The 142,789-nt window shown below is 37.7% G+C and overlaps 2 protein-coding genes and 1 pseudogene across 4 annotated transcripts; 1 reads left to right on the top strand and 2 right to left on the bottom strand.

Moving 5' to 3' along the window:
* Positions 1-24,410: 24,410 nt before the first annotated feature.
* Vom2r29 (vomeronasal 2 receptor, 29) lies at positions 24,411-44,732 on the bottom strand. Of its 3 annotated transcripts, none has more exons than NM_001099496.1 (6): positions 44,536-44,732; positions 41,121-41,403; positions 38,603-39,415; positions 30,398-30,622; positions 27,879-28,002; positions 24,411-25,315 (listed from the first exon to the last, which is right to left on the bottom strand). In NM_001099496.1, the coding sequence occupies exons 1-6, from the start codon at positions 44,730-44,732 to the stop codon at positions 24,411-24,413; spliced, it is 2,547 nt and encodes an 848-aa protein (NP_001092966.1). The 3 variants fall into 3 exon arrangements, with proteins under 3 accessions (NP_001092966.1, XP_087449278.1, XP_087449277.1); XM_087593152.1 differs by having other exon boundaries at positions 24,411-25,165; XM_087593151.1 differs by having other exon boundaries at positions 38,603-39,419; positions 41,173-41,403.
* Vom2r-ps48 (vomeronasal 2 receptor, pseudogene 48) lies at positions 75,613-75,782 on the bottom strand (annotated as a pseudogene).
* On the top strand, positions 91,386-141,253 carry Nlrp4b (NLR family, pyrin domain containing 4B). The gene is made up of 10 exons (NM_001447329.1): positions 91,386-91,450; positions 91,652-91,750; positions 108,960-109,278; positions 115,377-116,925; positions 119,752-119,910; positions 120,335-120,499; positions 121,973-122,143; positions 132,559-132,729; positions 134,318-134,488; positions 140,659-141,253. The coding sequence occupies exons 3-10, from the start codon at positions 109,002-109,004 to the stop codon at positions 140,750-140,752; spliced, it is 2,757 nt and encodes a 918-aa protein (NP_001434258.1). The 5' UTR covers positions 91,386-91,450; positions 91,652-91,750; positions 108,960-109,001; the 3' UTR covers positions 140,753-141,253.
* The last annotated feature ends 1,536 nt before the right edge of the window (positions 141,254-142,789 follow it).

The raw sequence follows: 142,789 nt of genomic DNA, 5'->3' as shown, positions 1-142,789 counted from the left end.
ATGGCTGCAGTATTGCTCTACTAACTGTACTTTAGTTCTTTGAAATGTTCAGAAATTTGTCCTGGGCAAGAGTGCCTTTGAGTGGCTATTTCATTGAAGCACTTTAATATTTTTATTTTTGAGTTCATTATAATCAAGTGTTTTATTTTAAAATACAACATCATTTCAGATTTTCCAAAGATGCAGACATTGTTCCACATATAGCCATTAGTAAATATAATTCATGTCACTAATAGACTCAAACAGAAATCACATGGTTATCACGTTAGATGCCAATATTTTATTTTTCTTTTTTATGAGTTATTTATTTTTATGTATATAATGTTCTGCCTACATGTATGCCTGCACACCAGAAGAGTGCATCAGATATCATTATAGATGTTTGAAAGCCATCACGTGTTACTCAGGACTTCTGGAAGTAGAGCCACATTTTAAACTGTTAGTCATCTCTCCAGCCCTTCTTTTATTTTTCTTAATGCATTATTGACAACACTTTCTATTCTTGTGTGTGTGTGCGTATGTGTGTGTGTGTGTGTGTGTGTGTGTGTGTGTGTGTTTATCCTGATTACAGCTTCCCATTTCCCTAGTTTTGCACGTTTCTCCCCTCTTGCACATATCCTCTCCATTAGAAATGTCCATTAGGGACATATCTTCTGTCATTAGAAAACAACATACCAATAATTTTTTTTTAAAAATGTACAGTAAGATAAAGCAAAAACCATCACACTGAAATTGCAAGACTCAGAGCATTACTGATCACCTTCAGTTATTTTTAACCTATAAAAGTCTCCAAAAAGATTATGTATTAAACCATTTATTTATTTACCTTACACATGATTACTGACCCCTTTCTAGTGCATTCTCCACATAGTACCTAACACCATGTCCCCTCCCTTTCTCCTATAAAGGGGTGGTGGCATGCACTTGATATAACTGACCCTGCTACATCAAATCTAGGGTAGGACCATGCTCTTTCACTGAGGCCATACAAGGCAACCCAATTAGGGGAATGTATTACATGCACAAGCAACAGCTTTAGGGACAGCCCTGACCCCTCTATTTGTTGAGGGACTTACATCAAGATCTAGCTGCATATCTGCTAGATATGTATAGGGGGCAAAGGCCCATTTCCTGAATGCTCTTTAATTGGTGGTTCAGTTTCTGAGAACCCCTGAAAGATCTACATTATTTGACTGTGTTGGTTTTCCAGTGGGGTTTATATTCAATTCTGGTCCCTATATCCTTCCTTCAACACTTCCATAAAAGTCCCAGAGCTCCATCCAAGGTTTCTGCACATTAATAGTGGGAGATTTCAAAATCCCAATCTCATGGAAACAGAACCTAAACAGAGAAGTAATGAAAGAAAAAGATTCTATGGAACAAATGGACCTAACAGATATCTACAAAACTTTCACCCCAATTCAAAAGAATATACTTTCTTCTTGACACTTCTCAGAACCTTCTCAAAAATTGATCATATGCTCCATCACAACACAAGTCTCAACAGATACAAAATGATAGAAATAAACTCTTGCTTCTTATCAGATCTCCTTAAATGAAAGTACAACAGAAACAACAACAGAAACAACAGAAAATTTACAATTCCATGGAAAATGAACAACTCTATATCCAATGAACCTTTGATCAAAGAAGAAAGAAATCACAAACATTCCAGAGGTGGTGAATGAAGGAACTTATGAAACACGACTTAAGTATTGCTATCAGGAAATTCCCAGCACACGGTTCCTTCATAAAAAAAAAAAAATCTGACAAGAATTACCCAAGCTACAATCTTTAAAGCGGGAACAAAAATATTCATAGGAAGGGTATGGAGGCAAAGTTTTGAGCAGAGGTTGAAGGAATGGCCTTTCAGAGCCTACACCATATGGGTATACAGACCATATATGTACAGCCACCAAAACTAGATAACATTGATGAAAATAAGAAGGGCATGCTGACAGGAGCCTGATATATCTTTCTCCTGAGAGACAGTCAGAATATGTCAAACACAGAGGCAAATGCTAGAAGCAAACTATCAAACAGAGAATGGGATCCCCATTGGAGGAATTACAGAAAGGATTAAAAGAACTGAAGGGTCTTGCAAACCCATAAGAAAAAAATGCAAACAACCAGGGCTCCCAGGGCCTAAACCACTACATAAAGAATTTACATATACTGATCCATGGCTCCGGCTGTATATGTAGCAGAGGACGGCCTTCTCGGGCAGCAATGGAAGGAGAAGTCCTTGGTCCTGCCAAGACTGGATCCTCAGTGTATAGGAATGCCAGCGGCAGGGGCGGAAAGCAGGCAGATGGGGACAAGAGAGGGAGATGTGAAAGGGGGGTTATTTCTGGGAATCCAGGAAAGGAAAGATCATTTGAAATTTATATGAGTAAAATCTCACCCATAAAAGTATTTTCACAAAATCAACTCAGAGCCCCTTGATGTTGATATAAACTGCCCACCGAGATAAAACAAATTGTCCAGTAATTATCCATCCCTTATAAGATACTCATAGGCAATCTGGATTCTCATTGTCATCCTCCATTTTCCTTCCTTCTCCTCTCTGTACTCTCTGTACTAATCTCTAAAATTCTCAGCCTGCCTTCATCTTTGACTGCCCAGTCACAGGCTCTTCCCTTATCTTGGGCGTGCCCTCATGTGCATATAGACAGCAATCCACAGGAAATAATAAGTGGACTAAAATCAATCAACTAGAGACAATTAGTGTGATACAATAAATCATGAAATCAAATGAGTAGTTTTATGAGAAAATCAACATAATAGACAAAACCTTAGCCAAATAAGTGCATGGTAGAGAGACAATATCCAAATTACCAAATTCAGAAATGAAAATGGAGACATAACAACAGTTATTAGGGAAATTTAAAAGAAGTCATCCAGCCTTATTTAAAGCCTGTACTCCACAAAAATTGAAAAATTTAAATGAAATTTTTTGAGACTGATCCCGCTGACCAAGTTTAAACTAATAGAAGCATTATTTAAAATCTCCCAATTAAAAATAAATAAATAAAAAAGCCAAGAGCAAGATTGTTTTAGTACAGAATTCTGCCAGAAATTCAAAGAAAAGCTGATACCAATACTTATCAAACTATTCCTCACAATAGAAACAGAATGAAAATTGTCAAACTTATTCTAAGAAACGCCATCACACTCATACTTAAACCACTGAAATAACAAAACAAGAGGAATTGAGGCCAATTATTTTTATGTATATTAATGGAAAAGTATTGTAATTATACTTGAAAACAACTCAAGAACACGTAAAAACAATATTCTCCACAAGTTTTTAAAAATAGTACCATAATTGTGTATAATCAGCAAAACACAACATTTTGGAAGACATCTTCTATTAGAACATATCACTAGTAGGTACAGGTTAGAGTAAGGACATAGGAAAAATGGGGAGAAAATGAGAAAAATATAATAATAGGAGAGGTGATGACAGCACTACAATGGACATAAGTTGATGCAAAGTGACTCAAAACAAATGCAAAATATTGGAGTTATAGAGGAGTTAAAATGATTAAAACATGAGCAACAAAGCATGTAAAATAAAATACATAGTACATAATGGTTAAACTAAGATATTTGAGTTAGGACAGACAAAGAACAAGAGGGTGGATGTCACAGGCACAGGATAATGGAAGGAAGGTTAAATATCATCCGGAATGACATAACCCAATCATAGAAAAACATACATGGTATGAACTCACTAATAAATGGATATTAGCCCAAAAACTCCATTCACCCAAGATACAATATGTCGCCCACAGGAAGCTCAAGAAGGATGAACAAAGCATGGATGCATCACTCCTTCTTAAAAGGGGACACAAAAATATACATAAGAGGGGATACGGAGGCAAGCTTTGGAGTAGCAACAGAAGGAATGGCCATTCATTGTCTGTCCAACAAGTGTCCCAGCAAGTGATAGTCAACAAGACTAAATAATATTGATGAAACTAAGAAGGGCATGCTGACAGGAACCGAATATAGATGTCTCCTGAGAGACACAGCCAGAAAATTTCAAATATAGAGGCAAATGCTAGCAGGAAACCAGCAAACTGAGAAAGGGGCTCCCATTGGAGGAATTAGAGAAAGCACTGAAAGAGCTGAAGTGGCTGGGAACCCCATGAAAACAACAATATCAACCAACCAGAACTCCCCGAGACTAAACCCCTACCCAAAGACTATACATGGACTGACCCATGGCTTCAACTGCATATGTAGCAGAGGATAGCCTTGTTGGGCACCAATGGTAGGAGAAATTCTTCGTCCTGCCAAGTTTAGACCCCCAGTGAATGGGAATGTTGAGGGGGGTGGTAGTGGGGGGCGAATGGGGATGGGAACATCTTTGTAGAACAAGAGGAGGGGGAAGGAATTAGGGGCTTTTGTCTGAGAAACTGGGAAATGCAATAGTATTTGAAATGTAAATTTAAAAAATCCAATAAGAAATAAATGAAAAGTAAAAAAAATGGAAAACTGCTACATTAGAAGAAGTTATTTAAACAAGGGAGAGAAGGTCACTGATAAATAGGTTGAAGTAGTGAAAACACAGAATCACTCAAAGAGTCTGCAGGGTATAAAAGAGACACAATAGATGATAATGAGTTATTATGAGGCTCGGTGTATGTTTGAATGTCATAGTGAGAGAAAGATGGCAGAAAAATGGATTCAGAGTGACCACTGAAATTTCTCAGTACTTTTCTGACCCTATATATTGGTTTATAGCGAAAAAGAATAGGCTTCAGAGAAACTTTAAATATTCATTATAAATGCAAGCCCCATGCATACCCAGGTTTAGATACACTAGTCATTTGCAATATGTATGGATATCTTCTAGATGTATACTGGTTGGATTTAGAAATTTGTGAACTAATGTCTTAGCATTTTCTTGTAAATAGTCAAACATGATTAGACACACTATTTTGTGTAATTAATGTGTTATATGTATTTTGAAATACCAGAGGACTGCCATGGCATATTCTAATGTCCAATGCTTAGAAGTTGTAAATGAGTATCCAGAGAGACAGAAACTGTAGATCCTTCACTGTTATTTATTCATTTTGCCAAAAGCCATTTACACATTTCATATAATCTCAATGAAGCCCTCCATCTCATTCTTCACAGAAATAGAATAAAACAATTCTAAACTGCATATGGTGCCACAAAAGACCCTAGATAATAAAAAAAGTATACTGAGCAAAAGGAACAATAATGGAGGGATTGCTATTTCAAATCTTAAGGAATATTGTAAAGTCTTAGTAACAAAAATATTATGGTATTGGTACAAAAAGAGACATAGAGACCAAAAGGACTAAGTTGACTACCCAAAGAGGAAGCCATGAGAAGACCTGTATTTGGGGCCATTTAATATCTAACAACTATGCCAAAAACTTCACTGGAGCACAGAAAGCACTTTGAATGAATGGTGCAGGAACATGGAAGTCTACAGGAAGAAGGATAAAATGAGACCTATATATTTCACTGCTAACAAAAACAATATCCAGATAGATAAAAGATATAAATCTAAAACATGAAATCTAAAATAATAAAAATTTTAGAAGAAAAGAAATATCCCACATAATATAGGTATATAAATCAATATTTTTATAGGAACTGTATTTGCTCAAGAATTGAGAACAACAATATTTTATTTTTATTGGATAAAATATGTTTCATAATCATATATATATATATATATATATATATATTACATGTATGTATATACTGTTTGTATACTAGCTGCCCTTCTAGGGGTACTCATCCCTTCATAAAACAAAATATTCATTAAACAATAGTATTCCAATTGAGTCATTTGGAGACAAAGCACCACAGTGAGGACCAAAATTTTTCAGGATTTTCATTCCAGTCTGAAACTTCTGATGCATCCATCCAAATGGAATGAGTAGTTAACATTCTGTCCAGTTTACTAAAAACATTGGTAGGTGGACAGCCCTATACTATGTAAAATAATCTAATAAATACCATATATTACATTATATTATATTACATTATATAATATTACATTACCTTGAATGTTAAGCCCTTCAAGGTGGTGATACAGACTATAAACATCTACCCACCTATGAAGTGCTGGAGTGCATGAAGCATATAGTTCTCAAGAATCAGAAATACAGGATCTCCTTGACACAAAGCAACAACAGGATATCCAACAGGAATCCCAAGGAGACACAATATTGATAGTGTAGCAAACACCAGAAGCCTCTAACAACACCAATGACTCATTGCAATGAACATTTGCAAATTAAAGATGTTTGGGCAAAAGAGTATATACTGACAGACCTTCTGGGCAGAGATGTTTGTTTTCTTTCTTTGTTTGAATGTTTGTTTTCTTTGGTGGAAGGTTGATAGGATAGAGATCAGATGTGAAGAGATGGGGTGATGTTCGAGTTTTAGGGGTAATAATGGAAAATTCACAAACAATTTTCTAGAAAATTTTAGAGGAAATGATTTAGAGAGAGTAAAACTAAAAAAATGTCAAAAGGCTGTAGAGTTTAGGGGGCTCAATATTCTCTAGAATGCCTTTGTTAGAACGCCCCTATTACTGTTAATTCTGCCAGTCCATGAGCATGGGAGACCTCTACATTTTCTGTGATCTTTGATTTCTTTCTCGAATGATTTGAATTTATTTTCATTCAGATCTTTCACTTGTTTTGTTAGAATTACCCCGAAAATATTTTATATTATTTGTGATCATCATGAAGGGAGTTGTTTCCCCTATTTCTTTCTCAGCCTGTTTATAATTTGTATAAAGGAAGGCTACTGATTTATTTCAGTTAATTTTTTATCCAGCAACTTGCTGAAGTTATCAGCTGTTAAAGTTTTGTGGTAGAATTTTTGTGGTCGCTTATATATATTATCATATCATCTGCAAATTGTTACACCTTTATTTCTTCATTGACAAGTTGTGTCCCCTCTATATCTTTTTGTTGTCTTATGGTTCTAGCTAGAATTTTGAGTAATACATTGAATATATATGGAGAAAATGAGCATCCTTGTCCTCTATTTCAGTGGGATTGCTTCAGGTATCTCATCATTTAATTAGTACTTGGCTGTTGGTTTACAGTAAATTGCTTTTGTTCATTTAGTTATGGACTTTGAATTCCTGATCTCTCCAATACTTATAACATAAAGAGGTGTTGTATTTTGTCAAATGCTTTTTCAGCATCTAAATGGATGATCATGTGATTTTTTTCTTTGATTTATTTATATAATGGGTTATGTTAATGAATTTTCATATATTGAACCTACCTTGCATCCCTGTGAAGAATTCTATTGAGTATTTTTACATCGATATTGATAAGCAAGATTGGTCTGAAGTTCTCTTTTTGTAGTTTAGGTATCAGAGTAGTTGTGGCTACATAGAATGAATAAGGTAGTGTTCCTTCTGTTTCTTTTTTACGAAACTATTTGAAGAATATTGGTATTAGGTTTTCTTAGAAGGTCTGATAGAATTCTGCAGTAAAGCCATCTGACCCTGATCATTTTTTTTGTTTTAAGATTGTTAATAACCTCTGATTCCTTATGAGATATGGACCTCTTTTAGTTTGCCTGCTCTTCATTTAACTTTGGTATGTGGTATTTGTTGAATTTCATCTAGATTTTCCAGTTTTGTTGACTATAGGCTTCTGTAGTAGTATCTGTTGTTTGATTTGTTTTTTTAATTTCCTCTGCTTCTGTTGTTACTTCTCTGTTTTCATTCCACATTTTGTATGAGGTTGAATGCTTTTGATATAGAAAGAAGTATCTTAGAAGGTACTTTATTACTGGAGGAGATGTGGTATTGTTCAAAGAAGTGTGTGAACATGGATATGAGCTTTGAGGTATCCTAAGATCAAGCTTTGCTCAGTGTGGAAAGCCTATCTACTGACCTCCTTTGAATCAAGATGTAGAACTCTTGACATTTACAGCACTATGTCTGCCTGCATCCTGCCGTACAATCTACCATGATAATAATCGGCAAAAGCTCTGTAACTGGAAGGTAGCACCAATTAAATGTTAGACTTTATAAGAGTTGCCTTAGTTATGATGTCTCTTCAGAGTCATGGAAACTCTTAGACACCAATAGAGAAAATAGCATACACATGAGTCATAGGGCATAGAGGAATAAGATAGTGATTACAACAGAGTTTCATTTTTATTGGATATTTTTCACAGTTGTTGGTGCATTTATAAATATATACCAAGTGTGGATCCTGGGAGTTATAATGCAAAGAAGCAAGGTGCAACAGTGTCATTAGGAACAGGGGACTAAACAACGAGTTTACGATTGAATTGAAGACCTAATTTGTAGATGGTATCCATGCTTGGCACAATTTAAGAACAAAAATATTTAACTGAAGAGTACACAGAACTATGGGAAGAATTTATTATTCTACTAAATATGCATAATAAAAACTTACCCCTAAGCTCTTATTCTTATAGTAAGGAGATAGACTTTCTTTTAGCTTTTTTCAGGAAAGCTTCTTTTTATAGTGAATGGTGATTAACACAAAGATCCTCTTTGTTCAAGATGCTGAGAATAAGACCTCCTCAGAGGCACATATAAAATAATGGGACATACGTATCATACATCTTCCTTCCAAGAAGCAAGGATAATAAAGAAATGGAGACAGAAAGAGTATAAGAACCAGAGGTGGAAAATAATTCCAAGTAAACAGATTTTTGTACTGACAGAACAGGATATGTATGTATGCATTCTCTCTAATGACAGTATGCATAAAATCTGCAAAAGTTAAAGCTGAATAAATTCCTTGAAGACTGGAGCTTGTCAGGATGTCCCATTCCTGGATGAAGAGCTATTGGAAAGAATATTTCTTAGATTTAAGAATTCAAAAGTTGAAAGGCTAACCATATTAACTATATAATATAGTTATATATTATATATATTTACACACACACACACACACACACACACACATATACACACAAACCTGTGCAGAAGGTACGTACTATCATGCTAAGTTAACCCCGTTGCAATTTTATTTTAAGAAATATATGAAAATTGGGGAAAGATTTGTGGGAGGACAAAAAAAAAAAACAACTTCGTAGGGGAACAATGCTGAGGAGACTTTTCTAAAACTCATATGAATTTATATGCTACACAGACATTTTAAGTAATAAATATTCTAAATGCTTTTTAAAGAATGAAGTTAAATTTTGTCTCAAGAAACCTGAAGTCAATTATAGAGGTAGAGATTTCTGTAAATTTCTCATGAATCTTCCCTCAAAATTTCTAGGACATTCCACATGATACCAGGTCCATCTTCAAAGATCCTTAAAAGCTTAACATCTCTTCAAAAAGCATTGTCCCTTTGGAGATATTCACCAAAATACTTAAGTGTTTTCTAAAACCAGAAACTAGAAAACAGCACATACATGGTTGTGTCTCTCAAATCCAGGGCTGCAACTACACTGCAGTTAAAATAAAAGCTGTAGTTCTGGAGGAAGTTGAGGTCACACAGTAACAAACTATATATCAGTCTTGAGTTTACTCTCTTACAGTAATGTTTATTGAGAAGCATGTATCTGTCCAATATTCTGACCATCCAGTAGGGGTAAGAATCTAGGTGAGCAGGTTGTTTTCAGTGTGAGATGAAATGCCCACAAAGAAGAGGTCTACTTAGGTGCTCATGTCTAGTAATGGGAGTCTGGGGTAGAAAAACATCTGTGAAATACACAGAGAAGACACAAGAATAATTAAAAATGTAATATGTTAGCCAAAAAATATATAGGTATACTTAACCTTTGTGTCATTACCTGCTGGTTCATCTAATAATAAAGTCCTTGACTGAGGGGATTGTGAAAGAAGTCCATATGTGAAGGTGATGAGGAACTGTGGTAGTTAGTCATTGTGACCATTTACTTTACCTAACATAATGTGTAGACTAACTTTTCTGTGTGAAATTACCATAGTTCCACATGTATAGTAAATATTTGAATGATAAACATACGAGGTAAACAATCCTGGAGAATGTAGAATGTGAATCACTTTTTGGAGTGACAAATATTCTTATGTAACGCTACATTAAGAGTAATAATTGGTAATAAGATGTAATAATTGGGTGTGTATTTAATGATCAATGGTAAAATGACGGGCTTGAAATCCCTCTATATAGTTGGGATGGTTACATAAAAGGTAAATTAGAGTATGGTTATGAGTGACGAAAGCCATAACCAGGACAATATATATTTTGAGTCATCCCTGCTGTTTCACCATACTCAACTGTTAAGTCCTAACTGATGTCATGCTGTCCTTCACTTTTTACTGTTGTTGCAAATGAAACATGAAGCTTTGATCAAGGCAGGACAGAGCTCTATACTTCATCTCCATTCGTATCACACTTAGTTCTTTATTTCGATCTGAACAATACTAAAGTATTCAAAATTTTCTGATTACTATTTACACATATTACATACATATAATTTTAATGTATTATAAGTTTTATTATAATGCATTCATCAAAATGATTATCCCTAACCTCGCTTATCCCCGCTCGCAGCTCACTGCTCCCAAACCCCATGGGAGAGAGAGCTCACCGCCTGGACAGGTGGGCACGCCTGTGACTGAATCAGAAGAAGAGACCACCAATACTGCCCACCCCGGCACACATCCCTGGCCCAAGAGGAAACTGTATACGGCCTCTGGGAAACAGAAGACAGGGACACTGGAGCTGCAGGTCCCCCACGCTCCACACACCACCCGGGACTAAAGGGACAGGATCAACAGTTCTGTGCACCCAAATACCATGGGAAGGAGAGCTAAAATTTCAGAGAGGCAGACACAACTGGGAAGCCAGAAGAGACTACACTCTGCCCACATATCTGACTCCAGAGGAAAACACCTAATGCCATCTGGGACACCGGTGCATGGGGGCTCCTGGAAAAGGCAGCACAGGCCCTCCTGGTTACTGCCTTCACAGAGAGCTCAAAAGCAACACCCCACGAGCAAACTTGAGCCGCGGGAGAACAGGTAAGACCAACGTTTCTGCTCCAAGCGACCTGACTTATGATCTCAGGACACAGGCCCACAGGAACAGCTGAAGACCAGTAGACAGGAAAAACTACAAGCCCAAAAGCAGAACACTCTGTTCCCATAACTGGCTGAAAGAAAACAGGAAAACACGTCTACAGAACTCCTGACACACAGGCCTATAGGACAGTCAAGCCACTGTGAGAAATAGCAGAATAAAGTAACACCAGAGATAATCTGATGGCTAGAGGTAAGCGCAGGAACCCAAGCAACAGAAACAAAGACTACATCAAAGTCCAATTCTCCCACCAAAGCAAACACTGAATATCCAAACACACCAGAAAAGTAAGATCTAGATTTAAAATCATATTTGATCATGATGATGGAGGACTTAAAGAAGGACATGAAGAACTCCCTTAGAGAAATGCAGAAAAACATAAATAAACAAGTACAAGCCTACAGAGAGGAATCACAAAAAAACCTGAAAGAATTCCAGGAAAACACGATCAAACAGTTGAAGGAATTAAAAATGGAAATAGAAACAATGAAGAAAGAACACAGGGAAACAACCCTAGATATAGATAACCAAAGGAAGAGACAAGAAGCCGTAGTTACAAGCATCACCAACAGAATACAAGAGATAGAAGAGACAATCTCAGAAACAGAAGATTCCATAGAAATCATTGACTCAACTGTCAAAGATAATGTAAAGCGGAAAAAAGCTACTGGTCCAAAACATACAGGAAATCCAGGACTCAATGAGAAGATCAAACCTAAGGATAATAGGTATAGAAGACAGTGAAGACTCCCAGCTCAAAGGACCAGTAAATATCTTCAACAAAATCATAGAAGAAATCTTCCTTAACCTAAAAAAGAGATGCCCATAAACATAAAAGAAGCCTAAAGAACCCCAAATACATTGGACCAGAGAAGAAACTCCTCCCATCACATGATAGTCAAAACAACAAATGCACAAAACAAAGAAAGAATATTAAAAGCAGTAAGGGAAAATGGTCAAGTAACATAAAAAGGCAGACCTATCAGAATCACACCAGACTTCTCGCCAGAGATTATGAAAGCCAGAAGATCCTGGACAGATGTCATACAGATCCTAAGAGAACACAAATGCCAGCCTACGTTACGGTATCCTGCAAAACTCTCAATTAACATAGATGGAGAAACAAAGATATTCCATGACACAACCAAATTTACACAATATCTTTCTACAAATCCAGTGCTACAGAGGATAATAAACGGTAAAGCCCAACATAAGGAGGCAAGCTACACCCTAGAAAAAGTAAGAAACTAATCATCTTGGCAACAAAACAAAGAGAATAAAAGCACACAAACATAATCTCATATCCAAATATGAATATAACGGGAAACAATAATCACTATTCCTTAATATCTCTCAACATCAATGGTCTCAACTCCCCAATAAAAAGACGTAGATAAACAAACTGGATACACAATGAGGACCCTGCATTATGATGCCTACAGGAAACACACCTCAGAGACAAAGATAGACATTACTTCATAGTGAAAGGCTGGTAAACAACTTTCCAAAAAATGGTCTGAAGAAGCAAGCTGGAGTAGCCATTCTAATATCGAATAAAATCGATTTTCAACTAAAAGTCATCAAAAAAGATAAGGAAGGACACTTCATATTCATCAAAGGAAAAATCCACCAAGATGAACCATAAATCCCAAATATCTATGCTCCAAATACAAGGGCACCTACATACATAAAAGAAACCTTACTAAAGCTCAAAACACACATTGCACCTCACACAATAATAGTAGGAGATTTCAACACCCCACTCTCATCAATGGAGAGATCATGGAAACAGAAATTAAACACAGACATAGTCAGACTAAAAGAAGTCATGAACCAAATGGACTAAACAGATATTTATAGAATATTCTATCCTAAAACAAAAGGATATACCTTCTTCTCACCACCTAATGTTACTTTCTCCAAAATTGACCATAAAATTGTTTAGTCATAAAACAAGCCTCAACAGAAACAGAAAGATATCTATAAACCCATGTGTCCTATCAGACCACCATGGGATAAAGCTGGAAAGACTGCCCACGCATACATGGAATTTGAACAATGCTCTACTCAATGATAACGTGGTCAAGGAAGAAATAAATAAAGAAATTAAAGACTTCTTAGAATTTAATGAAAATGAAGGTACACAATACCCCAACATATGGGACACAATGAAGGCTGTGCTAAGAGGAAAACTCATAACTCTGAGTGCCATCAAAAGGAAGCAGGAAAGAGCATATACAGTAGCTTGACAGCACCAGTAAAAGCTCTAGAAAAAAAGAAGCAAATATACCAAGGAGGAGTAGAAGACATGGAATGATCAAAATCAGAGGTGAAATCAACCAAGTAGAAACAAAAAGGAATATACAAAGAATCAACAGAAACAAGAGCTGATTCTTTGAGAAAATCAACAAGATAGATAAACCCTTACCACACTAACCAAAGGACACAGAGAGTGTGTCCAAATTAACAAAATCAGAAATGAAAAGGGAGATATAAAAACAGAATCAGAGGAAATTCAAAAAATCATCAGATCCTACTACAAAGGACTATGTTCAACAAAACTTGAAAATTTAGGGGAAATGGAAAATTCCTAGACAGATACCAAGTAACGAAGCTAAATCAGGAACAGATAAACCATTTAAACAACACCATAACTCCTAACAAAATAGAGGCACACATTAAAGGTCTCCCAATGAAGAAGAGCCCAGGTCGAGATGACTTCAGTGGAGAATTCTATCAGACCTTCATATAAGACTTCCTATGAACACTATCCAAACAATTCCATGAAATTGAAACAGACGGAGCACTACTGAATTCCTTCTATGAAGTCACAACTACTCATATATGAAAACCAACAAACACCCAACAAAGAAAGAGAACTTCAGACCAATTTCACTTATGAATGTCAATGTGAAAATACTCAATAAAATTCTTGCGAACCAAATCCAAGAACACATAAAAATAACCATCTATTATGATCAAGTACACTTCATCCCAGGCATGCAGAGATGGTTTTGCATATGGAAAACCATCAACGTACTCTACTATATAAACAAACCGAAAGATAAAAACCACATGATCCTTTCATTAGATGCTGAGAAAGCATTTGACAAAATTAAACACCATTTCACGATAAAAATCTTGGAAAGAACAGGAATTGAAGTCCCATACCTCAACATAGTAAAAGCCATATACAGAAAACCAGTAGTTATCATTAAACTAAATGGAGAGATACTTGGAACAGTACCACTAAAACCAGGGACTCGAAAAGTCTGTCCACTCTCTCCATACTTATGAAATATAGTTCTCAAAGTCCTAGACAAAGCAATCAGACAACAAAAGATTAAAGGGATACAGATCAGAAAGGAAGAAGTCAAAATATCATCATTTGTGAACACAATTGAAGACCCAGAAATGAACCCCCACACCTATGGGCACTTGATTTTTGACAAAGGAGCCAAAACCATCAAATGGAAAAAAGACAGCATTTTCAGCAAATGGTGCTGTTTCAACTGAAGGTCAACATGTAGAAGAATGCAGATCGATCCATGCTTATCACCCTGTACAAAGCTTAGGTCCAAGTGGATCAAGGACATCCACATCAAACCAGATACACTCAAACTAATAGAAGAAAAACTAGGGAAGCATCTGGAACACATGGGCACTGGAAAAAATTTCCTGAACAAAACACCAATGGCTTATACTCTAAGATCAAGAATCGAGAAATGGGATCTCATAAAACTGCAAAGCTTCTGTAAGGCAAAGGACACTGTGCTTAGGACAAAAAGGCAACCAACAGATTGGGAAAAGATATTTACCAACCCTACAACAGATAGAGGCCTTATATCCAAAATATACAAGGAACTCAAGAAGTTAGACTGAAGGGAGACAAATAACCCTATTAAAAAAATGGGGTTCAGAGCTAAACAAACAATTCACAGCTGAGGAATGCCGAATGGCTGAGAAACACCTAAAGAAATGTTCAACATCTTTACGCATAAGGGAAATGCAAATTAAAACAACCCTGAGATTTCACCTCACGCCAGTGAGAATGGCTAAGATCAAAAACTCAGATGACAGCAGATGCTGGCGAGGATGCAGAGAAAGAGGAACACTCCTCCATTGTTGATGGGATTGCAGACTGGTACAAGCATTCTGGAAATCAGTCTGGAGGTTCCTCAGAAAATTGGACATTGAACTGCCTGAGGATCCAGCTATACCTCTCTTGGGCATATACCCACAAGATGCCCCAACATATAAAAAAGACACGTCCTCCACTATGTTCATCGCAGCCTTATTTATAATAGCCAGAAGCTGGAAAGAACCCAGATGCCCTTCAATAGAGGAATGGATACAGAAAATGCGGTACATCTACACAATGGAATATTACTCAGCTATCAAAAACAATGACTTTATGAAATTCGTAGGCAAATGGTTGAAACTGGAAAATATCATCCTAAGTGAGGTAACCCAATCACAGACAAACACACATGGTATGCACTCATTGATAAGTGGCTATTAGCCCAAACACTTGAATTACCCTAGATGCCTAGAACAAATGAAACTCAAGACAGATGATCAAAATGTGAATGCTTCACTTCTTCTTTAAAAGGGGAACAAGAGTACCTGTGGCAGGGAATAGAGAGGCAAAGATCAAAACAGACACAGAAGGAACACCCATTCAGAGCCTGCCCCACATGTGGCCCACACATATACAGCCATCCAAGTAGACAAGATAGATGAAGCAAAGAAGTGCAGTCCGACAGGAGCCGGATGTAGATCGCTCCTGAGAGACACAGCCAGAATACAGCAAATACAGAGGCGAATGCCAGCAGCAAACCACTGAACTGAGAATAGGACCCCCGTTGAAGGAATCAGAGAAAGAACTGGAAGAGTTTGAAGGGGCTCGAGACCCCATATGTACAACAATGCCAAGCAACCAGAGCTTCCAGGGACTAAGCCACTACCTAAAGACTATACATGGACTGACCCTGGACTCTGACCTCATAGGTAGCAATGAATATCCTAGTAAGAGCACCAGTGGAAGGGGAAGCCCTGGGTCCTGCTAAGACTGAACCCCCAGTGAACTAGACTGTTGGGGGGAGGGTGGCAATGGGGGGAGGGTGGGGAGGGGAACAGCCATAAGGAAGGGGAGGGGGAGGGATTAGGGGGATGTTTGCCCAGAAACCGGGAAAGGGAATAACACTCGAAATGTGTATAAGAAATACTCAAGTTAATAAAAAAAAAAAGAAAAAAATCACCATTTGCAAATGATATGATAGTATATTTAAGTGATCTGAAAAGTTCAAGAGAACTACTAAACCTGATAAACGTCAGCAAATTTGCTGTGTATAAAATTAACTCAAACAAATCAGTAGCCTTCCTCTACACATAAGAGAAACAAGCTGAGAAAGAAATTAGGAAAACGCCACCCTTCATAATAGTCCCAAACAATGAAAAATACCTCGGTTTTACTTTAACCGAGCAATGGAAAGATCTATATGATAGAAGCTTCAAGTCTCTGAAGAAAGAAATTGAAGATCTCAGAAGATGGAAAGTTCTCCAATGCTCATGGATTGGCAGAATTAAGATAGTAAACATGGCCATTTTACCAAAAGCGATCTACAGATTCAATGCAATCCCCATCAAAATTTCAATTCAATTCTTCAGAGAGTTAGACAGAACAACTTGCAAATTCATCAGGAATAACAAAAAATCCAGGATAGTTAAAATTATCCTCAAAAATTAAGAACTTCTGGGGGAATCACTATCCCTGAACTCAAGCAGTATTACACAGCAATAGTGATAAAAACTGTATGGTATTGGTACAGAGACAGGCAGATAGACCAGTGGAATAGAATTGAAGACCCAGAAATGAACTCACACACCTATGGTCACTTGATGTTTGACAAAGGAGCCAAAACCATCCAATGGAAAAAAGCATTTTCAGCAAATGGTTCTGGTTCAACTGGAGGTCAACATGTAGAAGAATACAGATCGATCCATTCTTATCAGCCTGTACCTGGCTTAAGTCCAAGTGGATCAAGAACCTACACATCAAACCAGATAAACTCAAACTAATAGAAGAAAAAGTAGGGAAGAATCTCGAACATATGGGCACTGGAGAAAATTTCCTGAATAAAACACCAATGTCTTATGCTCTAAGATCAAGAATCAACAAATGGGACCTCATAAAGCTGCAAAGTTTTCTAGTAGGAAAACTGTGAACAGGCCATTTCAGTTAAAAAAAATGGAAGAAGTCATTAAATCTTCAGGAGGGAAGAAACAAAAAACAAACAAACAAACAAAAACCAAAAAATCCCTCAGGGCCAAATGGCTTTAGTTCAGCATTCTACCAGAACTTCAAAGGAGACCCAATGGCAATATTTCTCAAATTATAAACATAAAATGCAAGAGAAGGAACAATATCTAATTATTTCTCTGAAGCTTTAATAAGTCTTAAACCTAGTCATATTAGAATATAAAACAGGGAACTTCAGACCAATTTCAATAAAGGATATCAGTACAAATATACACAACATCCTTTCAAATCAAGCCCAAGAACACATCAAGACAATCATTCACTATGATGAAGTAGGCTTCATCCCAAGGATGCAAGGTTGGTTCAATATAAAAAAGTCATTGAATGTAATTCACTATATAAAGAAACTCAGTGAAAAAAATCACATCATTATCTGCTTACATACAGAAAAAATTGACAAAATACAACACCCTTATATGTTAAACTTATTGGAGAGATCAGGAATTCAAGTCCAATAGCTAAGTATAATAAAGGCATTTTACTGCAAATGAACAGCCAATATCAAATTAATTGGAGAGATACTTGAAACAATACCATGAAAATCATTGACAGGTCAAAAATGGCCACCCTCTCCATATCTATTCAACAAAAAGAGATTAAGCAGTTCTCTTAAGGTCAAGTAAAGGTATCACTATTTGCAGATGCTATGATAGCATGCAAAAGCAACCTTAAATTCTCCAAGAAAACTTCTGCAGCTGATAAACATCTTCAGAAAGTTGCTGGATACAAAATTAACTCAAATAAATCTATAGCCTCCCTTTATTCAGAAAAAAAGAGAGGTTGAGAAAAAATTTACAGAAATGACTCCCTTTACAAAAGCGACAAATAATATAAAGTTTTTTGAGTAACTCTAAAACAAGTGAAAGATCTGTATGACAATAACTTCAAGTCTTTCAAGAAAGAAATTAAAGGAGGTCTCAGAAAATGGGGAGATATCCTATGCTCATGGATCAGCAGAATTAACATAATAAAAATAGCCTTCCTGCCAAAAGCAATCTACAGATCTACCGGAATCCTGCCTCAACACAGGATCGGGGTTCTCAACTGGAAGCATGGATATCTGGAATGCACATAACAAATATACACAGAGTACTCTTTCAGTACAAACTGACAGGAAATTTCAAGGCTTAAAGTTTCTCTCTCTCTCTTTCTCTCTCTCTCTCTCTCTCTCTCTCTCTCTCTCTCTCTCTCTCTCTCTCTCACACACACACACACACACACACACACACACAACTTAAGGCTGCACATACTCTGAATTCTCTTGTTCACTCTGCTTTTTTATTGTGGTTTTCTTTTCTTAAACTCCCACCCTCATGCACACCTCTGTTCATTACCCTTTCATTCTCACACACACACTTCATACATACCTCACACATATATCTCACACACACTGCATGTCTCTCTTCACTCACTCTTTACATTCTCTTTTCATGCTCTGTCACTTGCTCTCACATTTTCTCCCTCGTTTGCTCTCACATTCACTACTCACATGCTCTCTCTCATTTACTCTTCACATTGTCTCTTCATTCTCTCTTCACATTTCTCTTCACTCACTCTTCACATGCTCTTCTCATGCTCCCCAGCCTTTCTTTTGCCCCAGTCTTTTATTGATAATTCGAAAGTAGGTAGAAAAAAGACATCGTATAATCTTTGACAAAGCAAATTCAAAAGAATAACCACATCCCACAAAGAACTAAGAATTACAATTGTTCCTCAAAGTTTCAAGCTTCCCCTTTTCCCAGGCATGTGGCCAAAATAATAATAATTGTAAACTTATCATTATTTAAACTTTAACTTTTAACTTATTATACTTCAGAGCTCAAAGCTCTGAGGTCAGCTACTTGCATATTCCTGTGAAGCTCTAATGATAAATGACTTAGGCAAAGCTGCCAGGTAGTGGCCAGAAAGAATAAAGATAACCTTTAACTCAGTGGTTCTGCTAGCTTTCTGTTCCTTGTACACAATGACTATCGTAAGAGTCCCAGTACTTTGACTTAGTTTACTAGTACATAATTTTATATATTCTATGCTTCCTTATCCAGAAATCACTCCCAACTTATGTAAAACTTATTTCCTAACTTAAATAACTTTTTCCTTTCTTAGGGTTCCAAAGTTGGCTCTAATTCATTTTCTAATAATTTCTTTAAACTTTCTTTGCAAGTCAAGCATTAATCTGGAACTACTCTTGTGCAGTTATTACATTGTTTCCAAGATGATAACATGAAGCATGCACCTGGGCCATTAAGGCTGTGCTGTGCTGTGCCCCTATGTCTCAATTTCTAATTGTTTAAGAATCATAACATCAAGGAACATCTAGTTTCACAGAATTCACCAGAGCAGAAGGAGGGAGAAGTAGGAAAGTCAGATATAATAGAATAATTATGCACACCAAGGCCAACTGAAAGGCAGTCATGCACAGATGAAATCTATGCAGCCACTGCCAAGTACTAAGATTAGGAGAAATGGGAACAACCAGTTTTTACAAGGAGATTCTGAGGACAACTGAAATGTCTTCATCCAGGCCTACTGCAGCCAGCCTCTTATTTCAGATGGCAGGTACCCTGGAGGGATGTGTCTCCTGCTTCTCACACTCCAAGACATCACCCTACTTTACAAGGAGCTGCCACAGGCTTCTGAGAAGTCTCCATCCTGGCCTACAGCTGGCAGTCCCTGTAATCCTATGTTATCCCCAGCACAGATCATTGCAATCTCCATAAAATCCAAACACAATTCTTCAAAGACATGGAAAAGCAATTCACAAATTCAAGTAGAAATGCAAAAAAAACCCACAATAGTGAAAACAATTCCTTACAACACAAGAACTGTTGGGGCAGTCAATATCCCTGACCTCAAATTGTACTAAAGAGCAATAGTTATAAAAACTGCACTGTATTCATAAAGATATGGACTCATTGATCAATGGAATAGAATTGAAGACCCAGAAATGAAACCACATACTTAAAGATTACAGTAGATCTTTGACAAAGAAGACAAAAATATAAAATGGAAAAAGAAAACTTCTTCAATAAATGGTGCTAGTCTAACTGGCAGTCACAATGTAGCAAAATTAAAATAGATCCATATTTGTCACCTTGCATAAAGCTCAATACCAAGTGGATTAGCACCTCAACATAAAACCATATACACTGAATCGAATAGAAGAAAAATTGGCAAAGTACTTTGATTTTATTGGCTCAAGGGGAAATTTATGAAATTTCTTTAACAGAACTCCAATACCTTAGACTCTAAGATGTAGAATTGATAAAAGGGACCTCATGAAACTGGAAAATTTCTGTAAGACAAAGAAAATAGTCAATAAGATAAATCTGCAATCTACAGATTGGAAAAATAACTTCACTATCCCCACATCAAATACAGAGCTAATATCCAAAATATATAAAGAAGTTAAGAAGCTAAACATCAAGAAACCAAAAACCCAATTTAAAAATGTGGTATGGAACTAGACAAATAAATCACATCAGTAGAATAGAGAATGGATGTGAATCATTTAAAGAAATGTTCAAAGTGGAAAGTGATCAGGGAAAAGTAAATCAAAACATCCCTGAGATTCCACCTCACACAAATCAGAATGGTTAATAGCAAAACCTCTGGGGACAGCACATGTTGTGAAGGATGTGGAAAAGAGGAACACTCCTCCATTCCTGATGGAATTACAAACAGTTTCAGCCACTTTAAAATCAATCTGGAGATTACTCAGAAAATTGGATGTAGAACTATCTGAAGATCCAGCTACAATACTCTTGGGTATATTCCCAAAATATACCCCACAATGCCACAAGCATACATGTTACAATATGTTCATAGTGTTTTTTTGTGATACCCAAAATGTGGAAACAATCCAGATGTCCCACAACACAATAATGGATAGAAAAAATGTGGTTCATTTATACCATAGAATACTATTCAGCTATTAAGAACGAGGACATCCTGATTGTTCACAAAAATGGATGGAACTTGAAAATATCACTATGAGTGAAGTAACACAAAACCAAAAGTACATGGAGGGTTTATGGTTACTAATAATTCAACATTAGCAAAAATAGTACAGAAAACATAGGATAAAGTACACAGAACTCAAAAAACTTAACAAAGCAAAGTTCCCAAGATAGAATGCCTCAATTCAACTTAGGAAGAATATAGCTATTTAGATCCAATGCCCTACAGTAGGGAGAGGGGAATTGTAGAGCCCACTTCCAACAGAAAGGCAGTGAGGGATAAGGTTGTCATCTGTACATACTGCACACACATACATATAAATAAAACAATAAAAACAATTTTTGTGAAAATTTTTGTGTATTTACTTTTCTAAATTATGTTGATTCTTATTTGTTTTATTAGAAATGAGTTTATATGGGTTTGTGTAATAATTTTGAGTATATATTATATAAGGGTGTATGATTTCCATAAGACACCTACTAGGGTTAAGCTTTCTCATTTTAATAAATAGACCTGAGGTGGATTCAGTTCACCATATTTAATGTTAAGGGACTTAACTGCTTTGCACTCATACTGGCCACAAATGTACTTTAGAGATAATGATTTCCATGTAAATTATTACACGCTAAATATACAAGTTTCCAATTTATAAGTGAACAACACTAAACAAATAATCTTTTGAATAATGTTGGTTCTATAAATGACAACACAAATTGAATAATTGTGGCTAACTCTGCAATAACATTTTAATCCATCACACTGCAGCACAATAAACTGGGATTGTATAAAATATCAAATATAAGATTCATCGTGCTCTATACATAATGGATCAAAAAGTATCTACAAATTTGTAGATATCAAATCATGAGAAATTTTTAAATGTGTGTACTGGCTAGTTTTGTGTGTCAACTTGACACAAGCTGGAGTTATTACAGAAAAAGAACCCTCAGTTGGGGAAATGCCTTCATGAGAGTGAGCTGTAAGCCATGTTCTCAATAAATGATTAACAGGGGAGGACCGAGTCTATTATGGGTGGTGCCATTTCTGGGTTGGTGGTCTTTGGTTCTATAAGAAATCAAGCTTAACAAGCCAGGGTAAGCAAGCTAGTAAGTAACATCCCTTCATTCCCTCTGCATCATTTCTTGATTCTTGACCTGAATGAATTCCATTCCTGACTTCCTTTGGTGGTGAACAGCATAGACATAAGCTGAATAAACCGTGTCCTCCCCAACTTGCTTCTTAGTCATGATGTTTGTGTGCAGATATAGGAACCATGACAATGGAAACAAGACAATGGGAGTGTCTAGTCCATGAATAAAGTCTTCAGTCTCTTCCTTAGCAGTTTCTTAATATTAAATTTAATCATTTATCCTCTTCATCAACTTAACAGAGATTTTGAATCTTGATTTCCAGCATCCAAAAAGTACAGTCCAGTTGACATTTTGACATTTTCTATTCTCCACTCTCTCCTTCACTTACATGGTGACTAAAAATATATAGAGACACATACTTAAATGTCAAAAAGAATAAGTAAATATTATTAAAATTCAAGACGGGAATAAAATACAAATGTAATTTTAGAAGATATGAGTTAGTATAATAAATTTGTATAGAAATCCACTAAACCACAATTTAAATATCAAATCTTTCTTTGTAAAAATGATATTTTCCACAAATTTTCAGTGAGAAAATGTGCATGTTATAGCAGAATGTGTTCCTTAAAGGGATATTGTTAATGATCTCTGAAGACTAAATTAGGGAAATGCTTTTTTTTTTGGTAATGCTGATGCATTTGAAATGCATACAATATCTCATTGTGGAAGGATAATTGAAAAATGTGAAGATTAATTCAACTGCATGAACTCAATTGTCGTTGTGGAAATTTCATTTTCTAGGAAGCAGCATAATCAAAGTATCTGCCTGAAAATCCATTCCTCCAGAATGTTGTGACTCCAGGACCTCAATCAGAACTGCACACCTAGGACAGACTCTGAGAAAAAATAGGTACATAGCAATATCAGGAGTTTTACCTATCCCTTCCATAACTAGAATATAATAGCTTGTTAATATATCTATAAACCTGTGTAATTTAATTTTGTTTTAGGTTTTATTCTTTAACATCTTTTACTGTGTATTCATTATCCCTTTCCCAGTCTGTCCCCTGACTCTTCCTTATCCCATAGTTCCTCCCCCAGCTCCAAGAGGAAATCCCCACCTCCCTGACCCCCACACCTTCCAATCCCCTGAGCCTCACATCTCTTGGAGGTTAGGTGTGTCTTCTCTCACTGAGGCCAGACCAGGCCATCCTATGCTGCATATGGATTGGGGGCACCATATCACCTGGTGTATGCTGCCTGGTTAATGGCTCAGTGTCTGAGAATTCGCGGTTGTCCAGGTTAGTTAAGGCTGCTTGTCTTCCTATGGGCCACTCTCCTTCTCAGGATATTCCAACTATTCCCCAATTCAAACACAGTGGTTGCTGGCTTCTGTCCATTGTTGGATATAATACTTTTGTGTTTGAGATCAGAAAAAAATTCAAACATAGACTACTGACCAGTGGCTGGAAGAGCAACTGTAAATACGGACAGAATTTTGTCATGCATGTGCTCCCACTGGAAGTCAGAAAATGTATTCTGATTTTATCTTGTTGATCCTTTGTTTTTTTTTTAAGTCGGATTGATTATTTGATTTGATAGACGATGTCTATGTGTAATTCCTGTCTGTCTTGGGACTCATATTCTATATAATGTTACAGATTCAACAGCCTTATCAAATTTATTTGATGATACTATGGCGGGGGAATCTCCCTGAAACCATAATGTTGAATAAAATTGTAATAATACGTTGAGAAATTTAGTTTCCCCAAGAGGAAACTAAAGATGTTAATGACTGCAAGATCTTATGGACAATGTATACAACATTGGTAGATAAGATACTTCTAGATATCACTAGAGGAACCAGTGAGAGTGATTCTAAAACTGGATACATGCACTATAAGCAAATATTTGGTGGGTATATACCAACTTCATATTTGACAAAATTCTTGAAATATGTGTTCAGAAATTTGATTTCTCCATGATCTTTTGGATAGAATTTCTGTCTGGTTTCATTAAAATGATGTAGATTTTTGGTGCAAAGATGCATCCAAGGATCCCTGCACTGGATGCCAAAATGGAGAAAATCTCAACAGCGACCATGACTCTGCCCTTGGTGCTATGATAGACAGGCAGAAAGGTGACCCAGACACTGCAGAAAACTAGCATGCTGAAGGTCAAGAACTTGGATTCATTGAATGTGTCAGGCAGATTCTTTGCCAAGAAAGCCAAAGTAAAGCTTCCAAGGGCCAGGCAGGCCAAGTATCCCAAGACACAGTAGAATGCCACAATGGAGCCCTTGTTGCAAATGATGATGATGTGGCCATGCTCAGAATGTTCATCAATATCAACAAAGGGAGGAGAAACTGCTAGCCAAATTGCACACAGAATACATTGGAATAAAGTACATATGGGAATAATGTAGTTGGGTGCACCTGATATCAGGAAGTTTCTTAACCTTCTTCCCGGGTCTGTGACTTTGAAAGCAAGAACCACTGTGATTGTTTTGACCAGAACTGTTGAAACAGCCACAGTGAATACAATTCCAAATGTGATTTGCTGTAAGACACAAGTACTTCTGTTAGGATGGCCAATGAAGAAAAAGGAGCAGAGAAAACAGAACATGAGAGAGATGATTAATATGTAGCTGAGGATTCTGTTATTAGCCTTCACAATAGGAGTGACATGGTGCTTCACAAAGACCCAAAGTACCACAGCTGTGAATGCAGACAAACAGAAGGCTATTAAGGCAAGGGCCATTCCCAAGGGGTCTTCATAGCTTAAAAAAATCACACGTTTCTGAATGCATTTGTTCTTTTCTGTATTGGCATACTGGTATTCTGGACAATTCACACACTCTTCCATATCTGATGTCCAAAGAAAAGTTTAGTTAGTGCTGCTTTAGAAACTTTATTGACAAGGTGTTTCAAGTAAGGGTGTTGTAAGAAGCATGGCAATGCTACCTTTGATGCTGACAATGTAATTTCAAGGACATTGCTGCAGAGCATTGCTTTCCTTTCATAATGTTCATAAAGATGTAAGGAAAAATAATACTGAGAAATTATTTCCTCATCTATTTAACATTGCTGGTTATATCAAATTTAATGTTAACAGAAAGAAAAGGTTTCCAAAACCATTTTTTGTTCTGTGTTGATATCAAGTCGAATATTGAAGTGAGAGAAGATACCTTCATAAACCACAATGCTGTTGGGTATATTTTATAGATACAAAACTCTATACTCACTGTTTTCTGAGATAATTGACTGCTTTATGAATTTGTTCCCTGTGACATATTATGACGCTGAATTTACTACAATACTTGTAATAAGTACTTGATAATTCACTATCTCAAAGTCATTGTCACAGAAATAACACTAAATCGAATAGGTAGGCTGTGTGTATGTGTACATATTTATATGTATATGTTCATGTTTATGTAAAAATTGCATTATTGAATTTAGGTTATTCCTCATAAAAATCATAAGAGGAAGGTGCAGAATGAGAGTAGATATAATATTGATGTTTGAAAAGTTGAAACTCTAAAGAAATATACCCTCATATATATATCTTCATCTACCAATAAGTAAACAGAAGTTTGGTTATTGTCCCTGAGATGCACGAATGTTAGAGCTGAAGGAAAAAAAATCAGGAAACAAAAAACAAAACAAAACAAAACAAAACCACTGCAATTTCTTGGTACTAAGATCCCTTCCTCATTTGCAATGCTAAGCACTTTCATCCTTGATTCATCTCCATTCTTATGTGTCTCAGTGTCTGTGAATGTACTCAAGGACAAAGTCAGTATTGAGAAACAAAATCAATAAAATAATGGTAGAATTCATGATCAAGTGTAGTAACCCAGATTGCTTTTCTTAAGCAATAGCATCCCATTCCTAAGTTGTAATTCCCGTCATGGCTACAACATTAAATGTAATTGTATTTTAAATTACTTTTTATGTCATTTCAGAGAATGTGGATGTGCTTCTTTGGTTTCCAGAAATCTTATCTAGAACAAATGCCTTTGTGGAGAGGTATTATTTGATAAGTTGTCTAAAACCCTAAGTTGGTTGAGCCATATATAGAATATTTTACTCTATCAAAGAACCTGAGTTCAGATCCCAGCACCAATGTCTCATGAGTGCATGTAAATGTAACGATAGGAGTATTATTTCCTCTTTTGTGTACCTGTGCGTTTATTACCAATCCCATACACATAACAATTGATATAATGAAAAGTTTCATAGACTTTTGTGGAATTCATTGATTTAAATATTAATTCCTTTTTGTTTTTACATCTAAAACATTTTCACTATACTTTTAGAAATTATTTTTGAGCACATTGTAATGTTCAAATGCATGACTTCAAAAGAGATCTTATGCGTACATTGCTTGGTTCTACTTCATGCATTATGGGGATTAATTCAGATTGTATGCCTTAGCAACAAATGACTTAACTGCTGTACCATTTCACAGGCATCATATGTCTTTTGATAACTTTAATTCATTTTATAAGTTGAAAGAAAAAAATTAAATTGAAAGACAAAATAATTGAAAAGCTAACCATAAACTTTATGCATGTTACCAATCCTAAATAATATTTTTTCTGGAGCTGAGGACCAAACCCAGGGCCTTGCACTTGCTAGGCAAGCGCTCTACCACTGAGCTAAATCCCCAACCCTAAATAATAATTTTAATAATGGATGTGGTTTGTAATGTGTTGAATGTGAGTCTCATCAAATATTCTAAATCATGGGTTAACACTTACCCCTCCTTTCTGGACTTATATCACATCTGGCTTTGAACATAATCCTCAGAATTTTACATACTTAGCAGTTGCTAGTAAATTTTAAAATACTTTGGTTGTCTATATTAATCTTACAGAGGACATAGATTATGCACCTAATAGTCTCATAATCTAGTCCAATAGATTTTAAATAAATTTCTCAATGTCTAGTATTCCCCTATTACCTTCGATACTTCATGGGCTCCTATATGTACATGATGTGCATAATCATATACAGGATGGATATATTGATGAAATATGACTAATTTAATTTTTTAAGTTTTGAATAAAATCTAATGTACATGTTGTTTTACAATAGATTAAGTATTGGGAAAAATCTTGTGGAGAATTCCCTTGTATTGCAGTTTTATTCCCTAAAGTATTTTTTGAGAAAATGTAATCTGTCATGAATTTTCAATGAGTCAATATGTGTTTCAAGGCACAAGGTATATGTGTTTGTTTGTTTGTTTGTTTGTTTGTTTGTTTTTGACATGAATTTTAAATTATTTTTATATCTACAGCTAGTAAATTAGAAAAATGATAAAGTTTATATTTGCAGTTAGTTGCCTTTAAGTTGACTTCATTATCCCAGGTGGGCACAAGAGTAATACATATTTGCAGGATTTATCAGAGTAGCAAACACTCACTTGTCTCATTAGAAATTTCATTTTCAGGGCATGGGTTGCAAACAAAACAGCAGGATGCCATTCCCTCCTTCCAGATTTTTCTGAATCCAGGAGTACATGCTGCACTGCACACAGAGGATGGCATCTGAGAAAAAAATTAGACACATACTAACTATTAGTTTTACCTATTTTGATGTTTCATATTAGTACATTAAAATTCAATAAGCTTGTTTTATGTACACGGACTGATTGCCATTTCATTCTGTCCATTTTTAATGACCAGCTATGAATATTGGAAATACATTGAAGAAATGGTGGAAAATTTCTCAATACCTAGTTATTTAGAAAAAAAGAGTTGATTTTGAGCTGTGTAAAAACTGGAGATTGCAACGTGATTGGGTTTCTTTTTTTGGGGGGGTTGAGTTAATTATTTTCAATTTTGCACTAAATACTGTGAACAGACAGAGGGACCTTTAATTGGGATATTCTCTCCACAAATCTAGCCTGCCCTCACATGTTTCAAGCATTTTCATAACTGAAAATTGATATAATATTGCTCATCTCACTGTGGACAATATGGCCAGTAAATGGTGTGATTTGGAGATCTATGCATTAGTTCCAGTCCCCAGATATCCACACTTGTCTTTATTAGACTATAAGACATACATCAAATCACCCCTTCTTCTTCATGATCCTTAGGATCAAATTTAAAGAAAGCAACAGTGATGCAAGTTAGTATTTGGAGATATTGAAAGAGGAGCAGTATGTCTTTTAATCACTGATAACAAATATGAACTTGAATAAACTACCATTTTAAACCATGAGAAATTGTATATGAAGAAGCAGTGGAATAGGCAGACACTGGTTTTATATCGTTGGGAATGATAAAGTGATGTGTAGTGACCTTAAATATGGAGTGTTTCAGGAGGTCAAAATGCACCACAGTGGCTGCAAATACTGGAAAAGGCTGGATAAAAATTAGACTGTTTAAAGTTAATTGAAGATATGAAGTGTTCTTCCTATAATTTTTATATTGTTGAAACAGTCTTACCATGAAGTATCTGTAGATAAATTCTCACAATAAAGATTGGAATACATGTTCTCTTTTTTACCGCATAATTTTCTGTAAATGTATGTTAACACTGTAATATTTTAAAGACTATCATGAGTGAGCATACTAAAAAGGGCATACTTGTATGCTTCATGCTAATTTATTTTAAGGTAGTATATCCACATCACACATGGCGGGTTTATACTCACTGGCAAGGAACAGAGATTTTCAGACCATTGCCTCTAAAGTACTTGGATAAAAACATGAACCAATAGGACTACTAGTCATTATTTCTGACTTTCACGAATAATAATTTTCTCTGCACGTATTGTCAACAGGTTTGTGAAAGAAAATGTCATGTCAATATGTGTTCCTTCTGTTCTATCACTTTCTTGATTTCTTTTACTCTGAATGAATTTTGGGTTTGGTTAACAACCTTTCCTGAATGTTTATGAAAAATAATGTAATTCAATATGTGTGCTGTATTACACTCAAAGAATCTGCATATGTGGAAACATGCTTGCATCTCTGGATTGAATTCTCTCTGTTCTGAGAGAAGGGTCTTTCTGTTGTGTGTTATGTTCCTTTGGTAGGTGTTTTAGCCAAGAATTATTCCATGTATATCAATCAAAGGTGTTGTTATCTAATTTCCTTTTTCTCTTATTACACATTTTAATGTTTTCCTACAATTGTATTAATAAAAGTTCTCCTCTTGTATGTGAATGAGTCTCCACACCTTCTGAATGGAACAAGGAATATCGTAAAATATCAAAAACGACTTCTTGTCATTGATTATTTTTGGAGAATATTACCAAAATATTCAACTATAATGAAAAATTATTTTTTTCTCTTGTCTGGTTGCTGTTACTGCTCTATTTAATGGGTTTTAATGACTATTTATTTGTCTATTATACTAGTCCTGTCTATGTATTCCTTTAAAATTTCTATCATCTAACTTAAAAGTGTGAAGGCTTTCTTCAAGTTTATTAAATATTGATGTTTCTGTGAATATGAATTTCGGTAATTTTATTCATTAGTGAACTTGGTATATGTCCTTCTATTATATGACAAGACATCTTTGAGTATAATAGTAATTCTTAGGGTTTTGAATCTTAGGATTTCAAAACTGGAACATTAGTCTTACTTGGATCAACATGTATTCCAGAGGTTAAAGTTAAGAAAGGGTATTACTGTGTAATAACAACAATGATAAGAAGAGAATATTTTTCACGTTAAAGAAAGAAAATCAAACAGTGGTGAAGAACAATTTTATAGTCATTATATTTCAGATAATGGCTCCGATATGACAAAGGTATAATTTATGCATGCATGGAATCTTCAGAGTACTAGTAAAAATATGTTAAAAATGAAAAAAGAAAGGTAGAACAAAAGCTTAGAAATCGGATCCTGATGTGACAAAATATTTCATAACAATATGTTGCAGTGTTACTGCTGTGTAGTATAAATCAAAAAGTTAGTGCACACCAACCTTTCTATTTCCTGTGGCCAACTCAACCATGTCTCCATATAAGTGAAAGGTTTCACGATGTCGAAAATATGGGCTGAATTTTCCTATCTTCACCTTAATCCGAAGGCGTGAGAAATTCTGAATGTGAACAATGTCATAGTCTTCCTGCACTCTCTCTCTGTGTTTCATAATCACTTTGTCCCCAAGAGGATTAGTAAAGTGGGTTTTTTTGAGAAAGGAGTTTAACTAAAAGACAAGCATTGCACAACCATGTACATACAATTATTTCGAGTTATAAAATGCATTGTAATTTTATAGCTACAGTAACATCATCCCTGAACTCAAGCAGTATTACAGAGCAATAGTGATAAAAACTGCATGGTATTGGTACAGAGACAGACAGATAGACCAATGGAATAGAATTGAAGACCCAGAAATGAACCCACACACCTATGGTCACTTGATTTTTGACAAAGAAGCCAAAACCATCCAATGGAAAAAAGATAGCATTTTCAGCAAATGGTGCTGGTTCAACTGGAGGGCAACATGTAGAAGAATGCAGATCGATCCATGCTTATCACCCTGTACAAAGCTTAAGTCCAAGTGGATCAAGGACCTCCACATCAAATGAGACACACTCAAACTAATAGAAGAAAAACTAGGGAAGCATCTGGAACACATGGGCACTGGAAAAAATTTCCTGAACAAAACACCAATGGCTTATGCTCTAAGATCAAGAATCGACAAATGGGATCTCATAAAACTGCAAAGCTTCTGTAAGGCAAAGGACACTGTGGTTAGGACAAAACGGCAACCAACAGATTGGGAAAAGATCTTTACCAATCCTACAAAAGATAGAGGCCATATATCCAAAATATACAAAGAACTCAAGAAGTTAGACCGCAGGGAAACAAATAACCCCTTTAAAAAATGGGGTTCAGAGCTAAACAAAGAATTCACAGCTGAGGAATGCCGAATGGCTGAGAAACACCTAAAGAAATGTTCAACATCTTTAGTCATAAGGGAAATGCAAATCAAAACAACCCTGAGATTTCACCTCACACCAGTGAGAATGGCTAAGATCAAAAACTCAGGTGACAGCAGATGCTGGCGAGGATGTGGAGAAAGAGGAACACTCCTCCATTGTTGCTGGGATTGCAGACTGGTAAAACCATTCTGGAAATCAGTCTGGAGGTTCCTCAGAAAATTGGACATTGAACTGCCTGAGGATCCAGGTATACCTCTCTTGGGCATATACCCAAAAGATGCCTCAACATATAAAAGAGACACGTGCTCCACTATGTTCATCGCAGCCTTATTTATAATAGCCAGAAAATGGAAAGAACCCAGATGCCCTTCAACAGAGAATGGATACAGAAAATGTGGTACATCTACACAATGGAATATTACTCAGCTATCAAAAACAACGAGTTTATGAAATTCGTAGGCAAATGGTTGGAACTGGAAAATATCATCCTGAGTGAGCTAACCCAATCACAGAAAGACATACATGGTATGCACTCATTGATAAGTGGCTATTAGCCCAAATGCTTGAATTACCCTAGATCCCTAGAACAAACAAAACTCAAGACGGAGGATCAAAATGTGAATGCTTCACTCCTTCTTTAAATGAGGAAAAAGAATACCCTTGGCAGGGAAGGGAGAGGCAAAGATTAAAACAGAGACTGAAGGAACACCCATTCAGAGCCTGCCCCACATGTGGCCCATACATATACAGCCACCCAATTAGACAAGATGGATGAAGCAAAGAAGTGCAGACCGACAGGAGCCGGATGTAGATCGCTCCTGAGAGACACAGCCAGAATACAGCAAATACAGAGGCGAATGCCAGCAGCAAACCACTGAACTGAGAATAGGTCCCCTATTGAAGGAATCAGAGAAAGAACTGGAAGAGCTTGAAGGGGCTCGAGACCCCAAAAGTACAACAATGCCAAGCAACCAGAGCTTCCAGGGACTAAGCCACTACCTAAAGAATATACATGGACTGACCCTGGACTCTGACCCCATAGGTAGCAATGAATATCCTAGTAAGAGCACCAGTGGAAGGGGAAGCCCTGGGTCCTGCTAAGACTGAACCCCCAGTGAACTAGTCTATGGGGGGAGGGCGGCAATGGGGGGAGGGTTGGGAGGGGAACACCCATAAGGAAGGGGAGGGGGGAGGGGGATGTTTGCCCGGAAACCAGGAAAGGGAATAACACTCGAAATGTATATAAGAAATACTCAAGTTAAAAAAAAAAAAGAATGAGAGAAATCCCAACAAAAGCAATTGGAGAAATGAAAATTGGTTTTATATGGAGGTCCTTTATCCAGTTGGACTTGAGCTTTGTATGTGGCAATAAGAAGAGATCAATTTCCACTCTTCTACATGCTGATCTCCAGTTGAACCAGGACCACTTGTTGAAAATGCTGTGTTTTTTTCTACTGGATAGTTTTAGTTCCTTTGTCAAAGATCAATTGACCATAGTTGTGTGGGTTCATGTCTGCATAGTCAGTACTAAACCATTGATCTACCTGCTTGACTGTGTACAAATGCAGTTTTTATTACTATTTCTCTGTAATACAGCTGCAGTTTAGGGATGGTGACTTCCTCAGAAGTTCTTTAATTGTTGAGAGTAGTTTTCGCTATTCTGGATTTTTGATATTCTTAAAGAATTTGCAAATTAACTTTCTAACTCTGAAAATTTGTCTTTGTATTTTCATGGGTGCTGCATTGAATCTGTTTATTGCTTTCAGCAAGATGTCCATTTTTACTATATTTATCCTGCCACTCCATGTGCATGGAAGATCTTTCGACCAACTGAGATCTTTTTCAATTTCTTTTTTCAGAGTTTTGTATTTCTTGTCACACAGATCTTTCACTTGCTTGGTTAGAGTTACACCAAAGTCTTTCATATTAATTGCGACTATTGTGAAGGTGTCTTTTCCCTAATTTCTTTCTCAGCCTGTGTATTCTTTGAGTAGAGGAAGTCTACTGACTTGTTTGTCTTAATTTTATATCCAGCCAATTTGCTGAACTTGTTTATAAAGCATAGAAATTTCTAGTGGAATTTTGTGGTCACTTAAGTGTACAATCATATCATTTGCAAATAGGAATATTTTGACTTCTTTTTTTTTTAATTTGTATCTCTTTGATATCTTTTGTTGCCTCATTGCTCTGGCTAGGACTTAACGTGCTATATTGGACAGATAGGGAGAGAGTGGGCCAAGTGGATCTAGACCTTCTACATAAAAACAGATACACTGAAACTAAAAGCAAAGAACATGGAGAAGAACCTCAAACACATGGACACAGGTGAAAATCTACTTAACAGAACACTAATATCTTATGCTCTAAGATCAAGAATGAACAAATGGTACCTCATAAAACTGCAAATCTTCCATAGGGCAAAGGATACTGTACATAGAACAAAACAGCAACCAAAAAATTGGGGAAAGATCTTTACAAATACTACATCTAAAAGAGGGCTAATATGCAATATATACAAAGACTTCAAGAAGTTAGGCTACAGTGAATCAAAAAACACTTTAAAATTTGTGCTACAGAGCTAAACAAAGAATTTTTAACTGAGGAATATCAAGTAGCTGAGCAGCACCTAAATAAGTGTACAGCATCCTTACTCATCAGGTAAATGCAAATCAAAACAACTCTGAGATTCCACCTCACACTGGTCAAAATGGCTAAGATTAAAAATTCAGGCAACAGCAGATGCTGGCAAGGATGTGCAGAAGAAGAACATTCCTCCATTATTGGTTGGATTGTCAGCTGGTTGAACCAGTCTGGAAATCACTCAGGTAGTTCCTCAGAAAATTGAACTTATTACTACCTGAGGCCCAAGTTATGTCACTCCTGGGCATACACATGAAAGGTGCTCCAACATATAACAAGGACGCATGAACCACTATGTTCTAAGCAGCCTTATTTATAATAGCCAGAACGTGAAAAAAATCCAGATATCCTTCAACAGAGCAGTGGTTACAGAAAGTGTGGTACATTTGCACAATTGAATACTATACAGCTATTAAAAATTCTTAAGTCAATGGGTAGAAATAGAAAATACCATCATGAGTGAGATAACCAAACAACAAAAGACCATGCATTGTATGCACTCACCAATTAGTGGCTATTAACCCAAAAGCTCGGAATGATCAAGATACAATTCACAGACCACCTGAAGTTCAAGAAGAAGGAAGAAAAAAACTGTAGCTGATTTAGATCTTCTTATATGGGGGAACAAAAAGGCTCACAGGAGGAAATACTGTGATAAATTGTGTAGCAGAGTCTAAAAGAAAGGCCATCCAGAGATTGCCATACCCGAAGATCCGTCCCATTTACAGACACCATCCCAGATGGTGCATATGGATATGGATGTGGATATCAGCAAGTACTTGTTGACAGAAACCTAATATAACTGTTTCTGGAGGGCTTCTGAAAGAGCCTGGCATATACAGAGATGAATGCTTGTGTCCAAACATTGAAGGGACAACAGGGATATGCAACGCACACACACATATGCACACAAACACATTAACACATAGAGAGGCTCACATATTTTCTGAGTCACACATATCATAGAGCTATACACTTATTTACACACAAATATACATACATGTTGACACACAGATGTAAATGTTAAGGGAAAAATGATATACATATGAACAGATATAAAATTAAACAAAGTACATATACTGGTACACACACACACACACACTGAGAGAGAGAGAGAGAGAGAGAGAGAGAGAGAGAGAGAGAGAGAGAGAGGCATGTAGACAGAAACACACAAATACACACAGACTAATAGCAACACACAGGGAGAGGTATAAAATATAAGCACCAGCTCTAAATGATATTAATACAAAGAGAAATTTATACTCACATATAATGACTAAAAGGCAGGTAAAGGCTAAGACAAGCACAAAGAAATACACAGACACCTATGCAGTAAAGCAGATACAGTATGTATAAGTACATACAAACACTCACAAAATACATACAATGGTACAAAAAAGACACATACCCTGACAACCACACAAAGAAACATATACACATATACAAACACACTTATAGAAAAAATTCATACATAGAAAAATAGTAGCTCACATCTACAGTAAAACAGATACATAAAGATGTATGTTCAAAGCAAAACAAATATAAATGTAGGTACACAGAAAGTGTAAAAAACATAAATATACTCAGTGAAAAAGATACATTCATACCTATAAACATATTTTTATAGATGGAACTGACTACCGACACTATTTCTTGTTTAATTGCTTTCAGAAAACAAGTAGGTGTGCAACACTGTGGGCAGAAGCACTGGAGGATCCTAATGAAAACCATTCCTTAAAATGATTTCCAAACAATTGATGAGTATACAGAAAAATTCATATTCTCATCATAGATAAAATTCATGAAGAAGTACTGTTTATATTGAATATTGGTAGGGATATGCTGATGAATATGCAGGTCTCCCTGGGAAACTACAAATTTTAATTGGTAAACTGTGCCTTCGTTTTCCATTTACATTAATAAGAGTCACTAGATTTCTTTTTCTTTAAAAAATGTTCAGAAACAAATCTATTTCTGAAAATATTTCCTATTTCATTAACTATGTGCATTTGAGAGATTCTAAATGGCTATTCAACTGAAGACACCAAACATCATCCATTAGAAGAAACTCTACATATACTTCTGGTCTCCATCTGTATAGAGCTAAGGGTCTTCTACAAACTCAGGACCCAAAACCTTCCCAGAGAAGGCTGGTCTCTCAAGAGTGCTCTCACTCCTAAGCCCACAGGTGGGTCCCCAGTTTTGCTACAATAACTGTACATAGAGGGACCCATGAGAAGCACATAGGGCCCAGGAACCATGGAGGAGCCTGGGATAGGATCCTTCTGGCCTGCAAGTCTTAGATATCTCAGCACAGAAGAAAATAGATTCATATTTAAAAACACATTTCATGATAATAATAGAAGACTTGAAGAAGGACATAAATAACTCTATTTAAGAAATACAGAATAATACAATTAAACAAATATAAGCCCTTAAATAGAAAACAAAAAATTCCTTAAAAGGTTATCAGGAAACAACCAATAAGGTGAAGGAATTGAACAAAACCATCCAGGATCTAAAACTGAAAATGGAAACAATAAAAAATCAAAAAGGGAGGCAACCCTGGAGATAGAAAACCTTGGAAAGTGATCTAGAGACATAGACACATGATTCACCAATGTAATATAAGAGATAGAAGCAAGATCTCAGGGGCAGAAGATACTATAGAAAACATTGACATGATAGTCAAAGACAATACAAAATATAAAAAGGCCCTAAGCCACAAAATTCAGAAAATCCAGGAAACCATGAGAAGACCAAACCTAAGGATAATACATATAGAAGACAGTAAAGATTCTCAAATTAAAGGGCCAGTAAACATCTTCAACAAAATTACATTCCTAACCTGAAAACACAGATGCCTAAGGAACATACAGAAGCTTGCAAAATTGCAAATAGATTAGACCAGAAAAAAAATTTCTCCTGTCATATAATAGTTGAAACACCAAATCCACAAAACAAAGACAGAGTATTAAAAGCAGCAAGAAAAAATGGTCAAGAAACATATAAAGGCAGACCTATCAGTATTATATCGAACTTCTCAACAGAAATATAAATGATAGGAAACACAGGGTACATCCCATACAAACCCTAAGATAACAGAAATGCCAGCCAGGATACTAAACCCAGCAAAAACCTCAATTAACAAAGACGGAGAAAACAAGATATTCCATAACAAAACCAAATATACACAATATCTTTCTGCAAATCCCCAATAAAAAGATATAGACTAACAGAGTAGAGACATAAACAGAACTCAGCATTTTACTGCATAGAGGACATACACCTCAGTGACAAAGACAGACAGTACCTCAGAGTGAAAGGCTAGAAAAAACTTTCCAAGCAAATGTTCGCAAGAAACAAGCTGGAGTAGCCATTCCAATATTGAATACAATCAACTTTCAACCAAAAGTTATCAAAAAAGTTAAGGAAGACCATTTCATAGGCATTAAAGGGAAGATCTAAGAAGATGAACCCTTGTTTCTGAACATTATACTCCAAATGCCATGGAACACACTATCATAAAATAAATTTACTAAAGATAAATCATTCCTTGTATCACACATAATAATAGTCAGAGACCTTAACACCTTACTCTCATCAATGGACAGATCATGGAAACAGAAACTCAACAGAGACAAACAGAAGTTATGAGCCAAATGAAGTAAACAGATATCTGTAAAACATTTCATCCTAAAACAAAAAGTATATACCTTCTTTTTAGGATCTCATGGAACCTTCTCGAAAACTGACCATACAATCATACATAAAACAGGCCTTAAGTGATACAAGAAAATGGAAATATCACCATGCATCCTTTCAGGTCACCATGGACGGAGGCTGGTCTGCAAAAACAACAGGAGGCCTACATGCACATGGAAGTTGAACAACACTCTACTCAATGATAACTTGATCATGGAAGAAATAAAGAAAGAAATTATAAACTTTTGAGAATGTAATGTAGAGGAAGGCACAACATACCAAAATCTTTTGGACACAAGGAACACAGTACTAAGAGGAGAACTCACAGTTTGAGTGACTCCAAAAAAATCTAAAAGGAAAAAAAATGGAGCTTGCATACACTAGCAGACTGACAGCTTTTGACAGCACACCTGAGAGCTCAAGAACAAAAGAAGTAAATAGACTCAAGAGGAGTAGACTGAAGGAAATAATCAAACTCAGCGATGAAATCAACCAAATACAAAACACCTATACAAGCAAAAAACACAACTAGGAGCAGTTTCTTTGAGAAAATCAACAAGATATACGTAAACCCTTAGCCAGATTAACCAGCAAACACAGGGATACTGTCCAAATTAACAAAATGAGAAATTAACAGGGAAACACAAATGAAACTGAAGAAATTAAAAAATCATCATATCCTACTATAAAAGCCTATGCTCTACAAAACTAAAAATTCTGGATGAGATGGACAATGCAGAGCAATGGCAGGGTGTTGTGAGTGGGTAGGGGTGAGTGAGATCATCTTCATAGAAGTAGAGGGAGGGGAGTTTGAAGTGAAGGAAAGGGACTATCATTTGAAATGTAAAACCAGAAATTATCCAATAAAAATAGAAAAAATAAAGAAACTCTACCTTCAAGCAGTGAGTACTTGCTCCCTTCCCATTTCTTATTTCCAGTTTATCAACCTGTTGCAGATGACTCTCATGGAGGGCATGGGCCATGGCATACACAGCATTGTATATGCTATCACTATAATCGTTAAATGCCATGTGAAACTTCTGTTCTGTTAACCATTCCAATGAGGCATTGGACGAATAGTTCCTCAATATTTTACAGTTAGATCCTGAGGCTTCATAGCTAAAGTACTTCCACTCTGGTATTAATAGATTTAAATCTCTGCTTCTGAGATGGTATCTTGTCTCTACAAAATTTTTAAATCCAGAAATCTCACCATGGTGGTGTAGAAATGCCAGAGTGCCATAGAATGTGCCATTAGTTGAGTCTCTCTTACTTGTCGGGAAATCCAACTCTGATTTGGTGACCCAAATCCTCTTTATAACTGGAGATTCCCACATTCTGAAGATCAATTCAATAATACTGTGTGTTTCCCCATAAATGATAATAACATTTGTGGATGACATCACAATTTGGTTGTAGTACATTTCATTTTTGTGATTGAATGTAATCTCATTGTTTGCCATCATGTTCACAAAGGCAAAACAAATTTCCTTGTTTTGGGTCTCTCTTTTCAACTCTGAGAGAAATCGATTGCCTTCATCATTATCTGAGATGATAAGGCCAACCCAGTTCCAGTTAAAGTAAAGTATGAAGGAGACCATTGCCAATGCTAGTGACGTGTCCTTTGGGGTCATCTGATAGAGATATGGAAATTGTTCATTATCGCTGAAGATGGAATGGAAAGGTCCATAGGAAATCTGAAGGAACTGCAATACAGAGAACAGCATGAGGCGGAGTGCACTTTAAAAATAAAAACTTATAATCATATTTACCTACAAACAGTTGATTACTTATGGTTTTTCCTCTCATCACTGATTCAAATGAGCAAATGTGGAAAGCTGGTATATCCATTTCTAATGGGAACAGCAAGCATAGCTGTTTGACCAAAGATATAACAAAACATATTTGCTTGTTATAATAATTTCTGTTCTGTCATTCAGTTTTTGTCTTGATATCTGTGTATTCAATGTTTGGGGAGATTTTAATATAATTACAACTTGGATATATTTGGCTAATATTTTTTCAAGAAGGCATTTATGCCTTAATCTAGAAATACTTCCTCTATTTAACAGGAATGCTAATGCATAATACTTCTTTAGCTTTTAGGAACACATATTCTTTGCTTGCTCTACTTGTAGGTACTGCTTGTACACTAGAGGATGTGACTCACATAAAGATGCTATAGATCTTCTTTTCAGGATAAGCCTCCAAAATACTCTGTGAATATCTGCCTTTATCATCCTCAGGAAAAAGATAATCAATACAAAGTAAATTTAAAAATGTAAACACAATTTGGCTGCCTAAAAGTGTTAGCAGCATATACTATTAAAAACCTCATCCTACTAAATAACCAAGCAAATTTGCTGCAAAATATATCAGACTCATAAGTTGTATTTCTTGAAGCAATTAGACATAACAAAGTTAGATTGAATGGAGTTATCTCCAACATAAAATTTTCTTATAATGACGGAAAAGTAATCATGTGGAAAGATGTAAAATAATGAGGTACTATAACCCCATAACCACCCTCGTTTAGAAATGTTCATTTAGGAAGGTCGACTTTTGCATCTTATGAGGAGAAAACAAAAGAAAAACAAGATAATGCATAGCAACAAATTCCACAAAGATATGACTTAATCATTATATTTTTAAATGATTTATAATAACTATAGCAGTATGTTGATGAAATTTTGACAGAGGTTCTAATGACAATGGGCACTCTGATCCTTAATGGTTGGTCAAGCACTCGCTGTTGGTAAAATGGCTAACTTCATAGACTGGATTGGAGGTTTTCAATCTGTCTTGTGTCACTGAAATATCATGAGCTGCCAGGCTAAAAATGGTTTGTCATCATGTCTTTGCAAAAAAGTACTCCAGATAATTAAAAGTTGGCTTATAGATAAAATATTTGTAAACTAAAATTCTGATAATTCATAGTTTGTAACTGATAACTAAACTTATGACACCACCATGATGGTAAGTGAAAAATGTATTATTTGAAAATTTAACAATGATAATCTAAACTTATGAGCAAGATGAAGACAACACATATCTGGGGATAGAAATAATATTTTCTAGGTTACAGAACAACATGAATTAATCTCTGAATAATGAGCTTTGTATAAATTAAGAAACACTCTGACTGCCAGTCAGTCAAGACTGCAAGTTTCTCTCTGCCATCATGCCAGATTCAATTCTTCACGGCCTCCTCTATTCTTCCATTCTGGAATCTGTCAACTTCTGGAGGTCACGCCTAGCAGAAGGCCTATCATGTCTCAGATTAGTAAGTACTGTGGAACTATATAGATTGATATAAGCACAAGTCCAATCTCATCCATTAATTTTCTTAATATCTATCAAAGTTTCCCATGGAGAAATGATGTGAAGAATTTCTTGCCTATGATAACTCACACGTGGAAATAAGAAGATATCCAAGTCTTTAAAAAGTGATATAGATGACATCCAATTCAGTCCTATAAGCAGAAATGAACACATAGTCTCTTCATTACAGATATAATTAGGTAAAGGCCTAAAAATTTTTTCTTTAAATATATGGGGTGCAGTGTTTCCATCACAATAGCTCAAAGTATGTTTTATAACCAAAGACATATTTGGTAAAAGATCAGGATTCCTGTTGATTTCATCCATTGAAAAGGCTAATGCCAAGACATATTTGTTGGTTTTTGTTGTTTTTCTGTAAAAGAGCACAGTTTTCATTAAGAGCACAGATGTCTATACGCGATAAATTATACTCAATTGAAGCACTATTCTGAACTCAATCTTTCTGTATCTGACCTTTAAAGATGGAAACAACTGTCTTTCATTGTGAGATTGGGTTGACATGATAACCTAGAAAATAGCAAACACTTTAAAAGTTCATGTCAGTGTGTCTCCCATAAATAAGATATGGTATTTATCTCTTTTACAGAGAGGATTTCCATCTTTGCTTTTGAGTGCTTGATTAGAAAGTAAAGAGAAAACAAAAGATATGGACAAAAGAGCAATTCTGATCATGTCTTCATTTTGAAATTAAGCAATATAAAAAAATGTGTGTTATGAGAGCTATCAAATTCATAATATTTTCTTGTGAATTTAGTTAAATTGGTTAGGAGCTAAAAGCATGATTTATTTATCAGTACATGATAGCTTTCTGCAGCAACATTTGTTTCATGTACTTACAATCATTTATAATCAGTGGCCAATTTTCTTAACATATCCTATCTAAATACCCTCATCTGGCTAATTTTTTAGTTCAATCTTTTGGTGAAAGAAAATCTTTTCTAAATATATAAGCTCAAATATCAAACTTGCATTTTGTTAATCACCATGTCTGTGCATATATTTATATGTATTTGAGCAAGGATTACTTACGTCATAAGAGGGCAATATAACTGAGTGTTTTATTATTTTTACAGTTGTTTTTTAATATAAATTCTTACCTATTTGCCACATCAAACTTTATCCAACTATAATTAATTTTAATTTTTTTCCTTTATTGGTTTTTTTTATTTGCATTTCGAATGTTATTCCCTTTCCTCTTTTCCTGGACATAAGTTCACCTCTCCTTTGTCTATAAGGGTGTTCCCCTTCCCATCCATCCCTCTCATTGGCCCCCTATATTCTCCTACACTGAGGGGTCCAGCCATGGGAGGAACAAGGGCTTCTCTTTCCATTGGTGCCTAACGTGGCAATCCTCTACTATATATGCAACTGGGGCAATGTGGTTTAGTCCCTGGGAACTTTGGTTGGTTGGCATTGTTGCTCTTATGGGGTTGCAAGCCTCTTCAGCCCTTTCTATCCTTTCTCTATTCCTCTAACTGGGATCCTGTTCTCAGTTCAATTGTTAGCTGCTAGAATTCATCTCTGCATTTGACATGCACTAGCTGTGCCTCTCAGGAGACAGCTATATTAGTCTCCTGTCAGCATGCACTTCTTAGCTTCATCAATCTTTTCTGAGTGTTTTATAAGATACTTTGCTGCAGACTATACTTCCTTCGAATGTGCAGGTATACACTTGTGCCAAGTACTTAGTGTAGAAATTAAGGATTTGCTCCACTACCCAAGAATCATTCACCTACCTTCTATTTAGAAAGGAATATGATATATTTACTCTGGCTACTTCTCATCATTATAACTTAATTTATAATAAACGTCTTTGTCAACCTTTCCAGTTACAATAAAATAATGATATTATCCTACTGAGAACAAGGAAAATAAATAAATTGCAGTGATATTTGTATTTTCCAGTATTATATGTTTATAATATAGAAGAAATTTTGATGTAATATGTTCTTTTTTTGTAATAAAAGTGGGCCACAAAACAGTGGGAATGAATGGTACCATACTTTGTTTATGCTTATGTAAAGACTAATATCTACAGTGTCATTCTTGTCATTTAATATAATCTGATCAATAAACAATAAACACAAGCTAATATATTTAATGATAAAATTTGAGGTAAATACAATTAGTTTTTCACCACAAATTGTATCCATGTGTTGTTTTCATTCTATACGCTATAAAATTGGCGATTTCATGATGTTCTCTATCACCACACACAAAATTGTCAATCAAATATTTTGCTAATATACAAAAGTAATTTAAGAACAAACCTTGTGCAGTGCTCAAACTACTTTCTTCATTGAAACTTTGGGAAATTTCAGTTACTCAAGCTGTCTGTGTAGACTAGCAGTCTAAAGGGCTGTGTTTTAAAACAACTATCATCAACTCACTAAAATGAGAATTGATACACATTGGTAACATGTGCACCTGTATTTTCTAAAAGAACTGAAAAATGTCTCCTAAGATATAAATATCATTAAGGTGTCAGAGGTGAACCAACTTAGACATGTAAAGAGTACACATGTTTCTAAAACAATGACAGAAATCTAATGAAAAATTCCTGTATCTCTGTTCTCAAATTTTACAGCTGTCCCACACCACAAACTATAACCTCTGCCAGTGACAAGGGACATAAGCAATCAACACTGTTATTGATAGCCTTTCTATTCCAAGAATGTAAACATAACACTTAATTGCATGTTTCAAATATAGTTTACTCTTAAGAGAGAGTGCCAAACTAAATTTTACAAAAGAGAAAAGCCAGTGATTGTACATGACAAGTGTGAAGCACACAGCACACAGTCTTTTTGATTTTATCTTTTAAAGCAATTGTATGTCTTGCCCTCTAATGACCTAAATATTCACTGCTCATTACATGCAAACATATACATCCAGGCATTCATATGAAGTATGAATTTCTGAGTATAAAGATCTTCTCTTTCCAAAATTGATGAAGCATTAAAATGCAAGAAGTGACCACATGCAATTAATTTGAGAGACAAGGTTGTGTGTATGTAAAGTCTTTGATAACTATAGGCACCATGAATATTACTGGAACCACCTTATGCTCTAGGAGAAAGACATTGATGGAAGGATTATAAGCAGAGTTTATGACCATTTATTTGCAAGTATTTGGGATAAAACTCAATGAAATATTATGGGATCAAATTCAATAAGTCACCACTGTCTAATTTGCAATATAAACTATTATTAGGTTGTCTTTAAATGAAAGATCCTGTAGATATTCATTTCTTCCTCAGCTTCCATGCTTTAAGTCAGAGGTCACCTGGAAGAAAAACAATACTATCACTGGATTAATTAAATGGGGAAAATAGGATTGAATCTGTTAAATAATTAACCTTGGTTAGTGGTTTTCAGACTTAACAACATAAGAAAAAACTCAAGGATTTACCTAACTTTCATCCTCAGAACACTCAAGAAATATGGAAGATGTCATTTACATGGAAAATACAAATGCACTTACAGGACATTCAAAGTCTGATTGAAATAATCTCTCTCCATAGGTAACTGAACTGCTCCAAGGACGAAGGCACAACTCATATCCAAATCTTTTTCCTTAATGTCATTCAGATTTATTCTCCAAAAGCACCTGGGATCAATGAAATTTGCCATGAGAAGTGGAAGGTAGAGGAGGAAAAATACTACTATCAAAAAGAACATATTTTTCCTGCCTTAAACCTGGGCAGTGTGGCTTGTGATGTACTGTGCTTATCAACACATCAAATATCTACCAACTTTTATTACTCTCTGTAAAGAAGTGTTTGCATATTCATGATTCACTTTGTTTTTCCAGATTGCTTCTGAGCCATGGAGGAAGGTTATGCACTTTCTTCCCTGGGGCTCTGCAACTGGTGACCACAGCTCATGGAACACAGATTCATAAATACTTTGGAGAATTATTCATTCTCAGGCTCCATGATATCACCCATATTTGTTAATGCCTGGAAGGAAGTCTTTTGTTCTAATTTGGTCTTGGAAGTTCTTAACAAGGTTATTATATGGGCACAATTAGAAATTACGTCAGTGGATTGTATCAGAACATATACAGTGAGAAATAGAGTAATGGTACAGTCAGAGTTACTGGAGACACACAGGACATAGTATTACAAAATCAAAGACAGTGAAGGGCAGGCTCATGTTTATAGTCACTGAGATCCACACACTTTGTACAGTGTGGACTATGTCACACTGGTGGCATGAACAGATAATCAAAACAATGCCTCTGCTACCATTTTCTTGAGAATCAATAAACAGACCAAGTCAGAAACATATTTAATCTAGCTCTATCCAAAATTATTAGGTTCTTCACTTATCCACAGTTAATTTAAATAACAAAGATTGAATATTAAGGTTTCAATAAGATCTAGAAAGAATGTCATGTTCTGTGCTTTCTTTTTTTTTCTTTCTTTTTATTTGTCACTATAATTATTTACTTTTCAAATTTTATCCCCCTTCCAGTTTCTCCTCCACAAATCCCCTATCCCCTCTGCTTCCTCTCAGTCTATGAGGGTACTTACCCATAAACCACACCCAATCCTGACTCAATTCCTTAGCATTCCCCTAACCTGCATCAAGTAACCTCCATATGACTAAGGGACACCCTCTCCTGTGATGCCAGAAAAGGCATTCCCCTACTAAAATTCCAGCTGGAACCATGGTACCCCAATTTGAACTCTTTGGATGGTGGATTAGTCCATACAAATCTACCTTCCAAACATTCAATAGTAATGCAAAAATAATGCAGCCTTAATATTTGAATTCAAAATCATGATCTTCCACCCTAATTCTCATTTTTTTCAACTTAATAACATGTGCTGATCAATCTATTCTACATTGCCTTTATTTTCCTACATTTTTTTCTCATTTTAAATTGCAGTTGTGGCTGTGAGGAAGTGTTGTTTAGAAATATCTTATTTGTATCTTGGAAGCAGCTAGTTGACTATGAAGCAACCCTGTGTTCTAATGTGTAAACTTTTCTCATAAAGTCTTTCTACCCATTTATTCTTACTTTTTTTGCATTTTCCATGTAGATTTAATTTATTTGAAAGGAATTGTTTTTATACATGCCATGAATTCTTTGCCTACTTTTTTCTGACAAACTTAAATAATTCTGCTGTACAATCCAATCTAACAGTCTGTGACTATTTTCTCTTAAAATTTAATATAGATATCTTTTTTTTTTTGCTTTTCTTCATCTTTATTAACTTGGCTATTTCTTATTTACATTTCGATTGTTATTCCTTTTTCTGGTTTCCAGGCCAACATCCCCCTAACCACTCCCACTCCCCTTCTCTATGGGTGTTCCCCTCCCCATCCTCTCCCATTACTGCCCTCCCCCCAACAATTACATTCACTGGGGGTTCAGTCTTGGCAGGACCAAGGGCTTCCCCTTCCACTGGTGCTCTTACTAGGATATTCATTGCTACCTATGAGGTTGGAGCCCAGCGTCAATCTATGTATAGTCTTTGGGTAGTGGCTTAGTCCATGGAAGCTCTGGTTGGTTGGCCTTGTTGTTCTATGGGGTCTCAAACCCCTTCAAGCTCTTTCAGTCCTTTCTAAGATTCCTTCAATGGGGGAATTCCATTCTCAGTTCAGTGGTTTAATGATGGCGTTCACCTATGTATTTGCTGTATTCTGACTGTGTCTATCAGGAGAAATCTACATCCAGTTCGGCCTGCACTTCTTTGCTTCATCCATCTTATCTAGATTGGTGGCTGTATAGGTATGGGTCACATGTGGGCAGGCTCTGAGTGGGTGTTCCTTCTGCCTCTGTTCTAAACTTTGCCTCCCTATTCCCTGCCAAGGGTATTCTTGTTCCCCTTTTAAAGAATGAGTGAAGCATTCACATTTTAGTCATCCTTCTTGAGTTTCATGTGTTCTGTGCATCTAGGGTAATTCAACCATTTGGGCTAATAGCCACTTATCAATTAGTGCATACCATGTATGTTTTTCTGTGATTGGGTTACCTCACTCAGGATGATATTTTCCAGTTCCATCCATTTGCCTATGAATTTCATAAAATCATTGTTCTTGATAGCTGAATAATATTCCATAGTGTAAATGTACCACATTTTCTGTATCCATTCATCTGTTGAAGGGCATCTGGGTTCTATCCAGCTTCTGGCTGTTATAAATAAGGCTGCTATGAATATAGTGGAGCACATGTCTTTGTTATACGTTGGGGCATCTTTTGGGTATATGTCCAAGAGTGGTATAGCTGGGTCCTCAGGTAGTTCAATGTCCAATTTTCAGAGGAACCTCCAGACTGATTTCCAGAATGGTTGAACCAGTCTGTAATCCCACCAACAATGGAGGAGTGTTCCTCTTTCTCAACAATGGCAATCTTGAGTTTACTGAAAGTTGCACACTCATGATCTTTTCTCAGTGAATTTGGACTGAAAGAAACCAGAGCACATGCATGCAAGTCATTGGTTTGTGGAATTATAAGCCCTATTCTGTCTGAACAAAAAATTACTTGGAGTCATATATTACCTCTGCTTTTATATAACTTCTGAATAGTCTTTCAGGATGATTCCTGATTCTTGAAATGAAAAGTGTGATAGAGATAGTTAATTTTAACTGAACGTGCCAACATTCATTATTCTCACCATTTTGAATGATGAGTTAATTACCATAAATTTTGAAAATTCCCTAATGAGGTTTGAGGTATAGACTCATCCTCAATATAAAAAGAAGATTCTGCAGACATATTATCAATTTTCCATTAAGTTGACTATTACAGTTAGATTCTTCTCCAGAGTTTATGTAATTCTGTAGCTACACACTATATTCCCTGATGATGGTGCCAGACATGGGTACTACCTTTTGAAGTGGAACTTCAATTCAATTATGCAGCCATTAGTTACTCCTAGGATGGTCATGACATTGTTTCAACAGGCATAATATTATTATACCATTCAGGGCCCACCATTGGGTAATATTTATGATTACTACTGGGATTTTAAATATCCAGTATAATTGAAGCTTCCAACTAGATTTCATCATATTTTTTTGACTGAAGCATTGAGTATCTTCAAAAATGGTTACTTATCTTATGAATACCATCACTGTTATATATTATAGGTCATAAACATCACCCTAGGTTGTCCTCAATTTATTTCTTAACTTTAAAATATCGCACCTGCCCTATTTTAGAATACTCACCAAAGGAACATAGTACTTCATATCAAAAACATTTCTAAAAAATTAGGAGTTAAAGCAAAAACTTGTTGTCACATGAAGCAATGTAGATCATTAGAACATTTAGTATAGTCTAATAAATTATTTTTATAATGAAGATGAGAAGATATTCTGGGAAATATTGTCCTTTTGTAACTTTTTAATATTAAGAAATAGTGTTTAGTTTAAAATTTTAAATATAAATGCATCATTTCCCTTTTTCATTCAACTCTTCAATTCTCTCTCAAAACCCTTTTTAATTGTTTTTACTTTTTAAATTTTTATTAGATATATTTCGTTATTTACATGTCTGTTTGTAAAAATTTTATTACACATATTTCTTTAGTTATATGTCAAAAATTATTCCCCTTCACGGTTTCCTGTCCATAAGACCCCATCTCCTACCCTCCCACTCTCTCCATGCAGGTATTCCCCCATCCATCCCCTTTAGTGACCCCCATATTCCTCTGCTCTGGAGGTCAAACATTGACAGAACCAAAGGCTTCTTCATCCACTGGTACCCAAACAAGGCTATTCTCTGCTACATATGGATTTGGAGCACTAGGTCCGTCCATGTATAGCATTTAAGTAGTAGTTTAGCCCCTGGAAACTCTGGTTGGTTAGCATTGTAGTTTTATGGGGTAACAAGGTCCTTTAAGTCTTTCAATACTTCCTCTAATTCCCCCCAAGGTGGTCTTGTTCTCAGTTCGGTGGTTTGCTCCTAGCATTGACCTCTGTCTTGGACATGCTCTGGATGTGTCTCTCAGGAGAGATCTATATCCAAACCCTTTTAGCATGCATTTTGTATCTTCATTAATCTTATCTAGTTTTGGTTGTTCTATATATATGGGCCACATGTGGGGCAGGATCTGAATGGCCATTCCTTTAGTCTCTCCTCAAAACTTTGCTTCCATATCCACTCCCAAGGATATATTCCCCCTTTTAAGAGGAGTGGGAGCATCCACATTTTGGTCATCCTTCTTCTTAAACTTCCTGTGGTCTGTGTATTGTACCTTGGGTAATTCAAGCGTTTGGGCTAATATCTACTTATCAATGAATTCAAACCGAGTATGTTTTTCTGTGATTGGTTTACCTCACTCAGGATGATATTTTCTAGCTCAGTCTACTTGCCTATGAATTTCATGAAGTCATTGTTTGTGATAGCTGAGTACTACTCCATTGTGTAGATGTACCACATTTTTTGAATCCATTCCTCTGTGGAAGGGCATCTGGGTTCTGTCAGGCTATTTTAAATAAGACTGCTATAAACATAGTTGGGCATGTGTCTTTGTTGTATAATTAGTTTTACCAATATGCACATAACTGTACCAAAATCAATCAAGAAAAATCTGAGTGTACATGAGGATGTCAGGAAGGTCCTCAATTATCTGAACATCTCCTGTTCAAGATAGCCAATTTATGTCTCAACTCTAGTCACATTTCATTTCAGTTTACTAAGTAGCACAACTGTTTTCTTCTTTAAAACATTAATTTTGGAGGAAATAGTGATAGGGGATCACGAAGAGATTGGAAAATGAATAATATTTGGCCAATGAGTAAAGCACATATGCAAATATAAAATATTCTAAGAAATATTTAAGTATTAAGTTTTTAAGTGCTTTTTTGGAAATAGTCATTAAAACTTGGTACCAGGAAGACACCGAGGCTTTCCTCACTTTCTGACAAACATGCCTCAAAGATTTTAGTATCTTCCATAGGACACCTGGTCAGTTGAAGAGATAATGAAAATTAATGCCTTCTCAAAACCTCTTGTGTTTTTGTAAATGTTCACAAAAACCATTTATGTACTTTTATTATTTATAAATTTGATGACATTCACAAGTAATCTAGAAACCCAAAGCTATCGCTGACATTTGCCATTGTGGCTAAAATTTCAATCATGACGAGAAATACAAATCTGTCATATCTCTGTCTAGTACAGAGAGATTAATACTCAGATATTTACTCTTACTAAGAATTTTCAGAACATAAAGATGAAAAGAGATACATTGGGCCCAAGACTCCTAAAACATTTCCTTAACTTAGTATTTTGGTATTTTAAAGATAATGTTTATCTGAAAGTGCATTCCAGTGTATGTGTACTGTGCAGTTTGTAAGTTTGTATTATATTTCAGTATTAATGTTAAATTATAGGTAACAGAGAAAATGTCTTTACATGAAGAAGTAATGCAAAGGAGTGAATATCATATTGCTAGAATTGCATAGACCCTTACTAACTTTAGGACCAGTGATAAATGTAGCTAGCTAACATCCATAATCAGAGAAATCATTCTTCATCAGAAATGGGGAACTCCACTGAAAACTCATAACTGTATACAATGTAGAGATTAACAAATTTTTCTGTCTTAACTCCAAGGGATTCATCTATATCAAAAGTTCTTCATCAATGTGAGGGAGGATTAAAGAAGAGAGAGCCTAAAGATTGAAACTCAGAATATCAAAAAATCTGCCATGAGGATTGCTCTCCTAAAATGACTGAATAACCAAGATCTATGCAATGGACATATTAATAGACATGATAATGTTTAATTGAGAACATTTTCTGGAGGACTTCATGAAAGACGTGAAGAACTCCCTTAGAGAAACACAAGAAAACATTAATAAACAAGTAGAAGCCTATAGAGAGGAATCGCAAAAATCCCTGAAAGAATTCCAGGAAAACATAAATAAACAAGTAGAAGTCCATAGAGAGGAGTCAAAAAAGTCCCTGAAAGAATTCCAGGAAAACACAATCAAACAGTTGAAAGAATTAAAAATGGAAATAGAAGCAATCAAGAAAGAACACATGGAAACAACCCTGGATATTGAAAACCAAAAGAAGAGACAAGGAGCTGTAGATACGAGCTTCACCAACAGAATACAAGAGATAGAAGAGAGAATCTCAGGAGCAGAAGATTCCATAGAAATCATTGACTCAACTGTCAAAGATAATGTAAAGCAGAAAAAGCTACTGGTCCAAAACATACAGGAAATCCAGGACTCAATGAGAAGATCAAACCTAAGGATAATAGGTATAGAAGAGAATGAAGACTCCCAGCTCAAAGGACCAGTAAATATCTTCAACAAAATCATAGAAGAAAACTTCCCTAACCTAAAAAAAGAGATACCCATGGGCATAACAGAAGCCTACAGAACTCCAAATAGATTGGACCAGAAAAAGAAACACCTCCTGTCACATAATAGTCAAAACACCAAATGCACAAAATAAAGAAAGAATATTAAAGGCAGTAAGGGAAAAAGGTTAAGTAACAGATAAAGGCAGACCTATCAGAATCACACCAGACTTTTTGCCAGAAACTATGAAAGCCAAAAGATCCTGGACAGATGTCATACAGACCCTAAGAGAACACAAATGCCAGCCCAGGTTACTGTATCCTGAAAAACTCTCAATTAACATAGATGGTGAAGCCAAGATATTCCATGATAAAAGCAAATTTACACAGTATCTTTTGACAAATCCAGCACTACAAAGGATAATAAATGGTAAAGCCCAACATAAGGAGGCAAGCTATACCCTAGAAAAAGGAAGAAAGTAATCATCTTGGCAAAAAAAAAAAAACAAAGAGAAGAAAAGCACACAAACATAATCTCATATCCAAATATGAATACAACAGGAAGCAATAATTACTATTCCTTAATATCTCTCAACATCAATGGCCTCAACTCCCGAATAAAAAAGAAATACATTAACAAACTGGATACACAATGAGGACCCTGCATTCTGCTGCCTACAGGAAACACACCTCAGAGACAAAGACAGACACTACCTCAGAGTGAAAGCCTGGAAAACAACTTTCCAAGCAAATGGTCTGAACAAGAAAGGTGGAGTAGCCATTCTAATGTCAAATAAAATCATTTTTCAACTGAAATTCATCAAAAAAGATAAGGAAGGACACTTCATATTCATCAAAGGAAAAATCCACCAAGATGAACACTCAATCCTAAATATCTATGCCCAAAATACAAGGGCACCTACATACGTAAAAGATACCTTACTAAAGCTCAAAACACACATTGCACCTCACACAATAATAGTAGGAGATTTCAACACCCCACTCTCATCAATGGACAGATCATGGAAACAGAAATTAAACAGAGACGTAGACAGACTAAGAGAAGTCATGAGCCAAACGGACTTAACAGATATTTATAGAACATTCTATCCTAAAGCAAAAGGATATAACTTCTTCTCAGCTCCTCATGGTACTTTCTCCAAAACTGACCATATAATTGGTCAAAAAACGGGCCTTAACAGGTACAGAAAGATAGAAATAATCCCATGCGTGCTATGGGACCACCACGGCCTAAAACTGGTCTTCAATAACAATAAGGGAAGAATGCCCACATATACATGGAAATTGAACAATGCTCTACTCAATGATAACCTGGTAAAGGAAGAAATAAAGAAAGAAATTAAAGACTTTTTAGAATTTAATGAAAATGAAGGTACAACATACCCAAACTTATGGGACACAATGAAAGCTGTGCTAAGAGGAAAACCCATAGCCCTGTGTGCCTGCAGAAAGAAACAGGAAAGAGCATATGTCAGCAGCTTGACAGCACACCTAAAAGCTCTAGAACAAAAAGAAGCAAATACACCCAGGAGGAGTAGAAGGCAGGAAATAATCAAACTCAGAGCTGAAATCAACCAAGTAGAAACAAAAAGGACCGTAGAAAGAATCAACAGAACCAAAAGTTGGTTCTTTGAGAAAATCAACAAGATAGATAAACCCTTAGCCAGACTAACGAGAGGACCCAGAGAGTGTGTCCAAATTAACAAAATCAGAAATGAAAAGGGAGACATAACTACAGATTCAGAGGAAATTAAAAAAAATCATCAGATCTTACTATAAAAGCCTATATTCAACAAAACTTGAAAATCTACAGGAAATGGACAATTTCCTAGACAAATATCAGGTACCGAAGTTAAATCAGGAACAGATAAACCAGTTAAACAACCCCATAACTCCTAAGGAAATAGAAGCAGTCATTAAAGGTCTCCCAACCAAAAAGAGCCCAGGTCCAGATGGGTTTAGTTCAGAATTCTATCAAACCTTCATAGAAGACCTCATACCAATATTATCCAAACTATTCCACAAAATTGAAACAGATGGAGCACTCCCGAATTCCTTCTATGAAGCCACAATTACTCTTATACCTAAACCACACAAAGACCCAACAAAGAAAGAGAACTTCAGACCAAATTCCCTTATGAATATCGACGCAAAAATACTCAATAAAATTCTGGCAAACCGAATCCAAGAGCACATCAAAACAATCATCCACCATGATCAAGTAGGCTTCATCCCAGGCATGCAGGGATGGTTTAATATACGGAAAACCATCAACGTGATCCATTATATAAAGAAACTGAGAGAACAAAACCTCATGATCATTTCATTAGATGCTGAGAAAGCATTTGACAAAATTCAACACCCCTTCATGATAAAAGTCCTGGAAAGAATAGGAATTCAAGGCCCATACCTAAACATGGTAAAAGCTATATACAGCAAACCAGTTGCTAACATTAAACTAAATGGAGAGAAACTTGAAGCAATCCCACTAAAATCAGGGACTAGACAAGGCTGCCCACTCTTTCCCTACTTATTCAATATAGTCCATGAAGTTCTAGCCAGAGCAAGCAAACAACAAAGGGAGGTCAGGGGATACAGATCGGAAAAGGAGAAATCAATATATCACTATTTGCAGATGATATGATAGTATATTAAAGTGATCCCAGAAGTTCCACCAGAGAACTACTAAAGCTGATAAACAACTTCAGCATAGTGGCTGGGTATAAAATTAATTCAAATAAATCAGTATCCTTCCTCTACACGAAATAGAAACAAGCCGAGAAAGAAATTATGGAAACGACACCCTTCATAATAGACCCAAATAATATAACATACCTCAGTGTGACTTTAACCAAGCAAGTAAAAGATTTGTACAATAAGAACTTCAAGACTCTGAAGAAAGAAATTGAAGAAGACCTCAGAAGATGGATAGATCTCCCATGCTCATGGATTGGCAGGATCAATATAGTAAAAATGGCCATTTTACCAAAAGCGATCTACAGATTCAATGCAATCCCCATCAAAATACCAATCCAATTCTTCAAAGAGTTAGACAGAACAATTTGCAAATTCATCCTGAATAACAAAAAAACCAGGATAGCTAAAACTATCCTCAACAATAAAAGGACTTCAGGGGGAATCACTATCCCTGAACTCAAGCAGTATTACAGAGCAATAGTGATAAAAACTGCATGGTATTGGTACAGAGACAGACAGATAGACCAATGGAACAGAATGAAGACCCAGAAATGAACCCACAAACCTATGGTCACTTGATTTTTGACAAAGGAGCCAAAACCATCCAATGGAAAAAAGATAGCATTTTCAGCAAATGGTGCTGTTTCAACTGGAGGGCAACATGTAGAAGAATGCAGATCGATCCCTGCTTATCCCCCTATACAAAGCTTAAGTCCAAGTGGATCAAGGACCTCCACATCAAACCAGATACACTCAAACTAATAGAAGAAAAACTAGGGAAGCATCTGGAACACATGGGCACTGGAAAAAATTTCCTGAACAAAACACCAATGGCTTATGCTCTAAGATCAAGAATCGACAAATGGGATCTCATAAAACTGCAAAGCTTTTGTAACGCAAAGGACACTGTGGTTAGGACAAAATGGCAACCAATATATTGGGAAAAGATCTTTACCAATCCTACAACAGATAGAGGCCTTATATCCAAAATATACAAAGAACTCAAGAAGTTAGACCACAGGGAGACAAATAACCCTATTAAAAATGGTGTTCAGAGCTAAACAAAGAATTCACAGCTGAGGAATGCCGAATAGCTGAGAAACACCTAAAGAAATGTTCAAAATCTTTAGTCATAAGGGAAATGCGAATCAAAACAACCCTGAGATCTCACCTCACACCAGTGAGAATGGCTAAGATCAAAAACTCAGGTGACAGCAAATGCTGGCGAGGATGCGGAGAAAGAGGAACACTCCTCCATTGTTGGTGGGATTGCAGACTGGTACAACCATTCTGGAAATCAGTCTGGAGGTTCCTCAGAAAATTGGACATTGAACTGCCTGAGGATCCAGCTATACCTCTCTTGGGCATATACCCAAAAGATGCCCCAACATATAAAAAGGACATGTGCTCCACTATGTTCATCACAGCCTTATTTATAATAGCCAGAAGCTGGAAAGAACCCAGATGCCCTTCAACAGAAGAATGGATACAGAAAAGTGGTACATCTACACAATGGAATATTACACAGCTATCAAAAACAATGACTTTATGAAATTCTAGGCAAATGGTTGGAACTGGAAAATATCATCCTGAGTGAGGTAACCCAATCACAGAAAAACACACATGGTATGCACTCATTGATAAGTGGCTATTAGCCCAAATGGTTGAATTACCCAAGATGCCTTGAACAAATGAAACTCAAGATGGATGATCAAAATGTGAATGCTTCACTCATTCTTTAAAAGGGGAACAAGAATACCTTTGGCATGGAATACATAGGCAAAGATTAAAACAGACACAGAAGGAACTCCCACTCAGAGCCTGCCCCACATGTGGCCCATACATATACAGCCATCCAATTAGACAAGATGGATGAAACAAAGAAGTGCAGTCCGACAGGAGCCCAATGTAGATCGCTCCTGAGAGACACAGCCAGAATACAGCAAATACAGAGGCGAATGCCAGCAGCAAACCACTGAACTGAGAATAGGACCCCCGTTGAAGGAATCAGAGAAAGAACTGGAAGAGCTTGAAGGGGCTCTAGACCCCATATGTACAACAATGCCAAGCAACCAGAGCTTCCAGGGACTAAGCCACTACCTAAAGAGTATACATGGACTGACCCTGGACTCTGACCTCATAGGTAGCAATGAATATCCTAGTAAGAGCACCAGTGGAATGGTAAGCCCTGGGTCCTGATAAGACTGAACCCCCAGTGAACTAGACTGTTGGGGGGAGGGCGGCAATGGGGGGAGGATGGGGAGGGGAACACCCATAAAGAATGGGAGGGGGAGGGATTAGGGGGATGTTTGCCCAGAAACTGGGAAAGGGAATAACACTCGAAATGTAAATAAGAAATACTCAAGTTAATAAAAAAATCAAATAATGAGGTATAACTCCATATTGTGTTAAAATAAAATCCAAATATGTAGGATTAGATATCCTCTAATTTGTCGCTACGTTCATTCTTCCATAAGTCATACTTTAGCTATATTTCAGGAAGAGAATTGTACATCTACTGTGAAATAAGTATGGAAAAACTAAGTCATTATGAATTTTGCAGGTAAATGGGTGGATGTTGAGAATATCATTCTGAATGAGGTAACCAAGTTCCCAAACAGCATGCATGGTATGAATTTACGTATAAGGGCATATTAGTAATAAAATATAGGATACCCATGCCACAATCCACAGACTCCAGGAGACTGGACATGAAGTAGGGCATAAGAACAAATGCTTAAGGATAACTTGAAAACAGGAATGGAAAGTTCATGGAAGGCAGATTGAAGGATGGAACAGAGTGGGTGAGGATATAAAGTGGAGAGTCAGATATAGGGGTCAGATGTGTGGAATTTGAAGAAGAATGGTTTGATGTCCACTAGAATTAATGGAGATCTACAGCCAATAGGCAAGGGCAGATAGGGAGCATCTCCAGGAAGAGATATAGTATTGGGATATGTGAAGTACCTAGGAATCAATGGATATACCTTAGCTCTGACTAACAGCATCAAGGATGTGAAAGCAGGGTAGACTGCTTCCTGTGGCCATTCAGGAACTCCAGGCCACCCACAAAACTTTCTACTCACAATTACCCTGTGTATAAGAAATGCTGGGGTTGTGGATGGAACAGGATGCAGCAGAGACTGAGGAAACTAAACCAACATAAGATGTCTTCCATAGGCAATTATCAACACATGACACTATAAAAAATGCATTTTTATGCTTGTAGACAGCAGTTAAAAGGGGCTGACCTCTGATAAGCTCCATGGAGCATCTGACACAGATACAACATTCACAGCCAAAGAGTGCTTGGAGCTTGGGGATGCTTAAGCAAGATTATAGGCCCTAAAAAGAGAGTAACTCTACAGAGATACCAACAGAATCAACTAACCTAGACTTTTCAGGCTCTCAGATATTTAACAACTAATGAAATAACATACACTGGCTGTACCTAAGCTTCTCTGCATATATTTAACTGATGTGCAGTTTGGGTGCCAAACACTGGAGCAAGGGCTGTCCTAAGGAGAGATGCATATATGAGGGTTATGTTCAATAACTGGGCTGCCCTCTATGGTGTAAGTTGGAGAGGAAGCGCCTATATTTGCAGAGAAATGTAGTGCACAGTTGTGCACATACACAGATTGTCCCTACCTGTTCAGAGAAGAAGATTGGTAATGATGGACAGATAGTGGTTTGCGGTAGGGATAAGCCATACAGCATGCAGTGAATAAGTTGACAAAAAAAGGAAAGAAAAAAAAAGAGGAAAGAAAGGGGCAGGCCTTTCTGGTTGCTGCCCTCACAGAGGGCTGAAACCCAGTACCGAGGAGTGACTTTCACGCCTGAGACCAGAGGTAAGACCAACTTTTCTGCTCCAAGTGACCTGCCTTGTAGACTCAGGACACACATCCACAGGAACAGAAGAAGACCAGTAGACAGGAAAGAATACACAACTGCAAGCAGAAAAATCCGTTCCCATAATTGGCTGGAAAAAAAAAACAGGAAAACAGGACAATAGCACTCCTGACACACCCACAGGTCTATAGAACGGTCTGGCCACTGTAAGAAAGAGCAAAATAAGGTACCAGCACATACAACCTGATGGGAAAAGGCAAGCACAGGAACCCAAGCAACAGAAACCAAGACTACATGGCATCATCGGAGCCCAATTCTTCACCACAGCAAACACTGAATATCCAAACAACCAGAAAGGAAAGATCTAGATTATAAATCACATTTGGTAATGATAATGGAGGACTTCAAGAAAGAAATAAGGAACTCCCTTAGAGAAATGCAGGAAAACACAAATAAACAAGTAGAAGTCTATAGAGAAGAATCACAAAAATCCCTGAAAGAATTACAGGAAAACACAACCAAAGAGATGAAGAAATTAAAAATGGAAATATAAGCAATAAAGAGATAACCCTGGAGAGAAAAAAACAAAAGAAGGAACAAGGAGCCGTAGACACAAGCATCACCAACAGAATACAAGCGAGAGAAGAGAGAATCTCAGGAGCAGAAGATTCCATAGAAATCATCGACACAATGGTCAAAGATAATGTAAAGCAGAAAAAGCTACTGGTCCAAAACATACAGGAAATCCAGGACTCAATGAGAAGATCAAACCTAAGGATAATAGGTGTAGAAGAGAGAGAAGATTCCCAGCTCAAAGGAACAGTAAATATCTTCAACAAAATCGTAGAAGAAAACTTCCCTAACCTAAAAAAAGAGATGCCCATAAACATACAAGAAGCCTACAGAACTCCAAATAGATTGGACCAGAAAAGAAACTCCTCCCATCACATAAGAGTCAAAACACCAAATGCACAAAAAAAAGAAAGAATATTAAAAGCAGTAAGGGAAAAGGTCAAGTAACATATAAAGGGAAACCTATCAGAAATACACCAGATTCCTCACCAGAGACTATGGCAGCCAGAAGATCCTGGACAGATGTCATACAGACATGAAGAGAAAACAAATTCCAGCCCAGGTTCCTGTATCCTGCAAAATTCTAAATTAACATAGATGGAGAAACCAAGATATTCCAAGACAAAATCAAATTTACACAATATCTTTCTACAAATGCAGCCCTACAAAGGATAATAAATGGTGAAGCCCAACACAAGGAGGTAAGCTACACACTAGAAAAAGCAACAAACTAATGGCTTTGCAACAAAAAGAGAAGATAAGCACAGAAATATAATCTCACATAGAAATACGAATATAACAGGAAGGAACAATCAATATTCCTTAATATTTCTCAACATCAATGGAATCAAATCCCCAATAAAAAGACACAGATTAAAAAACTGGATATGTAATGAAGACCCAGCATTTTGCTGACTACAGAAAACACACCTCAGAGACAAAGACAGACACTACCTCAGAGTAAAATGCTGGATAAGAACTTTCCAAGAAAATGTTCTGAAGAAGCAAGCTGGAGTAGACATTCTAATATCGAATAAAATCGATATTCAACCAAAAGTCATCTAAAAAGATAAGGAAGGACACTACATATTAATCAAAGGAAAAATCCACCAAGATGAACTCTCAATCCTAAATATCTATGCTTCAAATACAAGGGCACCTACATACATAAAAGAAACCTTACTAAAGTTCAAAGCACACATTGCACCTCACACAATAATTGTAGGAGATTTCAACACCCCACTATCATCAATGGACAAATCATAGAAACAGAAATTAAACTGAGACACAGACAGACTAAGAGAAATGATGAAACAAATGGACTTAACAGATATTTATAGAACATTCTATCCTAAAACAAAAGGATATGCCTTCTCCTCACCACCTCGTGGTACGTTCTCCAAAACAGACCGAATATCGATCATAAAACAGGCCTCAAAAAATACAGAAAGAGAAAAATAATCCCATGTGTCCTATCAGACCTCCATGGGCTAACGCAGGTCTTCAATAACCATATGGAAAGAACGCCCACATATACTTGGAAGTTGAACAGTGTTCTACTCAATGATAAACTGGTCAAGGAAGAAATAAAGAAAGAAACTAAAGACTACTTAGAATTTGATGAAAATGAAAGTACAACATACGCAAAGTTACGGGACACAATGAAAGCTTTACTAAGAGGAAAATTCATGACTCTCAGTGCCTGCAGAAAGTACAGGAGATAGCATCTAATGGCAGCTTGACAGCACACCTAAAAGCTCTAGAACAAAAAGAAGCAAATACTCCCAGGAGGAGTGGATAGCAGGAAATAATCAAACTCAGAGCTGAAATCAACCAAGTAGAAACAGAAAGAACTATATATAGAATCAACAGAACCAAAAGCTGGTTCTTTGAGAAAATCAACAAGATAGATAAACCCTTAGCCAGACTAACCAAAGGACACAGAGTGTGTGCCCAAATTAACAACATCAGAAATGAAAAGGAAGAAATAGTAACAGAATCAGAGGAAATTAAAAAAAATCATCAGATCCTATATTCAACAAAACTTGAAAATCTGGAGGAAGTAGACAATTTCCTAGGCAGATACAAGTAACCGAAGCTAAATCAGGAAAAAGTAAACCATTTAAAAAAACCCATAACTCCTAAAAAATAGAAGCAGTCATTAAAATGTTCCCTAACAAAAAGAGCCCAGGTCCATATGGGTTCAGTGCAGAATTCTATCAGACATTCATAGAAGACTTCATACCAATACTATTCAAAGTATTCCATGAAATTGAAACAGATGGAGCACGACCAAATTGCTTCTATGAAGCCACAATTACTCTCAATACTATACAACACAAATGACCAACAAAGAAAAAGAACTTCAGACAATTTTACTTATGAAAATCGATGAATAGATAATAAAATCCTTACAAACAGAATTCAAGAGCACATCAAAACGATCATCAATCATGATCAACTAGGCTTCATTCCAGGGATGCTGGGATGGTTTAATATACAGAAAACCAAGGACGTAATGCACTATATAAAAAAATGAAAGATAAAAACCGCATGATCATTTCATTAGATGCTGAGAAAGCATTTGACAAAATTCAACACCCCTTCATGATAAAAGTCCTGGAAAAAATAGGAATTCAAGGCCCATACCTAAACATGGTAAAAGCCATATACAGCAAACTAGTAGCTAATATTAAACTAAATGGAGAAAAACTTGAAGCAATCCCACTAAAATCAGGAACTAGTCAATGCTGCCCACTCTCTCCCTACTTATTCAATACAGTTCTCAAAGTCCTAATCAGAACAATCAGACAACAAAAGGAGATCAAAAGGATACAGATTGGAAAAGAAGAAGTCAAAATATCACATTTGCAGATGATAAGATTCTATACTTAAGTGATCCCAAAAGTTCCACCAGATAACTACTAAACCTGATAAACACCTTCAGCAAAGTGGCTGGGTATAAAATTAACTCACATAAATCAGTAGCTTTCCTCTACACAAAGGAGAAACAAGCCGAGAAAGAAATTAGGGAAATGATACCCTTCAACATAGTCCCAAATAATATAAAATACCTCGGTGTGACTTAACCAAGCAAGTGAAAGATCAGTATGATAAGAACTTCGCGCTTCTGAAGAAAGAAATTGAAGAAGATCTCAGAAGATGGAAAGATCTCCCCTGGTCATGGATTGGCAAATTCATCAGGAATAACAAAAAAACAGGATAGCTAAAACTATCCTCAACAATAAAAAGACTTCCAGGGAAATCACTATTCCTGAACTCAAGCAGTATTACAGAGCAATAGCGATAAAAACTGTTATGGTATTGGTACAGAGACAGGCAGATAGACCAGTGGAATAGAATTGAAGACCCAGAAATGAACCCACACACTTATGGTCACTTGATGTTTGACAAAGGAGCCAAAACTATCCAGTGGAAAAAAGAGCATTTTCAGCAAATGGTTCTGGTTTAACTGGAGGTCAGCATGTAGAAGAATGCAGATCGATCCATTCTTATCAGCCTGTACATGGCTTAAGTCCAAGTGGATCAAGGACCTACACATCAAACCAGATACACTCAAACTAATAGAAGAAAAAGAGGGGAAGAATCTCAAACACATGGGCATTGGAGAAAATTTTCTGAACAAAACACCAATGGCTTATGCTCTGAGATCAAGAATCGACAAATGGGATCTCATAAAACTACAAAGCTTCTGTAAGGCAAAGGACACTGTTGTTAGAACAAAACAGTGACCAAGAGATTGGGAAAAAATCTTTACCAACCCTACAACTGATAGAGGGCTTATATACAAAATATTCAAAAATCTCACGAAGTTAGACTGCAGCGAGACAAATAACTAATAAAATTGGGGTTCAGAGCTAAACAAAGAATTCACAGCTGAGGAATGCCATATGTCTGACAAGTACCTAAAGAAATGTTCAACATCTTTATGCATAAGGGAAATGCAAATCAAAACAACCCTGAGATTCCACCTCACACCAGTCATAATAGCTAAAATAAAAAATTCCAGTGACAGCAGATGCTGGCAAGGATGTGGAGAAAGAGGAACACTCCTCTATTGTTGGTGGGATTGCAGACTGATACAACCATTCTGGAAATCAGTCTGGTGGTTGTCAGAAAACTGGACATTGAACTACCCAGCTATTCCTCTGTTGGTCATATACCCCAAAGATGCCCCAACATATAACAGAGACACATGCTCCACTATGTTCATCCCAGCCTTATTTATAACAGCCAGAAGCTGGAATGAACCCAGACGCCCTTCAACGGAGGAATGAATACAGAAAATGTGGGACATCTATACAATGGAATGCTACTCCGCTATCAAAAACAATGAATTTATGAAATTCATAGGCAAATGGATGGAATTGGAAAATATCCTGAGTGAGGTAACTCAATCACAAAAAAACACACATGGTATGCACTCATTGATAAGTGGCTATTAGCCCAAGTGCTTGAATTAACCTTGATGCACAGAACACATGAAACTCAAGAAGGATGACCAAAGCATGAATGCTTAACTCCTTCTTTAAAAGGGGAACAAGAATAACCTTGAGAAGGAATAGGAAGGCAAAGTTTAGAACAGAGGCTGAAGGAATGGCCATTCAGAGCCTGTCCCACATGTGGCCCAATAGAGCCACCAAACTAGATAAGATGGATGAAGCAAAGATGTGCAGGCTGAGAGGAACTGGATTATATCTCTCTTGAGAGACATAGCCAGAATATGGCATATACATAGGCGAATGCCAGCAGCAAATCATTGAACTGAGAATGGGACACCCCTTGCAGGAATCAGAAAAAGGGAGGAAAGAGTTTGAAGGGGCTTGAGACCACATATGAACAATGATGCCAACCAATCAGAGCTTCCAGGGACTGAGCCACTAACCAAAGACTATACATAGATTGACCCTGGGCTCCAACTGTATAGGTAGCAATGTATAGGCTAGTAAGGGCACCAGTGGAAGGGGAAGCCCTTGGTCCTGCCAATAGTGAACCCCCAGTGAACAGAATTGTTGTCGGGAGGGCTGTAATCGGGGAAGGATGGGGAGGGAAACACCCGTATAGAAGGGGAGGGGAGGGCTTAGGGGATGTTGGCCTGTAAACCAGGAAAGGTAATAACAATTGAAAAGTAAATAAGAAATACCCAATTTAATAAAGATGGAGAAAAAAAGAGGAAAGAAAGAAAGAAAGAAAGAAAGAAAGAAAGAAAGAAAGAAAGAAAGAAAGAAAGAAAGAAAGGGAGAAAGAAAGGGAGAAAGAAAGAAAGTAGAAGGAAAGAAGAAAGAAGAGGAAAGAAGAAAGAAGAGGAAAGAAGAAAGAAGAAAAAGAAAAGAGGAAAAGGAAGAGAATGTCAAAGAGGAGGAGGAGAATCTAATTGGCCATTTGTTTCTTGTTTTAAAAATGTGGACAAATGGTGTGTGGTGTGGTGTGTGTGTGTGTGTGTGTGTGTGTGTGTGTGTGTGTGTGTGTGTGTATAAATCTTGCTACATCCGATGTATTAATATATTTCTAGTAATTAACTTTGGATATCAGAAAAGTTGTCATATCTTGGGATAATAATACAATATAATGTAGTCTGTACTGTTTGTTCTGAGAACAGTATCCTATTATTCTTGAAGAACACACAATGTTGTTAACCACTAACCTACCGCTCAGAACAGTACATGAAATATTTAACTAAATAACGAAATGAAAATTATTTTTATTATTATATTTAATTTCCTTTACTGGGCAGTCTTTATCCCTCTTCCATTCTGCATTCCAACCATTCCTCATCTCATTCTTTTTATCCCATCTCCAAGGGAATACCCCCACACCTTGCCTGGTCTTTCTATTTTGTGGCATGTCAAGTCTCTAAAGCGTGAAGTGCATCTTCTCCCACTGAGGGCACACCAGGGAGTCCTATGCTCTAAATGGTTCTGGGACTTCAGACCATAGTTACATGGTGCCTCGTTGGCAGCTCAGTGTCTGAGAGATGTTGTGGTTCCAGGTTTTTTGGTCCTTCATATGGGGTTGCCCTTTACCTCAACTCCTTCCAGCCTTTCCCGAATTCAATCAGACGGGTCCCTGAATTCAGCCCATTGGTTGAGTATAAGTATGTGTGTCTGACTCATTCAGATAATCCTTGAATTTCTTGGAAGGCAGCTATGTTAGACTTCAGTCTGCAAATACACATTCCCATCAGTTATAGTGTCAAACGGGAGCCTCCCTTTATGATTGGACCCAATATGAGCTGGTCACTGGATCTCATTTCTCCCAGTCTCTGATCGATCTTGTCATGTCGTACTTTTAGACAGGAACAATCCTGGACTGGACATTTTGACTGTGGAATCACAACCCCATCTCACCACTTCATACCCTGTCTTTCTACTGGGGGTGGATTCTTCAAGTTCCCTCTCCCCACTGTAGAGGATTTCATCAAAAGTCCCTCTTTGAATCCTGAAATTCTCTCTCCTACCAGGTCTCTGGTACATTCTAGAGGGTCCCTCTACATCTCAACTCTCAAGGTTACTTATTTACATTCATTCCGTTGGCCCTCAGGGCTTGACACAATGAACTGCAATTTTATTAAATTAAAAATCATTGTTTTTCAAAATCCATAAATGATAGAAGTTAGTGATAAAATTAAACATGTTTCCAATTGTCCCTTAGACATTCGATGTCCAAAAGTGAGGCACATATGATTGAAATATACATAGGGGATTGGCACACAGAGAAGAATAAAGAAATGGAATACAAACATAAAGAGAGGAAGGTTACTGGAATAGAGGGAAATACTCAGTAGATTTTGGCCTATAGAAGAGGGTGATGAAGAAACATTAACCAGTAAACTACATTGCTACATGTATATGAAATTGCTATAATGAATTTTATTATGCTATATTCTACAAAAGAATGTCATCAAAATAATGATAAACAAATTTTAATACTGCGTTCCATGTACAATAAAGACCACTAGAAATCTTAAATAGCATCTTTAAATATAAGATTTTTTATGGTCTGTGAATAATTATTCTAGTTATGTCCTAAATATCTAATAATTAGACAAAGAAGTACAGTTCATCACAGAATCAGTGATCATAAATATGTTAAAATTGTATTATAATGATTAACAAGACTCAGAGAAATACACCAACCCTGTTCAGCTCAAATCTAATAATAAATAACCTCTATTAGCCTCCACACAAAAGAATTGTTCTGTATTCCCCTAAACTCTATGTAGGCCTTATCCCAGGAGATTTGTATGCCTAACCTCATAAGTACAATTATCAATATACAGGCATATTTTAAAATGAACCAAAGATATAACCACAGAAGATTCCTGCAAACGTATGAGGTAATATGATGGCAATTTTCAATGTTTTTTTGTTCAACCACACAGCATAACCTAGGATCTACAAGTTAACTTCTGCTGCAGCCTTTCCTGACACTTTACCACATCTCCTTACAAAGCCAGTGATTTTTCTCATCCTAACCAGTCTCTTTTCTCTTTCCATTTTTTCATCACCCATATTTCAGTTGTTACATCTTGCTACAAAAAAAGCCACTGCAATGAAAATGATAAAATGAATGCAGATATTTACATCACCCTCTTATTCTTCACATCCAAACTCAATATTTTACTCACTGTAATAGGAGATGTTTGTTCAATGACTTCTCTTTACTTTCTACACTTCTTTCAATGATACTAAATAAGCAAATCCTAATAGAATTTGATACTCTCCCCCTGCTTTGTCACCACTTCAGAAGCCTACTCTATCCTCATTCTTAAGTGTGACATCATAATTCCTGAAAACATGTTTTAACTGGAATTTACAGTATCCAAACTATCATTCTAAAATCAAGGAAATAAGCATAAATCAAGATACATAACACACATTCAATACAAAACAAAACAGATGTCAGAATCTAGAACTGTAATCTTTCTAGACATAGATGATTAGAAAGCATCGAAAAGCACACTTGAAAACAGAAAGGACAAATTTCTCTTGTAGAGTGCAGAATCTCTACCACAGTCATCCTCTTATATATTAACTCAGATAACCACAAGAACAAGACCTTAAAAGAGCATTTAAGAATAAGACAGATATTTTAAAATGTGTATAGATTCCAAATATTGCTTTCTTTCCCAAGTTGTTCACTCCATGCCACCTTCCTTTTGCTTCTGAGAAGGTGGCTCTCCCACCCACCTACACCTACCTCACACCCACAAGCAACAGTGTTCTCTGGGTCATTAAATTTGTATAGTATTAGGCAAATTCTCTCCCACTGAAACCAGCTAAAGGCATTCTTCGGCTACAAATGTGCCAGAGGCCACAGACCAGCTCATGTGTGTTATTTGGGAGTTGTCTTAATATCTGGGAACCTCCAGGGGTACAGAATAGTTGATCGTGTAGGTCTTCCTCTGTGGTTGCAATCCCCTTCATTTCCCCCAGTCCTTCCCCTAACTGTTCCATTGGTTTACTGGATATCAACCTAATGATTGGCTTTAAGTGTCTTCATTTTCATTGGTCTTACTAAGCCACTGGTAGAGTTTCTCAGAAGACAGCCATGCTATGTTCTTGTCTTCAAGTACCACATGGCATCAGTAAAAGTATTGGGGATTGGTGTCCACTCAAGGGAAAAATGTCCACCCAAGGGAAAGTTGGGCTTGTTATTTGATGGCTTTTCCTTCAAACTCTGCTATATTTTTGTCCCTGTACTTCTTTTAGTCAGGAGCATTTCTGGGTCCAAATTATTTAAGGTATCTTGGTGACCCCCTCCCTCTACTTGATGCCCTATCTTTCTACTGGAGGTGGTCTCTTAATGTTTTATGCACCTTCTGTTTGGCATTTCTACTAACGTAATCCCTATTGAGTCCTGGGAACCTTTCATATTCCAGTTCTCTGGGATTTTCTAAAGATTTTTCCAGACCTTGTACCCATGCAGCTGCAAATTTTGATTAATTTTCCTGATCTTTTTGGGCTTTTCACCTGTCTTGTGCCATATCTGATCCTGCCCCCTCTTTGTTTTCCCTCCCATCTACCACCCAGGCCCCTTCCTCCATCTATTTCCCATTATCATTTTGTACCCTCTATTAAGTGTGATTGAAGCAGCCTCACTTAAGCCTTAGTTGTTATAAAACTTCTTATACTATGTGGGTTGTATCTTGGGTATTCTGCATATTTTGGCTAATATCACATTCTTAGTGAATACATACCATGCACATGATTTTGGGTCTTAGGTAACTCACTCAGGTATTTTTTTACTTCTATCCTTTTGTCTGCATAATTGATGATGTCCTAGTTTTAAATAGCTGAATAATGTTCTACTTTGTAAATGAATGCTTTCTGTATCCATTCTTAGGTTTAGAGCATTTGGGTTGTTTCCAGCTATAGGCTTTTACAAATAAAGCTACTAGTCTTTTACAAATAAAGTTGCTATGAACATAGTAAAGCACATTTCCTTGTGATATTGTAGAACACCTTTTAGGTGAATGCCCAGTGGCAAAAACAGCTGGATCTTCAGGTAAAATTATTTCCAATATTTTGAGTAAGCACTACATTGGTTTCCAGAGTGGATGTACAAGTTTCCCATCACACCAGCAATGGAAAAGTTTTCCATTGTCTTCATATCCTCACCATTATTTGCTATCACTTGAATTTTTGATCCTAGCTATTCTGATTAGTGTAAGGAGGAATCTCAGAGTATGTTGATTTCCATTTCACTGATGACTAAGGATGCTGAACACATCTTTAGGTACTTCATGGCCATTTGAGATTCTACTATTCTCTGTTTAGATTTGTACCCCATTTCTTTAATTGGGTTGCCTTAGAAATGTTCTCTAAAACATTGTTGTCATGATCTGCCAATAGAATGTCATTCATATGATGATAAATGGTAGATTGAGAGAATGCTTATGAATTGTTTTCTAGTGGTCGTTGGATGAAATATTGACATGGAGTTGGACAATTTAACATTCTCTGTGAAAGAACATTCCAATGTTATCTTCCCTTTGGACCACGGTTGTTCAGAGTAGGTGCTAAGAAAGCAAACATTTTCCTATTATGCTCATGTTAGACTATTATGAAATAGCAATCTGTGAAATCAATTACTATTATAGGCCATGTTCTCAGCAGTGAAAATGGAAAGGTAAGTCTTGGACATTAAAGACTTACTGGTAGAATTACTTCGTTAACTGGCCTTAAATCCATTATTTTCTTGATTTCCTTTTACAACACAAGGGCAAATTCCATGGGCTGTTAGACTGTTCTATATGTTTAGCCCCCAGCTGCTCTTATACCAGTTGTTCAAGCGCCTGCCGGTTTTCTTTTGTTATGAACCACTGTTCTATCCATGAATGCCTATTTGATTACTGTTTAAGTGGGATGGCTATTGGTATTTCAGCAGTGGCTGCTTTTACAAATTTGGAAAATCAATCCCTATGATGTCCTTTTTAGACAACTGGCAGAGATAATGGTTGCACTCAATCACATGCGTCAATACTTTCACGGAAGTATCTACCTTATCACCACTAATATCCTCCTTTGCTGTACCTGGAATTGGAAGAATATCAACATGATTCCACCATTGTGGTAAAAAAAAATTTCTTTCCCAAATATTTATGGGTATACAGTCATATGAGTTCTCAAATTTCCCGTTTGGACACCTATTTCAACACAGGTTATCTATCAGACACTTTGTCTTATTGTTAATAATTTATTAATTTGGATAAATTATATGTAATCATTCTGAAATGCGAAGACTGGATTCCAATACTTTGGGTAAAGGATACTAACATCAGCTCCTATCATCAACAAACCCTTTATGACAACACCATACATGTGTATCATTTATTTGAATCTCTGATTATTAACCACTGTTTACAAGAACACATTTTTTCCAGAATTCCAAAACTCCCTGTTATTTCTACTGGATCATCTTTGCTCTTGAAGTTAGGAAACAATAGGTAACCAAGCCAGCTCTGGCAGTCAACAGATTCTCCAGTACAGGCACAAGTATTACAAAGAAAGAAAGAAAATTAGACTATATTGCAGTATGACCACAGCCAATTATGAGGCTGTTGGTTTTATTTTTGGTTTTGATTTTTGTTTTTCGGGTTTTTTTTCAGTCTGGTTTTATACCAATTTAATAGCATAGAAGTAACAAGGTCAGTTAAGGAAACAAACAAGTCAATAATCACAAATAGTCAACAAACAAGCGTGACAATAACCAAAGTCCCATAATCACGGTTTCTAAGGTCTTATCACCATAACAAAGATACCTGAGCCAACTTCCCTGTCCTAGCCCAAAGTCATTATCTTGCCTGAGGCCTAGATCTTTTTTCTAGCCTAATATCAGATTCTTCTTGGAGCTTCCTTCCCTGTCCTGGCCCGATGTCAAATTCCTGTCTGGTGTATTCCTACTTTCTTGTTCTGGTTCAATATAAAATTCATGACAAGCATCCCCAAAAGCTCTCCAAAAATAGTTTAAAAATTATATCCCCTACATCAATTTGCATCTCTTTAAAAACATATACCATGATTTTTAATTCTTCTTTGCTGTCTACATCTACTATACTTGCATGCACAATAAATTCTTGGGAAGCTAATCCAGTTCTTCCCAAGATTATTCCCACTTCCCTTGAGGGCAAAAGACCATAAAAACAAATGGTTAACTTTTGACACGAAACTTTTGGAAATATTGTTCAATGAGTATTTTGGACAGATCCAAACTGTACATCCTACTATAGCATGAACAAGCCAAAATAGAAATTAGGGAAACGGCACCCTACATAGTAGTCCCAAATAATATAAAATACCGAGGTATGACTCTAACCAAGCAAGTGAAAGATCTGTATGATAAGAACTTCAGGCCTCTGAAGAAAGAAATTGAAGAAGATCTCAGAAGATGGAAAGATTTCCCATGCTCATGGATTGGCAAGATGAATATAGTAAAAAACAGCCCTTTTACAAAAAGCGATCTACAGATTCAACGCAATCCCCATCAAAATGCCAATCCAATTTTTCAGAGAGTAAGACAGAACAATTTGAAAATTCATCTGGAATACAAAAACACAGGATAGCTAAAACGATCCTCAACAATAAAAGTACTTCCAGGGGAAATCACTATTCCTGAACTCAAGCAGTATTACCGAGAAATAGTCATAAAAACCGCATGGTATTGGTACAGACACAGACAGATAGGCCACTGGAATAGAACTGAAAACCCAGAAATGAACCCACACACCTAAGATGACTTGATTTTTGACAGAGAAGCCAAAGCATCCAATGGAAAAAAAGATAGCATTTTCAGCAAATGGTGCTGGTTCAACTGGATGTCAGCATGTAGACGAATGCGAATTGATCAATTCTTATCATGCTGTACAAAATTTAAGTCCAAGTGGATCAAGGACCTACACATCAAACCAGATACACTCAAAGTAATAGAAGCAAAAGCGGGGAAGAATCTCAAACACATGGGCACAGGAGAAAATTTCCTGAACAAAATACCAATGGCTTATGCTCTAAAATCAAGAATGGACAAATGGGATCTCATAAAACTGCAAAGCTTCTGTAAAGCAAATAACACTGTTTTTAGGACAAAACAGCAACCAAAAGATTGGGAAAAGATGTTTACCAATCCTACAACAGATAGAGGGCTTATATCCAAAATGTACTACGAAATCAAGAAGTTAGACTGCTGGGAGACAAATAACCCTATTAAAAAATGGGGTTCAGAGCTAAACAAAGAATTCACAGCCTATGAATGCTGAATGGCTAAGGAACACCTAAAGAAATGTTCAACATCTTTAGTCATAAGGGAAATGCAAGCCAAAACAAGCCTGAGATTCCACTTCACACCAGTGAGAATAACTAAGATCAAAAACTCCAGCGACAATAGATGCTGGCAAGGATGTGTAGAAAGAGGATCACTCCTCCATTGATGGTGGGATTGCAGACTGGTACAACCATTCTGGAAATCAGTCTGAAGGTTTCTCAGAAAATTGGACATTGAACTACCTGAGGATCCAGCTATACCACTCTTGGGCATATACCCAAATGGTGCCCCAACATATAGCAAAGACACATGCTCCACTATGTTCATCACAGCCTTATCCATAATAGACAGAAGCCAGAAGGAACCCAGATGCCCTTCAACAGAGGAATGGATACAGAAAATGTAGTATATCTACACAATGGAATACTACTCAGCTATCAAAAACAATGACTTTATGAAATTCATAGGCAAATGGATGAAACTGGAAAATATCATCCTGGGTGAAGTAACCCAATCACAGAAAAACACACATGGTATGCACTCATTGACAAGTGGATATTATTCCAAATGCTCGACTTTCCCTAGATGCACAGAACACATTAAACTCAAGAAGGGTGACCAAAATGTGAGTGCTTCACTCCTTCTTTAAAAGGTGAACAAGAATAACCTTGGGATGGAATAGGGAGGCAAAGTTTAGGACAGAGGCAGAAGGAACACCCATTCAGAGCCTGCCCCACATGTGACCCATACATATACACCCACCAAACTAGATAAAATGGTTGAAGCAAAGAAAGTGCAGGCTGACAGAAACCGTATGTAGATCTCTCCTGAGAGACACAGTCAGAATACAGCAAATACATAGGTGAATGCCAGCAGCAAACCACTGATCTGAGAATGGGACCCCCGTTGAAGGAATCAGAGAAAGGACTGAAAGAGCTTGAAGGGGCTCAAGACCCCATATGAACAACAATGTCAACCAACTAGAGCTTCTGATGATTAAGCCACTACCCAAAGACTATACATGGACTGACCCTGGGCTCCAACCTCATAGGCAGCAATGAGTAGCCTAGTAAGAGCATCAGTTGTCAGGGAAGCCCTTGGTTCTGCCAAGACTGAACCCCCAGTGAACATGATTATTGGGGGGAGGGCGGTAATGGGGGGAGAATGAGGAGGGGAACAACCATATAGAAGGGGAGGTGGAGGAGTTAGGGGGATATTGGCCCGGAAACCGGGAAAGGGAATAACAATCGAAATGTAAATAAGAAATACCCAAGTTAATAAAGATGGGAAAAAAGACAAAAAAAAAGAAATACTTAGTTTGTATTTTCTTGACATATGGTATTGTCTGGTTTACCAAAGGAAAATTACTCATACTGTTTGGGTCAGGCCTTGAGTTGACAGGAACCTCTATTTTTTTCCCAGTGGCAAGATGTAACCCTGTGCGTCTTTCTTGGACTGACTGACTATTCTTTATCAGTGTTTGTGCTTTCCACAGAAGTTTCGATATACTCTGTGTCTTTGTGGTTTATAGGGACCAGAACCTGATTGTTCTCTTCTATGAACATCAAATTTTCTAGAATCAATATACCTTCTATTTTGGGTTCTTAAATTTATATCCTTACAATGTCTTTTGGTAATGACCAAAGTCACCACAATTAAAGCTTTGGACATTTTGTTTGCAGAAATTTCTAGATACAATTTAACCTATGAGATTGGCATTAAGCTTCAGCAAACCAAGGCCAGTTTTCTCCCTTATCCTTTCATTAATCAGGGCCCCTTGTGCTTTCTTTTTTTATTAGATATATTTCTTTACTTACATTTCAAATGTTATTCCCTTTCTCAGTTTCCTATCCATAAGCTCCCATCTCCTCACCCGCCCCCATGCAAGTGTTCCCCCCATTGACCCCCTTACCACCCCAACCCCGACATTCCCCTGCACTGGGGGACCAATCTCAGCAGAACCAAGGGCTTCCCCTTCCACTGGTGCCCCAACAAGTGATTCTCTACTACACATGCAGTTGGAGCCATGGGTCAGTCCATGTATAGACTTTTGGTAGTGGTTTAGAAACTGAAAGCTCTGGGTGGTTGGCGTTGTTCTTATGGGGTTGCAAGCTCCTTCAGCTATTTCAATCATTCCTCTAATTCCCCCAAAGGGGGTTCTGTTCTCAATTCAGTGGTTCACTGCTAACATTGACCTTTATATGGGCATGCTCTGGATGTGTCTCTCTGGAGAAATCTATATCAGATCCCTTTCAGCATGCACTTTTTAGCTTCATCAATCTTAGCTAGTTTTGGTGGCTGTATATATATGGGCTACATGGGCCACATGGGGGCAGCCTCTGAATGGCATTCCTTCAGTCATTGCTCTAAACTTTGCTTTTATATCCCTTCCTATGGATATTTCCCCTTTTAAAAAGGAGTGTGAACATCCACACTTTGTTCATCCTTCTTCTTGAGCTTCCTGTGGTCTGTGGATTGCATCTTGGGTAATTCAAACTTTTGGGCTAATATCCACTTCTCAATCAGTACACATCAAGTGTGTTTTTTTGTAATAGGGTTACCTCACTCAGGATATTTTCTAGTTCATTCCATTTGCCTATGAATTTCATGAAATCATTGTTTTTGATAGCTGAGTAATATTCCATTGTGTAGATGTCCCACATTTTTTTTAATCCATTCCTCTGTGAAAGGGCATGGGGATTCTTTCCAGCTTCTGGCTAATATAAGTAAGGCTGCTATGAACATAGTGGAGCATGTGTCTTTGTTGTACATTGAAGTATCTTTTGGGTATATGCCCAGGAGAGTTATAACTGGGTCCTCAGGTAGTGCAATGTCCAATTTTCTGACAAACCTCCAGACTGATTTCCAGAGTGGTTGTACCAGTTTGCAATCCCACCAACAGTGAGGAATGTTCCTCTTTCTCCGCATCCTTGCCAGCATCTGCTGTCACCTGAGTTTCTTATCTTAGCCATTCTGACTGATGTGAAGTGGAATCTCAGAGTTGTTTTGATTTGCATTTCCCTGATGACTTTGATTTGCATTTCCCTAATGTTGAATATTTCTTTAGGTGATTTTTGGCCATTCAATAATCCTCAGCTGAGAATGTTTTGTTAACTCTGTATCCCATACTTTAATAGGGTTATTTGGCTCTCTAGGGTCTAACTTCTTGTGTTCTTTGTATATTTTGGATACTAGCCATTTCTCAGTTGTAGTATTGGTAAAGATATTTTCCCAATCTGTTCATTGCCGCTTTGTCCTAATGATAATGTCTTTTGCCTTACAGAAGCTTTCCAGTTTTATGAGGTCCCAGTTGTCAATTCTTGATCTTAGAGCATAAACTCTTGGTGTTTTGTTCAGGAAATATTCCCCAGTGCCCATGTGTATGAGACTCTTCCCCACTTTTTATTCTATTAGCTTGAGCATATCTGGTTTGATGTGGAGGTCCTTGATGGACTTGGACTTAAGCTTTGTACATGATGATAAGAATGGATAAATTTGCATTCTTCTACATGCTGACCTCCAGTTGAACCAGCACCATTTTGCTTTCCATGGTCTAATTGTTCTCTTAAATTCAATGTTTGCATTTTCTAATGCCAATATTTCTATCATTGGCTATCTGGTCTTATGACCTGATATGGCTCTATTCACAGATGAACCAAATGGCTGTATGCAGTTTGTAAAGGCTTCTGTTATATCCTATATTATCTTAATAAATGAGGTAGATTTTGTCTAATCTCCTCAATAATGTTCCACACTATTAATGCACAATAAGATATTGTTTCATAATAACATTTTCATATTATATATATTCTCATCTGTAAGTATAATGCATTTCACCTTGCAACTGCTCTTTAGACATATTTATCATCCTTCCTTAATCTTCTTGTTCTATTTTTGGTCCTTCGTGGATTTTTCCATGATAACCATTGTAACTTCTGTCCATCTTCTAATACTATGGAAACTCATCTCTAATGAAATCAGCATGTACTTCATATTTCTTCTTGTAGCTATGATTTGAAAGACACATAGTAATAGTTTTGGTGAGCACAATCTAAGAAACAACAGAAGCTATAACTAAAAGGAGAATTAATTGCATGTTGCAGGAGTCTGCATCTGAATTTTCAACTAAGAACAAGGAGCACAGAAAAACATTAGTTCTTTGAGGAAGACATAGTTGAAGGTATAGTATTAAAATTCCCAAGAGCCTCGCTGTTGTGTTCAAAAAGTCTCAAGACTTATGTTATGAAGGTAGAAAAACAGAAGCAATTAAAAAGAGCCATCTACGGGGTTGGGGATTTAGCTCAGTGGTAGAGTGCTTGCCTAGGAAGCGCGCAAGGCCCTGGGTTCGGTCCCCAGCTTCGGGGGGAAAAAAAGAACCAAAAAAAAAAAAGGTCCATCTCCAAAGGATCTTTATTACTGAGAAAGATCACAGTTTTCTGAATGCATGTTTCTGCTCTCTGTTGGCTTACTTGTCCCTTGGACACTTCACACACAAATTCATATCTGATGGAGAAAGAAACATATTGCTCATGCAGGTTCAGCAGTTTTATAGCAATCCAAGCTCCTTAAATGTGTTGAATTGAAGGAACCTATTTCTTACTGGAGTATGAGAGTTATTAAGAGACTTGGCCTGGTAGAAAGTAGGCAGGACAATCTTTCACCATGCTCAAGTGGGTTTCATCCCAGGCATGCAGGGGTGGTTTAATATACGGAAAACAATCAACGTAATCCATTATATAAACAAACTGAAAGAACAAAACCACATGATCATTTCATTAGACGCTGAGAAATCATTTGACAAAATTCAACACCCCTCCATGATAAAAGTCCTGGAAAGAATAGGAATTCAAGGCCCATACCTAAACATAGTAAAAGCCATATACAGCAAACCAGTTGCTAACATTAAACTAAATGGAGAGAAACTTGAAGCAATCCCACTAAAATCAGGGACTAGACAAGGCTGCCCATTCTCTCCCTACTTATTCAATATAGTTCTTGAAGTTCTAGCCAGAGCAATCAGACAACAAAAGGAGGTCAAGGGGATACAGATTGGAAAAGAAGAAGTCAAAATATCACTATTTGCAGATGATATGATAGTATATTAAGCGATCCCGAAAGTGCCACCAGAGAGCTACTAAACCTGATAAACGCCTTCAGCAAAGTGGCTGGGTATAAAATTAACTCAAATAAATCAGTAGCCTTCCTCTACACAAAAGAGAAACGAGCCGAGAAAGAAATTAGGGAAATGACACCCTTCATAATAGTCCCAAATAATATAAAATACCTCGGTGTGACTTTAACCAAGCAAGTAAAAGATCTGTGCGATAAGAACTTCAAGCCCCTGAAGAAAGAAATTGAAGAAAGACCTCAGAAGATGGAAAGATCTCCCAGGCTCATGGATTGGCAGGATTAACATAGTAAAAATGGCCATTTTACCAAAAGCGATCTACAGATTCAATGCAATCCCCATCAAAATACCAATCCAATACTTCAGAATGTTAGAACAATTTCTAAATTCATTTGGAATAACAAAAAACCCAGGATAGCTAAAACTATCCTCAACAATAAAAGGGCTTCTGGGGGAAATCACTATCCCTGAACTCAAGTGGTATAACACAGCAATAGTGATAAAAAACTGCATGGTATTGCTACAGAGACAGACAGATAGAACAGTGGAATAGAATTGAAGATCCAGAAATGAACCCACACCACTTGATTTTTGACAAAGGAGGCAAAACCATCCAATGGAAAAAAGAGCATTTTCAGCAAATGGTGCTGGTTCAACTGGAGGTCAGCATGTAGAATTCAGATCAAACCATGCTTATCACCCTGTACAAACAAGTCCAAGTGGATCAAGGACCTCAACATCAAACCAGATACACTCAAACTAACAGAAGAAAAAGTGGGGAAGCACCTCAAACACATGGGCACTGGAGAAAATTTCCTGAACAAAACACCAATGGCTTATGCTTTAAGATCAAAAATCGACAAATGGGATCTCATAAAACTGTAAAGCTTCTGTAAGGCAAATGACACTGTTGTTAGGACAAAACGGCAACCAAATGATTAGGAAAAGATCTTTGCCAGTCATACAACAGATAGATGAAAAATAAACAAAGAACTCAAGAAGTTAGACTGCAGAGAGAACAACCCTATTTAAGAAATGGGGTTCAGAGCTAAACAAAAAATTCACAGCTGAGGAATGCTGTATGGCTGACAAACACCTAAAGAAATGTTCAACATCTTTACTCATAAGGGAAATGCAAATCAAAACAACCCTGAGATTTCACCTCACACCAGTGAGAATGGCTAAGATCCAAAACTCAGGTGACAGCAAATGCTGGCAAGGATGTGGAGAAAGAGGAACATTCCTCCATTGCTGGTGGGACTGCAAACTGGTACAACCATTCTGGAAATCAGTCTGGAGGTTCCTCATAAAATTGAACATTGCACTACCTGAGGACCCAGCTATACCACTCTTGGGCATATACCCAAAAGATGCCCCAACATATAACAAAGATACATGCCCCACTATGTTCATCCCAGCCTTAATCATAATAGTCAGAAGCTGGAAACAAACCACATGCTCTTCAAAAGAGGAATGGATACAGAAAATGTGGTACATATACACAATGGAATATTATTCAGCTATCAAAAACAATGACTTTATGAAATTCATAGGCAAATGGATGGAACTGGAAAATATCATCCTGAGAGAGGTAACCCAAGTACAGAAAAACACACATGGTATGCATTCATTGATAAGTGGCTATTAGCCCTAATGCTTGAATTACCTTAGATGCACAGAACACATGATACTCAAGAATCATGACCAAAGTGTGAATGCTTTACTCCTTCTTTAAAAGGGAAACATGAAAACACTTGGCAGGGAATAGGGAGGCAAAGTTTAGAACAGAGGCAGAAGGAACACCCATTCCCAGTCGGCCCCACATGTGACCCATAAATATTCAGCCACCAAACTAGATAAGATGGATGAAGCAAAGAAGTACAGGATGACATGAACCAGATGTAGATCTCTCCTGAAAGACACACCCAGAATACAGCAAATACATAGGCGAATGCCAGCAGCAATCCACTGAACTGAGATTGGGACCCCCGTTGAAGGAATCAGAGTAAGGTCTGTAAGAGATTGAAGGGGCTCAAGACCTGATATGAACAACAATGCCAACCAACCAGAGCTTCCAGGGACTATGCCACTACCCAAAGACTATACATGGACTGACCCTTTGCTCCAACCACATAGGTAGCAATGAATAGCCTAGTAAGAGCATCAGTTGTCGGGGAAGCCCTTGGTCCTGCCAAGACTGAACCCCCAGTGAACGTGATTGTTGGGGGCAGGGTGGTAATGGGGGGAGGATGGGGAGGGGAACCCTATTTAGAAGGGGAGGGGAGAGTTTAGGGGGATTTTGACCCAGAACCCAGAAGGGGAATAAGAATCGAAATGTAAATAAGAAATAGTCAAGTTAATGATAAAAAAAAGAAAGTAGGCAGGATATGGAGTTCCTGTGAAGGACCCTAAGGGCTTTTGCCAGCTTTACACCCACCATCTCAGGTCAAAATTAAGCCAAGTACCATCTTCCCGCCTCAAGTCAAGGCTAGACAAAGTTCCATTCTCAACCTACAGTTCTCAGGAGAAGCAGGGACATTCTTGAAAGTCTGAAGAATGTACTGACTGATAGTCACCTGATCCTCTATTTCCAGATAAAGTTTTAATGCATGTCATATGCTTGTTAGCCAAGAGATTCAAAGGACAATATGTTTAGCCAATAATTTTAAACTATACCTTTGCTGATGCAGCCTATACCCCTATAAGAACTGCTTGTTATAGCCACTTGGTGTCTTCTCATCACGCACCACAAGGGGCTGACACGCCTGAAAATTACTCCTCTTGGGTGTATTTGCTTCTTTTTGTTGTAGAGTTTTAGGTGTTCTGTCAAGCTGCTAGTGGATGCTCTGTCCAGTTTCTTTTTGGAGGCCCTGAGAGCTATGATTTTGTGGTATTTTGTGCCTTCATTTTCAGGTTGAAGTCTATCACTATTATGGTGTGAGGTACAATTTGTGCTTTGAGCTTTAGTAAGATATCTTTTATGAATATTAGTGGCTTTTCATTTGGAGCACAGACATTAATATTTGTGAGTTCATCTTGATAGACTTTTCCTTTGGTTAATATGAAATGTCCTTCTTTATTTTTGTGATAGCTTTTAGTTGAAAGTTGATTTTATTTTGTATTAAAATGGCTACTCCAGCTTCTTAGGACCATCGGCTTGGAAAATTGTCTTCCAGCCTTTTTTCTGAGGTGATGTCTGTCTTTTTTCACTGAGTTGTGTTTCCTGTATGCAGCAAAATGCTGAGTGCTTTTTTTCCATAGCCAGATTATTAGTCTATGTCTTTCTATTGAGAAATTGATTCCATTGATATTAAGAGATATTAAGGAATAGGGATTGTTGTTTCTCTTTGTTTGCTTTTTGTTTGTTTGTTTGTTTGTTTGTTTTGATAGAGGTGGAATTATGTTTGTGTGCCTCTCTTGGCTTTATTCCAAGGAGATTACTTTCTCGCTTTGTCTAGTGTGCAGTTTCCCTCCCTGTGTTGGAGATTTCCATCTACTATCCTTCGTAGGGCTTGATGCATGGAAAGATACTGTGTAAATTTGGTTTTGTTATGGAATATCTTGGTTTCTCCATTTTTAATAATTGTGAGTTTTGCTGGATATAGTGGTCTGGCCTGGCATTTGTTTTCTCTTATGTTCTATATGAAATCTGCCCAGTAGCTTCTTCCTTTCATAGTCTCTTGGGAGAATTCTGGTGTAATTATAATAGGTGGAATTTTCCTGTGATGGATATGAAGGTTCCTTCCTTGATTTTTGATAACTTTTGATTGAAAGTTGATTTTATGTGATACTAGAATGGCTACTGCATTTTGTTTCTTGGGACCATTTGCTTGGAATATTGATTTCCAGCCTTTTCCACTGAGTTATTGACTGCCTTTTTCACTCAGATGTGTTTCCTGTATGCAGCAAAATGCTGGATCCTCTCTGTGTATCCTATCTCTTAGTGTATGTGTTTTCATTGGAGGATTGAGTCTTTTGATGTTAAGAAATATTAAGGAACAGTGATCATTGTTTTTTATTATTTTGTTGTTAGAGTTGGAATTGTGTTTGTGTAGCTACCTTGATTAGGGTTTGTTGCAAGATTACTTTCTTGTTTTCCTATGGAGAGGTTTCCTCGTGTTGGAGTTTTTTCTTCTCGGATCCTGTTATTTTTCTCACATTTGTGTCTTCAATCCTGCCTTTAAAGTTCTGGAATGTCTCAAAAGTAGCTGAGATGAGGACAAAGTATTTGGGGAGTATCTTCTTCCTGTGCAAACTACTCAGCAATACTTACACTGGCTGCTTCTCCATGCAATTGTGACACAGTTCCAACTCCCTACTGGGGAAATCTCATTCCATTTCTTCTATGCTGTCAATCATATATAAGTGTCTGTGTTCAGCCTGGACACAGGATCGGAGTTCTCAACCTGAAGCCAGGATATCTGGAAGGTACATAATAAATATACAAAGGCTACTTTTTGTGTACAAATTGACAGGCAATTTTTCAAAGTTTAAAGTTTCTCTCTCCTTTCTCAATCTCTGCTTTCTTTCTCTCCTACTCACTCACTCACAGCTTGAGGCTGCATGTACTCTGCACTATCTTGCGCACTCTGTTTTCTTATGTGTGCTCTTCTTTTCATGAACTTCCACACTGCCTCACACCTCTATTCATTCCCCTTTTGTGCTCATGCCCAATCTTCACACCCTTTTCCAACACATTTCACACATACCACATATTCTCTCCTTTCACTCTCACACACACTTCTCCACACACACTTAACATTATCTCTCCTTTCACTCACAAACACACTTCTCCTCATACCTCACATTCTTTTTTCACTCACTCTTCTCATGCTCCTCTCATGTTCTCTCACTTTTTCTTACCCCAATCTTTTATTTCTACTCCAAAAGCAGGTAGAAAAAAAGTCATTGTATAATTATTGCCAAGTGATATTCAAAAGAAAACAACATCTCACAAACAATCAAGAATTACAATTCTTCCTAAAATTTCAAGCTTCCTCTTTTCCCAGGCCTGTGACCAAAATAATAGTGATTGCAAGAGATTTGAGGTCAGCTACTTGCATTTTCCTGTGAATCTCTGAAGAAAAATGACATGGCCAAAGATGTCAGGCAACGGCCAGAAAGAAAAAAGTTAACCCTTAACTCAGTTAGTTCTATTAGCTTTCTACTTCTGTTCATTGCATTCAATGATTCTTCTGAGAGTCCCACTGTCTTGAATTAATTTTACTAGTATAAGGTTTTATGTATTCTATACTTGCTTTTCAGGAACCACCCTGAAATGTTGTACAAAACTTATTTCATAACATCAATAGTTTTTTTTTTCTTTCTTTCTTTCTTGGAGTACCAATCTTGGGTCAAATTCATTTTCTTTCTTTTACTGGAGATATATATATATATATATATATATATATATATATATATATGTGTGTGTGTGTGTGTGTGTGTGTGTGTGTGTGTGTGTGTGTGTGTGTGTTTATTCCCTTTCCAGGTTTCCTGTCCATCAGCCCCCTAACCCCTCCCCTTTACTACTCCCCCCAACAATCCCCTGCACTAGAGTTTCAACCTTGGCAGTACCAAGGCTTTCCCATTCCACTGGTGCCCACAACAAGTCTATTCACTGCTACATATGCTGTTGGAGCCCAGGGTCAATCCATGTATAATCTTTGGGTAGCGGTTTAGTCCCTGGAAGCTCTGGTTGTGTGGCATTGTTGTTGTTATAGGGTTGCAAGTCTCTTCAGCTCTTTCAATCCTTTATCTAAGTCATCCGATGGGGGTCCTGTTCTCGGTTCAGCAGTTTGCTGCTGTCTTTTGCCTCTACATTTGGCATTCTCTGCTTGTGTCTCTCAGGAGAGATCTACATCTGGTTCCTGTCAGCATGTACATCTTAGCCTCATCAATCGTATCTAGTTTTGGTGGCCATATAAATATGGGCCACATGTAGGGCAACTCTGAATGGCCATTCTTTCAGTCTCTGCTATATACTTTGCCTCCACAACCCTTCCTATGGGTATTTTTGTTCCCCTTTTAAGAAGGAGTGAAGCATCTGCAATTTGGTCATCCTTCTTCTTGAACTCCATGTGGTCTGTGGATTGCATCTTGGATAATTTGAGCTTTAGGGCAAATATCAACTTACCAGACAAGTTTAGGAAACTATAATGGTGACTATATTATTCGTGTCAATGCTACCATAATTTAGAAAATGTTGAATGTTCTCATGCCTGTCATCCCAGCATTGAAGGAAACTTTGAACCTGTGAAATTCAACGTTTGTATCAAAGTGACTTGTTTCACATATAATGAGCATTGATGCCTTTTGCACTTTACACTTTATACATAATATATGACAATAACATATTTAATGAATTAATTTTAGTTTTCCAAAATAGAGCGTAATCTCTAGAGCAGATCCAAGAATGCCAATGTGAATAATATTCATTTCAAAGTTCAGATGAAGAATACCCAAGAGAACAAATAATGCTGTTATACACAACTTAGTGGATACTCTTTTTCTTTCCAAGGTGGTGTTCATTGTGGTACTTGTATTGTTTGCCAGTTGTAAAATCTGGGGAAAATCTTCTTAACATTTTGTCTCACTAATAGAATCCCTCACACAATACTGCTTTGAGTTAGAAATTGTACATCATTTGTAGAAGTTTGTGGAAAGTGCTGCCACTTAGTAAGAAGAGTGATGAGTTTTGCTTTAACTACACTGCTTGGACTAGAGTCTATGGAAATAATTGGGAGTATGTTGAAACTTAGAAAATTTCTTATTCAAAACCAGATCTTGGATGCTTTCAAGATTGGATGCTCTCTAGATTAAGAAGACACACTGCTCTTGCATAGAACTCAAGTTTACTACCAAGCACCCATATCTGGCAGCTCTGACTATAACAAGTCTTACTTAGTTATGTTTTTAAACCTGCCTTAAACCTGTGAAGGTGAGACAGGTGATGGATGTTTAGCCAGATAATTACTCCTAATGGATATGCATATAAACATTCTGTTGTAAGCAATTTCAATTCATGATTTGATTTTTTATGTGAACTTGTGGTGAACTTTTAAACATGTGATCATGTATTCTAAAAGATATATAAGTATTGAAGACAAAGAGGTAAGAATAGAAATTTTCTTTTACTAAAAAATTTTTGCCTTTCCTCCCATAGAGATTTTTTTTCCTTGTCCCCACTTAGGATCGTTCTGCTTCCCCCCTTTTTAGATAGCTTTAGTAGGAACATTTTCACAACTTAATAATAAACACTATTATCACTTTTCAAAGTGTCCTATTTTTCCTGATACATCCTACTAGCAGGTGGAAAATTAGGGCCTCACAATTACTGTGGAAATAGTACAAAGGCTATTTACTTAAATCTGTTGCTCTTTCTACACTTTCTGACCTCAGAGGATCACAGAAGGCAGGTCAGCTTCAGTAGCAAGGTAACACTGACTTAGATGAGTAAACATTTTATTATTATATTATTTTATTATTATTAATATCACATAAGACAAAATCTTACTCCATATCTCAAAAGACCAAGTCCAACCCTTCACTGAGGCTCTTCCCCCTCTGCTGCCTCAAGAAAATGAACAAGAAAGAAGACCCCACCAGGGCTGATTCCTGGCAGACTATTGACAAAGTATACTTGTTTTGGAGAAGTCAGGAACAAATACCTCTTAGCCCAGATCAGGCACTAATTATGTATCAAGAAATTCTTCTATTCTGGTTAGATAGTGAACCAATAATTTTAACTGGAATACTAATCAAAGTATAGGTGATTAGCTGAGATTCTTAGCCATGGAGGATATGGAGACGGAAGTGGCCACCTGCTTTAGCCAGGAAGAACTTCCATTGGAAGTAAGGGGACACCAACCCACCCACAAAATCTTCAATACCAAATTTGTCCTACCTAAAATATGTGCAAGTATACAGATGGAACGGAGTTTGATGGGAATGACAGAACTATGGCTGGCCGAATTTGGAATCCATCCCATGGGAAAAAGCCAGTCTTAGACATAATTAAGGTTACATTGTTATGTCTAGTACAGCTGTCTTCTGAGAGTGGTTTCCTTTCATCTTAACAGCTTCATTCAGTAGTTAATGGAAACAGAAGCAGAGACCTATAGCCAAACAATAAATAGAGTTCAACAATTCTTGTCAGGAAACCTGGCAGGTAAGGATTCAGGTAGCCAGAGATGTCAAAGAAACCACAAGAAGACCTACATAGTCAATAAACTTCGGTCCAACTGTACTCACAGGGACTCAATCACCAACCAAAGAACATACATGGGCTGAATGAACCTTGGCTCACCTACACATATGTAGCAGATGTGCAGCTTGGGTCTCCTAATAATTGGATTTGGGGGAGGGCTCTCTCTGACTTTGTTGCCTAACTTTGAATTCCTTCCTCCAAGCTGGCTTGCCTTATCTGACCTTAGTTGTGGTGGATGTCCTTATTGGTGCTATAATTTAATCTACCTGGGTAGGGGAAGGTGGATTGGTACCCATGGTAGGGATCAGTCCTGTCTCTGAGAAGACAGGGTGGAGGGAATGGAGAAGGGTATATAAGTTTGGGACTGGGAGGAGAGAAGGAGTGCTGCAATCATGATGTAAAGAGAAAAATAAATTAATTAATGAAAAAATTAATGTGCTGTTTCATGAATATATATTCTTCCAATTGTAGGTACATCCGTGTCAGAGGAAAGAAATATTTCCACTCAATCTATTCTGAATCCAATTTTTTTAATTTCTTTTTTCTAATATCTGGGGCCAACTGGGTGACAAGGGAAATCTATTTTTTAAGGGAAATAATTTTTTATTTATTTATTATATATAAGTACACTGTAGTTGTCTTCAGACACACCAGAAGAGGGCATCAGATCTGATTATAGATGGTTGTAAGTCACCATGTGGTTGCTGGGATTTGAACTCAGGACCTCTGGAAGAATAGTCAGTGCTCTTAAGTTCTGCGTCATCTCTCCAGCCCAATCCAATGAATTTTTAAATGTAAGGGTGGGAGCTTACTTCTGAAGTATGGGTAACTGAAGGCAACTATGTCTTATAAGACCCTTCCCATCATGGGCATATGAGTCATATCACCTGACCTCTATTCCTTCCAACTTTGCAGAAGTTCTATTAAGATATTCATCCATCTCCCAGAAACTTGTTATTGCTTCTAGAAGATTAGGAAGGGTTCGCCAGATGATACAATGCTGTTTATGCCAGCCCTGAGGACCTTTTAACAGTTGGGGCCTGAGGGATGCAGGGGGTACATGGGGAACAGGTCTTCTTTGATATCTTAAATAGGCACCTCAGCTTGTTTTTCCAGGTTAAAAACCTATCACTCTACAGCTGAAGATGTTTGCTCCTTGCCAGAAATCAATAACCACATGTATCCTATCATGCTGAGGAGGAACCTTCTTTTCCACAGTGTTCCCCTTTGATATTTACAAGGAAATATTTTATAGTCAGTGTTCTAGAGATAATCACAAATACTCTGATAGCAGAACAGCAGATTCTATGTCATACATTAGCCCTGAAATTATCACAAGGATACTGAGACAAAGGTTAATGTCCTGGTTATGATTAACTGGACAGAGACTTAAAAACAAACTGACAACTAGAACATTGAAAAAACAATTGCATCCATCTCATATCCACAAATATTTTGTGTACCTCTGCCTGGGTGGAAAATGTGCTGAGACAGAGAAATCCAGATCAGTATGCTGCCCATTAAGCATGTAAATCTCCATAAATATATACAATAATAAAGAGGCATTGGAGGGTGGGGTGGTAGGCCAGTGCATAGTAATTTTGTAACAATTCTAACACCTGTCTGACTAAGGAATGTAGTTCACAATATACATTGTTAAATCCCGTCAATTCATTTTGTACAAGAATGCAAAGTCTTCTCCACCATGGCAAGTATAGCACTAGATACAAAGTAAATCTTTAGCCAGCATCAACCTACCACAAAAGCTAGTGTTAAAATACTCAAAAATGTGTATCAAACAAACCAGGACAATGTCATTGCAATGAGAACAAGCCCAGGCAACTTCCTCAGAGGTTGTGATTGTAAGGAAGTCACTACTATCTTTTGTGTATACAGACACTCGCAGACAGAAGAAAGAGTTTTAGATCCTCAGAATGGCAAAGGGAAAACTTTTGGTCTCTCTGATTTATAGTTAACAGACTTATTATAGAAGGAGGTTCAGTTCCATTAATTTAAGGTTTTAACTACAATGATTAATGAATGAGCAAGAATAAAATAAAAATGAAAAAATATATGTCTGTTTCTAGATATAATATAGAAGGGCAATTTTAAAAGGGATAAGAGAGAATTGCCAGCTATAGGAAGTCCCCTCTATGGAAACAGCAGCCCAATCCCCAGACTGTAGACTTCAGAGTAGACAGTTGAGAAGGTCAGCCATATCCTGTAACAGGTAAGAACTTAGAGATACTGGGAGAACCTTATAACCATTCCTGCTTTGATATGTTAAATAGACAACTCAGCACACTTGGGGCCTGTGAGGAAACCCAGTGCAATGAAAACTTCCTGCAGTCTATGATGGTGACCCTAATAAGGACTCTCACAATGCTTAATGAAACAGAATGATAGGCAGAAGGGTGCAAAATGGAGATGTTGTATGAAGTTAAGGGTGTTAGCATTCCATCTAAGCTCCACCCCCACAGTTACCTGGCAACAGCCAGGCATGCCTGACACTATAAAAGGGGCTGCTTGCCCCCTCCTTTTTCTTTTATTCTTGGTGCTCTCTTGCTCTCTTGCTCTTTACCACTTCCACATTTGACCCATTCCCATCCCTCTCCCCATTCCCTTTGCCAGTCTCTCTCCACTTGCTCATGGCTGGTCTCTACTCCCTTTTCTTCTCTTCTTCTCTACTTCTCTTCTCTTCTCTTCTCTTCTTTTCTCTCCTCTTCCTCCTCCTCCTCCTCCTTCTTCTTCTCCCTCTCTCTCTCTCTCTCTCTCTCTCTCTCTCTCTCTCTCTCTCTCTCTCTCTCTCTCTCTCTCTCCCCTACCATCCTCTTAACTCCTCTCCACATGCCCTGAATAAACTCTATTCTACACTATGCCATCCTGTGGCTAGTCCCTCAGAGGGAAGGGGATGCCTCAGTCCCCACCCGCCTCTAACTTTTTATGAACACATCACTCACATTCAAATGGTCAAACACCCTCCACACAGGTACATGCACACAAATAAGAAAATAAATATTTTTCTTTGTTTATATATTTCCCATTATTTATTTATTCACTTTATGTAACATTCACACTCCCCCCCCATATCTCTCCTAAGTCCCACCCTCACAAATACCTCCTTTTATTACCAAGCCCTTCCTCCTAAGAGAATGGGAACCCCTCCCTTCGGATACCACTGACACCTGAGACATGAAGTGTCTCAGCAGGACTAATTCCATCCTTCCCCACTGAGGCCTTCCCACAGAGCCCGACTGGGGGATGGGGATACAGTAGAAGGCAATATACTCAGAGACAGTCCCCACTCCAATTGTTAGGAGACCCACATAGAGATCAAGCTGCACATCTGCTACACTTGTGGGCTGGGTGGAGGCTAAGTCTAGTCCATGCATATTCTTTGGTTGGTGGTGCAGTCTCTGTGAATTGCCATGGTCCCAGGTTACTTGAGTCCATATGTCTTCTTGTAGTGCCCTTGACCCAATCAGCTCATTCAATCCTACCTTCCACTCTTCCTTAAAATAAAGCATACTCTGCCTAATGTTCAGTTGTGGGTCTCTAGATCTCTTTCCAACAATGGGTAGATAAAGCCTCTCTCATGAGACAGTTATGCTACACTTCTGTCTGCAAGCATAGCAATATCATTAATAAAGTCAGGGTTTGGCTTTTTTGCATTGGATGCATCTCAAGTTCGGTCTGTCATTGGCTGGCAATTCTCTCAATGTCTGCTCCATCATTATCCTTGTACATTTGTAGGCAGAACAGACTGGGGGTTGAAGGATAGAGATGTCTCAGCCATTAAAGGCTAAGCTCAAACAAAAGATAAATATTGTGTGTGTGTGTGTGTGTGTGTGTGTGTGTGTGTGTATACACATGCATGCATGTTTGTATATATTACTGTATTGGTTACTTATAACTACTTTAAAAGAAATCTTGGAGAGATGGCTCAGTATGTAAGTGTACTTGTTCTTGCAGAGAACAAGATTTCGATTTCCCAACACCATATGACAGCTCACAATCATATGTATAGCCAATCTCCAGGGATAAGCCATGCTTTTCAGGTCTCTGCAGACACTGGATGTGTATAGTGTACAGACATACAGGCAGAAAAAACACCAATGCTCACAAATTTTGGAAGATCAATTTTTTTACAAAATTTAAAAAATTAGAGGAAAGGCAATAAACGAGAGTGTATGGCAGTATGGGAGAGAAAATGGTTATGTATTACATGCTTACATGCAAATGTCCCTTTGTAACACAGTCATGTTCAATGAATGCACACAATGAAAATAATCAAGGAACATAAATTAATAAGTAATTAAATGAAAGGAAATAAATATTAATAGTAAGTAAAAGAAAACTGAGGATTTGGAATGCAGTTCAGTAGAGTGCTTGTCCAGTATACAGGCGGTCCTGGGTTTAAGGCCCCAGTTTTTCATAAGCCAGGGTTGATGGTGTATATCATGTGCAATCCCAGGGTTGGTTGTATTTACCTGCAATCCCAGCATGTAATGAGACAGAGGAGAACCAGGGGTTCAAAGTCATCTTCAGCTTTGCAGAGAGCTCAAGACCAACCTGAGCTACATGAGAAACTTTCTTGAAACATATTTTAAGGAAATAATATAGAAAATGAACAAACATAAACCCAACATATTTTAAGATATCAATGTTAAATACCTAAGTAAACTGAAATGAAGGGAAAATATGGGAATAGGTGGTAAAAGCATAAATAAATGAAGACAGAGATTACATGGACTCTGGAGGATAAGCATAGAAACATGACTAGAAATTGTATAAACAATAATTAGGGGATTGGAGAAATGGGGCATCAGTTAAGAGTACTGTATACTCATGTAATTCCTAACACCCACAGGGCAGCTCACAACTACCTGTAACTCCAGTTCTGAGCAACCCTATGCTTTCATTCAAACAGACATGTAAGCACAACACCAATGTACATAAAAACAAATACAAATGAACATTTTAAAAATGCAAGAATTAGAAATTTAGGACAGTGTTTAATATCTGTTAAAGACAGATTGTCAGATTGTCATGCCTCTAAAGACATGGTCCCTTTTGATAGTGTCATTTGTGGATTTCAAATTTTTACTTTCAATTTTTTGCTCACTACAACAAGTAAAAACAAAAAGTATTCTAGTACTCAAGGTCAATATCATTAATTTTAATAATTCTGGTCTTTTGTATACTTTATGTCATTTTCCAAAATGACATGCAAATTTTCCCCTTTCTTTTTGGACTCTATTGTCTCATATATGGAAGTGTGATTTTCATTTATTCCTACTCACAATTCCAAGTTGGTTAATCATTTCGATGAAATCTTCATAATATCAGAAAGCTTTCAAAATCTATTTTTAATTTGTTGCTTTGTTTTAATCTGAATTTTTAAAATTTTAATTGTGTGTGTGTGTGTATTTTTGTGGGTATGAGGTGGTTTAAGTTCACAATTTTATAATGCATCACATTCATAGCTATCCCTAAATGCAAGTGATCTTCAGGAGAACATATCAAAAAAGAACACTGTTACACCTGCACACTTCTAAGCTAGACTGGGCACCCCAGACATCTTGCTCAATGCAGGTTTTCACAGCATCTACTTATTGAAAAATGCTCTACAGTGGCTGATAATATCAGAACTCCTGGGCATCAGTAAAGAAACTCATAGCAAGAGATCTGGAGGGCACAGTAGTCAAGGAATACTCTATACACAATTTCAACTTCATATAAAGATGCCGTAAATTACATTGGAGAGTAAACTATGTTATCTCATGCCAAGGTTCCACGTAAATCTGAGATATATCACAAATGCTCATGGAAGGACAGCAAGATGGCATTAGGAAGGTTGAGAACCACTGGTCTAGATTATTAACACATGATTCAGAAGGCTAGAATCACCTGGGCATCTGTAACCATCATTGAGAACCTGTTCCCACCTGCAGCTATCTGCTAAAATTAACCATTGTGCTGGGTACCAGGGGTGACTGTGACTCCTCCCTATCATACACAACAAAGGAAAACTGATGGTACTCCTGGTAGAATTAAAAGAGGAAAATACAAAAGATGTAACATCTCTTTATACAACCAGGTCTTTGTAAATTAAAAAATAACCCAATAAAGAGACCCAAAACATAATCACCAAAAATCTCATGCTGAAAGCAAAGATCATTTATGATAACATTTTTAAAACAAACTGTGTGTGTGTGTGTGTGTGTGTGTGTGTGTGTGTGTGTGTGTGTGTGTGAAAGAAAACCTTGTGTTGTGTTGACATTGGCCATCTAAGCCAGAGAAAGGAAGAGCCATGGTAATCAAACTTCGAACTTGAAATTTAGCAACAAGTTTTTTTACCTAACTGTAGTCTTAGCAGTCCAAATTCTGAGACTGGAGGAGCCTGATTTCCATCCTAGTCTGGATTATGTGAGGAAAGGAGGGTGGATGAGACAGAACGTCTGCCTATCCTAATTTATCAGGCACGTTTAAGCTAGGTAATGGAGACACACATAAAATGATAACAACTCATAATGATGGCATGAAGCGATCCATCTGTACAGCCTTAGAGATTCCTTATCTGGTGGCCATCCAGAGGCCTACATAACCAGATTCAGTGCAATATCCACTATCTGTAAAGACCAGTTTCTAAGGGTTTAGAGCAACAACAATCTTCCAACATCAATCCTATCCTTCCTCCATTTTCCAACCCCTTCTCCCCACCACCAATGAGAGGGAGTGATGCATTGACCAATCACATAGCACCAAAGATTTTTTGTAACTAGTTGCAGCTGTCATATACTAAGGGTTGACTTGGAAGTCCTAGGGCAGTGAGTCTGAAAATCTTGACTTCTGCTCCTTTTTCCTTGTATGCTTTTATTTGCTTTGTTATTTGAGGAGTGGGTGTATGTGCATCGTTTTTCTTCTGTTTTTTTCCTCCCTCATGTGTAGGCAAACCAGAACCAGTTTGTATCCTGGTTATTTGGACTTGCTTTAGCAGGAGAGTAAAAACAATTTGCAGTACTGTGGTACTTAAACTATGTATTTAATCTTTTCTTTTTTGAAATAGGTCTACAAAAATCATTACTAGTCTGAATCTTCCAACAACTGTTCCAGCTGGATCCACAAACAAGACTACAGACTTTATCTTGCTTTTCCCGACTTCAAAGTAAGTAAATGGACCACATGAGATTTTTGGCTGGGCTGGAGACCTTGGAGGAGAAGGTATTCTTTAGTCCTCCCAGATACAAAGAAAAAGTAAATAGTGTGTATGTATTATGATGGTTGGACACCAAAAAAGGAGATGATAGAGATATATTTATATATTTATGTTAATGAGTGTTAGGCCTAGAATCAGGAGAACCCACAGAGGTACAGGCAGGTATGATCACATCCAACATTTGTGTCTGTACCCTTCACCTGAGTTTACCTTTTAAAGGCTCACCTTTTCCCCCTTAGACTAGGAGGTAAATGCATGGGCAAAGATTGGTTACATATCAATAAAAATGGGTTGGCTGTTGTGTTGAGTTACGGTTCCTATGCTAAACAACTGTATTAAACCCCTGAAGTCTAATACCTCAAAAAGGGATAAAAAGATATTTCTGTAGATGTAATTGGTTGTCTAAGGGTAACCATGTGGAGACTGTGACACCAGGAAAATTTAATGTGATAATCAAGGCAGATACTGGAGTTAAGTAGCTAAAAGAGACAACAAAGTTTTTCAGGAAAGAAGGGGATCAGAGTGTGCAGGCCAGGGGTTCTCTGAGGAAGGGCGTGTGAAACTGCTGACCCTGCCTCACATTTAGTAAGGCAACACAATTCTTAGTGATTTTGTTGTTATTGGAGTTTGGTTTTTTTAAAACAGAGTCTTAAGGACAGTGGGCTAGCTGACAATCACTGTGTAGAGAAGGATGACCTTGAACTTCTAATCCACCTGTTTTCACTATCCAAGTTCTGCTGTTGCAGGTGTGGACCATCACAATAGATTTTCTATGTTGCTGTGTGTGGAATCCAGAGCTCTGTACATTCTAGGCGAGCATGCTCCCAGTCAACCCACATTTCTAACTGAATTTCTGTAGTTGAAAACCTCATAGCTTGTCATTTTGTAACAGACACCCTGCAAATTTACCTCTGATGTTTACCACAAATAACTCAGGGTTTGTGTTCTGAAAATAAAAATGTTGTTCAGTATCACAGTATATCAAAGTCAGGAAATTAACAGCAGTAGGATAGTGTTGACCAACATAAAAAAAAATATTTAGCCTTGCATGATGGCTCTTGAGCCCACCAACAAAAACAGATGAAATAGTAATGAAGGATAGAAAGAAATTAGAGTAAAAATAATCAGTAGATTCTGTGAAAAGCCCTATAAGGTCTAGTTTAAAAGAAATATAAAAAATGAATGCATAAATAAATAAATAAGAAAATACTCGTATTGTCAAAAAATGTACTCCATCCCACCAGAGGAAGGCTACTTGAGTTGAAGACTAGCCTGGTCTATACAGTGCATTCAAAGACAGCCAAGGCTACAACAAAACCATAGCAACAACAAAAACCAAAACTAAAACAACAAAATTTTTTAATAGGCGGCTGTGTTTTCATACTAAATATCTAATACCTTTTCTGGCATGAAGCGTGTGCTTTAAACACAGGGTTTCTGGCACTCTGTGTGCTTGTGCATCCTCTGAACCCTCTACTCCTGTGACAGCTCACTCTATGTCTCTCTGTCTCTCTCTGTCTCTCTGTCTCTGTGTGTTTCTCTCTCTGTGTGTGTGTGTGTGTGTGTGTGTGTGTAAATTTCTATAGGGACAAGATGACTTTTTTTGACTCAACTTACTGGTAAAAATGTTGGAATATGAAGTCTTATTTCACCTGATAAAGTCCCTAATAAAGTTAGCTTTCAAACTTTCTCTTAGGGGTTGAAGGTTTACCTGGGTATTAACCACACTTGTCTAACCTGCTCAAGACCCTGCCTTTGGTCTCCAAAGTTGGAAACAAACACTCATTAAATAAACAAAAATGGGAGGTGAAGAATGTCGTTTTTCAAGATTTTGTACAAATAAACAAAAATCACCTGTTTGATTGGATGGAAAGTTGTAACTGTCCCTATTTCTGGTTGCTAGCTGATGTTTGGTTTTGTTGTTGTTGTTGTTGTTATTCTCTTTTGCTTTTTATTTCCTGCTTGCCTGATTGTCTGCCTGCCTTTCTTCCTTCCTTCCTTCCTTCCTCCCTCCCTCCCTTCCCCCCTTTCTTTCTTTCTTTCTTTCTTTCTTTCTTTCTTCCTTCCTTCCTTCCTTCCTTCCTTCCTTCCTTCCTTTCTTTTGAGACAGTGTCTAATTTTTTTTTTTTGGAGCTGGGGACCGAACCCAGGGCCTTGCGCTTGCTAGGCAAGTGCTCTACCACTGAGCTAAATCCTCAACCCTGACAGTGTCTAATTTTGTTGCCCTGGCCTACTTCAAACTCAAAGATACACCTGCCTCCAGCTCCTGAGTGCTTGGAATAAAGGTGTGTACCACCATGATGAACTTTTTCTGGTTTGGTTTGCTTTGCTTTGCTTTGCTTTGTGGTAAGTATTATCTGTGTAGCATTGGCTGTCCTGCAACTCACTCTGTAGACCAGGATATCCTGGAACTAACAGACGATCCTGCCTCTGCCTCTTGAGTGCTGGGAACAAACATGTGTGCCACTGCTGCCTGAATTATTTTATATTTTTTAATTAGACCTGTTGGGGTTTCTCACTCTACTGACTGACTCCCTGTCTCCCTCTCCCTCTTGCCAATTATTATTCTCTTCCAACTTGAATTCCCCACTTTGTTGTTTCTCACTTAAAGTATGTAACTCCATCATGGAATTTCAAGATATGAAATATGTAATATATAACATGTGTGTGTCACTTGAAATATGTAGGGTCACTTGAAAACTGGCAAGTACCAGGGTTGTCTCCTCCTCATGGAAGTATGGTTCTACTTCTCAGTAGCAATCAACTGCCATTAGCTCCTCAGTGAGGAGTGGGACCTTGTCACTCCCTCTTCCATCCAGCTAGGGTGTTGACAAGTTTGATCTTGTTCAGGAACCCCAGCTACTGTGAGTTTGTGTGTGCAGCAACTGCATCATATCCCAGACACCAACTTTCCCAATTCTCTTTCCCATATTCTGGCATTTAAATACTTACCCAAATTCCATCATCAGGTTCCTTCAGGAAGCAAAACCTTATCTAAGGAATATTCATTGTTGAGGCTGCCTCCTTTTGTGTTTGCAGCTTCAGTCACAAGGGAGAGACTGCTTGTAACTTTGCAACTCTGCAAACTTCCAGTCCCCTGTTAAAGGAGATGGGGGGAGCCTAGGGCCTGCTGATTTCAATATGTGATTCTATGATCTCTGAGTTCTGAGCACACTGAAAATGGACCTCAACAATGTTTTTATTACAGTGACCATGAGAGAGTAGGAGCTGGTACAGGTATGGTGATTCCAGTACTGCACAGTCCGTTGGTTGGCTGTGAGCATTCTCCTCTGTATTGGTCAGGCTTCTGTAGAGCCTCTCATGGGATAGCTATACCACACTCCCATCAGCAAGCACTTCTTGGCATCAGCAATATTGTCTGGGTTTGTTGTTTACAGATGGGATGGATCCCCAGGTGGTCAGTCTCTGGATGGCCTTTCCTTTCATCTCTGTTCCACACTTTGTACCTGAATTTCCTCTTAACAGGAGCAATTCTGGGTTAATATTTTTGAGATAGGTGGGTGGCCCCATCCCCCAACCAAGTGCAGTGCCTAACCTCTGAATATGATCTCTACAAGTTCTCTCGCCCCTTCGTTGGATATTTCAGCAAATGTCATCCCCTTTGGGTCCTGGGAGCATCTTGCTTTCCTAACATCTGGGACATTGTAGTGGATACCTCCAGTCCCCCATCCCTCACTGCCGTATACTGCCATTGAATTTCCTGACTCTGTACTTCTCCCTAGTTTCCTATCACACCCCTCTTTTCCCTCCCTCTCAGGTTGCTCGCTAGCTCTATCTCCTCAGATTATTTTCTTTCTTCTTCTAAGTAGAACAGAAGCATCTACACGCATCTATTTGTGAGTTGTAATGCAGGAGTTCTGAGCTTTTTTCCTATAATGCACTTATCATTGAGTTCATATCATGTTTGCTCCCTTGTGACTGGGTCACCTCACTTAGGATGTTATTTTCTAGTTCCATCCATTTGCCTGTGAATTTCATGAAGTCACTGTTTTTAATAGCTGAGTAGTAGAGCATTGTGTAAAAGTACGACATTTTCTGTATCCATTCCTCTGTTGAAGGACATTTAGGTTGTTTTCAGCTTCTGGCTATTATAAATAAAACTACTGTGAACACAGTGGAGCATGTGTCCTTGTTTTATGTTGCAGCATCTTTTGGGTACATGCCCAGAAATGATATAGCTGAGTTCTCAAGTAGTATTTTGGGTACATGCCCAGAAATGATATAGCTGAGTTCTCAAGTAGTATTACTTTTCTGAGTAACTTACAGCCTGATTTCCAGAGTGGTTGTAGCAGCTTGGAATCCCACCAGCAACAGAAGAGTTTTTCTCTTTCTCCCCATCCTGTCCAGTATCTGTTGTCACCTGAATTTTTGATCTTAGCCACTCTGACGGGTATGAAGTGGAATCTCCGGGTTGTTTTGATTTGCAATTCACTGATGATTAAGGATGTTGAAAATTTCTTTAGGTGCTTCTGAGCCCTTTGAGATTCCTCAGTTGAGAATTCATTGTTTAGGTATGTACTCAATTTTTAATAAGTTTATTCAGTTCTCTGGAGTCTAACTTCTTGATTTCATTGTATATAGTGCATAATGGCCCTCTCTATATGATGTACGATTGGTAAACATATTCTCCCAATATGTAGCTTGAAGTTTTGTCCTGTTGACAGTGTCTTGTGTCTTATAGAAACTTTTCAATTTTAATGAGATCCCATTTGTCTATAGTTGATCTAAGAGCCTAAGCATTGGTGTTCTGTTCAGGAAAATTTCCCCTGTGCAGATGTGTTCAAAACTCTTTCCCACTTTCTCTTTTAATGGATTCAGTGTATCTGGTTTTATGTAGAGGTACTTGATCCCCTTAGACTTGAGCTTTGTACAAGGAAATAAGAAAGGATCAATTTACGTTACTTTACATACTGACTGACAATTGAGCAAACTCCATTTGTTGAGTAAGCTCTTTTTCATTTTTATTTATTTATTTATTTATTTATTTATTCTTTAACCTTTTTTATAGTCCAGGTTTTACCCCTCTTCCAGTCCCTCCTAGACTGTACCCATACCTCCTCCAACCCCAGTCTACAAGAGGATGTCCGTACCCACCCACCCCACCAGACCTCCCCACTCCTTGGGGCCTCAAGTATCCTGAGTGTTATGTACATCTCTGAGTCCAGACCAGGTAGTCCTCTGCTATATATGTGTTGGGGGCCTCATTTAGGCTGGTGTATGCTGCCTGGTCGGTGGCTCAGCTTCTTAGAGATCACAGGTGTCCAGATTAGTTGAATCTGCTGGTCTTCCTATGAGGTTGACCTCTTCAGCTTCTTTAAGCTTTTCACTAATTCAACCACAGGGGTCACCAGCTTTGGTCCATTGACTGGGAATAAATATCTGAATCTGACTATCTCATCTACTTCTTGGTCCTTTCTGAGGGCAGTCCTGGTAGGGTCTAATTTGTAAGCATGCCATAGTTGCTGAGAAGGTATATCCTTTTGTTTTAGAATGAAATATTCTGTAGATATCTGTTAAATTCATTTGGATCATGACTTCTCTTAGTTTATCTGGGTTTCTGTTTAGTTGCCATGATCAGTCCATTGGTGAGAATGGGGTACTGTAGTCTCCCAATGTTATTGTGTGATATTTGATGTGTTCTTTCAGCTTTAATAACATTTCTTTTACAAATGAGGGTATACTTGGAATTGGGACATAGATGTTCATAATTGAGAGGACCCTGGGCTTGTATTTTGATCTTTTATGGTCATTCTGACATCTGTCAAAGATGTCCGGGCTTTAGAGTAGCTATTAAGAAGTCTGGTATAATTCTCATATGTCTGCCTTTATATGTTACTTGACCATATTCCCTTAACACTGTTAATACTTTTTCTTGTTTTTGTACATTTGGTGTTTTGACTATTAAGTGAAAGGAAGAATTTCTTCTTTCTCTTTCTTCTTTTTTTTTTGCAGTTTGTATTTTTTTCTTCTATTCTTCTTTATTAACTTGAGTATTTCTTATTTACATTTCGATTGTTATTCCCTATCCTCGTACCCCAGCCAACATTCCCCTAACCCCTCCCCCGCCCCTTCTCTATGGGTGTTCCCCTGAACATCCCCCCAATACTGCCCTCGCCCCAACAATCACTTTCACTGGTGATTCAGTCTTAGCAGGACCAAGGGCTTCCCCTTCTACTGGTGCTCTTACTAGGCTATTCATTGCTACCTATGTGGTTGGAGGCAGGGTCAGTCCATGTATAGTCTTTCAGTAGTGGCTTAGTCCCTGGAAGCTCTGGTTGGTTGGCATTGTTGTTCATATGGGGTCTCGAGTCACTTCAATCTCTTCCAGTCCTTTCTCTGATTCTTTCAATGGGGGTCCCGTTCTAAATTCAGTAGTTTGCTGCTGGAATTCGCCTATTTATTTGCTGAATTCTTGTATTCTGGCTGTGTCTCTCAGGAGAGATCTACATCTGGCTCCTGATGGCCTGCACTTCTTTGCTTCATCCATCACGTCTAATTGGGTGGCTGTATATGTATGGGCCACATGTGGGGCAGGATCTGAATGGGTGTTCCTTCTGCCTCTGTTCTTAACTTTGCCTCCCTATTCCCTGCCAAGGGTACTCTTGTTCCCCTTTTAAAGAAGGAGTGAAGCATTCGCATTTTGGTCATCCTTCTTGAGTTTCATGTGTTCTGTGTATCTAGGGCAATTTAAGCATTTGGGCTAATAACCACTTATCAATGAGTGCATACCATGTGTGTTTTTCTGTGATTGGGTGACCTCACTCAGGATGATATTTTCCAGTTCCCTCCATTTGCCTATGAAATTCAAAAAGTCATTGTTTTTGATAGCTGAGTAATATTCCATTGTGTAGATACACCATATTTTCTGTATCCATTCCTCTGTTGAAGGGCATCTGGGTTCTTCGCAGCTTCTGGCTATTATAAATAAGCCTGCTATGAACATAGTGGAGCACGTGTCTTTTTTATATGTTGGGGCATCTTTTGGGTATATGCCCAAGAGAGGTATAGCTGGATCCTCAGGCACTTCAATGTCCAATTTTCTGAGGAACCTCCAGACTGATTTCCAGAATGGTTGTACCAGTCTGCAATCCCACCAACAGTGGAGGAGTGTTCCTCTTTCTCCACATCCTCGCCACCATTTGCTGTCACCTGAGTTTTTGATCTTAGCCATTCTCACTGGTGTGAGGTGAAATCTCAGGGTTGTTTTGATTTGCATTTCCCTTATGACTAAAGATATTGAACATTTCTTTAGATGTTTCTCAGACATTCGGCATTCATCAGCTGTGAATTCTTTGTTTAGCTCTGAACCCCATTTTTAATAGGGTTATTTGTCTCCCTGTGGTGTAACTTCTTGAGCTCTTTGTATATTTTGGATATAAGCCCTCTGTTGTAGGATTGGTAAAGATCTTCTCCTAATTTGTTGGTTGCCGTTTTTTCCTAACCACAGTGTCCTTTGCCTTACAAAAGCTTTGCAGTTTTATGAGATCCCATTTATCAATTCTTCATTTTAGACCATAAGCCATTGGTATTTTCTTCAGGAAATTTTCTCCAGTGCCCATGTGTTTGAGATGCTTCCCCACTTTTTCTTCTATTAGTTTGAGTGTGTCTGGCTTGATGTGGAGGTCCGTGATCCACTTGGACTTAGGATTTGTACAGGGTGATAAGCATGGATCGATCTGCATTCTTCTACATGTTGACCTACAACTGAATCAGCACCACTTGTTGAAAATTCTATCATATTCCCATTGGATAGTTTTGACTCCTTTGTCAAAAATCAAGTGACCATAGGTGTGGGGGTTCATTTCTGGGTCTTCAATTCTATTCCATTGGTCTATCTGTCTGTCTCTGTACCAATACCATGCAGTTTTTATCACTATTGCTCTGTAATACTGCTTGAGTTCAGGGATAGTGATTCCCCCTGACGTCCTTTTATTGTTGAGGTTAGTTTTATCTATACTGGGTTTTTTGTTATTCCAGATGATTTTGCAAATTGTTCTGTCTAACTCTTTGAAGAATTGGATTGCTATTTTGATGGGGATTGCATTGAATCTGTAGATCACTTTTGGTCAAATGGCCATTTTTACTATATTAATCCTGCCAATCCATGAGCATGGAAGACCTTTCCATCTTCTGAGGTCTTCTTCAATTTCGTTCTTCACAGGCTTGAAGTTCTTATCATACAGATCTTTTACTTGCTTGGATAAGTCACACTGAGGTATTTTTTATTATTTGGGATTATTATGAAGGGTGTGGTTTCCTGAATTTCTTTCTGGGCTTGTTTCTCCTTTGTGTAGAGGACGGCTACTGATTTATTTGAGTAAATTTTATACCTAGCCACATTGCTGAAGGTGTTTCTCAGGTTTAGTAGTTCTCTGCTGGACCTTTTGTGGTCACTTTCATATACTATCATATCATCTGCAAATAGTGATATTTTGACTTCTTCTTTTCCGATCTGTATCCCCTTGATCTCCTACTGTTGTCTGAATGCTCTGGCTAGAACTTCAAGAACTATATTGAATAAGTAGGGTGAGAGTGGGCAGCTTTGTCTAGTCCCTGATTTTAGTGGGATTGTTTCAAGTTTCTCTCCATTTGTTTAATGTTAGCGACTGGTTTTCTGTATATGGCTTTTACTATGTTTAGGTATGGGCCTTGAATTCCTATTCTTTCCAAAACTTTTATCATGAAGGGGTGTTGAATTTTGTCAAATGCTTTCTCAGCATCTAATTAAGTGATCATGTGGTTCTTATCTTTCATTTTGTTTATATAATGGATCACGTTGATGGTTTTCCATATGTTAATCCATCCCTGCATGCCTGGGATGAAGCCTACTTGATCATGGTGGATGATTGTTTTGACGTGCTCTTTGATTCAGTTTGCCAGAATTTTATTGAGTATTTTTGGGTTGATATTCATAAGGGAAATTGCTCTGAAAATCTCTTTCTTTGTTGGGTCTTTGTGTGGTTTAGGTGTAAGAGTAATTGTGGTTTAATAGAAGGAATTTGGTGGTGCTCCATCTTTTTCAATGTTGTAGAATAGTTTGGATAACATTGGTATGAGGTCTTCTATGAAGGTCTAATAGAATTCTGCACTAAACCTGCCTGGACTGGGCTCTTTTTAATTGGGAGATGTTTAATGACTGCTTCTATTTCGTTATGAGTTATGGGGTTGTTTGAATGGTTTATCTGTCCCTGATTTAACTTGGGTACCTGGTATCTGTCTAGGAAATTGTCCATTTCCTGCACATTTTTAAGTTTTGTTGAATATAGGTTTTTGTACTAGATTCTGACAATTTTTTGAATTTCCTCTAAATCTGTAGTTATGTCTCCCTTTTAATTTCTGATTTTGTTAATTTGGACACACTCTCTGTGTCCTCTCATTAGTCTGGCTAAGGGTTTATCTATTTGTTGATTTTCTCAAAGAACCAACCTTTGGTTCTGTTGATTATTTCTATGGTCCTTTTTGTTTCTAATTGTTTGATTTCAGCTCTGAGTTTGATTATTTCCTGTCTTCTACTCCTCCTGGGTATATTTGCTTCTTTTTGTTCTAGAGCTTTTAGGTGTGCTGTCAAGCTGCTAACATATGCTCTCTCCTGTTTCTCTGTGCAGGAACTCAGAGCTATGAGTTTTCCTCTTAGCAAAGCTTTAATCGTGTCCCATAAGTTTGTGTATGTTGTACCTTCATTTTCATTAAATGCTAAGAAGTCTTTAATTTATTTCTTTCTTTCTTCCTTGACCAGGTTATCACTGAGTAGAGCATTGTTCAACTTCCATGTATATGTGGGCGTTCCTCCCTTATTGTTATTGAAGCCCAGCTTTAGCCCGTGGTGGTCTGATAGGATGCATGGGATAATTTCTATCTTTCTGTATCTGTTGAGGCCTGTTTTATGACCGATACTATGGTCAATTTTGGAGAAAGTACCATATGGTGGTGAGAAGAAGGTATATCCTTTCCTTTTAGGATAGAATGTTTATAAATATCTGTTAAGTCCATTTGGTTCATGACTTCACTTAGTCTGTCTATGTCTCTGTTTAATTTCTGTTTCCATGACCTGACAATTGATGAGGGTGGGGTGTTCAAATCTCCTACTATTATTGTGTGAGGTGCAATGTGTGATTTGAGCTTTAGTAAGGTTACTTTTACGTATGTAGGTGCCCTTGTATTTGGGGCATAGATATTTAGGATTGAGAGTTCATCTAGGTGGATTTTTCCTTTGATGAATATAAAGTGTCTTTCCTTATCTCTTTTGATAACTTTTAGTTGAAAATCAATTTTATTTGATATTAGAATGGCTACTCCAGCTTGTTTCTTGCGAATGTTTGCTTAGAAAGTTGTTTTCCAGCCTTTCACTCTGAGGTAGTGTCTGTCTTTGTCTCTGAGGTGTGTTTCCTGTAGGCAGCAGAATACAGGGTCCTCGTTGCGTATCCAGTTTGTTAATCTATGTCTTTTTATTGGGGAGTTGAGGCCATTGATGTTGAGAGATATTAAGGAATAGTGATTATTGCTTCCTGTTATATTCATATTTGGATGTGAGGTTATGTTTGTGTGCTTTACTTCTCTTTGTTTTGTTGCCAAGACGATTAGTTTCTTGCTTTTTCTAGGGTGTTACTTGCCTCCTTGTGTTGGGCTTTACCATTTATTATCCTTTGTAGCGCTGGATTTGTAGAAAGATATTTTTTAAATTTAGTTTTGTCATGGAATACCTTGGTTTCTCCATCTATGTTAATTGAGAGTTTTTCAGGATACAGTAACCTGGGCTGGCATTTGTGTTCTCTTAGGGTCTGTATGACATCTGTCCAGGATCTTCTGGCTTTCATAGTCTCTGGTGAGAAGTCTGGTGTGATTCTGATTGGTCTGCTTTTATATGTTACTTGGCCTTTTTCCCTTACTGCTTTTAATATTCTTTCTTTATTTTGTGCATTTTGTGTTTTGACTATTATGTGATGGGGGGAGTTTCTTCTCTGGTCCAATGTATTTGGGGTTCTTTAGGCTTCTTTTATGTTCATGGGCATCTCTTTCTTTAGGTTAAGGAAGATTTCTTCTATGATTTTGTTGAAGATATTTACTGGTCCTTTGAGCTGGGAGTCTTCACTCTCTTCTATACCTATTATCCTTAGGTTTGATCTTCTCAATGAGTCCTGGGTTTCCTGTATATTTTGGACAAGTAGCTTTTTTTGTTTTACATTATCTTTGACAGTTGTGTCAATGATTTCTATGGAATCTTCTGCTCCTGAGATTGTTTCTTATATCTCTTGTATTCTGTTGGTGGTGCTTGTACCTATGGCTCCTTGTCTCTTCCTTTGGTTTTCTATATCCAGGGTTGTTTCCCTGTGTTCTTTCTACATTGCTTCTATTTCCATTTCTAATTCCTTCAACTGTTTGATTGTGTTTTCCTGGAATTCTTTCAGGGATTTTTGTGATTCCTCTCTATAGGCTTCTACTTGTTTATTTATGTTGTCCTGCGTTTCTCTAAGGGAGGTCTTCATTTCTTTCTTGAAGTCTTCCAGCATCATGATCAAATATGATTTTAAATCTAGATCTTGCTTTTCTGGTGTGTTTGCATATTCCGTGTTTGCTTTGGTGGGAGAATTGTGCTCCAATGATTCCATGTAGTCTTGGTTTCTGTTGCTTGGGTTCCTGCGCTTGCCTCTCGCCATCAGATTATCTCTGGTGTTACTTTGTTCTGATATTTCTGACAGTGGCTAGACTGTCCTATAGGCCTGTGTGTCAGGAGTGTTGTAGACCTGTTTTCCTATTTTCTTTCAGCCAGTTATAGGAACAGAGTGTTCTGCTTTAGGGTGTGTAGTTTTTCCTGTCTCCAGGTCTTCAGCTGTTCCTGTGGGCCTGTGTCCTGAGACCACCACTCAGGTCGCTTGGAGTAGAAAAGTTGGTCTTACCTGTGGTCCCGAGGCTCAAGTTCGCTCGTGGTGTGTTGCTTTTGAGCTCTCTGTGAAGGTGGCATCCAGGAGGGCCTGCACTGCCTTTTCCGGGAGTCCCCGTGCACCGGCGTCCCAGATGGCATTAGGTGTTTTCCTCTGGAGTCAGAAATGTGGGCAGAGTGTAGTCTCTTCTGGCTTCCCAGGCGTGTCTGCCTCTCTGAAGGTTTAGCCCTCCTTCCCAGGGGATTTGTGGGCAGAGAACTGTTGATCTGGTCCCTTCAGGTCCTGGTGGTGTCTGGGGCGCAGGGGACCTGCAGCTCCAGTGCCCCTATCTTCAGGTTCCCAGAGACCATATACAGTTTCCTCTTGGGCCAGGGATGTGGGCAGGGGTGGGCAGTATTGGTAGTCTGTCCTGCTCTGAAGTCTCAGGGGGACACACGTGTCCGTGTGGTGAGCTCTCCCTCCCAAGGGGTTTGGGAGCAGTGAGCTGCGGGCCAGGATCAGCAAGGTTGGGAATCCAGCTAAAAACTGGAAGTGTCCGGTCCCAGAGGAATTTTGCCTCTGTGTGTCCTGAAACCACCAGTCAGGTCGCTTGGAGCAGAAAAGTTGGTCTTACCTGTTGTCCTGTGGCTCATATTTGCTCTTGGGGTGTTGCCTTTGAGCTCTCCGTTAGGGCGGCAACCAGGAGGGCCTGTGCAGCCTTTTTCGGGAGCCCCTGTGCACCGGGGTCCCAGATGGCATTAGGCGTTTTTCTCTGAGTCAGAATTGTGGCAGAGTGTAGTCTCTTCTGGCTTCCCAGGCGTGTCTGCCTCTCTGAAGGTTTAGCTCTCCCTCCCATCAGATTTGGGTGCAGAGAACTGTTGATCTGGTCCCTTCAGGTCCTGGCGTTGTCTGGGGACCTGCAGCTCCAGTGCAAGAATTTCTTTTCTGGTCCATTCTATTTTGCATTCTGTAGGGTTCTTTTATGTTTATGGGCAGCATTTTCTTTAGGTTAAGTCTATAATTTTGTTTAAGGTGTTCATTGGACCCTTGAGTTCGGAATCTTGGCACTCTACTATGCCTATTATTCTTAGGTTTGGTGTTTTCATTGTGTACTGAATACCCTGGATGTTTGGGGTTAGGAGATTTTTGCATTTTCTTTGACTATTGTATCAATGTTTTCTATGGTATATTCTACACCTGAGATTTTCTTCTATCTCTTGTATTCTGTTGTTGATGCATGCATCTATGACTCCTGATGTCTTTCCTAGATTTTGTATCTCCAGGGTTGTCTCCCTTTCTTATTTTTTTTTTCGGAGCTGGGGACCGAACCCAGGGCCTTGTGCTTCCTAGGCAAGCGCTCTACCACTGAGCTAAACCCCAACCCCTATTTATTATTTTTATTTCTATTATTAGATTGTGAACGGTATTGTTCATCTCCTTGACGTGTTTGGTTGTACTTCTTGTATTTCTTTAAGGGAGTTATGGGTTTCTACCTGTTTACCTCTGTTATACTGTATTTCTTTAAAAGATGTATTTATGTCCGCTTTAAAGATCTCTGTTATCATGAGATGTGATTTTAGATCAGAATATTGCTTTTCAGGTATGTTGGGTTATCTAGGGCTTGCTGCAGTAAAAGAATGGTTTTCTGCTGATGCCTAGCAGCATTAGTTTCTATTGCTTACATTCTTGAGTTTTCCTCTCACCATCTGGTTATCTCTAGTATTAGCTGGTCTTGCAGTCTCTGACTGGAAATTTTCCCTCGTAAGAGTCTTGAGTCTGGATGTGTCAACATTCCTGGGGGTCAAGGTTTTGTGGACAGCATTGGGGTGGTGAAGTGTGTATCACAGGGTCATCTTCAGGGTGCAGATGGAAACAGGAAGGGTCATTTTCCTGGCTGTGCTTTAGTTTCTAGGTCCACTGAACTCTGGTAGGTCCTCATTTTCCCAGGTATTTTGGAGGTAGTAGTGGTTCCACCTGTGAGATTGAGTGTGTCAACACTTCTGGTGGACAAGGTTTCTTTGCAGGGGGGATTGGAGTACTGAAGACTGTAGTACAAGGTCAGCTCTCAGGTGCAGAAGGAACCTGGGAGCATCATCCCCTTTTTATGTTTTGTCTTTATATATGTCAAAAATCTCATTTATTACTTATTTATTTTATTTTTTATTGTGTGTATGAGTGTACATGTATGGGTGCACAACATACATGTCTGGTACCTAGATACCCAGAAGAAGTTATTAGTTGCCATTCTAGTGAAATTACAGGTGATTGTGAGCCATCTGATATGGATGCTGGTAACTGAACTCAGATACTCTTCAAGATCAGCTGGTATGCTAAACCCCTGCACTGCACCTCACCATCATTAAAATCTCAATAGGGGATGATGCAATATGAAATCAGGTCACTAAGTGGCTCAGGCTTGCCTGAACTTCACTACATTGGTAGGTGGACCCTAAAATTGTAATCTTCCTGCCTCTTCTCTAAAGTAGCTGGGATTCCAGGCTAATATCACTGGACTACCTGTTCATATTTACAGCTGTTTTATGCTGTTTTATATACACAGTACTGTTATCCTAATAGCATCATAAATATTTCCCTGTGTTAGCATTATACTTGGTATCATCAGAGTTAAAGAGAGCAATAATTCTTTTAAGATTTATTGGTATGTCTTTCCATGAATGTATGTAGGAGCAGCACTACATGTGTGCCCTGCCTGTAGAGTCCATAAGCGGGTGACAGATTCCCTGGATCTAAAGTGACCCCCTAGCATGAGTACTGTAAACCAAATATGTGTCTTCTATAAGAGCACCAAATGCTGTTAAGTATTGGGCTATCACTCCAGTCCCATCAGTATTTCTGCAGAGTAATAAATGTCACTTTGTTGTTTTCTGCTGGACATAGTGGAGTGCAGAGTAGGACTCCAGTGATGACTCTAAAGTCTAAGGCTCTGAGGACTTTGTATCTCTCTAACTGTACTTACATGCTGATGATAATTCCTAAAAAATTCTTAAAAGATTCTTGTTCTTTCTAAGGGTAAAAGTCTGCTGGCTCAGGAGACTGACACCTCTAGACTTACAGCAGAAGATTAAGTGATGTGGCCAGGATTGCTGGGCTCTAGCTTTCAGCCTGCTAGGTGGAAGTCTCAGGAAGGAAAAGGGATACTTTGAAAATGACACAATCAGAAAAGGACCTAATAGCAGTCCCACTATAAAAGAGCTTAATAATTACTGTTTTAATATTAGGAATACTTTTAGGATCATCATTAAGACTTAAGTCATCTATTTGTCTATATAGAATTATCACAAGAAATGTACATCTTCATAGATCTGCAGAGATCTGCTCCAAAGGGTGGGCTATTACTTAATGACTACTACATAAGCTTAATAATAATAGGAAAGGCATATCAATCTTTCCTAAAACTAATTCCTTTACAGTCTTCCTTCATGAGGATGAATCTGTCACCTTATATAATAATCTTCCATCTCAGGAAGATCGCTTCCTAGTTATTAGCTTACCCAATTATGGCTACTGAAAGTTTTCCAATATTTGTAGCAGTGGTTCTGAACCTGTGGGTTGAGATCCATTTGGGGGTTCAATGACTATTTCCTAGTGGTTACTCAATACCTTAGGAAAACATATGTACATTGGTATGCATAAAGTCACAAAATTAGAAAATTATCAAAAATAACATTATAGTTAAAGGTCACAAAAACATGAGAAAGAGTATTAAATAGTCTCATCCTTGGGACCATTGAGAACCACAAAGTTGTTTTAATGACCCTTTCAATGGGATGAGAGTTAAAATGAGACTACACTGAAAAACTCCCTGCCCTTATTTATCACACACAGTGAACAGTGAAGTATGTGATAGGTTAGTGACCACATGCATGTATGGAAATGGGGATTGACATGTTTGCGTGGAAGCCAGATACTGATATCAAATATCTTTCTTGATTATTCTCTACCTGATTTTGGAGACAGAATTTTTCAGTAAACCTGGAGCTCAGTGAATTAGGCTATAGAAGCTTGTTAGAGGCCACAGCAATTCTCCTTGCTTGTATTTACCTTCCCTAGTGCTAGGATTGCAGGACTGTGCCATCATACCTGCCTTTTATTGGTTTGTTTGCTTCTCTACCTATATTATATCCTGGCCTCAGTTTCTCCTGCTTCCCTTCCTCCCAGTCCCCCTCAAAAACACATTTTCTATTTCCACTATATCTATTCCTCCATTGTTACCCCTAAAAAAACAAAGGGCTCTCAGAGATAGCAACTGAATGCAGCCTATCAAATTACAATAAGACTAGGCACGATCCCTCATATCAAGGCTAGATGATGCAATGCTATAAATGGTAAATTGTCCCAAGTTTAAGCAAAAGAGTCAGAGGCAGTCCCTGCTCCTCTGTTAGGGATGCAATAAGAACACAAAGTTATACAACCATACTAAATAAGCAGAGATTATTGCAGATTTCATGCAGGGTCCATGTTTTTCTCTTCAGTCTCTATGAGTCTCTGTAAGACCTGCTTAGTTGATTCTGTGGGTGTGTTCTCATAGTGTCCTTGACCCCTCTGGCTTCTTCTTTCCCTCTTCTGTGGGGTTACTGTGGCTTGACCATTTGTTTGGCTGTGGTCTCTGCATCTGTTCATTTCATCTCCTGGATGATGCCTCTGAAGACTATGGGGACAGGCACCATACTCTAAAAATAGCGGAAAATTATTAGAAATCATTTTTCTTTGTTTTTCTTCCTCTTACATTTCTGTCATTCTTTTTTCTTTCTTTTCTTTCTTTCTTTTCTTCCTTTCTTTCCCTTTCCTTTCCTTCCTTCTCTTCTTTCTCTCTCTCTCATATATATATATATATATTTACACAAATATATTTACTTATATATTTATTTACATATATATATGTATGTATGTATATATTTTTTTCTCCAGTTGTGTTTGTTTCTATCCTTAATCTCTGCCATGACCGGCTTTTAGTTCCTCGCAGTCAACACAGTGGCGGGCATGGGCTCCTTCTTAGGTATGTGCCCCAAGTTAGACCAGACTTGTGGGCCACTTACACACATTCTGCCTCACCATTACCCCAGCCTATCTTGTAGGCAGAACATATTGTAGAATGAAAATTGTGTGGCTGTTCTCCTTGCTTCTTACATCAATGATAAATTTCCAAATCATGTCATTATACTTCTGCAGCAAACACTTTATTAGCTCAATCAATTGCCCAGCTGTTTGCACACTCCCTGTTCTTTTGTAACTAAGCGACTTCCCTGATTTTCCTACAGATCCATCCTGTCTGAAGACAAATCTATCTTCTTTAAGACAAAATGGCATCTCTCTTTTCTGATTTTGGCTTTATGTGGTACTGGAAAGAGCTAAACAAGGTGGAATTCATGAAGTTTAAGGAATTACTCATACTTGAGATTCTGCAAATGGGGCTAAAACAGATTTCTTGGACTGAAGTAAAGAATGCATCTCGGGAAGATCTTGCCATCTTACTGGTGAAATATTGTGAGGGGAAGCAAGCCTGGGACACAACCTTCAAAGTTCTCCAGAAAATCAGTAGACATGATCTCACTGAGAGGGCAACAGGGGAGATTGCTGGTGAGTTGCTCAATGCTCCTTTAATATAGTAAGGTTTGTTTCATAATTTTGACAACTGTTCTTCACATGCCCACCTACCTTAGGGACAGAGGTGTCATTGCACATAATTCTCCTTGAGGAAGGAAGCAGTTTCATGTATACATGTTAGTTCTAGTCTGTATATTCAAATTTATGAGGGTTGCAACCCTAACCTAGATGATTAAACTACTACATAGGACATTATTAATGTTCCCTTCAAATCTAAACTGGAGCCTTAACTGTAGAGTGAAATAGTAGCACTGAGGATTTAGGGCAGCAGCAAGAGAGGACACCTGTAAGAAATCATATTTATGGAGTCTAGGAAGATGTCTTTGTCTGCAAGGTATTTGCTATGAAAACTTGAAAATCTGCCTTTGGATCTCAGCAACCATATAAAAGCAAGACAAGGTAGCAATCTGCTCAGGTAGCTTTGCAAGTTCTGAGCTAGCTGAAAAAATTGTCTCAAAAAATGAGATGGATGGCCGGAGGAGATGACTCAGTTGTTAAGAATACCTGTTCTTACAGAGGAACTCCATTCTTTTTCCAGAATCTACCTGGTAGTTCACAACCATCTGTAACTCCACTTCCAGGGGATCCAACACATTCTTTTATTCTCTGAGGGCACTGCATATTTCTGGTGCACATACATGAATGTATAAAAAAGCACCCTTTCACCCCCGTTAAAAGCAAATTAATATTTAAGAAAGTAGCAGCTAAGGAAGACACCCAATGTGAACCTCTGATCTCTACATGCACATACACTGTACCCCTCCCCATCTCACCATCCCACATGCATATCAAGTATGTATTTGAAATATCTACATAACACAGTATGAAACAAGATTTTTCAGTCTTTGTTGTTTAACAACAAAAGATTATAAAAGAAAAGTCATGTTTCATAAACACTCTGACACTCAGAGTCAGACATTAAATTATATTGATAGAAGATACCATGGATGCTTTAAAGTTTAATGTATTTTTTGTTTATTTGTTTCTGAGGTTCCAGTGTCTTACTATGATAATTTTCATTTTAATTTTTCTTATCCTCATTATAATGGGATTCGATGTTAATTTTATATTTATGGCTAGAAAATAGTCTTTACTCTTCAGTCTACATTTGTTTAAATATTGCCTCTGTGCTGTTCTTTCTATCCCACTCTACTTTGTGATTCTAATTACACATATTAAATCTTTAAATCATTATCAAAATATGCATAAGAACCATTAGAAACTATTTTATGTGTTTGTGAGAGTAACTGCATATTTGTGTGTCATGTGTGGCAGTGCCATTGGAGGGTAGAGGACATCCCTTCTGGTACTAGACCTACAGAAGGTTGATGCTACCATGGGGATGTTTAGCGTTAAACCCAGGGCTTCTGAGTGCTTTTAACAACTGAGCAGTCTCTTGAGCCCCACATATTACATCTCCATACAATGCCTTATGTATAATCTCTTTTTATCTTTTCTGAGCTCTAGGTTGGATCTTGTTTCTACCTGAACTTATGCCCTCCTTCCCCTGTACAGCTGTTTCTCATCAATATCAAAATCAATGTTTGATCCTTTTGACCTTTCTTTATTTTTCTTGTATGCAGCAAAATGCTGGTAACTCTTTACATATTCAGTCTGTTAGTCTATGTCTTTATATTGGAGAATTGAGTCCATTGATATTAAAAGATAATAAGGAATTGTGATTGTTGTGTCCCATTATGTTTGTTGTTTGAAGTGGAATTATGTTTGTGTGTCTATTTTCTTTTGGTTTCTTTGCAAGGAGATTATTTTCTTGCTTTTTCTAGGATGTAATTTCTCTCCTCGTGTTGGGATTTTCCTTCCATTATCCTTTGTAGTGCTGGATTTGTAAAAACATATTGTGTAAATTTGGATTTTTTTATGGAAATCTTGGTTTCTCCATCAATGTTAATTGAGAATATTCCAGGATATTGTAGCCTGGGCTAGCATTTCTGTTCTCTTAGATGTTCAGTATGACACCTGCCTAGGATCTTCTGGCTTTCATAATCGCTGGTGAGAAATATGGTCTAATTATGATAGGTCTGAATATATATGTTACTTGATTTTTCCCATAATGCTTTTAATATTCTTTCTTTGTTTCGTGCATTTGATGTTCTGACTATTATGTAAAGGGAGTAATTTCTTTTCTGGTCCAATCTATTTGGAGTTCTGTAGGCTTCTTGTATGTTTATGGGGATTTCATTACATTAGGGAAGTTTCTCTCTATAGTTTTGTTGAAGATGTTTACTGGCCCTTTAAGTTGGGAGTCTCCATTCTCTTCTATACCTATTATCCTTACGGTTGATCTTCTCATTGTGTCCTGGATTTTCTAAATGTTCTGTGTTAAGAGCTTTTTACCATTTCACATTACCCTTGATGTTTGTGACAATGTTTTCTCCTGTATCTTCTGCCCCTGATATTATCTCTTCTCTCTTGCTGTATTATGTGTGTAATGCTTACATCTATGACTTCTGATCCCTTTCCTAGGATTTCTATCTCCAGGGTTGTCTCACTTTTTTGCTTTCCTTATTGTTTCTATTTCGATTTTCAAATCCTGGATGATTTTGTTCAATTCTTTCACCTGTTTATTTGTGTTTTCTTGTAATTCCTTAAGAGATTTTTATGTTTCCTTTTTAAGGTATTCTACTTGTTTACCTGTGTTGTCCTGTAATTTTTTAATCTCCTTTTCTTTTTTTTCATTTTTATTAAATTGGGTATTTCTTATTTACATTTCGAATGTTATTCTCTTTCTGAGATTCCTGTTCATCAACCCCCTAACTCCACCCTCTCCATTTCTATAAGAGTGTTGCCATCCCTATCCACCCCTCCCTACCACCACCCCCAACAATCCCCTACACTGGGGGTCCAACCTTGGCATGAACAAGGGCTTCCCCTTCCACTGATGCCCCAACAAGGCTATTCTCTGATACATATGCATTTGGAGCCCTGGGTCAGTCCATATATAGTCTTTTGGTAGTGGTTTAGTCCCTGGAAGCTCTGGTTGGTTGGCATTGTTGTTCTCATGGTGCTGCAAGCCCCTTAAGCTCTTTTATTCCTTTTTCTAATTCCTCCAACAGGGGTACTGTTCTCAGTTGAGTGGTCGGCTGCTAGCATTCACCTCTGTATTTGACATACTCTACCTGTGTCTCTCAGGAGAGATCTATATCCGGTTCCTGTCAGCATGCACTTCTTAACTTTATCCATCTTATCTCGTTTCAGTGGCTGTATATATATATGGGCCACATATGGAGCAGGTTCTGAATGTCCTTTCCTTCAGTCTCACTCTAAACATTGCCTCTGTATCCCCTTCTATGGAGATTTTTGTTCCCCTTTTAAAGAAGGAGTGAAGCATCTGCATTTTGCTCACCCTTCTTGAGTTTCATGTGGCCTTCTGACTTTTCTTACACACATTTTGATAAGTTCAAATATGCACACTTCCATGCCATGGAGCACAAATGGAAATCAGAGAAAAACTTCTGAGTTAATTCTGTTTCTGTCCTTTGGGGCTCATGAAACAAATTGAGAACCTCAGACCTTGTGAAAAATGCCCAAAGACATCTCATCAGCCCCAATCTTTCGATTCTTAAATTTAGTTCAGACCTTTTACAAAGGTATACAATTTGCCTTGCTCTTATCAGTTTCCCTAATTGGTCAACTTGCCTTTTATTATTATTGAGCACATTTTAGAAATTAATTGTTATATTTGGCATACAAAATGTTTCTATGTTTAATTTGAGTGTGTATGTGTGTGTGCATGTATGTATGAATGTATATACATTTTTCAACATATATAAAATCTTATATGTATGATTATATATATATTTTATACATATATACATATATATACATACAAATATATATATACATATTATATATATACATTTATATATATATACATTTTCACTATGGTATCATTTCAAAAATTGCACATATGAATGAATGTGTATAGAGTTATGTGTGTGAGTACAGTGCTTGTAGAAGCCAGGCATTCAACAGATGGGTAATTTGTATAGGCATTGTGAGGCAACAGATATGTGTGCTGAAAACCCTTCTCAGGACATCTTCCAGAGTAGCCAGTGCCCCTAACTACTGAATCATATCTCCAGTTCCATTATTCTTCCTTTTATGTCAGTGTGACATTACCTGTTTTCATATTATGCAGACAAATTTATGTTGATAATAATACTATTTTTCTGTTTTCTGCTGTTATGGCAACCATGTATAATTACACTCTGTTAGGTGGGCATATCTGAGTATGTTAGAGATTAATAGACACTGTTGTTTAAGTTTGGATAGCCATGCAGTGTGCCATACTTTGTTGCAAATTTTGCTGTCCGAGTAAGTCAGTTGCACACTGCAGAGAGTACTATATGGTTCAACATATTATCTATGAAAGCCATGCTTTTCATTTTGAATGAATGTGTTTACTTAATACATAGCAAGTCAAAATAAAATAAGAACTAGCAAATGATAGAAATAAATAGTATGTAGGATAGATAGATAGATAGATAGATAGATAGATAGACAGACAGACAGAGGAATAGAGATATCTAGATACCTAGATATTTAGATAGATACCTAGATAGACACATAAATAGATACATAGATACATAGAAAGCATAATCAAATTTGACCTTCAAAACTCTGGTAGAAATTGATAGGGTCTTTACTTCAGTCTCCTGAAATGCTTGCTGACAGGAGCCCTGAGAGACTCTGCCAGAGCCTGATAAATACAGAGGTGGGTGATCTCACCCAAGCATTGGACTGAGCAAGGTGTCTCCAATTGAGGAGTAGGAAAAAGGATTGAAGGAGCTGAAGGGGTTTGTAACCCCATAAGAGGAACAACAATATCAACCAAGCAAACCCCCTAGACCACCCAGGGACTAGAGGAACATGGCTCCATCTACATACATACCAGAGGATGGCCTTAATGGGCATCAGTGGGAGAAGTGGCTTTGGTCCTGTGAAGGCTTGATGCCCCAGTGTAGGGGAATGTCAGTGCAGCATTGTGGGGTGAATGGGTGGGTAGGGGAGCACCCTCATAGAAACAAGGTGAGGGAGGATTGGATTGGGGGTTTCCAGAGTGGAGACCAGGAAAGGGTAAGACATTTGAAATGTAAATAAATAAAATATCCAATAAAAATGTTTTTAAAAAAACAGAGAAATTGACAGGGGAAGCCTCTTTAAGTCAACAACTGGAGTTCCCAGGCAGAGCAGAGAGTATCCTCTCAAGTGATATTCCAATTCAGAAACAAATTATGGTAGGAAGTTTACATCACCAAATCAGGCTTTTATAACATCATCAAATTGAGCTCTCACAAAATCGAGCAGAAACCAGATTGGGAAGGGGGAGCTAGTTGGAGCTCCCAATTGAGCTGTCTCTCCAATGGCCAAGTTTCCCATTATTCTAATGCTAGCTTTATTTCCCATTGCAGGCCCTTTTATATCATGAGGTAATATATCATAAAATCTGCTTGAAATAGTTCATGATTTAGCTGATCTCAAGGGTTACTCTTGAGCTGTTTATTCTCTTCCCTTCCTGTTGCAGAGTTAGTGCTCAGTCCATTCCCTGACAAGAACACAAGAAGGCACTGTATGTAACATGTTTGAGTTTAAAATGGGGTAAAGAGACCTCACTTCAAGTGCCAGCTTCTGAAACAGCGCATGACAGTTTAACAATATAACATTCATGACACACAGAGAAATGCAACTCTGCTCCAGGGCCAGTAAAAATCTTCACACATTAACTATCATTGTTCTTGGCTTACAGACTTCTACAAACATTCATCACAAGGCAGGGAGAGAAGAAATGACTCAGTGGCTAGAAGCATGCCCCACACTTGCAAAGAATCTGAATTCAATTCCTAGTACTCATGTGGGACTGCTCATAGACAACTGTAATTCAGCTCTGGGTGTATTTAACAACTCTGACTTCAAGAGGAACCCACAAACACATTATTAAAAAATATTTAAGGGTACATTCTGAAATGAAAATATTCAGATAAGACTATATATGGGTAAATGTTTAACTTAATTTTGATATATTTTGGCTTTTTCCCCACTCTCTGACTCAGCACACGCAAATATATATCGAGCTCATTTAAAGAAGAAGCTGACCCGTGATTGTTCTAGAAAGTTCAGCATTAGTATTCAGAATTTCTTCCAGGATGAATATGATCATCTTGAGAACCTTCTCATACCAAAGGTAACTGAAGAAAAGCCACAACTGGTGTTCCTGAAAGGTATAGCTGGAATTGGCAAGACTATTCTGTTGAAAAATTTAATGATTGTCTGGTCAGAAGGCCTTGTGTTTCAGAACAAATTCTCCTATATCTTCTACTTCTGTTGTCAAGATGTGAAGCAATTGAAGACCACAAGCCTGACTGAACTGATCTCCAGAGAGTGGCCCAGTTCCTCAGCTCCCATAGAGGAGATCCTATCCCAACCTGAAAAGCTCTTATTTATCATTGACAGTTTAGAAGGGATGGAATGGGATTTTACCAAACAGGAATCAGAACTGTGTGACAATTGCTTAGAGAAGCAGCCAGTGAATGTATTGCTGAGCAGTTTGCTCAAGAAGAAGATACTCCCTGAATCATCTCTTCTTATCTCAGCTACTTTTGAGACTTTTGAGGAATTGAAGGACTGGATTGAGTACACAAATGTGAGAACAATAACTGGATTCAAGGAAAGCAATATTAAGATGTATTTCCATAGCTTGTTCCAAGATAGGAACAGAGCCTTGGAGGCCTTCAGTTTTGTAAGAGAAAATGAGCAGCTGTTCACTTTATGTCAGGCCCCTGTGATCTGCTGCATGGTAGCTACTTGTCTTAAGAATGAGATAGAGAAGGGGAAAGATCCAGTCTCTATCTGTCGACGTACCACCTCTCTGTACACCACTCACATCTTCAATTTGTTCATTCCTCCAAATGTCCAATACCCAAGTAAGAAAAGCCAAGACCAACTACAGGGCTTGTGTTTTCTAGCAGTGGAGGGCATGTGGACTGACATATCTGTGTTTAGTGAGGAGACTCTGAGGAGAAATGGAATCCTGGACTCTGACATCCCTACATTGTTGGACATTGGAATTCTTGAACAGAGCAGGGAGTCTCAAAATTCTTACATATTCTTCCACCCGTCTGTCCAGGAGTTCTGTGCTGCCATGTTTTATCTGCTACAGACCCACATGAACCACCCTAGTCCGGATGTTCTCCATGTAGAAAAACTATTGTTTTCTTTTCTAAAGGAGGTCAATACACAGTGGATTTTTTTGGGTCGTTTCATATTTGGCCTTTTGAATGAATTGGAACATGAAAAACTGGAAGCATTTTTTGGCTACCAGTTGTCTCAGCAACTAAAACAAGAATTGTTTGAGTGGCTGGAACTTCTGTTGGACCCTGAAGTTAAAGTAAATACAATGAAGTTCTTTTACTGTCTGTTTGAGATGGAAGAGGAAGTCTTCGTACAGTCAGCAATGAACTGTAGGGAAGAGATTGACGTTGTGGCTAAGGATTATTATGATTTTATCGTTGCTGCCTACTGCTTAAACCATGGTTCTGCACTGAGAGACTTATCTATTTCAACCCAAAATGTCCTAAATGAAAAGCTGAATCAGAGATATATGTGAGTCTGTTCATTATTTTTATCTCTCCCATTTTCAGAACCTCTCCTTGTGCATTGATAATTTATATAGACAGATTCAAAACTCGCCCTTACTGGCTATGTAATGCCAAGTGTTCAGTGTTCAGCCTAGAAACCATATACACACAAACAACAAAAACAGATTCAACAGTTTGTGTGTATGTATGTTTCTGTATATGTATATGTACATATATATGAGTATACATGTGTGTAAATATGTGTATCCACATACAAAACCCCTAACGTATGTGCAAAAATTTACCTGTTTTCATAATAGCTTCTACTTTTTTAAAAATTCATTTTTCTTTTGTGTGTATGTGGCTACATCTTAATATGCACATATGTCAAAATGGCATGGGTGGCCAGAAGAGGTCATCAGATCTCCTGGAACTATAGTTAAATAGCTGTGGGTTCTGGGGTCCAAATTCTTAATATCAGAAGAAACATAAGGATGATTAAATTAACTAGTGAACTCTCTCCAGTCTGATAGATGCCATCTTGAGCCCCAAATTTACTCTTCTAAATATTTGCTATTTCATCATTTTAATATTTATTTTTTGTTAATTGTTTTGAGACAGGATCTCACTATATAGTTGTACTGAGCTTGGAACTCTGATAACCATCTGCCTGTCTCCATAGTCTTGGAATTAAAGGCATGTACTTCCATGTCTGAGTATATTTCTTAATTATTATATATATATATATGCAATATTGTATCAGTTCATATGTACAGATGCCCAGGGAGAAGTTCAGTTTTCAGAGTACTGCCTGCTGTACTGCACATGTAAAGGATTTGTTCCTCAGCATCATATAAAACTGAATATAATGGCAAATGCCTATAATATAATTTTCTGATAGTAGACACAGAAGACAAACTCAGGGTCATTGGTGCTTATTTATCAAGTGTAGGACAGGCCTACAATTCATGACAGAGTTTACATAAGGAACAAAATATTATTAAACTGAGTCAGGTATAGTGGTATCATGCTTATAATCTTAGCCCTCAGAGAACTGAGGCAGGAAGTTCTCTGAGCATTTTAAACTAGTCTGGGCTACATAAAAAGTGGGTTCTAGGTGAATCTTGTCTAAAGATTAATATTCTATCTATAAAAAATCTTGACCAACAAAAGTATATGTGAACAACTTACGATCACTTGACTCTTTTATTCTCCCATTGTGAAGATATAATGCAGGGCCTCATCTCCACTAGGCTAGCATGTTTCTGGCAATTGCAACCCCAGATTTTTTGAGACATGTTTTAGCTTTCTATTCATTGTGGAATCAAAACTAGTCTTTAATTTCTAATCTTTCTGCAGCAATAGAATTAGTTAAATTGACTGCTTAGAAGCCCTGGAATTTATCCTTTTGGCTTTCCTTTTCCTTTAATGGCCTCATTATCAAAGCAGCAATGATATTAACCCACCACAATCTGAGCATGGAGTTTATATTTTCTGCCCTTATGAGATATTAACAACACATGCAGACTTTTTATTGACCTCCTAGCTGCAAACTGCCCTGTGAACATTAAAAGTTGTAGAGAACATGGGATTGGATCAGTTGCACAAGTATGAGAACTTCAGTTCCATCCCCTGGATCCACATTTCAAATAAAAACCAAAAATAAAACAACAACAGAAACCAAAAATCCAAAAAACATTTGTGTCTAGTAGCATGTACCTATAATCCCAGCACTAAATAGGCAGAGACAAATTTTCCATTTATAAGCACATACATGCTCTCATATGCCCATGCACATTCACTCATACACATATACACACAAAAACATGTACTATATTAATTAATTTACTGCTCAGGAATATGTAATGTTAGCTGGCAAGGTGGATCAGCAGAAAAAAAAATGCCTTTTCTCAAGTCTGATGACCTATATTCAATTCATTAGACAAGATAGGAAAACTGTTTACTGTACATTGCCCTTTGACCTCCACACCCATAATGTGGTGTGCGTGTGTGCACACACACACACAAAGAAATGTTACAAGGCAAATTTGATTATCTTGTTGTAGATGAAAATAGCCAGAGAAGTTACATACATTATCCAAGATTATAAACTGAGTAAGTCATGGCTTCTGAAGCTTGAGCCAGTAGATCCTTGTTCCAGGTTTTAACTCATTGGCTCTGGCATCCTACATCATTTTTTTTCATTCTAAATTTACCAAGGTTATTTATAAATCAGATTTTCTCAACTTCAATACTGCCAAGTCATGTATGTTCCCTTATCCTGATGTGGGAGTAGGGAAGGTAGCTGAAAACATCACATAAGCTTTGTCGTCAGTGCATAGGATTCTCAGAATCCTCTGGTCATTTCCAGTAAATATTAATTGAATCTCTAAAATGAAGGTATAACATCCAGAATCCTACTACTTTACCACATATCTGGCTATTTACTGCAAATATGAAATGACCTTACATGGCTACCCTTATTCAGTATGGGGAGTCAGTTTGTTACATTTATGTGCTGTGAATGGTTTGACTTAACTTTTTGTAAATGAGTAGAATCTGAAAGTGCTGGCAGGTTTTATCCTCTATTTTTTATTTTATGGGATTGAATGATTTTGTCTACATGTGTACATGTACCTGATATGCATATATTGACCATGGTGGACAGATGGGGTTGTCATTTATCTATGGAGTTGGAGTTATGGATGGTTGTGAGCCAGCATGTTGGTGCTGGAAAATGAACTCAGGTCTTCTGAGAGAAGAACAAATGATCTTAACCATTGAGCCATCTCTCCAGTCCCTTGAATTTATTTTCTAAGAGTGGTATGTATTCCTTTCTCCTCTGTTACAGGGAAAATCTACTCATGCTTTGGCATAATATATGCTCTGTGTTTGCAAGGAATAAGGACATTCACATCCTCCAAATGAAAGACACTATTTTCAATGAGCCAGTTTTTCAAATCTTATATAATTATCTAAAGAACTCCAGCTGTATCCTTGAAGTACTTGTGTAAGTTAAAAGGTGATTTTGATATAGTCATATCTTGGAAATAACATACCTGTATTCTCACTGTCTCTCAGCTAGCTCCATAAATGTAGACTTATATACTCTAAAGTGGAATCTCACTACTTTTGCCACTAATGTCTGTTGCCAATTTTTTTTATTTAGAGCTATCCCATTCATTGTAGGAAGATCATATGTAGAGCTCTACTTTCTAGGTGCTAATAGTTTCCTCATGTAACAGCCAACCTTGCCTCTACAAGTTTCTCAAAGTTCCACATGGAAGAGAAAAATCACCCTGATTGAGAGCCAGTGAGCTATGCCACTGGGTTATGAAATTAGAGTTATGTTGTCATTATGTAATATAGCATCTTGCCAAAGGTTAGATGTTATGCTAATTATAAACTGATGGATAACTCTATTTGTTCTGCAGGGCAAATGATGTGTCCTTTTTATGCGATAAGTACCTATTTTTTGATTTGATTCAAAGCTACAATTTGGAACTCTTGGACCTCAGCGGCACATTCCTCTCCCATAGTGATGTGGTAATATTGTGTAATATCTTGAACAAGGCAGAGTACAAAATACAAGAACTCGAGTAAGTCTTTGTTTTCTCCCAGCTCAGTGACTCCCATCAAAGGAGGCATTTAATTTTGATCCTTATGCTGTGATAAAAATGACCTGACCTAAGTAATCATAGAAAAAAATGTTTACTGGATTCAAAATTTCAACTTATAGGCCATCCCTGTGGCTAGTTAGAAGAGCAAAAATAACTAGAAGCATAGTCACATCATATGCATAATCGAGCAAAGAACAATGGATTAATGCATGCATGCTTGTGCTCAATTAACTCCCTCATTGAGATTCCCTTTCTATGTGATTTTAGATTGTGTCAAGTTGACATTAAAACTATCACATGACTACAGCATTTAATTTGTGGACTTGTGTCCTATTTTTCTATTATCCATGTATAGATTTCCTCACTTTAAAACTTGATCACCACTGTCAATGAAATGGGTCAATCGGTTAAGGCACTTGCTACTAACCCTACAACCTGAGTTTTATACCAGGACCCACATGAAGAACTTCTAAAGATGACCAACTAGACTAAAGTCCCTATCACAAGCACATAGAACTATGTCAATAACTTAGTTTCAGAATATAGAATGGACTCTCAACTGGGCCATCACAGAATGCAATGCCTATGAGATCATTGACCCTATTTCATACTGAATGTGCCTCTCTTTTAATTCTGTTTGCTATCATGGAAGAATATTAAGGTCTTTAGGAACTGAAGAGGGAAAGATAGATGGCTTAGTATTTTGGAGAGTGCCAAGTGAATTCAAATTTTCATATTGTATATTCCTGTATATTTCATATTCTATTTAATGTTACTGACAACTTGGCACAATGAAGAACCACCTGAGAAGTGTCAATGAAGGAGTGTCTAGATCAGATGGGCCCAGGAGCATGTCTGTGAGACATGGTCTTGATTATGCTAATTAGTCTGTGAAGGCCCAGTCCACAGTGGGCATCGCTGTGTATGTATGAATTCTTTGTGCCCTTGACTCTACATGTGATATGACTAAGCTGCTGCCCCATTGACTTCACAAAATGAAATATTATAATCTGGAATAATGAACTAAATCATAACTTCTCTCTCCAAAAATGATTTTTGTGAAGATATTATCACAAAAACAAAAATGAAACTAAACCAACTATACATTATTTTAAATATATTTGTATCCTGTTTATTATACAAGACAATATTGATATTGTATGCATTTCAATAATTATGTAGCTTTAGAAAGTATTATTATAGACAGGAACTGAGACATCGTTAATATAAAGATTTAGGTTAGCTTCAGGTAACATCTTCCAAACATAAGCATTTTCAGTGATTTACTCAGATTCAATGCTAAATCTGATATGAGTCAAAAGTAATGAAGGGAGATGTGTTGGGTAAGCCAAATGTTCCTCCTCTTACTGAATATTTTATTAGAATAGTTTTGTGTAAATTTGTGGAAATGTATTTTCTTCCTATTCATATACTCTCCTTTCCCTCCTACAGGTTAGCCAACTGTTCCCTCAGTGAGCAATCTTGGAAATACATTTCTGATGTTCTTTGTCAGAACAAAACCCTGAGACACCTAGACATCAGCTCCAATGACCTGAAGGATGAAGGACTGAAAGTTCTCTGTAAGGCTCTCACTCTCCCAGACAGTGTACTGTTAACACTAAGGTAAGTTTCTTTGAGCTTGTACTTGGAGGTCCTGTTTAGAAATCTTTAATGTATACGACTGAGAATATGCAGAGTAGAGCCACTTATCTCTGACTCCTGAAGATCATTTCCTTGGGACAGATAGATCTGTGCCTTGCCCTCTGTATCATAGTTTTGGTATGTAGTATGAAGCCTCTCAAAATATATACACAAGGGAATAAGAGAAAGAGGAATTATGACTTGAGCTGAAGAGAGGGTTAAAAAGTTTAGATGGGTGCTGGAAGATGAAGAGATATCAAAAGATGGAAAACTGTACCCCAAATTCTAGATAGAGGGCATATTAGTGTTTTTGTTCCAATCATTGTGATTGTGATTAAATATCAGATATAAGCAGCTTAAGGGAGGCAGAATTCATTCAAAGTCATGGTATAGAATTGTGTAATGTCTCCTGTTGGGGAAAAAAGCATGATGGAGTAGCCTCATAGTGACAGTAGTATATATAAAGATTCCTCTCATTACTGTGGATCAGGAAGTAGGGTACGGAGCAAATATCAGAGTCTAGGATATAATCCTTAAGCCCACAACCAGGGACTCACAACTACCTGCCACACAGCAATATTCCAGAAATTCCACAATGTCCCAAAACCATCTAGGGACTATTGCTTTAAACATAGGAGTCTGTAGGAGATTTTTCAAGTCCAAGGATGAGTAAGACACAGAAGAGGGACTCTAAAATGTTTCTATGAATTATCTAGTATGCATGAAAAATCTACATTGGAAAGAATAAAGAGCAGTGTTACAGTAATGGGAAGAAAAATGACAGAACTCTCGATTTCAAATTATAAAACAAAGAAATTTTTGGATAATTTAATGTGGTTATTGTTTTGATCATGTTAAGTGGATTAGCATTCCGATATCAAATGGATTTTGGTGTCAAATCCAGATGTGTGGGACTTGCTAGACCCCTGATAACTACTCAATTATAAAATCACAGATTCACAACATTTTCATCCTTTCTAGAAAAAAAGCACAAAGTGCAAACTCAATATAAAATATGATTTCCCTGTGATGATGGCTTTCTAAAACACAATAAAATTGTTATACAGGATATAATGTAAACACATTCAAAGTATTTATGATTCTCTAGCACTCTAAAGAATGGAAAAAGGTTTAAAAGTATACACTACTCACTACTTGAAGTCTCTAAATACATTGAATATGTATTGAAAATCCATTGGGAGAGTAAAAGTCGGTTTTCTCCAATGAAAAGACAATGACAATATTACCCATATCAATCCCACACTCAGCAATATTGACCTACCCTAAATGGACACTGTTTTACATGCTTCAGTTGGTTGGTTTGACCAAACTAGGCTTGAATAAGACCATACTTTAAAATAGAAATGTAAAATTTATATGGCATTTTCCAAATCACAAAAGAAAATTACTGTAAGAAGATAATGAGGAAAGTCTCACTCAAATATTTTAACTGATTAGATAGTTGTGTGAGAGCTGGAGATATGGCTTTGTTCAGAGCACATATTTCTCTTCAATAGAATCTAAGTTTTATTCCCAGAACTAAAGTCCAGTGACCCAATAACTTCTGTCCCACTAGCTCTGGAAACCCAATCACCTGCTCTAACATTTGTAGGTACCTACTTACATGTGACAGAAATACACACAGAAACATTGATGTTTGTTTGTTTGTTTTTGTTTAATTTCTCTATATCTGGGTCTTTATCATATCATAACATTATAGATGATCGGGAGATTATTTGTAGCATCCACAGATTTTATTTATTGGATATATTTTTATTTAAATTTCAAATGATATCCCCTTTCCAGTTCCCCATCAAAAAAACTTCCATTCCATTCAACCTCTCCCTTGTATTATAAGGGTATTCCTCCACTCATCCACACATCCATTCCCACCTCTTTGCTCTGACATTCCCTTATACTAAGGGATATAGCCTTGGGAGAACCAAGGGCTTCTCTACCCATTGGTACACATCAAGTCCATCCTGTGCTACATTTGTGACTGGAGCCATGGGTCTGACCATATGTATGCTTTGTATGGAGGTTTAGTCCCCTGGGGCTCTGGTTAGCTGGTATGATTGTTCTTATAGAGTTGCAAACCCATTCAGATACTTCAATCCTTTACCTAACTCCTCCAATAAGAACCCCATTCTCAGTTCAATGGGTGTCTATACGTGTTCACCTATGTATTTGTCATGTTCTCCAGAACCTCTGAGGAGACAGCTAAAAGGCTCCTGTCAGCATGCACTTCTTGGCATCAGCAATATTGTTTGGGTTTGGTGGCTGTATATGTAAGGTCTGGATCCCGAGGTGAGGCAGTCTCTAGATGGCCTTTCCTAAAGTCTCTGCTACAAATTTTGTCTCCAAATTTCCTAATATTAATATTTTTGTTCCTCCTTCTAAAAAGGACTTCAGCATCCACACTTTGGTCATCCTCCTTGAGCTTCATGTAGTCTATGGATTGTATCATTGGATAATTCAAATATTTGAGATAATATCCAATTATCAGTGAGTGCATAACATGTTTGATTATTTTGTGACTGTGTCATCACACTCAAGAAGATATTTTCCAGTTTCATGCATTTGACTATGAATTTCATGAAGTCATTGTTTTTGATAGCTGAGTAGTACTCCATTGTGTAGATGAACCACATTTTTTTTTATCCATTCCTCTGTTGAGGGACATCTGTGTTATTTCCAGCTTCTAGCTACTATAAATAAGTCTGCTGTGAACATAGTGGAGCAAGTGTCCTTGATACATCTTGGAGCATCTTTTGGGTATATGCCCAGTAGTGGTATAGCTGGGTCCTCAGGTAGTAAGACGTCCAATTTCTGAGAAAGCTCCAGACTGATTTCCAGAGTGGTTGTACTAGCTTACAATTCCATGAGCAATGGAAGAGTGCTCTTCTTTCTCCATATCCCTGACAGCTTTTGTTGTCACCTGAAGTTTTGATCTTAGCCATTCTGACTGGTGTAAAGTGGAATCTCAGGGTTGTTCAAATTTGCATTTCCATGATGACTGTGGATGTAGAACATTTCTTTAGATGCTTCTCAGCCATTCAGTATTCCTCAGTTGAGAATTCTCTGTTAAACTCTGTAACTCATTTTTAATGAGGTTATTTGATTCTCTGGAGTCTAACTTCTTGAATTGTGTGTATATATTGGATATTAGCTCTCTATTGGATGTAGAATTCGAAAGATCTTTTCACAATCAGTTAATTGCTGTTTTATCCTAATGACAGTGTCCTTTGTCTTACAGAATTTTGCAATTTTTTGTCTTACAGAATCTTTGCAATTTTATTAAGACCATTTGTCAATTCTTGATCTTAGAGCATAAGTGATTTGTGTTCTGTTCAGAAAAATTTCCCCAGTGCCCATATGTTCAATGCCCTTCCCCACTTTTTCTTCTATTAGTTTTGAGTATATCTGGTTTTATATGGAGGACCTTGATCCACTTGGACTTGAGCTTTGTACAGGGTGATAAGAATGAATCAATTTGCATTCTTCTCCATGCTGAGCTCCCATTTAACCAGCACCATCTGTTGAAAATGCTATCCTTTTACCACTGGATTGTTTTAGCTCCTTTGTCAAAGTTCAATTGACAATAGATGTATGGGTTCATTAATGGGTCTTCAATTCTATTATATTGATCTACCTCCCTGTCTGGGTAGCAGTATCATATAATTTGTATCATTATTGCTCTGTAATAAATATTGAGATCAGGGATGGTGATTCCCCCAGAAGTTCTTTTATTGTTGAGGATAGTTTTTGCTATCCTGTTTTTTTTTTTTGTTGTTGTTGTTGTTGTTTGGTTTTTGTTTGTTTGTTTGTTTGTTTTTTGTTTTTTTGTTTTTTGTTATTCCAAATGAATTAGCAAATTGTCCTTTCTAACTCTATGAAGAATTTAGGTGGGATTTTGCTGGGGATTGGATTGAATTGTAGATTCCTTTTGGCAAGTTGGAGATTTTTATAATATTAATCCTGCCAAATCATGAGCACGGGAGTTCTTAACGTCTTCTGAGATCTTCAATTTCTTTCTTCTTGAAGAAAGAGACTTGAAGGTCTTGTCATACTGATCTTTAACTTGCTTCGTTAAAGTCACACTAAGGTATTTCATATTAATTGTGATTATTGTAAAAGGACTTGTTTCCCTAATTTCTTTCTCAGCCTGTTTGTCCTTTTAGGTGAGGAAGGCTGCTGATTTGTTTGAGTTAATTTTATATCCAGCCACTTTGCTGAAGTTGTTTTTCAGTATTAGAAGTTCTCTGGTAGAACTTTTGGGGTCACTTAATTATATCATCTGGAAATAGTGATATTTTGACTTCTTCCTTTCCAATTTATATCATTTTGACCTCTATTTGTTGTTTGATTCCTCTGATTAGGAATTGGAAAACTAAACTGAATAGGTAAGGAGAGCATGGGCAATTGTTTATTCCCTGATTTTAGTGGAATTGCTTGAAGTTTCTCTACATTTCCTGTGACGTTGGCTACTGGTATCCCAAATACTGCTTTTCCTATATTGAGGTATGGGCCTTGAATTCCTGATCTTCCCATGAGTTTTATTATGAAGGAGTGTTGAATTTTAACAAATGATTTCTCATCATCTACTGAGATGATCATGTCGTTCTTTGAGAAAAATTTGTAAGAGGATTATGTTTATAGACATCCACATATTAAAACATTATTACATCCATGGAATGAAGTCTAATTGATCATAATGGATTAGAGTTTTTGTGTGTTCTTGGATTCTATTTGCAAGAATTTTATTGAATATTTTCACATTGATATTCAGAAGGCCAATTGGTGTGAAGAACTTTTCTTTGTCGGGTCTTTGTGTGGTTTATGTAGAAGCATAATTGTGACTTCATAAAAGGAGTTGGACAGTGTTCTTCTGTTTCTATTTTGTGGAATAGTTTGGACATTATTGGTATGAGGTCTTCTCTGAAGGTCTGATAGAATTCTAGATTAACATATCTGGTCCTGGGTCTTCTGGGAAAGAGTGTACTTTTTTATCTTTATTAACATGAGTTTTTCTTATTTACATTTCGATTATTATTCACCTTCTCGGTTTCTGGGCCAACATCCCTGGCAGGACCAAGGACTTCCCCTTCCACTGGTGATCTTATTAGGATATTCATTGCTACTTATGAGGTTGGAGTCCAGGGTCAGTCCATGTATAGTCTTTAGGTAGTGGCTTAGTCCCTGGAAGCTCTGGTTGGTTGACATTGTTATTCATATGAGGTCTCCAGCTGTTGCTTCTGTCTCTGACCCGCAGAAAAGAGCAACACCACAATGTTCTTCTCAAAGCAGTTTATTCAGGAACCTTTCTTGCTGCATACAAGCAGCAATCTCTTTTTTCTTTTCTTCTCTCTCCCTTCTCTCTCACCCCCAGCCCCCAAGCACACTCCCTTATATCCTCCATCAACTCTGCCTCCTCAGTACATACTGCATAATCTCAGTTCATAGGTCCACGTCACGTGGCCTATTCTTTCGTCATTGTGCACCTGCGCAGTTCTCACAATGGCTGTGGCTAGTTTCAGGTGTGTGAGGAAGTCACGTGCTAGTCATGAACCTTACCTGCAGTCCCGGGCGCCATCTTGGGACTCCCGCCACACTCGCTCCCCACATCCAGCCCCTTCAAACTCTTCCAGACCTTTCTCTGATTCCTTCAACAGGGGTCCTGATCTCAGTCCAGTGGATTGCTACTGGCATTCGCCTATTCAATTGCTGTATTCTGAATGTGTCTCTCAGGAGAGATCTACATCCGGTTCCTGTCAGCCTGCACTTCTTTGCTTCATCCATCTTATCTAATTGGGTGGCTGTATATGTATGGGCCACATGTGGGGCAGGCTCTGAATGGGTGTTCCTTCTGCCTCTGATCTAAACTTTGCCTCCCTATTCCCTGCCAAGGGTTTTCATGTTCCCATTTTAAAGAAGGAGTGAAGAATTGCATTTTGGTCATCCTTCTTGAGTTTCACGTGTTCTGTGCATCTAGGGTAATTCAAGCATTTGGGCTAATAGCCACTTATCAATGAGTGCATACCATGTGTGTTCTTCTGTGATTGGGTTACCTCACTCAGGATGATATTTTCCAGTTCCATTTATTTGCCTATGAATTTCATAAAGTCATTGTTTTTGATAGCTGAATAATATTCCATTTTGTAGATACACCACATTTTCTGTATCCATTCCTCTGTTGAAGAGCATCCAGGTTCTTTCCAGCTTCTGGCTATTATAAATAAGGCTGTTATGAACATTGTGGAGCATGTGTCTTTGTTATATGTCGGGGCATCTTTTGGGTATATGCCCAAGAGAGGTATAGCTGTGTCCTCAGGTAATGCAATGTCCAATTTTCTGAGGAACCTGCAGACTGATCTCCGGAATGGTTGTACCAGTTTGCAGTCCCACCAGCAATGGAGGAGTGTTCCTCTTTCTCCACATCCTCATCAGCCTTTGTTGTCACCTGAGTTTTTGTTTTGAGTTTGTCACATTTTTATTGGATATTTTCTTTATATACATTTCAAATATTATTCTAGGTTTCCCCTCCAGAAATCCTCCATCCAATCCCCATGCCCTGGCTCAATGAGTGTGCTCCCTCACCCACCCACACACTTCTGTCACCCAGGCCCTGATATTCCCCTACACTGGGGCATCAAGCTTTCACAGGACCAAGGGCCTCTCCTCCCATTGATGCCAGAGAGGCCATTCTCTGCTACACATGTTGGAACCATGGGTTCCTCCATGTGTATTTGTTTGGTGCTTTAGTCCCTGGGAGGCCTGAGGGGTCTGGTTGGTAGATATGGTTGTTCTTCCTATAGGGCTGCAAACCCACTCAGCTACCTCAGTCCTTTCTTTAACTCCTCCACTGGGACCCCATTCTCAGTGCAACGGTTGGCTGTGATTGGTATCTCTGAAGCTGAGTATTGTTAGGTGAGATCTCAACCCACAAATTATTTGAATAGATTCAGGAAAGAAAACTTGATATATATTCTATTAACATAAAAGGTCAACATGGAAATAAAATTAATTTTCTTTTTTTAAACTTTTTTCTTAGATATATTTATTTACTTACATTTCAAATGTTATCTCCTTTCCCAGTATCCTGTCCATATGTCCCCATCCCTCACCCCTCCCCCATACAGGTATTCCCAACATCCACTCCTCCTACTGTTCTCCCCATATTCCCCTGGACTGGGGTTCCAACCTTGGTGGGGCCAAGGGCTTTCCCCTTCCACTGATGTCCCAACAATGCTATTCTCTGCTACTTATGCTGTTGGAGCCCTGGGTCAGACCATGTATAGTCTTCCGGTAATGGTTTAGTCCCTGGAAGCTCTGGTTGGTTGGCATTTTCCTTATTGGGTTGCAAGCTCCTTCAACTCTTTCAATCCTTGCTTGGAAGTTTGTTTTCTATCCTTTTACTCTGTGGTATTGTCTGTCTTTGTCACTAAGTCGTATTTCCTCTATGCATCAAAATGCTGGGTCTTTTTCTTTTCAGTTTTTTTTTATTAATTTGAGTATTTCTTATATACATTTCGAGTGTTATTCCCTTTCCCGGTTTCCGGACAAACATCCCCCTAATCCCTCCCCTTCCCCTACTTTATGGGTGTTCCCCTCCCCATCCTACCCCCATTGCCACCCCCCCAACAATCTAGTTCACTGGGGGTTCAGTCTTAGCAGGACCAAGGGCTTCCCCTTCCACTGGTGCTCTTACTAGGATATTCATTGCTACCTATGAGGTCAGAGTCCAGGGTCAGTCCATGTATAGTCTTTAGGTAGTGGCTTAGTCCCTGGAAGCTCTGGTTGCTTGGCATTGGACGTATGGGGTCTCGAGCCCCTTCAAGCTCTTCCAGTTCTTTCTCTGATTTCTTCAACGGGGGTCCTATTCTCAGTTCAGTGGTTTGCTGCTGGCATTCGCCTCTGTATTTGCTGAATTCTGGCTGTGTCTCTCAGGAGCGATCTACATCCAGCTCCTGTCGGACTGCACTTCTTTGCTTCATCTATCTTGTCTACTTAGATGGCTGTATATGTGTGGGCCACATGTGGGGCAGGCTCTGAATGGGTGTTCCTTCTGTGTCTGTTTTAATCTTTGCCTCTCTATTCCCTGCCAAGGGTATTCTTGTTCCCCTTTTAAAGAAGGAGTGAAGCATTCACATTTTGATCATCCGTCTTGAGTTTCATTTTTTCTAGGCATCTAGGGTAATTCAAACATTTGGGCTAATAGCCACTTATCAATGAGTGCATACCATGCGTGTTTTTCTGTGATTGGGTTACCTCACTCAGGGTCTTCTTTATTTATCCAGTCTGTTAGTCTATGTCTTTTTATTGGTGAATTGAGTCCATTAATGTTAAGAGATATTATGGAATAGTGATTGTTGTTTCCTGTTATTTCTGTTGTTAGAGGTGGAATTAATTTTGCATGGATATCTTCTTTTGGATTTGTTGCAAGAAAATTACTTTCTTTCTTTTTCCAGGGTGTAGATTCCCTCCCTGTGTTGGAGTTTTCCAATTATTATCCATTGCAGGGCTGGATATGTGGAAAGATACAGTGTATGTTTGGTTTTGCTATGGAATATCTTGGATTTTCAATCTACAGTAATTGAGAGTTCTGCTGGGTATAGTAGCCTGGGCTGGCATTTTTGTTCAATTGGGGTCTGTATGACATTTGCCCAGTTTTTTCTGGCTTTAATATTCTCAGGTGAGAAGTATGCTATAATTCTGATAGGTCTGCCTCCACATGTTACAACACTTCTTTCCCTTACTGCTTTTAATATTCTTTGTTTGTTTTGTGTATTTGGTGTTTTGACTATTATTTGATGAGAGGAGTTTCTTTTCTGGTTCAATCTCTTTGGAGTTCTGCAGCCTTCTTCTATGTTCATCAGCATCTTTTACTTTAGGTTAGGTAACTTTTTTTTCTGTAATTTTGTTGAAGATATTTCCTGGCCTTTTAAGTTGGGAATCTTTATTCTCTTTTCTATTACCCTTAGATTTGATCTTCTCATTGTATCCTGGATTTCCTGGATGTTTTGGGTTAAGAGCTTTTTGCATTTTGTATTTTCTTTGACTCTTTTGTCAATGTTTTCTATGGTATTTCTGCCACCGAGATTCTCTCTTCTATCTCTTTTATTCTGCTGGTAATGTTTTGGTCTATGACTCCTAATTTCTTTCCTAGGTTTTCTATCTCCAGGGTTGTTTCTCTTTGTGATTTCTGTAATGTTTCTATTTCCTGTTTTAGATCCTGAATGGTTTTGTTCAATTTTTACCCTTTGTACTTGTATTTTCTTTTAATTCTTTAAGGGATTTTGTGTTTCTGCTTTAAGCACATTTATTTGCTTACCTGTGTTGCCTTGTATTACATTAAGGCAGTTATATGTATCCTTCTTAAAGTCCTCTATCATCATCATTAGATGTAATTTTCAAATCCAAATCTTGCTTTTCTGGTGTATTGGGATACCCAGTATTTGCTTTGGTGGGAGAACTGGATGCTGCTGTTGCTAAGTGGCCTTAGTGTCTGTTGCTTAGGTTCTTGTCCTTGCCTTTTGCCATCTTCTTATCTCTGGGGTTAGCTGGTCTTGCTGTGTCTGACAGTGGCTTGATCCTCCTGTAAGCCTGTGTGTCACCACTCCTAGAAACTGGCTTTCTCCCAGTAGGATCTGGATACAGAGAGCTGTGTTATGGGGTCAGCTCTAGACACAGGCAGAACAGAATGGGCTCCAAAGAATCAGGCACATTTCCTTGTATTCATATAATGAAGTGTATCCAAGATCAGAAATAAGCTGGATTCAACACGGTTACACTATTCCTGTTCAGCCACTATCTCTGTGGATGGCAAAGGCTGTGATACCATGCCAATTTTCTTCCCTTAATATAAAGTATAAACCTTGAAATCTGTACAGTAGCTACTCTCACCCTGCCTTACCCACATAGTATGTTACCCGTAGTGCCCCACTCCATTTTCTTTTGAGTTAACTATAGTCAATCATTGCTCAAGAATATTACTTAACACTATTATTTTTACTTTAAAAGATATGTTTGCTTCCTCTAATGTGTGTGCACAAGTGCCTAAGGAGGCTGCAAGAGGGAATTGGATCCCCTAAAACTGGAGTTCCAGGTGCTTGTGAGCAGTGTAACATGAGCTCTGGGAAACAAACCTAGGTCTTCTGCAAGAGAGGTGTACTCTTAACTTCTGAGCTACCTGTCCAGCCCACTGTTTTAACTTCATTCCTATGTGTTGTAGTTGATCTTCTATAACATTGTTAATATCTTAGTTTGCCTGGTTTATTTCATTGTCATTGTCTGAAAGGTTCAGTGCTGTCTACAGTTTTTGGCATCATTTAACTTTGTGAAATGCTTCCTCTTCAAATCAAGAAGTAATCACTATATTGTGTTATTTTCTCTTTCAGTGTGAAAGCTTGTTTCATCACCACTGTAGGCTGCCAGTACCTGGCTGAAGTCCTCAGGAACAACCATAAACTGATGTTCCTAACACTTTCAGAGAATAAGCTAGAAGACTCTGGTGTGAAGCTCCTGTGTGATGCTATAAAACATCCCAGATGCCAATTAGCTCAACTCGAGTGGGTGTCATCAAGGTCATAGTGATATCCTTGAGGGTGGCATAAGATGGGAAATTTATGTGCAGAAAGGAAAACTGAAAATCCAGAGCAGGCCTATGAAGATGGCTCAATAATTAAGAATACTGCATGTTTTTCCAGAGGACCCAGGTTCAATTCCCAGGTTCCACATTGTAGCACATAACTTTCTGTGTCTCCATTTTCATAGGACCCACCACCTTCATACAGATATCCATGCAGGCAAAGCACCAATCCACATAAAACATAAATAAATAAATAAATAAAATAAGTAAATAAATAAATTAATATATACATAGATACATATACACACTATAGGGGAAATAAAGCAGGTATCAGTGTTTGTATTAAAAGACGCCCTACAAACTCAAGCCTTGAGGCAATGATTCTTAACTGCTGGCTGATTGCTAATCTATCTAAGCATGATGTATCTAGACTGGGCATCCCTACAGATTTGATTATCTAGGTGACTGTAATATGGGTGAACAAACTGTTAGAAATGGTGCCAAGATAAGTACATGTTGTAATGGCAGATGTGTACCTGGATGAAGAGATGCTAAGTTGGATGAATGGATGCATAGACTTATACATAAAACCATCTGTACGTGACTGTTGGTTGCATGTATGAGATAAATGTTTAAGTGTGTGAATGTATTTAGTTGGGTAAGTCCATGGATTCAAGAATGGATGAATGCATGGTAGGATGGATGGGTGATTGATGATTGCTTGTTTCAATGGACAGAAGCATGCATAGCATTGAAAATTCTTACATGGATGTGAGCAGATATGAATACCACATAGATGATTGGATGGATACAGGGATGGATGTCCACTGGAGATGACAGAAGAGATTGGACATCTCATTAACTTATTTGAATGGCCTGATGTGGCAATTGCTTTGGCTGCCATAACAAAAATAAAATGACTCCTCAGACAAAAGATTTATAAACACAATAGTAGAGAAAATAAATATGATTGTACACCAATAGGGATGGATCTTTTAGAGCACCAAACAAGTAGTTTATTCTAAGCTATTTTCATTAAGGTGAAAATTGTTGTCTTCTCCCTGTGTCTTCACAGTTATACAAGATTTCATCCCAACTGATTTTATCTTAGTTGCCTCTGAAAAGATTCTGTCTTAAAGTCCTGTCCCAAGGAAACTTGTGGATTAGAACTTCAACAGACGAATTTTGAGGGGAGATCATTTAGCCATTAGCAAAATGAATCTAAATGGTTCAAATCAAAAGGTGTCAAGGTGCTTGAGGTGTAGGTTCAGAATTCACCAACATTTGCCCCCTTTTTTAACTGTAGTTGACAATGCAAGATCAAATTTCATCCCAGGTTCAAGGTCTGGTACAGCAGACTATTAATGGAACTACTAGTTCACTACAAACATGGATACTGAGAATGGGCAATTGTCCCCACAACTGCCAATGAAGGGAAATGTTTGTTAACACTGAACTTTTAGAGTCTGTCCTCAGATGGAATGCAGTGAGCATACTCTAAATAGCTAAGTCACCAACCATGCATATTCCTTTTTACCCTGACACAGAATGGTTCCTCTTTGTTGTAGCTTGGAAGCCTGTGAACTTACTGGTGCCTGTTGTGAGGATCTTGCTTCTACTTTTACCCAGTGTAAAACCTTGGGTTGGATCAATCTGGTGAAGAACGCTTTGGACTTCAATGGATTGGTTGTGCTATGCAAGGCTCTGAAACAGAAAACCTCTAACCTGAAAGAACTAAGGTAAGTTGGCCTCTGTTTTTCAATATAACATGAATCTTTGGGGCTAAGAAAGGATTAATTGAAATCTGAAATGTGCAGCTAATAATATGACCATTTAAGTTTGATAGAAATAAGAGTTGGGGAGATGGCTCAGTCCATACAGTGATTGCTATATAAAATAAGAACTAGAGTTGGTTCCCCAGAAACTACACGAAAAAATCATGCATGAGCTTGCAATTGTAATCCAGTACCAGAAGTGTAAATACAGGAGGATCCTTAATGTACATGGCCAAGCAATCTATTCAAATTGGTAAGTTCCAGAACAATAAGAAACCCCATCTCAAAAATCAAGAATGATTCCTGAGGTTGGCCTCTGACCTCTGTCTGTTACATACATGTGCCCAAAATGCAAGTAGACCAATAATAAGGTGGTTGGTCACACCAATGATAATCCTGCTGTTGTAAAACAAGTAAGCACACCTTGTCAAGAAACTCCACTTCTCACTGATGGACTAATTGCTGTTTGGGAAAGGGACGCTATAAAATATTCCTTTAAATTAAAGTTAAAATGGATACAAGTTATGTTCTGTCACTGCACAGAGGGAAGGGGTAAATGTTACAGCATTATTAGATTAAGTATAATGACCCTCCTTTTTCTGTGACTGATGAGTGCCCAAGTACTGGTGGTACTTGGGACTTTTATAAAGATATTACATAAATATGCTTGTAAACACAATTTTATGCAGAGAGACCTGACTTAAGATTGTTCAGCTCCACAGTATGAAGGTATATAGTCATTATGTTTTTTTCCAAAACAGTAGTCATTAATAACATGAGACATCATTTTTGACATTTCAACATTTTAATATAAAATGGCCTTTGTATTATGTAATTTGATTTTTGCCCACCTGGAAATTAATGTGAGTTCTATCAGAATATTTAAGATAGGCTAAGTGAATTAGGGTGGTCTGCTTTTATATAAAGGTTTATATTATGCATTTTCATATAAATATGTGATTCAGAGTAATTTATATAAGCATATTTTATAAATATGATGTACACCAAATAATTATTTTAAAATTCTCAGCATTTATCTCTGCATTTCATTTTCTCCCCTATGGTCTTCAAACCAACATGTAACTAAGGTAATTTTTATGAAATATATGAATCAGGTGCAAATCCGTGTTTGGATTGTGTACAGGAGACAAGAGAATATCCTCTTATGGACATCCATCATCAGATGCCATCCTCCTCAGTAATTCTGAGATAGGAATTCTCACTGAAACCTGCGACAAACTAATTCTGAAAGACAAATTATCCACCAAGGGTCCTGCTAGTCTCTGTTTTAATGGATCTTAGAAATCACAGTGATAAGCCAACATTTCCAACTTTTTTGTGGGTGTTAGGAATTAGCCAAAGGTTATCATGCTTGTGTAGCAGATACTTCACTAAGAGTTATTTATCCAGATCCCCAAGATCAGGTTCATTTTGAGTAGTTATTAAGGTACTCATTTGTAGGAACATGAAATCAGAGTGTCCAACCTTTTGGCATTGCACCATGGCTCACACAGAGCTAACTCTCAGAAACTGTACAGCCAGTTTACAAACAAAATCTTATTCTTCAGAGGAAACTTAACTTTTTTTTTTCATCTTTATTAAATTTGGTATTTCTTATTTACATTTCGATTGTTATTCCTTTTCCCAGTTTCCGGGTCAACATCCCCCTGACACCTCCACCTCTCCTTCTCTATGGGTGTTCCCCTCCCGATCGTCCCCCCATTACTGCCCTCCCCCCAACAATCACGTTCACAGGGGGGTTCAGTCTTGGCAGGACCAAGGGCTTCCCCTTCCACTGGTGCTCTTACTAGGCTATTCCTTGCTACCTATGAGGTTGGAGCCCAGGGTCAGTCCATGTAGGACTTAGCCCTGGAAGCTCTGATTGGTTGTCATTGTTCTTCATATGGGGTCTCAAGCCCCTTCAAACAATTCCAGTCCTTTCTCTGATATTCCATCAACGGGGTTCCCGTTCTCAGTTCAGTGGTTTGCTGCTGGCATTCGCCTATGTATTTGCTGTATTCTAGCTGTGTCTCCAGGAGAGATCTACATCTGGTTCCTGTCAGCCTGCACTTCTTTGCTTCATCCATCTTGTCTAATTGGGTGGCTGTATATGTATGGGCCACATGTGGGGCAGGTCCTGAAAGGGTGTTCCTTCTGTCTCTGTTCTAAACTTTGCCTCCCTATTCCCTTTCAAGGGTATTCTTGTTCCCCTTTTAAAGAAGGAATGAAGCATGCACATTTTGGTCATCCTTCTTGAGTTTCATGTGTTCATTTTTTTTTATCTTTATTAACTGGAGTATTTCTTATTTACATTTCAATTGCTATTCCCTTTCCCAGTTTCTGAGCCAACATCCCCCTAACCCCTGCCCCTCCTCCTCTATATTGCTGTTCCCCTCCCCATCCTCCCCCCATTGTCGCCCTCCCCCCAACAATCACGTTGACTGGGGTTTCAGTCTTGGCAGAACCAAGGGCTTCCCCTTCCACTGGTGCTCTTACTAGGCGATTCATTGCTACCTATAAGGTTGGAGCCCAGGGTCAGTCCATGTATAGTCTTTGGTTAGTGGCTTAGTCCCTGGAAGCTCTGGTTGGTTGGCATTGTTCTTCATATGGGGTCCCAAGCCTCTTCAAGCTCTTCCAGTCCTTTCTCGGATTCCTTCAATGGGGGTCCCGTTTTCAGTTCAGTGGTTTGCTGCTGGCATTTACCTATGTATTTGCTGTATTCTGGCAGTGTCTCTTAGTAGAGATCTACATCCGGTTCCTGACAGCCTGCACTTCTTTGCTTCATTCATCTTATCTAACTGGGTGGCTGTATATGTATGGGCCACATGTGGGGCAGGCTCTGAATGGGTGTTCCTTCTGCCTCTGTTTTAAACTTTGCCTCCCTATTCCCTGCCAAGGGTATTCATGTTCCCATTTTAAAGAAGGAGTGAAGCATTCGCACTTTGGTCATCCCTTTTGAGTTTCATGTGTTCTGTGTGTCTAGGGCAATTCAAGCATTTGGGCTAATAGCCACTTATCAATGAGTGCATACCATGTGTGTTTTTCTGTGACTGTGTTACCTCACTCAGGATGATATTTTCCAGTTCCATCCATTTGCCTATGAATTTCATAACGTCATTGTTTTCGATAGCTGAGTAGTATTCCATTGTGTAGATGTACCACATTTTCTGTATCCATTCCTCTGTTGAAGGGCATCTGGGTTCTTTGCAGCTTCTGGCTATTATAAATAAGGCTGCTATGAACATAGTGGAGCATGTGACTTTGTTATGCTTTGGAGCATCTTTTGGGTATATGCCCAAGAGGGGCATACCTGGGTCCTCAAGTAATGCAATATCCAATTTTCTGAGGAACCTCCAGACTGATTTCCAGAATGGTTGTACTAGTCTACAATCCCACCAACAATGGAGGAGTGTTCCCCTTTCCTATATCCTTGCCAGCATCTGCTGTTGCTGGAGTTTTTGATCTTAGCCATTCTGACTGGTGTGAATTGGAATCTCAGGGTTGTTTTGATTTTCATTTCCCTTATGACTAAAAATGTTGAAAATTTCTTTAGGTGTTTCTCAGCCATACAACATTCTTCAGCTATAAATTCTTTGTTTAGCTCTGAACCCCATTTTTAACAGGGTTATTTGTCTCCCTGCAGTCAAACTTCTTGAGTTCTTTGTATATTTTGGATATATGAACTCTATCAGTTGTAGGATTGATAAAGATCTTTTCCCAATCTGTTGGTTCCCGTTTTGTCCTAACAACAGTGTCCTTTGCCTTACAGAAACTTTGCAGTTTTATGAGATCCCATTTGTTGATTCTTGATCTTAGAGCATAAGCCATTGGTGTTTTGTTCAGGAAATTTTCTCCAGTGCCCATGTATTCGAGATTCTTCCCCACCTTTTCTTCTAATAGTTTAAGTGTGGATAGACCTTTTCATAGCTGCAATCATTTGCATGTGGCTCATGAGCTACAGGTTGAATATGCCTATCAGATATTGGGTTAAAATATTTATTTTCTTACCTCTCTGTCCTGGAAGAAAGATCCAACCTCACTTCCTTAATATTTACTCTTACAAATTATGCTGCCCCTGGAAATATGAAGTGGCTGCAAGATTTTTCTTACTTTGTGCAACCTGGAGATTTAGAGGGTACCAAGCTGTAGTGGATGCAAAACAAAATAGAAAGAAGTAAGTTATCTATCATTTTCTGAGCCTTCTAGCTGTGTTATTCATTCCTACTCAGCCATGTTTATTCTGTACCTCTGGGGAAGGTATCAGTTCCTCAGATTTAGTCGGCGAAGTAAGAGTCATTAATTTGATGTGAGAAGTTAATTTATAGTTATCAGGTAATTCTGTAGATCTTATGAAACCCGGTAAGTGTATATGTTTCTTCTTGTCCTCTTACCCCACCATGGAACGCCTCAGATGGTCATACATATACTACAGTTATATGTGCCCTAGACACATGGTTTGTTTCTAGAGGACAACGCTACTGGAAACATAAAAATTAACACAATGTGATGGTTTGAATGAAAATGTTTCCTATAAGCTCAGATATTTGTATATTTGGTCTTCTGTTGATATTGCTATTTCAATAGGTTTGGGAGGTGTGACCTTGTTTGAGAAAGTATGTCACTGGGACAGGTTTTGAGGTTGTAAAGCTTCATACCATTCTCAATGACATTTCTCTGCTTCATGCTATGTATCATGATGTGAGCACTCAGCTTCCTGCTCCTGCTGCTACTCTTCCCTGCCACCATGTTGAGAGACTCTTATCCTACTGGAATCATTGGCATTTTTAGGCAAATAGACATTTCCTACTATATGTTGCCTTGTTCCATTTATTTTTTTTAATTTCAATAATAGAAATGTAATTAATACAGAATGAAAATAGGAATCAGGTTGTGTGTGTGTGGTGTCTGTGTGACTGTGAACATATTGTGTGGATACAGATGCATGAGAACAGTTAGCTATAAGGATAAGATCAGACCTTCTCATCATGGAAAGAATTATAATTTTGGGCTTGAAGAAGGAAATCCCCAAGCTTTCTTCATAACTTTTATGCAAAACCCTAAGGCTTTGATGGAATCAGTGGTTCCTACCAACGTTCTGGATATTGGTATGAAACTGAAATAGATGATGGTTTGGGTGTAAAATTCCTTACACAGAGATGGCCAAAGTAGAAGCTGCAGAGAGGCTTAGTCAATTAAAGTGCTTGCAGCCAAAGTATAAGTACCCGAGTTCAGATTTTTACCCTCCACATAAAACAGTTGATTTTGTCCTCATGTGTCTGTGTCCTTAGGGCCAGGAAGAAGTGTGGAGAGTATAGCCTTCTGGCTAGCCAATCCATGAATGGCTTCATTAAGAGACCCTGTCTCACAAAGATAAGTTGCAAAGCAATTGAAGACATGTCACCTTGACCTCTGAGAGACATGTAAATGCTTACACACATACATAAACATATATATACACACACATACACACACAAACACATATATAAACATGAGGGCAAACAAATTTTTTCCTTAATTTTTAAAATTTTATGTGTATGTACATTTTAGCTGCAAGTATATTCTGTCTCAGAGTCAAAATTTGGTATGAGATCCCTTGGAACTGGAGTTACAGATGGTTCTAAACTGTAGTGTGGGGAATTGAACAAGAGTCCTCTACAAAAATAGCCAGTGCTTTTAGCAACTGAGTTATCTTCCCAGTCCCCAAATTAGTTTTTATGACAGAGTCTGGATGTTAAACATGTATCAGCATACCATTTCATAACTTAAATATGCCACCCTATTAGAAAAAACATCAGCATCTCCTGAACTTAGCCTTAGAAAAACTATGAAGGGAAAATGAGAAGTTGAAAAGCACAAATGAAAGAATAAACGTCTAGAGAAATGAGTCTTCAATTAAGAGCACTTGCTGCTCTTGCAGAGGATTCAGCTTCAGTTCCCAGCACCCAAAGCGACTGCTCACAATTGCAAAACACATGGTTCTTGGAGATCAGGTGACTTCTGATTGTCATGAGTACCTTTAAACAGATGGTATACATATGCTCAAATAGGCACATGCACACAGAAACTAAAACTTTTGAATTGTAATAAAATTACAATTAATGAATTAACGCTGCTTGTTCTTTGCATCTTTCTAGACTGCGAATAACTGACTTTGATAACAAATCCCAGACATTTCTACTTTCTGAGGAAAAGGGAAATAAATTCTTGAATATCGAAAATGATGAGTAAGCAGAAGCAGAAAACAAAGGTGAACTTCCTGATGCAAGAACAATGGATGTATTGTGACATCAAACTACTTCTGAAAGAAAGAGAAGAGGATCTTTGTTTTGTTCTATTGTGTAAAAATTACAGGTTGTAAACATTCTAATGAGATAGGAATTCTTTAAATCCATTCAGATGGGTTTTGCAATTTAGATGCAGCTTTTTGTTTGCACTAGAGTTTCAGACAGGCCATACAAAGACAATCATGCTAAAATATAATGATATGTTTTTCGCACACTGCTTTCTTAAGCACCCAATAAAGTGTTAAGTATCTTTAAATAATAGCTTGGAATCTCTTCTCAAGAGTTTTGGTCTTTTGTTGGATTACTGGAGTTATAGTGTAGGTCCACCCAAAAAGTTGTTGGGGAATTCTTAATTGGCTATGCATGAGAATTCAATAGCAGTGAGCTAAGACTGGACACTCTGATAATGGAAACTGATGTTGTCTTGTGTTTCATATTATCCAAGTCTACTGACTTCTAGTTCCAAATGTTAATGCATATAGAGTTTTGTGTGTGTGTGTGTGTGTGTGTGTGTGTGTGTGTGTGTGTGTACATGAGCATAGTGACCTGCAAAGACCACAAGTGAACCTCAGATCTCTGGGAGCTGGAGTTTCAGGCAGTTTTGTGATGTCTGTAACAAGTATTTGGAAGTGAACTTACATTCTGCAAAAGCAGTATGTGAGCTTAACTGCTGGGTCATCTCTCCAACCTATCATCCATCTTGGTCTAGAAAGATGATGGGTATGCTGAGGTCCCCAAAAAGGCTGACCTGACTTGATTCTTAGTCCTACTAGCAATCTAATTCTGAGATTTTTCTCTAATGTTTCTGGATGAAGGCATTTACAAGCTCATTTTAAAAGAAAAAAAATTTGAAAACAGCACATTTTTTATAATTTCATTATTTCTTTGAGAATTTCATAGCCTGTATTTTGATCATATTCTCCCACCCTCCCCCTTAACTCTTCCCAGACCCATCCTCATCTTTCTACCGAACTTTGTGTCCTCTCTCATTCTCCCATCAATGTCAATATGTGTTATCCAAGCATTCTTGCACATGTTGTCTTTTACAGCAGTGTGGCCAAGGACTTGACTTAATGAAAACTGACCCTTTCTTCCAGCAGCTGACAGTTGCAACTTCTGGGATATGGGTGGAACTCCATGTCCCAAGTCTACTTTGCCTGCTGGAATTTGTCTTAATTTTGGCTAATATTGGTAATATGCATGTAAAAAGGACATAAGGACATTTTTAATAGAAATCACTCATTTCTTCTCCCTAAGAATACAAATAAGAGCAAATATTGTTTTAAATCACACCCTGGCATATTTCTCTATATATAAATTTTACTAGTAACCTTGTTATAAGACAAATGCACTTGCATAACTGAAAATATTCAGTGTTTAAAATTGGAAGACTTGATTAAGCATATATGAATTGTGCTGCAAGTCAATTTGTCAATAAAAAGACTTTATTTTCAGTTATATAGAAAACACCACATCTTCAAGATGTCAATGTTGTTGGTCTGATCCTATAGCTACTTGTGCCTATCAATACAGATAGTGAGTGGGAAGAAAAACACAATATGTTTAAATGGATACGTGCACGTATGAATATATCTATCTTTGTGTTTCCAGAGCAAAACCAAAAGTAAATAAGATATATGTATGAATTGATTAATACAATTTTAATGATGTTTTAACATGATTAGGTGGGGTTGATGAGATTGTTCAGTGGATAAGTGTTCTTGCCACTACCACGGATAGCCTCTGCTCCCTCTCTGGCATTGTCTTGGAAGCAGAAAAATGCCTCCCAAAAGTAGGCCTCTGACCACACACATATACACACATAAAATAAATATACAAAAACAAGATTATTTGCTTAAGTATGGTGTCATGCATCTGTGATTCCAGTACTCTGAAGAAAATTTACACAGTTTGGGAGTTCAAGTTCATTCTTGGCTACATAAGGAGTTTAAGTGTAGTTTAGTCTACATGTGACCCTGTC

This window comes from Rattus norvegicus, chromosome 1, assembly GCF_021556685.1.
Source record: "Rattus norvegicus strain SHRSP/BbbUtx chromosome 1, alternate assembly SHRSP_T2T, whole genome shotgun sequence".
In the NCBI taxonomy this organism is placed as follows: Eukaryota; Metazoa; Chordata; class Mammalia; order Rodentia; family Muridae; genus Rattus; species Rattus norvegicus.
This window is presented reverse-complemented; position numbering and strand designations above follow the sequence as displayed.

Coding starts and splice junctions, on each gene's coding strand:
- Nlrp4b (NM_001447329.1), top strand. CDS start 109,002: ATGGCATCTCTCTTTTCTGATTTTGGCTTTATGTGGTACTGGAAAGAG. Junction 120,500..121,972: donor TACAAAATACAAGAACTCGA/GTAAGTCTTTGT, acceptor TCCCTCCTACAG/GTTAGCCAACTGTTCCCTCA. Junction 132,730..134,317: donor TGCCAATTAGCTCAACTCGA/GTGGGTGTCATC, acceptor TCTTTGTTGTAG/CTTGGAAGCCTGTGAACTTA.
- Vom2r29 (NM_001099496.1), bottom strand. CDS start 44,732: ATGTTCTTTTTGATAGTAGTATTTTTCCTCCTCTACCTTCCACTTCTC. Junction 41,404..44,535: donor AATCAGACTTTGAATGTCCT/GTAAGTGCATTT, acceptor GCTCTTTTACAG/AAAAACAACAAAAACCAACA. Junction 25,316..27,878: donor TGAAATTTCTAATGAGACAA/GTGAGTGTTTGC, acceptor TTTGGACATCAG/ATATGGAAGAGTGTGTGAAT.